At 32.6% G+C, this 144,179-nt stretch overlaps 2 protein-coding genes across 5 annotated transcripts; both read right to left on the bottom strand.

The window, feature by feature from the left end:
• Window positions 1-46,442: 46,442 nt before the first annotated feature.
• On the bottom strand, window positions 46,443-55,048 carry LOC129803721 (serine protease inhibitor dipetalogastin-like). 4 transcript variants are annotated; one of them, XM_055850505.1, is made up of 9 exons: window positions 54,471-54,922; window positions 54,314-54,385; window positions 52,840-52,964; window positions 52,582-52,725; window positions 49,265-49,423; window positions 49,020-49,196; window positions 48,518-48,706; window positions 48,294-48,452; window positions 46,443-46,899 (listed from the first exon to the last, which is right to left on the bottom strand). In XM_055850505.1, the coding sequence occupies exons 3-9, from the start codon at window positions 52,892-52,894 to the stop codon at window positions 46,862-46,864; spliced, it is 921 nt and encodes a 306-aa protein (XP_055706480.1). In that variant the 5' UTR covers window positions 52,895-52,964; window positions 54,314-54,385; window positions 54,471-54,922; the 3' UTR covers window positions 46,443-46,861. The 4 variants fall into 4 exon arrangements, with proteins under 4 accessions (XP_055706480.1, XP_055706469.1, XP_055706460.1 ...); XM_055850494.1 differs by lacking the exons at window positions 54,314-54,385; window positions 54,471-54,922 and adding an exon at window positions 54,974-55,048; XM_055850485.1 differs by lacking the exon at window positions 54,314-54,385.
• An 8,807-nt stretch (window positions 55,049-63,855) lies between these two features.
• On the bottom strand, window positions 63,856-124,247 carry LOC129803700 (uncharacterized). Its single transcript, XM_055850457.1, has 8 exons — window positions 122,259-124,247; window positions 102,272-102,537; window positions 98,489-98,563; window positions 98,071-98,131; window positions 83,864-84,000; window positions 68,244-68,393; window positions 68,018-68,099; window positions 63,856-64,516 (listed from the first exon to the last, which is right to left on the bottom strand). Exons 1-8 carry the CDS (start codon window positions 122,317-122,319, stop codon window positions 64,422-64,424), a joined length of 927 nt encoding a protein of 308 aa, XP_055706432.1. The 5' UTR covers window positions 122,320-124,247; the 3' UTR covers window positions 63,856-64,421.
• Window positions 124,248-144,179: the final 19,932 nt, after the last annotated feature.

Here is a 144,179-nt window from a genome sequence, read left to right as displayed (position 1 = left end):
TTTGACATCGGAAAATTCATTCGGCAATCCTAGCTCATATGACGTCACAAAAGAATTGTCACTGGGTTATGTTTGCTGAATAACCTTTCCTTTTCCATCTCTTGTAGCAAGTTTTTGACATCGGAAAATTCATTCGGCAATCCTAGCTCATATGACGTCAAATAACAACCGTCACTGGGTTATGTTTGCTGAATAACCTTTCCTTTTCCATCTGTAGTATTTTTTTTTAATAAATCTCGAAATGTTTATTCAGAAAACCTAGCTCATATGACGTCAATAACAACCGTCACTGAGTTATGTTTGCTGAATAACCTTTCCTTTTCCATCTCTTGTAGCAAGTTTTTGACATCGGAAAATTCATTCGGCAATCCTAGCTCATATGACGTCACAAAAGAATTGTCACTGGGTTATGTTTGCTGAATAACCTTTCCTTTTCCATCTCTTGTAGCAAGTTTTTGACATCGGAAAATTCATTCGGCAATCCTAGCTCATATGACGTCAAATAACAACCGTCACTGGGTTATGTTTGCTGAATAACCTTTCCTTTTCCATCTGTTTTTTAATAAATCTCGAAATGTTTATTCAGAAAACCTAGCTCATATGACGTCAATAACAACCGTCACTGAGTTATGTTTGCTGAATAACCTTTCCTTTTCCATCTCTTGTAGCAAGTTTTTGACATCGGAAAATTCATTCGGCAATCCTAGCTCATATGACGTCACAAAAGAATTGTCACTGGGTTATGTTTGCTGAATAACCTTTCCTTTTCCATCTCTTGTAGCAAGTTTTTGACATCGGAAAATTCATTCGGCAATCCTAGCTCATATGACGTCAAATAACAACCGTCACTGGGTTATGTTTGCTGAATAACCTTTCCTTTTCCATCTGTTTTTTAATAAATCTCGAAATGTTTATTCAGAAAACCTAGCTCATATGACGTCAATAACAACCGTCACTGAGTTATGTTTGCTGAATAACCTTTCCTTTTCCATCTCTTGTAGCAAGTTTTTGACATCGGAAAATTCATTCGGCAATCCTAGCTCATATGACGTCACAAAAGAATTGTCACTGGGTTATGTTTGCTGAATAACCTTTCCTTTTCCATCTCTTGTAGCAAGTTTTTGACTTCGGAAAATTCATTCGGCAATCCTAGCTCATATGACGTCAAATAACAACCGTCACTGGGTTATGTTTGCTGAATAACCTTTCCTTTTCCATCTGTTTTTTAATAAATCTCGAAATGTTTATTCTGAAAACCTAGCTCATATGACGTCAATAACAACCGTCACTGAGTTATGTTTGCTGAATAACCTTTCCTTTTCCATCTCTTGTAGCAAGTTTTTGACATCGGAAAATTCATTCGGCAATCCTAGCTCATATGACGTCAAATAACAACCGTCACTGGGTTATGTTTGCTGAATAACCTTTCCTTTTCCATCTGTAGTATTTTTTTTTTAATAAATCTCGAAATGTTTATTCAGAAAACCTAGCTCATATGACGTCAATAACAACCGTCACTGAGTTATGTTTGCTGAATAACCTTTCCTTTTCCATCTCTTGTAGCAAGTTTTTGACATCGGAAAATTCATTCGGCAATCCTAGCTCATATGACGTCACAAAAGAATTGTCACTGGGTTATGTTTGCTGAATAACCTTTCCTTTTCCATCTCTTGTAGCAAGTTTTTGACATCGGAAAATTCATTCGGCAATCCTAGCTCATATGACGTCAAATAACAACCGTCACTGGGTTATGTTTGCTGAATAACCTTTCCTTTTCCATCTGTTTTTTAATAAATCTCGAAATGTTTATTCAGAAAACCTAGCTCATATGACGTCAATAACAACCGTCACTGAGTTATGTTTGCTGAAGAACCTTTCCTTTTCCATCTCTTGTAGCAAGTTTTTGACATCGGAAAATTCATTCGGCAATCCTAGCTCATATGACGGCAAAGAACAACCGTCACTGGGTTATGTTTGCTGAATAACCTTTCCTTTTCCATCTGTTTTTTAATAAATCTCGAAATGTTTATTCAGAAAACCTAGCTCATATGACGTCAAATAACAACCGTCACTGAGTTATGTTTGCTGAATAACCTTTCCTTTTGCATGTCTTGTAGCAAGTTTTTGACTTCGGAAAATTCATTCGGCAATCCCAGCTCATATGACGTCACAAAAGAATTGTCACTGGGTTATGTTTGCTGAATAACCTTTCCTTTTACATCTGTAGTAGTTTTTTTAATAAATCTCGAAATGTTTATTCAGAAAACCTAGCTCATATGACGTCAAATAACAACCGTCACTGAGTTATGTTTGCTGAATAACCTTTCCTTTTGCATCTCTTGTAGCAAGTTTTTGACTTCGGAAAATTCATTCGGCAATCCTAGCTCATATGACGTCACAAAAGAATTGTCACTGGGTTATGTTTGCTGAATAACCTTTCCTTTTCCATCTGTAGTATTTTTTTTTAATAAATCTCGAAATGTTTATTCAGAAGACCTAGCTCATATGACGTCAAATAACAACCGTCACTGAGTTATGTTTGCTGAATAACCTTTCCTTTTGCATCTCTTGTAGCAAGTTTTTGACTTCGGAAAATTCATTCGGCAACCCTAGCTCATATGACGTCACAAAAGAATTGTCACTGGGTTATGTTTGCTGAATAACCTTTCCTTTTCCATCTGTAGTATTTTTTTTAATAAATCTCGAAATGTTTATTCAGAAAACCTAGCTCATATGACGTCAAATAACAACCGTCACTGAGTTATGTTTGCTGAATAACCTTTCCTTTTCCATCTCTTGTAGCAAGTTTTTGACATCGGAAAATTCATTCGGCAATCCCAGCTCATATGACGTCAAAAAAGAATTGTCACTGGGTTATGTTTGCTGAATAACCTTTCCTTTTACATCTGTAGTAGTTTTTTTAATAAATCTCGAAATGTTTATTCAGAAAACCTAGCTCATATGACGTCAAATAACAACCGTCACTGGGTTATGTTTGCTGAATAACCTTTCCTTTTGCATCTCTTGTAGCAAGTTTTTGACTTCGGAAAATTCATTCGGCAATCCTAGCTCATATGACGTCACAAAAGAATTGTCACTGGGTTATGTTTGCTGAATAACCTTTCCTTTTCCATCTGTAGTATTTTTTTTAATAAATCTCGAAATGTTTATTCAGAAAACCTAGCTCATATGACGTCAAATAACAACCGTCACTGAGTTATGTTTGCTGAATAACCTTTCCTTTTCCATCTCTTGTAGCAAGTTTTTGACATCGGAAAATTCATTCGGCAATCCTAGCTCATATGACGTCACAAAAGAATTGTCACTGGGTTATGTTTGCTGAATAACCTTTCCTTTTCCATCTGTAGTAGTTTTTTTAATAAATCTCGAAATGTTTATTCAGAAAACCTAGCTCATATGACGTCAAATAACAACCGTCACTGAGTTATGTTTGCTGAATAACCTTTCCTTTTGCATCTCTTGTAGCAAGTTTTTGACTTCGGAAAATTCATTCGGCAACCCTAGCTCATATGACGTCACAAAAGAATTGTCACTGGGTTATGTTTGCTGAATAACCTTTCCTTTTCCATCTGTAGTATTTTTTTTAATAAATCTCGAAATGTTTATTCAGAAAACCTACTCATATGACGTCAAATAACAACCGTCACTGAGTTATGTTTGCTGAATAACCTTTCCTTTTGCATCTCTTGTAGCAAGTTTTTGACTTCGGAAAATTCATTCGGCAACCCTAGCTCATATGACGTCACAAAAGAATTGTCACTGGGTTATGTTTGCTGAATAACCTTTCCTTTTCCATCTGTAGTATTTTTTTTTTAATAAATCTCGAAATGTTTATTCAGAAAACCTAGCTCATATGACGTCAAATAACAACCGTCACTGAGTTATGTTTGCTGAATAACCTTTCCTTTTCCATCTCTTGTAGCAAGTTTTTGACATCGGAAAATTCATTCGGCAATCCTAGCTCATATGACGGCAAATAACAACCGTCACTGGGTTATGTTTGCTGAATAACCTTTCCTTTTCCATCTGTTTTTTAATAAATCTCGAAATGTTTATTCAGAAAACCTAGCTCATATGACGTCAATAACAACCGTCACTGAGTTATGTTTGCTGAATAACCTTTCCTTTTCCATCTCTTGTAGCAAGTTTTTGACATCGGAAAATTCATTCGGCAATCCCAGCTCATATGACGTCAAAAAAGAATTGTCACTGGGTTATGTTTGCTGAATAACCTTTCCTTTTACATCTGTAGTAGTTTTTTTAATAAATCTCGAAATGTTTATTCAGAAAACCTAGCTCATATGACGTCAAATAACAACCGTCACTGGGTTATGTTTGCTGAATAACCTTTCCTTTTGCATCTCTTGTAGCAAGTTTTTGACTTCGGAAAATTCATTCGGCAATCCTAGCTCATATGACGTCACAAAAGAATTGTCACTGGGTTATGTTTGCTGAATAACCTTTCCTTTTCCATCTGTAGTATTTTTTTTAATAAATCTCGAAATGTTTATTCAGAAAACCTAGCTCATATGACGTCAAATAACAACCGTCACTGAGTTATGTTTGCTGAATAACCTTTCCTTTTGCATCTCTTGTAGCAAGTTTTTGACTTCGGAAAATTCATTCGGCAACCCTAGCTCATATGACGTCACAAAAGAATTGTCACTGGGTTATGTTTGCTGAATAACCTTTCCTTTTCCATCTGTAGTAGTTTTTTTAATAAATCTCGAAATGTTTATTCAGAAAACCTAGCTCATATGACGTCAAATAACAACCGTCACTGAGTTATGTTTGCTGAATAACCTTTCCTTTTGCATCTCTTGTAGCAAGTTTTTGACTTCGGAAAATTCATTCGGCAACCCTAGCTCATATGACGTCACAAAAGAATTGTCACTGGGTTATGTTTGCTGAATAACCTTTCCTTTTCCATCTGTAGTATTTTTTTTAATAAATCTCGAAATGTTTATTCAGAAAACCTACTCATATGACGTCAAATAACAACCGTCACTGAGTTATGTTTGCTGAATAACCTTTCCTTTTGCATCTCTTGTAGCAAGTTTTTGACTTCGGAAAATTCATTCGGCAACCCTAGCTCATATGACGTCACAAAAGAATTGTCACTGGGTTATGTTTGCTGAATAACCTTTCCTTTTCCATCTGTAGTATTTTTTTTTTAATAAATCTCGAAATGTTTATTCAGAAAACCTAGCTCATATGACGTCAAATAACAACCGTCACTGAGTTATGTTTGCTGAATAACCTTTCCTTTTCCATCTCTTGTAGCAAGTTTTTGACATCGGAAAATTCATTCGGCAATCCTAGCTCATATGACGTCACAAAAGAATTGTCACTGGGTTATGTTTGCTGAATAACCTTTCCTTTTCCATCTCTTGTAGCAAGTTTTTGACATCGGAAAATTCATTCGGCAATCCTAGCTCATATGACGTCAAATAACAACCGTCACTGAGTTATGTTTGCTGAATAACCTTTCCTTTTGCATGTCTTGTAGCAAGTTTTTGACTTCGGAAAATTCATTCGGCAATCCTAGCTCATATGACGTCACAAAAGAATTGTCACTGGGTTATGTTTGCTGAATAACCTTTCCTTTTACATCTGTAGTATTTTTTTTAATAAATCTCGAAATGTTTATTCAGAAAACCTAGCTCATATGACGTCAAATAACAACCGTCACTGAGTTATGTTTGCTGAATAACCTTTCCTTTTGCATCTCTTGTAGCAAGTTTTTGACTTCGGAAAATTCATTCGGCAACCCTAGCTCATATGACGTCACAAAAGAATTGTCACTGGGTTATGTTTGCTGAATAACCTTTCCTTTTCCATCTGTAGTATTTTTTTTAATAAATCTCGAAATGTTTATTCAGAAAACCTACTCATATGACGTCAAATAACAACCGTCACTGGGTTATGTTTGCTGAATAACCTTTCCTTTTGCATCTCTTGTAGCAAGTTTTTGACTTCGGAAAATTCATTCGGCAATCCTAGCTCATATGACGTCACAAAAGAATTGTCACTGGGTTATGTTTGCTGAATAACCTTTCCTTTTCCATCTGTAGTATTTTTTTTAATAAATCTCGAAATGTTTATTCAGAAAACCTAGCTCATATGACGTCAAATAACAACCGTCACTGAGTTATGTTTGCTGAATAACCTTTCCTTTTGCATGTCTTGTAGCAAGTTTTTGACTTCGGAAAATTCATTCGGCAATCCCAGCTCATATGACGTCACAAAAGAATTGTCACTGGGTTATGTTTGCTGAATAACCTTTCCTTTTACATCTGTAGTAGTTTTTTTAATAAATCTCGAAATGTTTATTCAGAAAACCTAGCTCATATGACGTCAAATAACAACCGTCACTGAGTTATGTTTGCTGAATAACCTTTCCTTTTGCATCTCTTGTAGCAAGTTTTTGACTTCGGAAAATTCATTCGGCAATCCTAGCTCATATGACGTCACAAAAGAATTGTCACTGGGTTATGTTTGCTGAATAACCTTTCCTTTTCCATCTGTAGTATTTTTTTTTAATAAATCTCGAAATGTTTATTCAGAAGACCTAGCTCATATGACGTCAAATAACAACCGTCACTGAGTTATGTTTGCTGAATAACCTTTCCTTTTGCATCTCTTGTAGCAAGTTTTTGACTTCGGAAAATTCATTCGGCAACCCTAGCTCATATGACGTCACAAAAGAATTGTCACTGGGTTATGTTTGCTGAATAACCTTTCCTTTTCCATCTGTAGTATTTTTTTTAATAAATCTCGAAATGTTTATTCAGAAAACCTAGCTCATATGACGTCAAATAACAACCGTCACTGAGTTATGTTTTCTGAATAACCTTTCCTTTTGCATCTCTTGTAGCAAGTTTTTGACTTCGGAAAATTCATTCGGCAATCCTAGCTCATATGACGTCACAAAAGAATTGTCACTGGGTTATGTTTGCTGAATAACCTTTCCTTTTCCATCTGTAGTAGTTTTTTTAATAAATCTCGAAATGTTTATTCAGAAAACATAGCTCATATGACGTCAAATAACAACCGTCACTGGGTTAAGTTTGCTGAATATCCTTTCCTTTTGCATCTCTGGTAGCAAGTTTTTGACTTCGGAAAATTTATTCAGTAAACGTAGCTCACATGACGTCAAAAGCAATCGTCACTGGGTTCCGTTTGCTGCATAACCTTTCTTTACTATCTTGTGATGATTATTTTATTGAAGGATTCTGAATTTGAAGGTACTAACGGTTAATATGAAGTTTAATGGGTGATGCCCATTGGTTGAGAAACTAATTAGTTTTTCAGGTAGAAATTCAAGGACCCTTTTGAATTGTCGTACGTATAAAAAGGAGGATCTGTTCCTGAGCAGCTCACTCTGACTTCAGTGGTCTAAGGAGACAGTCACAAGAACAACTGTGGTGTTCGGAACAGTTCATTCGAAGGACTTGTTGTTAAGTACGTGTGTTGTGATGTGATTTGGATGGGCTATTCATATCACAGTGGTCGTGCTTTATGACCGGTCTGGAATTAACACCAATAAAATAAAATTTAGTTTTTTAGTAAATGTTGATTGATTGTCTTGTGTTCTAAACAAAATGCTTTTCAGTTGGCATAGTTTTTATCAAAATCCATTTATACAATTTATGTAAGATGATAATTTTCGGAAAACCTAATTCAGTTTATGTAAAGGTGCTAAAATCATTACTGGGTTATGTTTTCTGAACATTTGAAATATGATAATAGTAAAAATTCAGTAAACAAACCTCTAGTCGTGTTCTTAACAACCATAACTGGGGTGAGTTTGCTCAATATTTACTCTGGATATCATCGACAGCGCCTTTTTAGCCACGGAAAATTTGTTCAACAAACTTAGCTCATATGTGACGTCAAAATCAAATGTCACAGGGTTATGTTTGCTGAATAACCTCTCCGTTGACATCTCCAGCAATAGGTTTTAGATTTCGGAAAATTCATTCGGCAATCCTAGCTCATATGACGTCACAAAAGAATTGTTACTGGGTTATGTTTGCTGACTAAGCTTTCCTATTCCATCTGTTTTTTTTTTGATGAATTTCTAAATGTTTATTCAGAAAACCTAGCTTAGAAATATGACGTCAAATAACCGTCACTGAGTTATGTTTGCAGAATAACCTTTCCTTTTGCATCTCTTGTAGCAAGTTTGACAAAGACAATTGTGGATTGACCGCTCACTGGTGTAAATCGCAAATATGGACCCGATCTGATGTGGTCAGATTTCACATGTGACCACAAAAGTTGAGATTCGAAGGATTTCAACTGTATAGTATAGAAATTTTGGTTCAATCATTCTATTTTTTCAGTAACAAAGTGTTACTTGATCAATACGTTCTAATATGTTTGAAGCTTTGTGCGACTGTAGCCCAGTAGTAGTTTAATGTGGTGTAGTTGCCCCCGAAAATTCTATGATCTGTTACCTAATGGGGGTAATATTCGAGAGCTTTTTGCCAAATGACTTTCGTGAATGTTGTATGAATTGCAACTGTCTGTATAGTGTGTATGTAATTTACTCCTGACTTGAACGTAGGGGTGACTAATACACTTGTAAATGTGCAGAAGATCTGAAGGGTGGTATAAACATCCAAATTCAATCAGTGAAGAGTGCAAAAGAGAGATTTGTGGTACGTTACTTTCAATCACATCAGCTGATTTGAGGTAAGTGCAGCAAAGCCTCATCAGACTTCATCTATTCCATCTATCGAAGTTAACTTTGTTCATCACGCATATTCCTATTTCCCTAAAATCGCCTAATACATCAGAATCGCTTATAAATTAAGTTGAAATACTCGGAAGTGTGCTATAAGAATACATTATGTAAAAACAAATCAAGGAAAAATGAAATATGTCCTTCATTTCCCGTAAGCTATGTTAGCAGTTAACTATATTAAAAAAAAAACTGAATAATAAATTTTAGTGTGTGTAGGTAATTGGATTCAAATTTAATCTATTGATTTTAATGTAAACCAGCCGACCATTCCAAAGACTCAATCTCTAAAAAATTTCAATTGTTTTTAGACCAAGTGACGCTGATTTTAATTTGTGTGCACATTTTCCCCATTTTCCATTCATTCTTCATTTTCGGATAATACACAGATTTTCGATTATACCCAATTTTGCCTTACCAGCCCTTTGGAAAATGTGATATACTATATTTTACATTCATTTAATCATCAAGAGATTTCAAAATACTGATTTAATTTATTCCATAACAGGAGATTACATTATCAGCTTAACAGATGAATGATTGTGTAATGTATAATGCAAGACAAACATTGAAATTAACCAATAAGCTTTTATTATATAAAGTTATGCAGGAAAATTTAAAAAAAAATGTCCAATTCTACTTTAGGGCATACCTTTGTAACTTATATCAACAGATTTTAAATGCGACACAATGCTGTATTTGATTTACTGCGAAATATCAGTTGCGCAATAGGCAAGACCGTTGATCTTGGGCGGATTTCACGCAGTTTTGTTAACCGATTTCATTGAAATTGGTTCCCGTCCGTCCCGTCCGAAATACAAACGCTTCTGGAGAGAGAACGGAAAGAGATATCGAAAAGCGGTTTTCGGCAAAGGTTAAATATCGAAGAATAGAAGTTGATGATATCAGACCCATCGCCGCCCCCTTCCGCCGTTTTGGAATACCCACAAATATTGTTTTCTCAATAATTCAGCCCCTATGCCATCGATTGATCTAAAATTTAGCTGGCCCTTTCGAAATTTTGGATTTCGGGATTTTGGTCCTTTCGGGATTTTGGCATTCGGGATTTTGGCTTTCGGGATTTTGACTGCCTCCGCTCTTGTACAGCAAAAAAATAGGTAAAAAAAGTAATTGAACATTTTAAGACAGAATCCAGGAATAGGGAGTGAAATTTTTAGGTGAGAAGTGGAAAATAGGAAAATAGATTTGAAGTGTTGATGTCATGAAAATATATAATACATTTATATGAGGAGTTCAGAGCAAAAAACGCTATTTTAATAGGGAAATGCATACGACTTAGAGTTTTTTGCTCCGAGCGCCTCATATACTTATATACAAAATTTTGCTGAAAGTCATATAGTGAGTCTTTTGGGTATTGACGTGTGTTAGATTATCCGTAGAAGACAGAAATTGAAATGATTTTGATATCACAGGTTTGTAGGGTGTGGAAATTGAGAGGACAGCAAACATTGGCAAACTTCTCCAGCCAAAAAGACGTTTTGGAAGTGATCGGGAAGTTCTACAAGTTTGCACCAAAGCCAGCGTGTTACCATTTCCATTACCTGTCGAGGTGAGGAACTTTGATAGAATTTGTGAATTGTGGCAGTATGCAGAATTAGTCAATTGGGCGAGAATACAGCATACAGAGCCCCATGTGAACTATCGGAACTTTGGGTGTAAACTGATATGAAGGTACTTTCGTGTTCCTTCATCCCAACTTTTTAAAAGTTTAAATTTATATCACACCGAAATTGCTATCTTTATTGTTTACTTAAATGCCTTTCTTCCAACCAATTGCGTTGGACGAAATAGGTGTTGGACTATTTAGGAAAATTTAGGGCTCTTTGCCTAAACATTTTGCCCCATAATTTTTCAGCTTCGCCCCTAACATAAAAAAAAATCAAAACGAAGAAAAATACCCAAAAGTTTTGAAGGGCACAGGGGTTATTCCTGTGAAAGACGTGAGGGGTAAAAAGTACTTCTGAAGATGAGATTTTTGATGAATTGCCCCCGCAGAAAACAAGTTAAAATTATCCACTATAGTCTTGTGGGTCTTGTGTTTGCTGTGTAATTTCTAAACATGGCATCATAAAAATGATTAACGAGAACAATTAAATACATCACACGTGAAATCTTCCGTTTCATGGATGGGCGGTGATACTTTTTGGTGAATATGTGAAGAAGAATAGCAATTTTGGTAACTTTTCCCACCAATTTAAATTTACCATGTCTCCATCAGCTCCATCTCACTCTGTGACATTTTCCCGTGCCACAAGAAGTACAACAGGGTTGTCATTAGGAAACGCACAATATCACTTCTGCTGGCTGTTGTGTAGAAATTCCTCCTGTTTTTGAGTGCGGAATTCCAGAAAATACCCCCTCCTCGAAATGAGGTTAGTGGGTGGGTATGATAAATTATGATTCACAATGAGGACGGATGGAGATGAATTAATGCAGCAACACTTCAATCATTAATGTAAAACCACTTTTCGCCCAAGGCGTTAATTTCACCACGTCATCTTGGGTGGTGGGCCTCCACATGAAAATGATGAAAAGGTTGATGCCTGGGTATCTTATCAATCTTCAAGGCAGCCCTAAGTTTCCCCTGACAAAATATTCATGGTACTTGGGAGAAATATGAGAGTCACGCTGGAGTCTCCATCGAATTAGCCCCTAGGAACTTTGAGTTTTCTTAAGAGACATGGAGGGTTGATGTATGTAGGATTATTGTAGGAGGGAAAATGAGCAAATGTTGCGCTTTTTACCCACACTCATACACCTTCCAATCCCCAAGCAATTGGAAGTCAATGAGTGAAATAGTCATTAATTACACATAAAATACAATTCATAAAACTAAAAGTCATATTACAACTTCATTTCTTCATGCTGATTCTAACAGATATTGCCATATGGATCTATTAATTTTTTTTTTTGAAAGAGTAACTTCCAAAAACGTGAAGTTAATAAGATTTAAGTTAGTTTGTGGTATGAAAATTCGGATCATTAGTAAGTTTGAAGGATTTTTACAATGTTCTGTAGAATGTTTTTGCAAAGTACTGAATTGCTAAATTGCTTGAATTTTTGTATAAATATCAGCACACGAGTATAATTTGAAATTTTGATTTATCACACTTTTCAAGACAACCAACTTTAGAGTCTTCAATACTCTAAATTCGGTGATTCGAATTCAATTGCACAACTCAAATCACCAGAAAAATCATAGATCATAAGAAAAATTAGCTGATGACCTGAAGAAGATTCAAACCCTGAACACTTGTATCACACAAACGGGTACTTCAGCATTGGATGCATTGAGTACCCAGTCAAAATCTGAACAAAATCTGTGCTAGAACGCACAAAAACAAGCTTCAAATTATTCAAAATAAACTCTTAAAAATTATCTACAAGAAACCATGGGACTTCTTTACTATCAAACTTCATGAGATTGCCAAAACTCCTCTTTTGCAAGACCAAATTTCTAAGATTAAAGATAACTTTCTTTTGCAATGCAAAACCTCCGACCACTCGATTGTAAGTCAATTAGCACTTTAATCAGTTTCATTTGTATAAAATACATATCTGACTGACATTAAATCAGCAAGCACCATATTATCTTGCGCTTAATTTTTTCCTTAACCGTTATTTCTTAATATAATTCAAATAATCTTAACAATGTATTAAAGTTGAAGCAAATCAATGATTTGGAACATTTAGAATGCAAAAACTTTGTACATGTACAAAAAGTAGCTCAATTAAATATTCTATAATAATAAAATCTAAACAATATTAATTTTAGAAATGATAGAATCAAATCGTTGTCGAGATAGGGGAAAGGCTCATAATTTTGACCAGTTTCTTATTTTGGACACTAAAAATAAATTGATTAAAATTAGGGATTTTTAATCCAATATTTGATGAATAATGAATTCTATCTAAATATTTGTTCTTTTTGGAAGATTTTAACACTAAATTCGTCAAATTTTGAATATAATTTGAATTAAAATTGCTTTGTTGAAAATTCAGTGTGAGCAATTGCTTACGAGAAATATGACAGAACTTCTTTAAGTGTTTACTTAAGTCTTATTTAGCTGTGGTGAATTACTAACAATCTTTCCCCGCTATTTTTCAGAGATATTATTAAAGGGACAGATAATCCTAACCGGCTTATGTAGGTGAGATTCTTAACGTGAGCTAACTCGGAGTGCATGCAAATTCGATTTAGAGCTGAAGTTGGGAGACGCCATTCAGTTATCTTGAATCAAATTCGTGAAATTATACAAATTTTGTATTTAAACCAAAATATCAGAGATTTGGATGGACTGACAGAAAAGTTATATATGAGTGAAATGTAGACCAGAATGTACTCTATAATTTTCCTATAGAACATGATCTCATCGATTACTCAGAAGCCAAGATAATCGAGGTTTTTTGTTTCTTAACTCGTTTTTTCATCCAGAGTGCCCCAAAAGTAGTCATTTGTTGAACTTCAACTATATCAAAGAATTGTTATATTTTGTGGGACTTTCCATTTAAAATCCTATTTTAAGTGTCTTGGTGGAGTAGAGGCAGTCAAATTGGCATCTGAGTGATTTCAAAGCGTTATTATGGGAAAAATCAATTTTTTCACACTTAAACGGCAAAATCGGAGTGATAGTGTAGTCTGACCGGAAAATGATGTATGGACGAAATGTAGAGACAAATGTCCTCTACAATTATGTCGAAGTAATCATCAAAATCGGTTCAGCTACAGTCGAGATAATTGAGGTTATGTGATATTGAAATTGGTTTTTCGACTGTGGCGCCCCTGGTGTTGGTCCCACGAAGTTCAAATATTCTAGAAAGTTGTAGCATTTGGTGAGACCTTTCGTTTAAGCCCTCATTCATCAAAATCGGTCACATAAAACCGGAGATATGATTTTTTGAATTTCGTGAACTTTGACCCTTCATATCTCCGGTTCTGTTTTAACCACAGCGCACATTTGCACCATTTTGGAAACGTCCTAGACTGGACTACAACATACTAAAATTTCATTAACTTGCACAATGCCGGTTTTGAGAAAAATTACTTTGAATTTCGATGAATTTTGACGCTATCACAGCGCCACCTGTGGTGACTTTTTGAACTTCCATCTGAAAGTGCTCATCGAGACGAAACCAAAAAGGTAAAATTTATGTCGATATGTTAATTAGAACCGGAGATAGAGGCCGGTCAATGTTCGAACTTTGACCCCTTATAGCTCGGGTCAGGGGTTATGGATCGACTTAAGGTTTTTTTTGTTTGATAGGTATAATCAACGGCTACAACATATTAAAATTTCAGTCCGATTGCATAAGGAATTTTTGAGTTATTTAACTTTTAAGATTTAAAAATTTTCTTTTTAATAATAGCACCCCTAGCGGTGGTTTTATGAACTTGCGATGTTAGAAGAGGAAGTGGCATTTCACGAGAGCTTTCCAAAAAGCCCTCATTTTTTAAATTCTGACAATTAGAACCGGAGTTATGGCCATTTTAAGAAATTTTTTTTGGACCCTTATAGCTCGGGTCAGGGGGGTCGGGGGACCTTAAGTTTGGTATTGATGGAAAGCTCTAAGGCCCAGCTATAACATACTAAAATTTGAGCCCGCTCGATGCCATAGGGGCGGAGCTATTGAGAAAACAAAAAAAGGGGGGTCTTCAAAATGGCGGAAGGAGGGGTGGGGGGTGGGGGGTAAATGTACCATGTTGCAATTTTCATACGATATTTAACCTTTGCCGAAAACCGCAAGTCGATATCTTTTTTAGTTTAGGAGCTATTAAGCTCCAAAGAGCGGCCGGACGGCCGGCCGGCCGGCCGGGAACGTAACTTAGCCCCCCATATATTCGTGATCAGGAAGTGCTGAAACACATTTTGGCCAAGTTTGAGCGCGATCGGAGGACATGAAATTTTGTTAGGATTATAGTAGGTGAGATTGTTAAGAATCTCACCTAATATTCATTGAATATTGTGTTAATTCACATTAATGGTGATTTGTAGATTTGAACTGAAGTGAGTTTTGCTTTGTGAATTAGATTTTTCGTGTGAAAAATGGGAAATTTTTTAAGACATTCACCAGTGAGGTGATACTCTTTATTTTGGACAGGTGTTTTTCTCTAGAAATTTCGTGAATTTTTAGCTTTTGTGATCACTAAGTTATATAAATGCCTAGAGAAACAAAGGAGCATCATCTCTACGAACGAGATGTAGTGAGAATAGCAAAGTTTTGGGCTTCTTGTGACATACTACGATCCCCTTACAAGAACAGGAAGAGGATTTGGTAAGATTGGTTCTTGAATTGGAGAGCAATGGGCATCCTTTTGAAGCGAATTAGCTGCCCAAATATACAACCAAGTTGTCCAAAATAAGAGTCAAATTCACCTCTACATATCAATTCATTTTTAAACGTATTAAAACTAATTTTAGTTTAAAAAAAAAGACGATAAATAGCTTGCCAATTTTCTAAACAAACCTTCTGAAAAGAAAGTAACAAAAAAGTCAATTAGTATTGAAAATATCGCACATCAAACTTGGAACATCGATGCTTATAAGTAGACTGTCCAAAATTATGAGCCCTTACCCTATCTCTAAAATTATAGTTTTGGAGAGGATGGGAAGAATGGGAAAACCAAAGTTCATACTAATTATGTGAAGATCTGCTTTCATGAAAAGGAACCCTCGAAACCCCAATTCACTATCTCCAACCCTTTGTCTTATAGCTTTAGTGGCACTCAATGGGTCAAGTGGTAGAGCACTCGCTCTATGATGCAAATGTCCCGGGTTCGAATCCCCTTTACGTCACCAGGAATTTTTCTAGCATTAAACGTGTTCGGATTGCATCGAGTGAGCTTCACTGGACTTGATTTCACGTGTCACAATCTCATCCCGTATAAGAAAAAATAATAATGAATATTCCGAACTACCCTTGCGGGAAGGCCTAAGTTCCTCTATGGAATATTACTTAACCAGCGCTACAACCAATTACTGGTCTTGGAATGTTGCCACCATTATTTATTATTGTTAAAATCAATTAAACCTAAACGAGTTTTAGATGATTTTTGATTGCTGGAATTCACGACCAAATTTTAATAGAATTTTTGGAATATAGTGTTTTGAGTTTTTATATAAATAAGTTTAGGGAGAAGGGTAGACAAACTCAAATTGTTTGAGGTTGCTCTTGTTCAACGGAATCAATTTGAATTTTCGAGAGGCACAATTCTATTTTCAGACAGGAGCAGGAACATATTTTCTCACTCGTAATTCCCGTAATGTACATTTGTACGCCAAATGAACCAGCCGTGGATATAACTACATATCAGACGGCATACATTGCCTGTTTCAGCTCTTGAAATGCTGGATGCGACGCATTTTACCAATGATACATCCCAACCAAACAGGGGTTGGGGAAATATAAGCGACGGCTTTGGAAGCCACCTCGTCTAGGACAGACCTGAGCCTTTTTGTAGCCACAAAATTGTCCCAATGACATTTCACCAGTGTGTGGCAGATGCGTCATGTGAACAATCGCGTTGACCGCATCAGTATCCAAAACTGCGTCCACGTGAGTCAATCCTCACCCTCCTGCTTTCTCTATAAACTACCCATTGACCACGTGATGTCTTTGAATTAGTCCTGGGCAAATTATAATCCACATAGGATGTCTTGTAGGTCGTACATAATATTTTATACAATTTTGCACAAAATGCATTGATTTTGAGTTAATTTTCTCGATTCATATTCTTAAGTATTCACGACAGAACAATATTAAAATTCATAATAGAACGTGCTTATTAAAAAGATATTTCAGCAATATAAGAATAAACAATAAATATGTGGCTCATAAGTAATTTCAAATCACACTAAACTTCAATCTTAAACTTAATATAAATTTTCATACGGAGAATAATAAAGAAAACCATAATAACAATGCATGAAGATTATACTTACGTTCTAAGTTGTGAGCATGGAAATATTCCCCAGTGAACTTTCAAAAGTTATAAGTTGCGGTTTAGAAATTTTGAGATTATTGTGAATTTAATTGATATTAAATTTTTTGGCTTTAAATCGGTTTGAAATGACTAAATTAAAAAACATTCAATTTCAGATTCAAGCAATTGAGGATTCAATATACAGGGCGAGTCAATTGAACTGCAACTTTTGAAAGTGCTGTATTTTTTTAATTTGAACATGAAACTTATTAAAGTAAACGAGAAAAAATTAGAAAATAGTCAACATTTGAGAATCTATTTAAAATTTTGAATAAAATAACCTTTGGAATAGTTAAAAGCCCTGTGTTAATCAATGAACGCATCACACGTTGCCCAAAGATGAGACTCTGGCATGTGAGCCTATTGAAGCCGAAGGGCTGCCTTCAGCGGATTGACACTAGTAATTTTTAGTCATGACATTGACCAACAAAATGCTTCTTTTGGAGAAGTCGAGAAAATTTATATTCGCTGACCGTTAGGGCCAACACCCTCGAATTCAATAACGAAACGTTATTCTTCAGCCAACTTTTTTTACGCGCGATTTCTGTAATGGTTCCGAGGCTTATTGAAATTTCTATTCTAACCGATTTTTTTGTGTACTCACCTTCAGAGCTTCTGGACAATTTTCGGATATACATTGATATTCTTTTGACCCTATAGTCTAAAAATACCAAAGGAAAGCGATAATTTGACATCGCATAAGTTCATACCATTAAAAATTATGGTCCTTGAGTTCCGGTGGACGTTCAAATGTTGAAATTATAGTATGACCTTTCTCTTAGGTAGATACAACCATTTTACTTGTTCGCGGATTACTCAATTGGGTAATTTGGCCATCAGAGAATATGATCTTCGGCAATTGGCCTCTATCGGCCAAGCAAAGCAACTCATTCGCCCAATCGAGCATAACTTTTTCTTGAACATCAATAAAATCTTATGCTTTTTGGAATTTTTAAGGCTTCATATAGATGTCCTTTTCAGATATGTATTTGTCTCATGGTTATTTGTGATATGTGCGTCTCAGGGACGGTTTGTCTACAACTATGGCAGGGATTTCGTTCAATTCGCTTCTTCACCTTAAGGACGATGGTTGACAATGATTTCGTCATCCACCACAGGGTTTTATAATGTTGCCAGTATTCCTGTATCAAGTTACTAAACTCAAAAAATTTAATCACATTCAGGTTTTGAAGGGACCTAAAGATAACCATTGGAACCCTTCCGGTCAAGTATATAGCAGTTGCACCATCATATTAAAGTGCCATTAAGAATAAAAAAAATCACAAAAAAAATCATAAACGCTTTTGTAGGCTTGTAACAGATAAAATGAACTAATTTTGTGCAAAATTTGAATATTCTGTCCCGAACGGTTTCAAAGTTATATAGCGATCTAAATTTAATACCAGTTCAATTGACGTACTCTTTAGTAACAAATTAAACAATTTCTCGTAAAATAGATTTTGCCGGGTATATCAGCAGCTCTGCTATCTGAATTTTTTTAATCTGCATATTACATAGCAATGCGTTATTTGCAAGAAATATAGTTGTAAAGCAAATGCAGTTAACAGAGTTGCTGATTGAAATAACGATTTATAGGAGAATTTTACTAACCAAATGTAACACTAACTTAAAATTTCCTCTCACTTCTATAAAGTCGGGAGCTTGTATTTTATGCATTTTCAAAACGACGCACTTTCACTTAGACACAAAATGGTTTTCTTTCCAATGTGGAGTTCTTTTTTGGGTTTCTTGGAGTCGAAATACTGCTGTGCTCGCCGGGGAGATACTGTTGGAACCCCACTCCCACTGCACTTTCAATGAACTGTCTTGTCTTTTACTTAAATTTTGTTTTTATCACTTGCTGTTACACTAAATCTTAGAACTTATAGAAAACTGTAATTTTTGATGCCAAATTTCCTCCTGTTTATCATACAAAAAAAAGAAGAGGAACATGCAGAATAATACATGTTCTTTAATTATATTTGAACGGCTGTACTAACGTGAATTAGTGAAAATTGTATTTAAACTGCAAAAATATGAGAATAAAGTTGAACAAAGAAAAACAAATTTCTTGTTAATAAATCAAATGTAACTGAAATTCACTATATGCTTTTTCTGAGAAAATCTATTTTTATTCTGAAAATAGCTTATAAAATCTACAAATTTTTTCAATGATATACTCGCTCTAGTATAGTATAATCAGTGAATTGTTATTTTTAAATTGTGTTTTTTTAATTTTATTATTATTGTTTAGATATTCCAAATTTTAATAATAAGACAAAATGCTGATTTTCCTTATCGCATGAAATTGTCTTGTATGTAGTATGAAATTGACTTGTATTGTGAAATTGTGATACATTCTTTTAATCAAATGAAACTATTTTTATCACAAATAAGAGAAGTCAAAAAATTGTTATTACGAATTTTTATCGTCCCTAAACATCACCATATAACTCACATGAATTAGTAAGTTTTATTAAACATCTCCTTGTAAAACTGTCCGAAAGTTCAATTCGAAACTTATTCCTGAAACTGTCTAAGCTCCTCCTACTCCTAACTGAATTACCTTTAATTATAGAATAAATTCGCGATCCGTCTGATGTTATGCCAGTTTCAAAACGTGTATCTATTAAATTTCGAAGTCTTGGAAGACTCAACTTTAAAGATTATCAGATAATACAGAATATTGCTAATAAAACTTTTGTGATTAAAATTTAACTGTGGAGTCAATTAAAAACTATATTTATTAGGATTTTAAAATATTTATAACATAATTTATTGCATTTCAATTCATTAAAGTTTCTACTATGTCATATATTGTCAATTTAACTGAGCTTATCATCATATTGTTTATGTGAAACTGCACCGCTCACATTTGTCTAACGGATTCAACCGCAAGAGACTATCCACGGAATATGCTGGTCAGAATAATCACAAGCTCAAACATTTAATTTTGTGTGATTCACTAAAACACGTTGAAAAAGCAGGTCAAAACATCGTAGTATTCATATAGTAGAAAGCTCATTAAACATTAGTAAACCCACATTGAAAAGTCCTTTATAGTGCGAAATAGCATCGGATGGAAATGTTTTATATATAGTGAATAAGTTAAAAAGACGGTGGTGTGTCTGTCAGAAGTTTTGTAAGGAAAAAGAAAGTGCATGATGATGGACCATGCCAAAAAGCAAAGGTATTAAAGTTTTCATCTGAGAGTTTTACTAAATCCCCATGAGAATTCTAGTTAATCCTTCAGAGAATGCTCACAAGACACTTGTGAATGAATATACCCGAAGATGCGAAAATGTTTGGAATAAATTTCATGCTTAAAAATTCAACACGATGAAAATCAAACTCAAAGTGGGAGTAAATAGGAAGTTGGGTAAGAGACCACAATAGGTTTAAAAAGGGGATGAGTCAAAATGGAAGTTACTGTTCCAGGGTGGTTCTTGTAATAAATTCAGGTTCTCCTTATAGAGATGCGAAGCAGTTATGAGGGTGAAATAGAATGGATGGAGAGTAAGTAAATTTATGATTGGAATTAATTAATTTTTTAATTATTTACCAATTAAGAAACAACTTACCAAAGAGTTTCTGGAAATTTAATTAATTATTTATACCTCTTCGACTTTCAACCACCTTCAGATTTCTTACAGTTAGCACACTAGCAAAAAACGTAATGTAAGTTGCAATGCAATGCAGAGGAAAATGGAGGAAAAATTGATAAAGTTGGTAGAAATAGCGAAGAATAATGTGATTAGAGGTGAAGTGTACTGAGCTTTCAAGTTAATAGTTAAGGCATCACAGAAAAATGATCTTTTACTTATTTTTTTCCACTTGGTTGAGATGAGATGGACTCAGCGCAGCATTGAAGATTTAGGGATGGGATGGATTGGTCTGTGTGGTCGAGGAGAGATGAAATTGTGGAAAATCCCTCGAGTAAATTCATGTATAAATTTTTATGGAAATGATTGTAAGACAAAATTGAAAACTATGAAACTTGTGAGTGCTCTTCTATCATGGCAGAAGAAGAAGAAGAAGATGGGCTGAAGAGGAAGGAATTTGATAAATCCCCTTTCTGACAATTCAGCAACTTGTTCTCCTAGCCAACATAGTGAGACATTACACATTTTGTGGGGGTTGCAAGGGTTTTCGAATTTCCCTTATTTCCTCCCATTCCATCATCTACTTCCTTCACGAGGATAATCACAAGTTCTGAATTTCCAGCAGCTACCCACACCAACAGGAAGTCAGCCCACTCACGGAGATGAAGTTGAAATTCTCAAGCTGAAGAGATGTCTCTTAATGAACATATTTCAAGCTCTGCATTTTTCTTCCAATGCATCATTCTCCACGAAATTTCCACTCGTCCACATAGAATGTCGTGACTTTCAAATGAGGAGGAGTCGGCACAATATGAATTATGTATGCACTTTATGAGCTGCACAGCATTAAATGGGCTGGTGAGAGGAATTTCGGACAAACCTCTGTGATATTTCTATAATGACTTCATCTAAATACAACACCATTTATATCTAGTTTGTCATACTTAATAATAGAAATATCTGTCAACCAAATGCTTTACTATGCAACTTTTAGTAGATACCACTTCTTCAATATTTCTCCGGATAAAATCAAGAACCTTATTATTTATTTATAACCGCCAATTTAATGGAGCGCTTCACAGTAATTGTTTTGCAAGCAATTTAAATTATATTATAAATATAAATAATAAGAAATGACTAATAATAAACCGAAACCAAAATTGTTGATGAAATTTTTATTGAAAATTATTATTAATTGTATCGGAAGATTTGCTACAATTAATCATGTCTATATGATACTGTTGTTCTATTCTGTTTTACAAGAATATGCTAATCCGTTTGTAAACTCGCCCAGGAGCGCCTCCTTCGCATTGTGGATGCTTCTTCCATGCTCCCGGAGTTGTTGGACAGAGGCGGTGCATTTTACGTTTTATTCCACGTGAAAATGTCTTTTTGTCTCGAAATCACAACTGTGAGAGCCGAGTCAAAGGTCTTATGCACCCAAGACCAACGGTCTTGCCGATTGCGCCACTGAGATCCCCTATTGAAAGTAACTTTTGAATGATTGCAATTAATTTGGATCTTTGGGAGACATCATATAAGAATTTTTAATCAAATTGAGAAAAGGATAAATTTTGGCATTTACATAAAAACAACTTAAATGGAGAGACCATCCATATAGTAATTTATCTGGGTTATCCGAGATAAACTTTAAGAAAATTTGAGTCCATTCGGAGTAATTTTTGAGAAATATACCAGAAGGAATAATTAAAAATCTAGCCCAACACATTAATACAAAGCCAGACTCAACAAAATTTAACATATTTGACGATTTGTGGCAGACTCGCAATTTTTGCAAATAGAATTATAAAATAACATCTTATTTTAAAACACCATGACGCTTTATTAACATTTTCACCTCAGACTGAGGGACTTTTAGCTGTTTATAAACTCCGCTAAATACATTATATTATGTGGCTTTTTGTCAGAAAAACTTTTTTCCAAAATAAAAAAAAAAATAATGTGAATGACGTTAACGCACTTAGAGCAAAAAAAGTAAAGTTGCATAATATAATACTCAAACCTGTTGGAAAAATGTGACATACCTATAAAAGGGTGGCAATACGTTCTATGCTTTACAATGTACTTGATTGTGACTTAGATGCTATATCTTAAGCGTATTTTTGCATAATACAATACTAATAACTTAATAATACACAATAACTTTTGTTTTGTAAATTATGTTTTTGTCATTTCTATGAGAGTGAATGATTATCTCTCTCTCACTAACAAGAAAATTTGAAAACATGTTTAAAAATAAAAATTATTGTGCGTTGGACATAATAAATTTAAAAAAAGTAATAAAATAAATAAATAAATATAATAAACAAAAATATAAAAAAAATCGCATCGAGACAATTTTATTGATATTCGGCCGCTAAGATAAGTTTGCTCGGCGCGATTCTTTACCCACACCGAATTTTCACGTAATCCGAGTTGCAAGCATTCCGAGGTCCCCTGTAAAGAACCACAATAGTTATTTTAGTATCTTACTAGTCATTTTCTATTTTAAATAATTTGAGTACAAAAGACCAACAAAAGAAAAAAAGTTCATTGAAATCCGTTAATAAACATTAGAGGTAAAGTCCGGTTAATTTCTATATAGCAGAGGCGTGCAAGAACCGTTAAAACCGAATAAACGCCAAATGAAACATGTAAGTCAATGGTCAAAACGCTACTATAGAACAAACTTATTTTGACGTTTATTCGGTTTCAACGGTTTTTGCACACCTCTGCTATATAGTAAGAGTCGGGGGTACAATGGGGAAAGTAACAGCAGATGCGACCAATCGCCACACAGGTCGCCATCTTAGATACAATAGGGGAAACTGGGGCACCACCAAACACGGGGCACCACCAAACACGGGGCACCACCAAACACTACGATTTTTTAATCGGATATTCGACTTCAGAAGATAAGACCTATAGGAATTTATAGGCACTATAGGGATGCTTGTCCACTGAAGGAATGGTCGAGATAGTCCAAGTAGTTTAGAAATAAAAATTAGTGTTTGGTGGTGGTACGGTACCACCGCATTTCTGACGCAGACGACGCAGATTCATTGCGGCAGTATTTCTGGACAATATCTTTTTTTTTAACTTCTTGTAACATTAGATTTTAACCTAAATTTTAAATTAACAAAAAAACATTTTATTTCTTATTATTTATGATTTTATTTATATGCATATATTGACCATTGAAAATTTTAAAAACGTGCAAATGTTACTATTTGCTTATTAAATGATATAACTTCAAAATATAACCGGATTAAAAGAAATTAGTTAATTATTTCATCTTTTTGAGGTACTTTTCAATTGACGTAACAAACTTTTGACGAATTAAAAATAATCAACTTTTGGCAAACAATTATTTTTCATATGAAATAAGATTAATTATTATTTATAAAATACATTAATAAGATCTACGGATTACAGGCAACCAATTTGCAAAAAGAAAATTTTTAAAAAGTAATTTTTTCTATCTTTTTTCCCACCTAGTTTCTTCAACATACAAGACGTAACAAACTTATGACACCCACTGTATATTATATAAAATTTTAAAGCTGCAATTTTTGGGGTCCCCACAAATGGGCATTGGGCCTCCACATTTCTAAATCCGGCCCTGGTGGTACCCCGTGTTTGGTGGTGCCCCAGTTTCCCCTATACTAAAATTTCATTGAAATCGCTTTTTAAACAATGAAGATTTGGTCCGGGTAAGTTATTTTTCATTTATAGTTCAGGTCAGGGAACCTCGAAAGAGGAGCGCTACCCACCGTTGGAAACATCTCGACCTCAGCTATAACATACTAAAATTTAATCAAAAAGCATGGTATAGTTTTAGAAATATTCGACATCGAATTTTCAAAAATAGATTTTTCGATTAATCGATTCACAATGAGGTTTAGAAAAGTTATAGTAATCAACGAGGGCTTTCAAAATCACTAAAAATTTTCAGATTCTGACAACTAGAACCAAATATATGGCCATTTGAAAATTAAAATTTTGAAGATTTAGCTCGGTTCAGAGGGATTGGGAGAGGGTTACGTTTTTTTAATCGCAAACTTTTAGGCCCCTATAATATACTAAAATTTGAAATCGATTCATGCCATAAATTCAAAGTTATTGAGAAAACAAAATTTGGCGGTTTTTCAAAGGTCGGAAGGGAGGGGGGGATGGAAGGTTTGTCATAACCTACTTCTAACCATCCATCGATATTTAACCTCTTCCGAAAACCGGTTGTCGATATCTCTCTCCTTTCTCTATCCAAAGCAGTTATACGACGAACGGACGGACGGAACGGAATGGTTCCACGAAAATCGTGTTTTGATGCAAATGAAGTTTGTTAGCACACATAATTTACGTGATCTATGAGTGTCAAAACGTGTAAATCCAAAATTTGGTCCCGATCTGACGGGGTCGAATTTCACCTAGGACCCCTAGGACCATAACAGCTCTGATTGTAAAGAATCTCAGCTAAAATAGAGAAAAATCAGTGCACAAGTAGGACAAGTATCTTTATAATATCGAGCAATAAGAACACATTTGTATTCCTTGTCCAATAAAAAAAAACGCAGTATTTACAACTACCCTTGCGGTTACTACTATTACTACTACCCCAGATGAATGAATTCACACAGGTATTCGTATTAATCGATGCTTCAAAGAATAGAAACACTATACGGTAGGTTTATTAATTCCATGTTCTCAGTACACAGTATTAAGCTTTAGAAATCAAAGTGACGACTTCAATCAAAGAGAATCGTCAAGCGCTTTCATCATCTTCCAGCTTTAGAATCATCCATCAAATCAAAAGCTGATGGAAATTGTCGGAGCTTTTAGAGACAATTGACCATCTATTGTTCTTTTATTTCAGCCCCAGAATGAAACTGTTTGTTCTACTTAAATAAGAACATTAGTCCAGTAGGGTCGTAAAGGACGAAATCTCCCCTTTAATCCAATCTAAATTCTAATACTATTCATTCTCATTTCGTTCTTATTTTATGCCCAGGATTTCAGAGGGTGACACTACGTGAGTGGCCCAATTTTTCCTTCTGAAGCTGCCTGCGATATCGCGGGCCGAAGGAAAATTTCCACAATTTCTCCTGGGTAGAAAAAAAATATGTATGTGCGTTTTTATTGAGCAACAAAAAAGCTTACCTATCGTGGTGTTTTCGTGTTAAACCACCAATTAACTCTGTGCGAGGATCAAAGGGTGTATGAAACGCAATAAAATTTCATAATGCATTGCAATTTGTTGCATGCAATATTTACAACATTGAAGGCGTTTATTTGATTTCCCACTCACTCATTGTACCTATCCTGATATTGAGTCAGATGGACGACAGAGGCTGAACTGTGCAAAAACAGACCCCTATAAGGATTTGCGTTATGGTAAAAAAAGGCATCATTTTGTTGAGCAGAAATTATGCTATTGTAAAATTCCATCAATAAAATATGTTTATTCATTCTCATATACAAATCCGCTCGGGTTTTTTACTGCTCCATCCTGGGAATATGGGTATTCCTGCGGATTGAGTTTTTTTTTGTTCCATGACGCCGCAGGATTCGCACTGGATTTTGTGGCTCGAATGGAAAAGAAGAAGTTTACAGTCAGGAAAAAGTACTTTTGGTTTAAATTTACTGAATGCTCAAAATACTTGCTTTCAAAACATTTAGATTCTAAAATTGATTTTTTACGTTTATCTACATTTGACTATTTTAATATTCGTAAAAATTTTAAAATAGAGAACCAAAAAAACAGAAAATCTATTTTATCTTCTCTGAAATTTAACAATTCTCACAACAACAATTTAATAATTATCTCTCACTGTTTGGTCTCTAGATCTTATGGTTTATACTAATAATTACGGCTTACATTAATAATGTTTACTAACGCCTGCCATCAGTAAAGAATTTTTAAACTAATAATATCATGAATATAATACGAATATTATATTTAAATTTTGTTTCACTTTGTTGGGATTTTCGGAATGTTCTGCTAAAAGTTTAATTTCTATTTATTTAGCATTTAATAGTGAAATAATATATATAATGTTCTGAAACAATGTTTGCTAGCTATACTTCAATATTTGCTAGCGTTTTGTGTCGCATAAGGAACTTCTGTGTGGTAAAATTGTGTGATAAAAAAATTATAAAAGGCGAAATAACACTGAATATCAGTTCAGCTAATAAAACACACTCTCTATTATTGAACTGGCATTTTGACATATTTCTAACATTTTATAGAAATTTGCATGAATTTTGGCACTAGTTATGAAATCCATTAATGGTGCTATTCCAATGAATAATGAAAATGTTCATTTTAGCACTTTATTGCTCTCAAGTGCGTCTACATAATCAACTTTTCTGCGTAGTGATATTCCTTCCACGACTTTCAGATGGTGGTTTTAGAACACGACGAGGACTAGAGAAAACAGCCGAGACAGGAACCAAGACGAAGAGAAGTCGATTATGTAGAAGCACTTGAGAATAATAAAGTGCTAAAAACTATGTTCATTTTTCATTGGAATAGCACCATAACTTTACTTTAGAAATTATCTATATCGTCACTAGTAGAATTGCCGAACTTTATAAGGTAGCGGCATTACTTATAACCTGTCCATACTTATAGCCTCCTCGCACAAATCTTCACTTTTTGTAGCAAATTGATTTCGAAAAACTACAAAATTAATAAGATTCAATGTACTATAGCTTATAACGATTTTATTATAGCTTATAACAATTTTATTGTTCTTCAAAAACATTTATTGACAAAAATTTCAACGAGACCAAAGTATAGCCAGGCCGTAAGTCAATCCGTAACCCTATTTCCATGTTAATGTTTAATTTTATTCATTCTATAAAAAAAATCATACGTTTGTTTTGTAAACATGTATTTCCAAGTTTAGGTAGAGGGAATGAAATGTTGTTGAAGCTATTTCTCTCACTCACATTCGCAATTTTAAAAATATATTAGTTTTCATGTGATACTCTATAAATAATGAAATTTGTAATACTGAAATAGGGTAGTTTTTCGTAATAGAAAGTATTGCTAAACCGTAAGATTATGCGCACGACGACGGCGATTATAACATAACTGCTCTTCTGATCTTTTTGAAGAAATAAATATTATAGCTGATTTATAATTAAAATTAGGAGTTTATAAAAAAAAATTTGGCATTAGAAATTTCAGCTTAAATGACAAAGTCTTTCCGTATAATACTCAATTATCAAATTTATTTATCTAATAGTAAAGCAATAATAATCGTTGATTACTTTAAATGTTAGCACAGATGGGGATTCTGTTCCACCCATGTTTGTGGTCGATTGGCAGTTTGCACTTAGTTGTGACACCCATCGATGTTAAATATTGAAGTTAGAAACTTAATTTTCTTGGAGTGTTAGGAAACATTACTAGTATATACAGCGGTTGCATAGAAACGCGATAAAGAGTATTACAATACGTTCAACACTTTCACCACACGTTTGGCGAGAGACCCTTGGCCAATAAATCCCATGGGGTTGCGTGCCCTGGGAGCATTTCGCCCACCCGCCATGAATCCACCCAACTCTGGGATACACCATTGTTGTGGCGTGATGTATAAAATGTAGATTATTTTTGATTCATGCCTATGAAATTGTTCACCTCAACATTATAATTCCTTCGGTGGAAATGTATTAATTACGTAAAATGGCGCTTCGGGGACTTGACCACGATGCCCCCAAAAGTGGGTGGTGATTTTCCCCACCAAACGTCCGCTCATCCATTTACATCCCAGTGCAATAATTTCACTTATGGTGGGTCATATTTCAGACATATAGTGCCAAGAAAGTTAGTAAGGAAAAAAAAAGTAGAATGGGGGAGTATGTGAAGAAGACGGGGAAGCTTGAAGTATGAACCATCCATGGCAAAGTCGCTTTGTGTGTATCTCAATCCATAGGGACTATTTCACTTCACCATCCATAAAATGTAAGGGCAAGAGAGACTCACCAGTATGTCCATCCATATAACTAATAACCGCAATTTATTGTGTCAATACGATTGAGGAAGAAAATTTTTCTGTAAGAGGCCGAGGGTGAATTTCGTGGATGAAATATGACTCAATAAAAAAATCAATTTCCGGATTGGATACTTGAGTAACACATACTAGGGCATCATGGGATGGATAAGAGTTATTGGCGGTGGGGTCAAAGCATGAGGGAAAGTTGAAGATTTTCCATCTCCACCTCAAAGAGAAAGATTTATCATAATGGTTGAGACGAAATCGAAGTGGAAAATATTGAAAGACCAAGTGTTAGAGATTGGTTCTGGTTAATAGTTTTTCCATTTCCCTCCAGAAGTGGAGATTAAATTCACTTTGTGATGAATTTTTTTCATAGTTGTAACGCCATAAAAACTGACCACAATGTAAATTAGTAAAAGGACATTTTCAAGATGTACATTTATGATTTTACACAGAGTTGGGGTGCTTTTAAATGAAAATTAAACAGATATTCTTTGTCGACCAACAATAAAATTTAACCATACTGCACTCATAAATAACAATCCACCAAAATAATAATTCTTCCTGTGCTACTTTCTCTGCCTATTTCATTATGAATTTCACGTCTGTACACCAAAAACTATGTATACATATCCAATGAACACATCCGAGGAAATGAAAAAGGAATTGGGCAAAAAGCTCTACATTAAGCTTCTAGACTACCAATAGCATCAATAGCATACCCTATAGAGCTGAAAATTTTACAATTCAACTAGACCATTTTACAATTTCACAATCTACAAGAAAGTATTGGATTTCTTATTCAATATTTATTTAATGAATTAAAATAAGTGTACTGCTACTGCATTCTATGATGGGAAAATCGGGCTTTAAATACAAGAAAAAACTTTGAACTATTTTTTTTTATTTTCCCTATACTTCGTTACTTGGCTTTTGTAAGTACTACGCTTTCTACTTATGGCAAAAAAAATAAGTCATGAATGAAAAATTAAATTTAATCTTCAAAATATTAAAATTCGTGAGTGTTAAATTAAAATTTGAAAATTAAAATATTAAATTTTGGTCGGCCAAAAACCTAACAAACCAGTAGCATCTTAGATGAATTCAGGTATTTATAATACACTAACCCATTCAGTCAAAATGTACTAGAAATACTTGAGATAGAATGTCTATATTTTGGAATTTGTTTTATAGATTAATATCAAGAAAATATCAACAAAATGTATTTCCATCTCGGTCAGACTATTTTTTCCAAGTAATTGAAGAACTAAAGCTACTAAAAATCCATTCCCGACACCAATTCGGATATCAATTGCCTAGAAATAAATCGTATAAAATCAATCAATTTGCGTATGATGTATAATACCATGGTAAGGAATGGGTTAATGTTTAGAAAAATGCTGGTGCACAAAAAATCTATGTGGAAGGTGATCCTACTAATGAAAAAAAACTTGAAAAGGAAACTTTTCGAGCTTAAATCATTCTTTATTAGTATATTAATCTTAGTTTTTAAGGAATATAACTACCTATATATAACAAGTATAATTATTGTCTTCTATAAAATATTTAGAAGCACTGTTGCCACTTTTAAGTTATTATTACTTTATGCAGACGCAAACTTATCACCCTCGGAAAGTCAGTCAATAATAATAAAGCGAATTCTAATAGATGTGTGCATTTGAATAACTATTATATTGCACCATTCCTTTTTCTACATATAACATGAATAGAAAATTAGCTGGGTCATCATCATCTGTACAATAACATATAATTTTTATCACCTTCATGGAACTACCCTTGCGATCGTGTTTGCCAAGTCGATGCATAGTTGTGTTGTATATACTCAGAAACAAAAATCATGTATATTTCCAGATGGCGTGCAATGGGAAGCAGCACAGGGCAACAATAAAATACTCCATGATATGTAGAAGTTCACACTGTGCGGCTTCCCGGTGGTCTTGCAGTTTGGCCAGCAGTTGCATATTATGGGGTCGAATACCACCCCTTGCATCGTAGTACGATTAGACTAAAGTGACATTTTAATTACATTTCAGAGCACAAACACACTCACAGTTTATTATTAAGTCAATTAGCTTTATCCACACGCGTTGAACATGAACATCAATTTGTACTTTGCGTCGGTGTTGCACCATTTCACCCCCAAGTGACAAACAAAAAATTTTGCGTGAGTGGAAAAAGTTTAACAATCAATGTTCCTTTTTGTCAATACAATGCTTACTCTGAGTAATCGTTAGGGATACGAAAATTTTGGAATTTCTACATCTACATATACACAGAATATAGATCCGCAAATTTATTTACATCTGAATATTTTGATTTACAACATATACTTACCCATTCGAAGGTAATGGAGAAATTAAATTATTCCACACAGAAATTGTTCCAGAGATTGCGAGAGATTTAGAAGCCATTTTTTTTACTATTCCTATTTTACTATTATTATTTTTTAGCCTCTTAAGTTGATAACAATCATGTAAAAAAGTATATATACGGACAGGCAAGGATTCTCCCTACTTTACTCAAATGCTTTTTCCACATTTATTCTTTTAGATTCTCCACACCAATTGAGAGACGTAAATAAATAATTAATGAAAAATCCAGGGATTACATTGGTGACCAATAAAATATGACCACTAATCGAATCGACATTTTTGAACTTTTGTAACAATTTGTAATTGTAATCGGATTTCACCTCTCACCACAGAAGCTGATGTAAAAAATCTCAGTTAGGGGGAGGTAGGGTTACTTTCAGCTGTGGGTCTACATGATTATACGATTTTTTCAAATATTTCTAAACGAAACTGGGTTTTAACATGATGTAATTTGGATAGACAAAACAATTGTGGATCTAAATAAAATAATTGTAAGGACCAGCTTCATTTAGGAATAGGAGAAAAAGTCATATATCAATATAGCTCTAGAGCTCAAAGTAGCCCTACCTCCCTAAAGCCGAAAATAGACACAGGAATCGGTTCAAGCGATCAAAGTGTGCGTGCACATTTAATAGACATTTACGCTGAAGACGCTAATCCTTAATCCTAAATCCTCAGTGTATGATAGTTTGGACTTATCCTTTACCACCAAATTTTTCGAGCTGAGTATTCTCTAAGATCAGCCTGTGTCTATTTTCGGAATAAGGCTTTGCTGGTGTGACCCGGTTTTATTAAAGTTGAGTGTATCTACATTTGCGTTTACATTCATTGTTATTCTAAATAGAGTTGAGCCTTAAGTGAGTCAGTGAATAGAGTAGTGACTCTATGACTGTGAGGTCTTGGGTTCAAAACTGAGCAGCAGCAGAAAAACATTTCTCATGCCATATCGGCTTTGAATTCGTCCAGTGAACGAATGAATAGTAATGCCAATGATGCACATTAGCAAAAAAAAGTGAACCGCCTAAAAACAATAGAGGCTGATACGAGAACAAGTTTCGGCATGAAAGTGGTACTTTAGTCGATACAAATATTCACTGTCACTGATCCAAACATACACCGAGATGGGCTGCTGTGACAGCCTGTCTGTAGACAGGGATCCCTATATAGGATCCATGAACTTATATAAGTCTCGTCTTCTGAAGTCTAATATCTAAATAAAAACAATTGTGTTTACAATTACTCCATGTTTACTACTGTCCCAATTTACCTTGCTTCCTAAGTAAAATTTCGTAGAGACATTGAGATACAATTATTTGTGTATAATTGAAACTTAAGAGAAGTCTAAAAGCTATAGAAACTTTTCGTTACATATTAGTAGCATTTCAAAAGTTCCTTTAATTTGAAATTCAAATTCGCGTAGTGCTCCGTTTATGTTAGGATATTTTTCATTTGAGGAGCAAACAAGATAAGTATGAAGCTTTCTAAGAATTAAAATCGGAAATCCAATGATAAGCCTAAATCAACTTATATAGATGCGATTCTTAATTTCAGACAACTTAAAATTCTATGTTATACGACGTAAACAAGTAATTTCCGCTCAAAATTTATATAAATTCAATTTTCGTATAATCATTATCATAATTTACAACCGCTTACCGCTATTAGGATCATGGGCCCATGTCATTCAGTTTAACAGCCCATGCCTGTCACTCCGCCACTTCAGAAATATGTTAGGGTTCAAATGTCCCAGATCTGCCCCGAGCTCGAAGTCTCCTCACAGTGGCTTGCATGCTTTTCTGAGGAATCTTTCTTCAGCAACTTCTCAACTTTACGTTTTTTTTTATTTTTTAAACTATTTTTTGTATTAAAGCGAGAAAATCAAAAAACAAGGTAAACTTAGCAAGAAATTATAAAAATATATGAGGAAAAAGCAAGAATCTTCTCTGTGTTGATTCTAAAGTATTCATTCAAATTGAATAATCGAAAGCCAAGAAACTTTAGATTATTGTATTATATTCGATAAATTCTATATTGTTTATAAGTCTTTCGAGAAGCACTTTGACAAAGTTTGAGTCCGATCAGAAGGATTTGAAGTTTAGTGGAGAATTATAATAGGTAAAATTGTTCAGAATTTAAATAATAGTGGTATGAGAAAATAAAACTTTAAGCTACCACGGCGAAAGTTAAGAAATATGTGAAGAATCTTACCATTTGACTGAGATAAAACTGAATAAATTTTATATTAAATGCAAAATGAAATTGTGTATAATTCCATTTTATCTGTTTTCCTCGTAAGTTGGTCACATGAGAATGGGAAGAAGCTTTCTAAATTGGCGTCACTTGGTGTTATTTTAAGCTTTCTCAATTATTCAGACGCGCCAAAAAGTAAAGGAGAACGATCCACCGAGAAACTTTCTCTCCAAAATGTGTATTCTCTGGAAAAACTTTCTCCCCCAAATTGGTTCAAATCACAGAGAACAAATTTCAACATGTGTACTTTTTTTCCTCCACTTCTTTCACAATCATTTTCCTCCTGCACAAAGGCCATTGGTGAAAGATCGGAAGCTTTTTGGAATGAGTGAAGTAACCTGTTGTTTGATGAGACTTCTTTTCTACCATCAACTTCATCCTATTTCTTCATCATTGTGTGTTGTACATGCGTAAATTTGTGGTTCTACAGAGAAGTCACAATGTTTCGAGTCTTTCATCCTTAGAGATTCACGGTGTGAGGAGTTATGGGGAAAATGAGGAGGTAGATGGAAACGTGATCGACATAAATTTCTGGATTCACTAGACTGGATATGTATAAAAGAAAAATTTTACCAAACTCACCTTCCGAAGAATACAGCGTGGGTCATACTGTTCTGTGATTTTTATTTTCACATTTTTGGAGTGACTTCAGACTTCAAAAGGACATTTCACACACATACGCCAATAACCCTGACATACAGTAGAGTCTCTCAAATCTGAATCTCTCAAATTCGAACGCCGTTTGGATTCAAAACGTCAATTGTGAGGTTATGTTAGAAAGTTCGTAGTCTTGGCGAATGAAAATCATATTTATGTGCTTCTTCCTGAATGTTTACATACATTATGGTCGTGTAAAATGAAAAGGAAGTATGTTACCACTAAGACTTGCGAGAAAGTACGGGAATTTGATTCAAAGTACAATTTAATCTTACACAAATTTCGTTAGTTTTGAAAAAATCGTTCGAATTTGGGAGGTGAGAAATGTCAAAAATACCCCCCGAGCGTTCGAATTTAGGAGACTCTACTGTATTTCATTTTTGTGTTTTATTTCTTTTATTTCGGAAGTGTCAATAGGGTAAGTGCTCATAATTTTGGACAGTCTGCTTATAAGCATCGAAGTTCCAAGTTTGAAGTGCGATATTTTCAATACTAATTGACATTTCTTGTTACTCTCTTTTCAGAAGGGTTGTTTAGAAACATAGAAAGCCATTTATCGTCTTATTTTTATTAAAATTAGTTTTAATACGTTTAGAAATGAATTGATATGTAGAGGTGACTTTGGCTCTTATTTTGGACAACTTGTTTATTAATTTGTCCAACTTGACTGTAAATTTGGACAGCTAATCCGCCTCAATAGGATGCCAATTGTTCTTCATTTCATGAACCAATCTTACCAAGTCCTCTTCTTGTTCATGTAAGGGAAACGTAGAATGTCACAGAAGCCCGGAAACTTTCCATATCATTCATTAAAGTGAGTTGACTTCGATACTCCAAGTACGTGCGGATTCGCTCATTCCCTGACCTTTCCGGGAGCCTTTCAGGGCATTTCTCGCTACATCTCTTTCGCAGAGATGATGCTCTTTTGTTTCTCCAGGCATTTATCCAACCTAGTCATCACAGAAGCTAAAACTTCACGAAATTTCGTGAAAAAAACACCTGTCCAAAATAAGGAGTATCACCTCACTGGTAAATGTTTTAAAAAATTTCCCATTTTTCACACGAAAAATCTAATTCACAAGGCAAATCTCACTTCAGATCAAATGTACAAATCACCACTAACGTGAATCAACACAATATTCAATGAGTATTCAATAATATCACTCAAAAAAGCGAAGAAACATTGTTAGTACTTCACCACAGCTAAATAAGAACTGAAGTAAACACGAAGTTCTGTCATATTTCTCGTAAGCAATTGCTCACACTGAATTTTCAACAAAGCAATTTTAACTCAAATCATATTCAAAATTTAACGTATTTAGTGTTAAAATCTTCCAAAAAGAACAAATATTTAGATAGAATTCATTATTCATCAAATATTGGAATAAAAATCCATCATTTTAATCAATTTATTTTCACTGTCCAATTTTATCCTCAAAGTGTCCAAAATAAGAAACTGGACAAAATTATGAGCCTTTCCCCTAATACATTTTTTTTGTCAAATATCAATTTGAAAGTATCATTTTATACACAATTTTTTTTTTGATGTGTTCCATGTTGTTTACACGCTAAAATGTAAATTATTACATTCTATACGACTTTATATAAGAGAATTAAAAAAGATTAAATTAAAACTTGAAGATTGTGATGAAAAGAATATTTTCTTAGCAGAATATGTTACTTTTACCGTGGTATCACACTAGAGAATTTCACATGAAAATTTTCATGTGATTCACATCAATTGTTGCTGATATATGCCCAATTGTGCAATTTTCTTCAAGAACTTTTAGAAATCGATTCATTTAGTGATAAAAAAGTAGACTCGAGTCACAAAAATTGGTTTAAATAGATTAAAATAGCATAAATACGATTGATAACTAATGAGCAAATAATGAGCAAAATTTGCTCATTACATTTGCATCTGGTACTACTTTATTGCAGTCATTCGGGTAGTTTCTGCACCACAACTCTCCCACCAGTTTATTAGTGATGAAATTGTGATTAAAAGTAGTGCCAATTTATCGTAAACGAGATGGAGAAGAAAGGGCAAAAGGCATTGAAAAAGATCGATGAAGAGGATAAGTAAGAAAAAAGCTAAACAAAAATATGTTCGATCTGCATTTTATATTCGTTCATAAACTTCTAGGATTTCGTGGTCAAATGAGATGGTGGCGGAATTGATTGAGGCTGTACATCAAGAATCCGTCATTTGGGACTACAAATGTCAAGAATACAAAAATAGAGGCAGCCGATCTGATGGTTTTCAGTCCGTTTGCGACAAATTGAGTCACAAATCGACTTCTTTTGTAGATAAGGCCATACGATTTGAAGAAGCTCTTCAAATTCCTCCGAAGTCATCCGGAGAAAATCATTGTGTCCAAAAAAATCTCCACTTGCGATGTTGTCATAAAGATTTTCAACGAAACTATGTGAAGGTCGCGTTAAAAGCCAATCTCTCGCCCACACCCTCCTTCTTTTCGCTTGGCGGGTCCTTTTGCACAACACAAAAGCAGTGTACAGGAGGATAACTTCCTCTTCTTCACTAAAATCACACATTTTTACTCAAACGACTGAAATGCTTCAAAAACAAAATCACTCATCTGACAACCCACATTTCATCGTGACATTGAGCAATTCTAGCAATGTGTCCTGGCTAAATCAGCGATTTCGAGTGGTTCTAGAAGTTTTAATTAGCAACTTTTCAATTAGAAAATTTTCTAGTGTGATAACACCGTTACACTTATAAAAAAATTCTCGAAATTTGATTCAGATATTTCACATCAAAATGGTAGATTACATGGGTTAACTAAAAGCATTTTATTGCTCAAACTTCTTAGAGCAATAAATAGTTTTAGTAAATTGTTATAAAAATGTCCCTTTCAAATCTCATTTAATTCATTAACTAAATTATGCACCAGCCTATAACTAAGCAAAAATTTTACTTTTTCACAGATACTTTTCAAGAAATGTAAATAATAAATAAAAAGATAATTAATTATTAAAAAAAAAACTTAGTAAAATCTTTAAAATAAAACCTCTTAATGTGAAACAGGATTCAAAAAGTTTCTAAATTTCGGGTTTATAAATGCCTATAAATCAAAACGAATTCGTATAAAATTAACATTATTTACTTAACAATAACTCATTTGGATGCAAGATATTTTCCAAGTATTGTCGAAAAAGACAGCTGTGTTGAAAGACAAAAAAACAGCTAATTTTTAAATAGCTTCACTGCCAAATCTTCGAATTTAAACAAACATAATTAGTCGTCAAAAAATCAGTAAAATGTTAGGCTAAAGGTCGGGGGGAGGGATCTTTGTTTTGGAAGAGAGTTTTCAAATCAAACCCCCGTTTAAATGGTCCCTTTTAGTGGTAATAGTCAATTTATTCTAAATAACTAAGAAATTAGTTAAATCATAGAATCAATATCAAATAAAGATACTGCTTCATCGTAAACTAACGGTCTTATGAGTAATTTTTTATCACCCTGTATTTTTTCATACATATTTTTTCTCTATTCACTCTTCCTTTCGAGGGCCCTCACATCCACTAGGAAATTCTCATCCTTCCGTGTGCAAGACAGACAACAGTAAGAAAAAAATGAGAGAGAGTTTTCCACTCCATTCATATCAATAAATATTTGATGGAGTAAGAAATTATAGTGCTTTTTAACAGCTTTACCGCCCTCCCAAGGAACACCCTCTGCCTTTTAACTCCTGAAGATGGTGTGTATTTGAAATCCTCATACCACTCTCACCTCTTTTTATTCCACTGAATAAATGATGCAAGTCTTCCACGACTTCTTGTGCTGTTGCTCCTCCTGAAGAAAGGAATACATTCAGACTCAGATACAAGAAAAAGTGGCGAATGAGATGGTAAAAAAAGCTCTTTTCGGCACTCTTCTTCACCAGTCTAGAAAGTGGTGTGTTAGATGATCTTCATCGCTTCTTGTCATCTCACACCTCTGCCTTAAGAAATTTTGATGGGCAGGTATTATGTATAGCTTCAGGAAGGAGCTACTGAAAAAACATCCTTATACACCTCTTCCTGCACAATAGAATATTTTTCATATGAATATCCAATCCTACACAAATACACAAACGATTGAAATTTCTTGCTTCTTTATTCCTGAAGAATATCGAGAACGATTTTCTAACCCTCCAGGCAGGATTGAATTGGGAAAGGAGAAAAAAAACGTAACAATTTTATTTGATTATTTTATATGGAGCTTTTCAATTATCTCCCACACACTCCACGTTCCTGGAGGTTGAAAATTTTTGCCCTTCCATATAATTCAATTGTCTTTTACATTTTGTCAGTGAAATTCATTCTAGAGGCAACTCCATCGAACTGTACCCATCTGAAAAGAAGACAACGCTCACGTAGTAAGTTTACTGTGCAGAGGATGGAAAATATACATGAGAAATCAATTTTTACACAGTGAAAATCTCTATAAATGTTTTATTTGTAGCATTGTACTCACTTCAAGTAATGCTAAATGATTCTTGATTTTTTTATATTTTATATATTTATCACTCTTCTTCTTTTCTAGCTCTTCTTTCAGTTTTCCATGGCAAAGCTGTGTTGTTAGCACAAAGGATGACAATTCTAAAAGACTTTTCATGAAGTTTTTGAAAAGAAAACGAGCTAACTTTTACATATATTTGGTAAGATTCTTAACAATTTCAAGTACTCTTCTTTTCAGAGAATCCTAAAATTGTTCCATTAAAAACTCTTGAACTAATAAATGCTTTCCTAATCATGAAAGCTCATCAAATTTTTTTAACAAAAAAAATGAATTTCATTTTATTTATTATATGACTAATGAAAATAAATGAATCATCAAAGATTATTTGAAAAGTATAATTTTTACTAACTAATAAGAAATGAATAAAAACAATGAATAGTAATTTTTGGTGTTCTCTCTGACGAGAGAAACATGTTGTGAATAATAAGTTTTTGATAAAACATGTTCATGTTCAATTATGATAAATTTGCATTCAAAGCTTTAAATTTCATCCTTCCTTTGCAAGAGGATCAAATTTGGATCAATATGATCCTTTTATTTTTACCAGTGTTCTGGGAATGTTTCTTGAAATAAGATCAAATACCGCAAAATCATATACGAAAGAAATTATTTCCCCCATTCTACTTTTTCTTAACTTTAACAGAAATGCGTAATCTATTATAATGGCCTCTACACACTAAGTAAATTTATGTCCATATTGAAGAGTTTTTCCTAAATTTATTTGAATATGGACATAACTTTCACTAGTGTGTAGAAGCCATAACAATTAAACAAAACAATTAAAAACAGTTTTTTAATGGAGCAATCATCTTACAGATGAACGTCTAATAAAAAACAGCTTTTTAAATATTACTATATCCAATTTCCCTATATATAGTTCTATAGTCCATTTCAGTGAGATGTTTTAATTTTTTAAATAATGATATACTAAATCAAAAATTGTCTTTTGCATGCTTTTTCAAAGAAAGTTGAGAGTAGTCCGCCTTGAGTGACATTATTGGGACCGAATAAAATTTGCAAATCCACATCCAGTGCGCAGAAAAATATGTATCCAATTGCATCAGGAAAAAGTTACTGAAGAGCCGTAGTAAAATAAAGTGCCCTGTAGTCGACCGGTTCTTCAACTCGGCTAGTGACGTTATTTATTCAATTTACTTAGATTTGCTATAATATGGTCTAAGCAGTCTTGCAAATTAGTGAAAATTTTGTAGAAAATTACTACAGAACGTTAAAAAAATAGTTAAATAAGTCCACCAGTCAATTTGAGGAACCAGTCGACTTGAGGGTACTTTAGCTAATATGCGAAACATTTCCAATAAATTTTTCAACCTATTTTCAAAGCCATTTCTTTCAATTTGTTGTCACTCAACGCGAACCCCCCTGTAGTATAGTAGTAAGCTGCGCCTATAAATGAATTGTAAGTAATTTCTCTTCAGGTATTACTACTGAAAACAGATATTTTGGATTTTTCCATATTTATTTTGTAGATCTAGTAGATACTATTATTATTATTTATGAACAAAAGTTACTCTGGAGGTGAAACAGGCAAAAAACCTCTTAAAAAAAACTAACTAAAAAACGCATAAAAAATGTCAAAAACTTAATAACCTTTCCTTGAAAATGTAGATGATTTTTTCAATTTTTTTTTCACACTTATCGCCCATATTACTTACAACAATTTTAAAATCTAAAAGTTAACATTCCAAAGAAATAACATTAACAAAAATACCCCTAATTCAAATCTGAAATGAAATTAAATTAACTTTAGTACATATTTAGGCTGTGATGTAATATAATTACTATATTTTATCCATTAATTTTTTACACACAATTTTATTATATATTTTTTTAAACCTTTTACTGAGCAAAAATTATAAATCGATAAAACAAAATACTGGATATGAAATTTTTACTGATTTCTGAATTTTGGAGTATAAATGTTGATGATTACTAAAAAAAAATACGGTTACTAATACTTTAACCCTTTAAGGACGATTGGAACACCGGTGTCCCATAAAGAAAATGTTTTTCCTTGACTACCTAAAGTTATTTTTTTTTCTTATGTTTGTACATAATCGTAAAGTAGAAGGTTGGAGGAATCTAGAATATTTTTTTCAAGTCTCTAGCTATTATATAGTAAACATTTAAGCTAAAAAATGCCGAATTTTTAAATTCTCAAATTCATAACTGATTTTATTTATTTTTTATAGTTCAAATTTTTTTTAAACAAAACCCTTTTGGCAATAAAAACTACAATACTCATACGTATTGTTTTTCATTAAAGCGAAAAATATTATTCATTGGTATTGTCAGAAAAATTACTTAATTTTTTGGGCTATTTTTGTCCCTATCGTTCATAGAAGCACAAAATACACCGAATCAGATTCTGTTGGACTTTTCAAGGTTAGATGTAAGACTTATCATTGATTATGTTTCCCAGTTTAATTTTTATTGTTGATTTTCAGTCCGTAAAACACGTTAAACGTTAAAATAAACTTTAAAATAAATTCCCTTTAACTCTACCACCCAAGGTTAGAAAATAATTTGTATGTTACTAACACACGCTACAGTTTTTCAAAGTATCTTTTCCATTTTCCTCTCGACATTTTTTTTTCACTCACATGGAGTATTTATACCTTGAGAAGGTAACAGAGACTTTTTCTGCCACACGATATAAAGTGGATAAAATAGAAATGAGACGAAATACATTGGTGAAAATGCTTTGTAAATATTCAAGAAAACTATTTGTCCCTCCATTTTCCACGCAACACACAAGCACCTTGTGACTCTCTTGGGGTGAATTTTTACAGGAGTGCCAGAAGCGAATCTAGGTGCTACCGCAAAAGATTGTCCTTCACCCACTAAGGTCAATTCCAGTAGGTTTAAGGATACAACTGTTGTAGAAATGTTTTGAATTTGGCAATAAACAGTTTTTTTTTTGCTGTAGGGATGAGTGGAAATCGCGTGACGAAACTTTCAAAGGGTTTGTCCACAAAGTGTGTAGTGTAAGATATTTGATAAGATACCAGAGCTTATCTCCGCATTACTTTTACTACATAGTCCGCTTCTGTCAACCACCATCAAAATTTCACTTAAGTCTAATACATATTGAGGTTCTTCTGCACACATAGAATTCTCTTGTGTACCACCCACACTCAGTGCAATTGTTTGTGGATCAAATAAAGTGAATGGAAAGGAAATTTGCTATGGCATCATCCATCGCAATTTTTATTTTATTGGAGGTAGCACTACATGGGGTGAATATCAAGGTATGCGAGTCAATGTACTGCGCCAGGTTACAATAATAACACAAATAATACAATATGTGTATGGTAAAGGGATGGGGTTGAAAGTGAAAGAGTACGGGGGCAAAAGAAAAGTGTTTTTGGAGGTGAAATAATAATATAAAATATTCACATATCATGGCTTTGTGTATCGAACACTTTCATCCAAATTCTCGGGGTATTATGGGGCTCATGGGCGCAGTGTGAGTGAGAAATCTATTTTGCCATTGGAATTGGGGCAAGTGAAAGGAAGGAGTGGTGTGTCTGCATTATTATTGCGGAGGTCGTCATTGGGGTGGGCCCAACAAAGAAATCAATTCCTCACACTCCCCCATAGCACTTTGCCATGTGCCGAGGGTAAATCCGTTTGTGTGATTTAAATTGCTCAAATGTTGTGTGAGGAAGTAAAATGGGATTCTGTGTTGAGAAATTGATTGCGATTGGAGTGTGTCTCAATTGTGTAATGTGGATGTGTGTCGAGGATGTTTTTTTTCCGTAACCCACCCCTCCAGTATCCTTTATGGAGAATTCACGGCGATATTAACTTTTTGCGGTAAATTAATCGAAGGTCTGATGGTGCTACAGAAAGCTCCCCTTATATAAAAACGAGTCAATTTGATGAGGAATAGATAGATGGGTAAGAGCATAAAAATAGTTCAGTTGCGGAGGTGAAAGAATCACCCTTATTCATTAAAGTTTCATTCTCCCCCAACTTAGGGGATGAGAAATTGAAAGTATGGCAAATGAAAAAAATAAGTGAAGAAATGGAAAAGAGTAGAGGCATCAAATGGTAGAAGGGTAGAAAGAGCTACTGAGAAGGAAATAAGGGTACGCAATCATCATATTTTATATTGTTTACCCTTGAGATGAATGACTTTCTAATACTTTCTGAAACACACCCTTTCTTGATCTCTCTTTCACACAACTCAACCCATTTACGCATCTGTCCTGGGAAGAGCTTAAAGTTTTCTGACAGGTGGATAAAGTTTCGTATCTTCCCCAAATTCAGAGGTCGGAAAAGTTTTGTCAGGCACACTGCCAAATATCAACGGAAATCTCAATACTTTCTTCAGAAATCAACAAATTATACCACGGATTTTTCATCCCTTGTCTCAACCTTCTTGAAGATGGAAAATTCTATCTGATTGCCTCCAGAAAGTAAGTCTCCGTAACGAAAACTTTACAAAGTTTTTTGATTTTCTTCTAAATTTATTGCATAAAACTGCCTATTGGAGAAGAGGGTCACAAAGGATATGACAATCTCTCAATATACTCTACACAATAAATCTTCTTTCATTGACAGTTGTTGATATCTTCTTTCCGCAATAATTAAATATTACCACTGAGCAGGGAAATATGATATAGGAAAAAATTAAATGAAACTCTATTATAAATTTTTCATACCGTGAATAACAAAATATTAAAAAAGCAAAATTATTTTTTGCTTGGCAAAAAAGCACATTTTTAATCAGCTAAAAATATAATTCCCAATTAATTGTTAAAACAAATTAGTGGAATTAATATAAAATCTCCCTTTCGTAAGTTTTTACTGTCATTTATTTATGGTTATTTACGTCGCAACTGCATATTTTATTTAAGAATTTTAATTGTTTTCGATTTTATTCAATGAGATCTATCTATTGTTTCTATAAAATAATGTATAAATTTATTATGGACCTATCTAATAAGAAGACTAATCTCGTAAGTTCAAGCTCAAGCTAAAAATAAGTATTCATCAAGGAAAACCGTAAATATTCCTATTCTTCTCAATAATGGTCAAAGCAACTATAATATACAAATGGATGGATCTATTGTATCCAATTAACCCTTCAAGGACGATTGGAACACCGGTGTCCCATAAAGAAAATAATTTTTCCTGACTACCTAAATTTATTTTTTCTTTATGTTTATACGTAATTGCAAAATAGAAGGTTGAAGGAATCTAGGATATTTTTTGCAAGTCTTCAGCTATTTGCTATATAGTAAATTTTCAAATTTAAATTTAAATATTTTTTATACTTCCTTTCTTTTTAAGCAAAACCCTTTTGAGAAAAGAAACTACAATACTCAAATATAATATTTTTCATTAGATTGAAAATTATCATTCATATTATTGTCAGAAAAAATACTTAAATTTTTAGGCTATTTTGTCCCTATCGTTCATAGAGGTAAAAAATACACCAAATCAGACTCTGTTGGCTTTTCGAAGACCAGACATAAGACCTATTACTAGTTTTGTTCATTGGTTTCATTTTTATTGCTGATTTTCGGTTCGCGAAAACGAAAATCACATTCATTAAATGCCACATTTGAAGAAGATGATAGCAACAGTTACAAAAAATCTTTAACGATTTTAATTTGCCTAACTCTTTTTAGAACAAATTTTCTTTTAAGTTAAGACTCAATAAGACTCAGTATGAAAAAATAGCTAAATTGCAGCTACTAACTACGATCCTATCAAACATATAATGCATTCTCCATTCTATGATACGTATGACAAATTTCAAAAATTCGTGTATGGTAAAAATATTAAAATTTAAATTATTTTAATAAATATTAAATTGCGACAAAATCAGGTTGAAAAAATCGATAATGTTAAAATCTATTTATTAATGGGGCTTCCTCAATTACAAAGTCAAAAAATCAATTTATATATTTAATTGCTTTAGTCGATAGATAATATACGAGTATATTATAAAATTTTCAGTAGTCAATTCGAAGTATTTTAAAAGACACAGAATGACAAAATCAAAGCGAGTGATTGGGTGAACATTGAAAATTTTGTAGCGCGTTTTCTTCTCTTCTCATTTTTACAATTCTTTAAATTAACGAAAAATGATATAATAAAGGATCTTGTTGCCCGATTGAAACGAATAAAGTATCAAGTATCAAGTTGAAACAAATTATAATTAAGTTCTCCTCTAGCTGAACTAAAACAATTTTTGAAAAGATTCAAAATCATTAATTAATACTTTTTCTACGTAAAATGCATAACATGAACAAAAGTTTCGAATGCGTGATTTTTTTTAGCTTTTCTTAATTGAACTCCTTATTCAATGCAAAAAAAGCAATGCAAACATACATAAAAGAAAAACAGAAATTTTAAAAAGCTTGGTCAATTCTCTCTCTACCAAAAAATCAAAGAAAACTAATAATTTTCGAATTTCTAATTCAGGTAAACCCCTTAATAGCCCAAAATCAAATAATATTAATCACTCCAAGAAGTAAAGAAATCATTCAGACTTGAAATAGACAAGATAAAGCACTATGAAATGAGATGATCCATAATAAAATGTATGCTGGCGATAGCACAGAATTTAGTGAATGCAAAAAAAAGATGAGTGAAAATTGCGATAGAAAGTTCTGATTGGCACTGACATATTCACATATCCCAGAATGGGGCACTTTGCATGTGAAATTCAATAAATAATAGAGCCTCCAAAGTACCGCAAATGGCGACAATTTCCCTTTTGATTGATGCTGTCCTCTTTGTTGTTGCCATCGACCAAAATGTGAATAAATTTTTCCGCCTATTTCCACTTCTCTTTCAGACAGCAATTTTAGCGATGTCAGACGAAGTTTGAAATATATGAAATATTGAAAAGTGTTTCTTTTCAATGTGAAATTTTGTTATAAAAAAATATTTTAAGTTTGTTTTTGAGATTTTCCACCTAAAGCCTGGCTAGTGAATTTCCTTTCCTGTTTGAGGATATTTTCCGCCTCTCGCTCCAAGCAAGGCCTATCACTAGCAGTATAGTTCTGTTGCCCTTCGTGTTGTGAATAGGCTGATGGGAGACACTGTAACATCCAGTAACATGTCCTGGAACTGGAAGTGTTCGGATGGGGGCATAGAGTTGGGTCGCTGCCGGGCAAGTGGTCGCGATAAGCCTTGGTCTCCGTTAGGAATCTCTGCCCACAAATTTAAACATGGCAAATGTTTCAGATTAATTTTAAATTTATAAGAGTACCAGTGAAACTTTCCATGATACTAAGCTCTAGGTTCATAACCTCTAGCAATTTTCTGTCCAAAAGTTTAGGCTTAAAAATCCTTTGGTATATATACGTTTATTATCAGAATACTGAAATATTGCCAACGCGGAACCAGATTAGAGACCCGAATCATAGCTATTTTGTTAGCTGGAGATTGGCTATTGGGGCGGGTATTTTTCGCGAGGTTAAACATGTGACAAGTGACTTTGTAGATTTACTCCCTAACCACTCAAAAAGGATGCTTTCACGCAGATTTATGGTGTGTGGTGGATTTTATAGATTCCAATGTCCCTCTTCATTTTTTTGCCTTTACAGTAGCCTCGAGTACCGCAATAAAGTGCTATTGCTCTTGAAAGTTGCTCGAGGTCTCGTTTTTGACCGTTGGTGTTGTTTGAAATGACACAGAGTGATTGTCTAAAAAAAAAAAAACTCTGGGGAAGACTATCTATATGTAGTGTCTATAATACATATTCTATTGAGAGTATTTTCTGGTTTTCCACATTTTACAGAGTTTTGTCACTCACAGCAAATCTCTGGATGATTTGTAGGGTTGAACTTTATTTTAGGCAATTACACTGTCTTCCGGTTCTTTATTTTTTATACCCATAAGATGGGTGAAATGTATGGGGTCAAGATGGAAATTTCGCGAGGTTATTTTCTCACATTCAAGCACCGTTGAGATGGCAATGTAGACGACCGAAAAGCGCATGAAGGACTCTCTCGGTCAGGAATCGTGGCAGAGAGTCATAAAATACAAAATGTGCATTTTTTATGGACACTCCCTTCCCGAGCCCGGAGAATAACACATAAATTCCACACGGTAGAGGGGTAAATTTTTATTTGGCTAGAATATCTTTTGATTCACTTTTTTTGTTGCGTGTGCCCCACATAAAATTTCCTCATTGTCCCTCCTTGTAATTCAATTTCCACACGCATTTCTGCCCAAAAGACAAAGAAGAGTGCGACAATAAAAAGAAAAGAACAATAATTTTTATTATTGATATGACTTAAATTTATACAAGAACACACAGAATGAATAAATGACACAAGGGGGATGTCACAATTTTTTTTGGAGCTCTAATATCCCTATTCCAAAACTCACTATATATCATGGAAATTTATTGTTACACATTTATTCCACGAGAATCTTTAACAAGAAATTCCAATTTATCACAGATTATTCTAACATTTTGTCCACGAAGTGAAGAAGTGAGATATTGTCTTAATACCAAATTCTCCTCTTGCATCGTTATGTGATCAAAGTTAAATTATTCAATTAAATTAGTTCGATGGCGAAGTAAACACATGTTTAATCGTTTCGTACGACGGCGATCATACAAACTTTTCATGAACTCTCGATGGAGTCGCCTGGTACATTGTGTCTATTCAATACACGGCCCAGAGTGGACGTAAATCAGATCTGAAAGAAAAGTATTTCCCTAGACATTTTAGAAATTATTTGTATATTATGATCTATAAAAATTTATAATAAATTCAGTAATAGAGCCATTACATTGAAAATTATTATGAAAAAAGTGTAAAAGAAAAGATTACTCGTTCTATTTTATTAGAAATATTTCTAACTACATATTATATATTCTTATTTTACCTCAGATTAAAAAGCTGAGATTATAAAGAATCTAAGCTAAAATCTGATGCTTTGAGAAATTGTACTTAAATGGTCAATTAGGAGGTAAGACCACTGGCTCGACTGTCATACTTGCGAGTTTAAGTCCCGCCTAGTGTAAATAGATTGAAACACTTGAGAAATCATTTTTCACGTATACATTGTAAATTAAATAAAATTTGTAAACCAAACAATGCACTAAATGTCCAGAATGACCTGATAATTCAAAATAAATAAATATGAACAATAATATCGTCAATGGATTTTGTTAAAAGAAAACAAACAATTTGTAGCTTTTACTTCATAATGCAAAATTTTTATAATGCTTTTTCAAATTATAAAAATCGTTGTTTATATCTACATTTTTGTGAGACATGCTGGTCTATTAGGAAATTCATAATTAATAATTAATTCATAATTCATAAAGTAAATCTATCAGGTTTCTAAATTAATTATGAATAGGGTCGAAAGAACACCCTATTGGCATTTTAAAAGCTCGTGTCATGAACTTATAGGATTCTATTTTGTATAATATTATTTGGGATACGAAATTTGAACATCTAAAACAAGGTATGTAGATTAATTTTACTAGCATTTTATCAAATACATTATATAAATAAATTGCAATATTTTGACGAAACTGCCAATAAGTGTTCCCTGCCAAACGGGTCGAGGGAACCTTATATTGGATTCTCTGAAATGCTCTTTAATACTCGTAATATGCATGAAAAAGTTTGAACCAAAAGAGTAACTGAATTTAAAAAGAATGAATTCCAAACAATCAGTTTTGGAATTGTTAAATAATCCATTATCCGATTTTTCACCGGTTTACTATTTCCGATTAAAACAATAATAATAAAAATTAAACGATCCTTCGATTGTAAGTAAGAGGAACTAACAATAAATCAAACTTAAACGAAACGACATGCATAAAATGGCGAATAATTACAATTATGAAGTAAAATAGTTTAAGAAAATATAAGTATTCAAATTTTGCAATGTAATAACTCCATATAGAATTTAATTTTACTAAAGAGGTAAACATGGAGCACAAAACGTTTCTGATGAGAACATCAGAGTGAGTGTGTTGAAAGTTTGAATATACTGGATTTTGAGCAAGATCGTTCTTATGATGTAGCATTATGTCATTGCTTATCTAAATTGCATATATCATGTAAATTACTCACTTCTGCGAAGCCGTGCTGCTGCACACAGAAGAGCTTCATATGAAACGTACGACCGTTTATCCGATCCACAAACTGGAGTAGGTGTTTTGATAAATTTCAGCCACTGAGGACAAGGATCTTTGTCTTCCTTACACGCTCCATTGCTCACTCTGTACAAATCTGTCCATCAAGAAGTACTAATTAGAAACTGGTGGTGGCATGAAATTGCCTTAAGGTATGCTTACATCGATCGAGACGACGGGAACACTCCAAATGGTGATGGGAACGATATGTCCTCCGGTCGCTTCCACAAACGATATACCGCTCCTTCTCAGCTCTTGTTGCATTGAAGAAGGAACGATTGATTAAAGTGGCAAATTCACAGCTCATCTGGAAGGGACAGAAACACTTGCCACCCAATTTCTCGTGAATCCCTGCAAAAGACGGAAAACGCGAGTCTGTATTTCGTCAATTTAATCAAATTTAATCAAAAGATGGAACTTTGGTGTCTTCCGTAAAGTTGAGCTCTTCAACTCGATCGGGTATCATCTTTTCACGGAAAGTTGAAGAAAATTACCTCAACTTTCAGGAGGGATTGGTAGAAAAAAAATCAATCAGAATAAGTACGTCAAATTTCCCTACAACTTTTGAAAAGTCAGGCAAGTTTGGAAGTAAAAGACACATGATGGGAAATTTGTATTTGGGAAGAGACAAATTTGCTTGCAATATTTTTTAGAAATAACTCACTTGGTTTGGTGCAGAGCGCTTCGAAGGGGTTATCATAAGTTTTATTGTTGTGACCACAGACAACATTCTTCTCAAATCGTCGCCTTGGCAATTTGCATGCCTTCATCCGGAACTGTCTGTGGAGTGATTTTCTCACCTCACGAATTGTACATCCACCCTCGTGGACGATATTTATAGCTAGTGGAGAAAGTAAACAAAGTTATCATTTGGTGAAGTTCCTTAATACTCTGTGCATATGGACAAACTTGGTATGAATGCCTTGAGACACCTCACTTGATGGGGATGCCCATAGCTGTAACCATTGTTGGCACATACAATTGTATCGCTAGTCCAAGGGCCTTGCAAATCTTCATAACTGGGACAAAGAAGTGCTGCACATTCTCCTTTTCTCACCACGTGAATTCCTTCCTCAGTTGCATAAATAATTCCAATGTTGAATCAACGATGAAAAATAAACAAAATACAAAATGCAAGATAAGGAATTATTGTTTCAGTTCCACTCTGTAGTCGTTCTTCCCTTTCGAGAAGAAACACTATTCACAATAACAAGTAGCATGAAGGAGTGTTTATGGAAGAAAATAGGCGAATTATTGACAAACCTTTGCACAATTATTTGCATTTCATTCATTTAAAATTACTTTTCAGAATTTTCAGGAGATTTTCTCTTCATAAATTTCCTAGACTATCTTTTAATTTTGCAGAAATTTGTAGAATGATATTCAACAGCATTTTCTATAAGTATATAAGGCAGGTGGATTTATCATGTCAATTAAGGGAATTTATCTTTAATACAAAAATTCGTTTTTCCATGCTTTCAACAAAAAATACACTAAAAACATACTATAAATTTCTATACATATTGTATATCAAATTTATTTGCCTACCTGTCTGAGAGTATGTTTACATTCCTTGAGTTGTAGGCTATAAAGTTGTTATTAATATGCAAACTTCATGTGTGATTCAAAGAACATCAAGCATATACAACCAGACACAAACTAACCCTAATTTGTTGAGGCATATGCTCTCTGTAGCTGTTTAACATTTCACCTTGAAAATTGTTATAAGAAATGATTCAATGTAATTGTTATATATCGCACCGTGCATATTTTTAGGTGTATTTTAGAATTAAATTATTAAATTTTCTGAATTTGACATACATATTTTAATAGTATCTTATACTTCCTGAACTGTTTTTACCTTAATAACTTTGTTTTAAAGATTTTTTGCAATTTTAGATATTTTAAAATCCAAAGTCAGTTGTAGAAATTGCAAAATTATTAGACAACGAGTTTTAAAACTTTATTGATTTGGTGGTGAATTGATTGGTTGGGGTAGAAACCAAGATTTTGGTACGGTATGAAGGTCGACTTATGAGCAGAAGTCCGAGACCTTAAATCAATATTACTCACCGTTTAGCAGCTCCGTTCACGGTCAAACGGATGAACAGACAACAACATTACGTATTTAAAAAAAAAATAATAATAGTCTAATTCGTAAAAATATTTTAAAAATGTATCCCGAAAGATAGAAAAAACTTACACATGTTTTTTTTAAATGCACTTTACTTCATTCTGATTTGTCAAATAATCAAAAGAGTAAAAAATATTACACAAATAAATTAAATAAGTACATTAACTACAAACTGTGTTGAGGGTTATCTCTACTAGAAAACTTAATAAAGACGAGTTAAACCCAAAAGATACTTAAAAAGAAATAGATATAATAATCTTTTTTCAAGAAAATGTCGACCGTTCAGAATTAGAAACGAATAACTCGCAGTAGGTAAATTCTACAGGATAGCGATTTGAAGCTGAGATTTTCCATGCAGAGTATAGGATTTTTGATATATAAAATCTCTATAACTTAGAAAATAATTATCTTTTAAGTATAATATTCACAGAGAAGATAGAGGGTATAAATAAGTATCCAAAAAGCGAATAAAACGTTTTTTGTATAAAATCGAGTTCTTCGACTTATATTCTGGATGGTCTATGTATTTTATAAAAGCAACAAAACATTGTGATGGAAAATCGAGTAAATCAAAATCTTTATACGATACTATAAAACTTGTAAATTAAAGCCACTGAAAAAGTAAGTAACTAACAAATCTTTACACGAGAGAAAATTTGAAGAGTTAAACAATACCATCGCCAAATTCTAATTTTCTAAATTTTAATTTAGAAAGCAAGAGTTGAAACAACTCTATAGGCCTCAACACATTGGGACCCATTTTCATCAAAAATTACATTTTTTACAAGACGATTTCCTTCAAAAAGGAAATTTTTTACGAAAATTGCTATGAATGTATAGAGGCCTCATGGCCTCTACACACTAGAGGAAATTATGCCTATATTGAAAGGATTTTCCTACAGAAGTGTAATGAATTTTCTTCAATATGGACATAAATTTCTGAAATTCTCAAAGAGGCCTTTATGGCAGAATTGAATTAATTTGACGGATATCAGTGTACTTATTCACACATTTTCAATGTAAAATTTCATCTCAACTGAAGTGTATACTCAAATGACTCAAATATTTTAGATTCAAGAATATATTTCAGTTGAGATGACTTTCATTTACTAAAATTCATAAGCAAATTCAAATAAAAATAATATCCTATATATGTAATGGTTTTAGGTCACCGGTGACCTAACAAAATACTTTTTTCCTACAGCCATCAAAGGTTATGTCTTACTTTAAAAAGTCAGAAATTTTTTTTTTATTTGACTCCCAATTTTAACACTCTTATCCTTAAAGAGTTAAGAGTGTTTCGTAAGAATAAAGCATGCAAGTTCCTCGCAGTTCTTAATTTTCGATTTATCCGAAGAAAGTTAATTTGAATAAAACAAAAATAGAATGATTTTAACTCTTATTTCCATATAAATTTTTAAATGAACATAGTAAAAATTAGTCTGAAGAGAGTTGAAGCAACTCTTCTAACCCTACAACCCTAAAAGTAACTCTACAGCCGTTCCGTCACTCTTTGCTTATGCTTACAGGCAACCGGGCCACAAGTAACCGGAAATTCCGGCCACTTTTCTATGGTCGCTGAATATATTTACGCCGAAATCGAAGTAAAATTTACATTGAGAAGGATTTAATCAGATTTAACAACAATAAAGAGTTAATTTTACATAGATTCTAGTGACTTTTACTTATTTTGTTCTTCAAAAAGAATAAATCGTAATGTCTGCATAATTTCAAAATATTTTCCTACAATCCTATAGGGTGGCGGCATTACTTGTGGCCACTGTCTTTACTTATGGCCTCCCCGCAAAAAAATTTACAATGTCAAAAAATGATTTCGGAAAACCTCAAAATTAAAAATATTTGATGTGATTTAATTGCAATTCACATTTTTTCGGTTTTCGGAATCATGTTCTGACAAAAATTGCGACATGGCGACAAGACAGGCCACAAGTAATGCCGCCACCCTATGCTTTTTCATAAAGCAAAAGTATCTATAAAAAAAATCTGAGTATTGTGATAAATTTAGCATTTTAGTTCTAAAACATTACTTACAATTAAGATGATAGTACCCAAACCCTTGTGCATCACTTACTTCTATGAAATGGTCGATGTATGTTGATACAGTTGAGCATGTCAATGTTACCATAGGTCTTTCCATCAGAACCACAAATTGGCTTGTAGAAGGGATTGAGATTGCATTTGGCTGCGGTGACGACGGTGTGTGATACCAAATAACCTACATAAATTCACATTGATTTCTCAATTTAAATATTTCTCACATAACGTATTTTTTGCCCATTGAAATTCAGTCGAGTGCACTGGGATGAGAGACAGAATTGAAAACACTTACTGACTAACGCAAATGCCACAAGATTCCGCACTGAATTCAATTGATTCATTTTCATGGTTGCACGAGGAAGAAAAACAAATTGGTTGATAGATCCAGAAGCGAGAAAATGATGTTATAGGAACTCCCTGTGATAGTGAGAAAGAGAAAGAGGGGTAAAATATAAACACATTTGATCACATAAAAGAAATATGTGCAGTAAAAATTGTTTGAAATTTTTGTGCACTTCTGGAGGAAATAAAAAGAATGATTTATTAGCACATTTGCACTCCAGCATATTGTACCGCTTATGGAATTTATTTTCTGGGGTGGATTAGCAAATAAAATTCCGATAAAATTTTCTCTAAACGAGAAAAATCTTCGAGCATAATTATTTTGAGTGAGACACATTCTTTTAAAATTGCCCTTTTATCGTTTAAGAAACACATAATACTGTAAACGCTTAAAAGGTAAAGAATTTCACAACACAATTGAGTTATAAAATTCCTCAGCAAACAGATGGGAAATTCTTTGAGAGTGGAATGTTGAAAATGGGTCGATGAGAAGCATAAAAAGGATCATGAAAATCCGCCACGGACTTCCACTCAGCGAGGATTTTCTTGCCACAATAGCTCATAGTGTCTCAAACTTAAGACATTGAGATAAAATGTGATATTTTGGGAATGATTCCTCATCCAAATCATTCTTCCAATAGAAAGTTATATCTCAAGTTCACCCACAAAGGTGTTGATTGACGATCATCGGTGTTTTAATGTAGAAGAACCACTATAACACTATTTTCCTCATTCCAGTCTCGCATTTTCATCTCACGCGGTAATTCCTCCTTGACAGATATTTGGCATTCCAATCCATCATGTGGCCAGCACATTTTACCCACCGATTCTTCCATCAACAGGACCGTGCCCAATCCACATTTATTTCTCACCTTCGCACTCGGCAATATTCACGCACCAGATAATTGTGGTATCGTCATTAATTAAAGCGAGATCAATCGCTTAGTAATTGTACTGAATTTTGAATCTAACATCCACACCCTTACACTTTGGTCGCTCTTGCAAAATTTGTATGTAATTTATTCCTAAATTAAACACTGATTGCAGTTTAATGAAAATTGCGAATTTCTATTAATTTATTTTTTTCATCAACTTGTTTCACTAATTTTTGGTGATTCTGAATGTGACACTACATTTTTTTTTAATCAGAATGACGCTGTTGCAACATTTTTTACCATAAAAGCACTTTTAAATTTGCTAAAAGTACCTTTCCGAGTATTTTTCTACATTCAATTATCTTTTTCAGTAAACGACTTTAAAAGACCAATTTTCAAAAGAATAATATCAATTTCATTTAATTTTTTCTATGCAGAAACTCTCTTGAAAATGAGCAAAGACACTTTTGCAATTTTTAAAAAATAATATGATTTTCTTTGTTAAATCAAAATTGTTCAAAATTTATATCTAATATAGAAAAAAATCACCTTATCACAACTTTTTTTTACGCGCCAAAGAAATTTAATTTTATCACCTCGCACGTTTCGTTGAAATTTCCACTGGAAATTGCAATTTGCGAAAAATACAGAACAAAATAAAAAGAGTTTCTCATTTGCAATTGCACATCACTTTTTAATTATTCACCTCTGAAGTTCATTGAGCCAACTGAAAATTTACCATGTCTGTGTCACTGTCACAGATAAAAGTGTACCACAGATAAAAAATTGCTCTTGGCAAGTGAGAAACAATTGTGAATTGATAAGAAAAATTATGTTTTTCAGGTATTCACTGTACAAACACTCTAGTTGACAAAGAAAAAACTCAGATTGAATATTAATCTCACAAAAAGAGACAAAATTGGTGGATGATAGAGTGATGATATTTTTATAGAAAAGGATTTCAAGAATTTAGTTTTCAAAAAAATGTACAAGTGGATTTTAGAAGAGTGGCACATGAAATTTAGTTAGGAAGCACGAGAGAGTATGGTTCCAAAAGCACGTCCAGCACCGTTCTAACATCAGCGAGAACTGTCAGCAATTTCGCGAGATATTATTTATAAAATCTAACAGAGAGGAATTACGTAATTATGGTATGGAATGGTAACGAGAGTTGCATCAATATAGGAGGGAAAAAAAGAGTCCACGAACAGCGTTCAAGAGTGCAAGACAGAGAGATCACCACCAGCGGGTAAATGTCCAGTTGATCGAGCAATGGTTCAAACTAAAATGACGAATTATACCTGGTTCGATGACGAAGAAAATGACGCCATCAAGTGCAACCCCTCTCTAAACTAAACAAATAAATAAATCACTTTCGATCAATTGACTCAAGTGGCAAATTAATCGAGCCGGTCTTGCATCACTTGATGACAAAACTATGGCCAATGGCAATCAATATCAAATGAGTTTCCTTGTCAACCTCATCAATGTCCACTCCTCACAGAGGTGATCACGTTACACTTTTACACCCTGTTTTGACACTGACTTTCTGCGTATATCTTTCAGATTTGAGTTAATCTATTTGAAATAAACATAGTTTAGGAAGCTTTTTACTAATATAATTTCTTACCACTAAGGCAGTCATGGACAGACTCACCAATAAAAATATTGTAAAAATGCAAACCTGACAGCATACAACCTATGAAGGGGTCTTCCATCGTTTTACCCTGGAGGTTGGTCACCGACGCTAAGACGGCGATGGCCGCATGGTACGGTGGGGTTACAATGAGTTATTGTAAGTTATTAGTAGTAATGAAAAATAAATACAATACAATTTATCACTCTTATAATTTTAAAAGTTATGATTATCTTAGTTCAAGTATGCAATTCACTTACGAAAATTGAATTTTTTTGAATTTATTAACACAAGAAATTCGCCCGCCAATGTGAAACTGCAATAATGAAGAATTTTAGTGAATTATTTATTAGTCGGACAATTTATGGCATTTTTTACAACTTTTTTAATAATGTAAGAATTTAAAATACATATTTAAGGATACCAAAAATTTATATAAGCATTGTTTTTATTTCTTTTTCAAAGCAATCACAATAAACTGCTAATTTTTCGTTTCTTACTTTAAAAATAATTTTTCGTGCACTATTAAGTATTAAAGTTTTTATATTCAGTAGTCTCACTATGAATTCCGAACAAAATGTAGAAAGAATTTTCTAAAGATTTCGAGTCTTCATCACTGAACATTTAGTTCTAGTCTGGGAACAACACAACGATAAACTATGGAATGTGATATTTGTCTAAAACTTAATATTCTTTAATTAACCTTATATAAAAATATTGCTCTTAAAAAAAGTGCAAAGCGTTGAAAAAATTAGAAATATTTCAAAAAATTTATTGGTTATACATGACTATGAAGATGAAGTAATGAGCAAATGATGTAATAAATTTAGGAGTATCTCTCAAACAGAGTAAAACCCATTAAATTCTTGGTAATGAGTATAATTTTAAAATAAAATAAAATACTAATTTCAGAATGTCTTAGTTACTTTATGAATTAAATGCCAATCCATACTTCAATTTAATTCTAACTCCGTAACAGTTATAATGTCCTTTTGTCACATTCTCGTACTTAAATATTTTGGCTTATTAACTCTCAGTGGAATTCCAGAAGCTGATACAAAGACATGCCATCAATTCCATCGACAATTAACTATAAATTGAGAATGGCTATAAAATAATTTAGCATAAACTGCACAATTACTTCTATAGAAAATAACATGTCAACTTTATGCAATGTGTAGAAAATGCAACTAAGTGTAGGTGATCGAAATTGATATCAATATTACATGTCCCATAAAGCCGCGAATCTCTCAATTTAACACACAACATAAGCTCATTTTCTACATCTTTTAACAAATTGCAAAGCGATCGCTCTTGTACATTGGCTCGATCACAGGCCACGATCTCTTCCGCCGATGATTAGTGTTTTGCATCGCGTGCGTGTGTGATTAATTCAATTACTCGCGGCAATTATGATGCTACGCAGAGAGTCTCGTGTGATTGTGTAAACAAAACATGAATAAATAATGATTTGCACTCGTGAAGAATTTCTTAATAGCCCAGACGACACTGTCAGTCATTTTTCTCGCACTCTCATAAAAATTCATCACTTTTATCTTTTTACCATTAGGCTCGCGGCTAAAGACTTATAAACCTTCCGCAATGCAATTCAGACGGTCATATATGGTAAAATGTCAACAATTTGACACACTTTTCGTGTGTGCTAAACACTGTCATATAGTATCTTCATCTTTGAGATTAAATATGAATCACAATTAGCAAATCAGTGTGCAAATTCGCTCAAGATAATTGATTTGCTGTTTAGTGATTGAATGCAATTGAATATACAAACCAAGGCTGAATGGCTCACAATATATCACCTGACCCCAAACCAAAATTGTTTATTCTTTTTACCACATTCTTAAATCCAAATTAGGGAGGATTTCTGCAAGGTAATTGCTAGGGAATTTCTCGATGTTTGTATTCTGATGTGGCTCGTTTAGCAAATTGGCCGTTTTAGCATACAAATATTTCTAAGACAATTTTCCAGTACTATTGCACCTATTATCTGTCTGCCTAACAGACACCTTCATTTCTCGCTATTAATAAATTCATACTGTCTATAGTGGTCTCTACACATTGTAAAAATATTACGACAAAATTAGGCATTTGAAAATAAGTCGCTCTCCATTCACCTGTGATTTACTTCAAAATGCTAAATTTTGATGTAAATTTCTAACAATAAAGGCCTCTACACATTGGGAGTAATTGTCGTCAAAAACCGCATTTTACAGAATTTTGACGTTTTCACCTACAGCAGTGCAGACAATTTCATTCAAAAACACATTTTTTGACGGAAATTGCTCCCAATGTGTAGAGGCCTTAATATGAGATGTTTTTGTTAAAATAGAGCATTTTGAAGTAATCGCTTGTCTATGTACACGTAAATCACTAAAAATTGTCGAATTGTCCCATTTTGACGGAAAATTCTCATAATGTATAGACGCCTTTAGAGACAAATGACACATGCCCATTACCTTTCAAATTTATTATTGACAAATTTGAGGTTCTCAAACCAACAAAAACTTTCCTCAACGTGAGCAATAGTTCCTAGAAACTTTCATACTATACTGTGCCCTACATGTTCATACCCCCTGCGTTAATCACCGTTTACGTTTTAAGAAAAGAAGACATACTTATCTATCCATCCGATCCATCCGGTCGTTAAAGAGCTAAAAGTCAAACAGTGAAAGATAATGATCTAAGAGTTTTAAGAATCTTTTTCTCAAATAATTTGGAAGAATTTTTATTTTTTTGATTTACTTCAATATTTCGTATGAATTTATATTGTCTTCAACCGGTTGTAGGGGAAAGTACTCTCCTTTCGAACGTTCATGCCTTCAAATAATGTGAATTTCTTTTATATTTCCTTAAGAAACTGATACATACAAATATCACATAATTATCAATAATTGTTGATAAGCTAACTATATTTGATAGAAATGTGTAAGTCTCTTACAAAATAATGAAAGAAAATTCACATTATTCGAAGGCATAAACGTTCGAGGGGAGACTACTTTCCCCTAGTATGAACCAGTAATTTTAATTTTAACAAGATTTATTTGAATTTTGGTTATATCTGGAATAATTTATTTATATATTAACATCTGTTGTCATTCAGCAAATCCAATATGAGGATCTCTCAACACCGCAGATTGTTTAAACTGATCTCATCGATACTCTGTCTCATTTACTTGGTTTTACAAAACTTAGTCATACTTCCTGATAACCCGTTTTTCGGAGTAGGAACAGGGTACAATCTAACTTAGAAATTTAAACATATTATCTTATCAACTTCGTCATTATTTTCTAAGAAATTAATAAATATTTCGCAATGAATTTTTTATGATACTCACAATAAGGATTTCTGAACTTTATTTGTTTTCTTCGGTTTCTTGACAAAAAAACATCTTGTGAAAATCCGATGCCTAGCTGAGCCATATTTGACAGACAAAGAGAAATAATAATAAAATGTCGAGACTCAGTGCGCACAATGTAGAAATATTTAAATGGTATGCATTTTCCATTGAAATTCATCTAATACGAAAATAGATCACAATGCGAGATTAATTTGTAAGGCATCAATCACAATACCAGTTATTCTTTACTCAGTGACTTATTATTCATAACTCATCTGCAATTGGTAAGTGCCGACAATTACAAAATGCAACATCCATGTATCTTCCGTTTCTTTGGCAAGGCACAACAATTATCTATTCAAAATGACGCATCTGGCCGACATTTGGATGCATTTTGCATTAGAAAGAGATTTTCGCTGGTGCGGGGAAATTAGTGAGAGATGAACATAGAATACATCTCATCTTAGTTACTGATTGCCTTCTTGATCTTGAGGTGTCCTTGAGGAATTTGCAGCAAATGTCGTCACTCTTACAAATGCATGGTTACGCCCCGGATTCATCCCGTGATAACATATTGTGTGATATAATCCATTTGAGTCAGTCAGCAAAGTTTCAAGAGTACACTGAGGACAAATATTAGTAGTTGATAAAATTCAATTCGTAATTTCTGCTGAAAAAATGTTGAAAAATTTTACTTTAGCAAAATATTCCACATGAACTTCAACGACAAAAAAATTATTTTATTTTAGAAATTTTAAGTAGTATGAGATGCCTCTAATTTGTAATACCTTCACACAAATTCAATTTTGTTCAAATCAATTGGTAATAATTCACGGAGACTCCAAGTTTAACATTGAAAAAAAGAACAATGAATAGGATTTTTGTGGACCGTGGACTATATTATGTGTTCAACTGAACATTTTTTTTTTTATTTAAAAATTCGTTGAACTTCATATTTCCAAATATTCATGAAAATTATTTTAAGGAAATAATAGTTAATGGGAGAATTACATGGATTTCAGATGAGAGATTTGAATTTTAAAAAATATCAATCAATTTCACTGATTTTTTAAAATATATTAAATCATTTACCCTTTTTTAAATCAATTCTTGACATAAAATTTTCTGTTAAGAAAATTAAAAACAAAATTAGGTCCATTCTGCTTAATAAGAAATTAGCGGACCTAAGCCATATGGTTAAGCTTTATGTTTGAAGCTCATATTGAGATTACATTTCGTTACCTTTAGTTAATTTCCAATAGAGCTCCCCTGAAAATCTTAACCGAAAGTCAGTATCTCTCAACGTTTAGTCTCTATGAGTATTTACGGACAAATGACTAAATGTGATTTATAGCGAAACTTAAATTTCTTAATTTTACTAAAGTTATTTACTTATAAGAAATTCAAAGCATTCGTCAAATGTAGTAAACCTTTAGTTTGAAACTCACATAATTAAAAACGAAATCTTAATCAAAAATTTTAATTTTATAAATTCCACTCGATTAGTCTTATTTTTACAGGTTTCTCATTTTTTTGTCATGAAATTGCCAATAAAGTGTAAAATCGCACAATAAAGAAATCTTTTAATTCAATCAATTTTTGTTACCATTTTCAATAAGAAAAATCTTTATGGTTTTTAGCGTCGCGGAAGAACTTGTAGGCGGGATCTAACATTTAGAACTTCTTTCGTGTTTGATTTGTCTTACCGATAAATAAATATGCTAAAGCAATAACTATTATTGCAATTTTTCTCTGTCCCCTTGTTTCCCATAACTAGCATTATGTCGAAGAAAAAAGTCAACAGCATGATTTGAACTGATCAAACATAGCCCAGAGGCGATAGCAGTTTGTATCATTATAGGCTGAAGCAATTATTTGTGATATTATATGGCATTTGCAGGCGGGAGAATGATTCAACATCAATAATAATTCCTCAGACTCGTCGTCATTCGTCGGCTAATGTTTTGAGATGGTTGAAGAACATGCATTTTCAATTAATTAATCAACTTGTGATACAACTTCTAATATACCATGGATAAATGGGGCGCAATCACAGGCTTCGACAAGACGAAGCAATTTGCATTTCTTCACTCAATTTGCAATAGATCGTGGAGGGTCCGTCAAATACACTAAAGGGGATTTCTTCGACTATTTCTATCTAGAGCAGGAAGACTTTAGCGTTGTTCTGGCCTTATCGTGATCTCTAAGCTGATCTTTCTTACTTTCCTCTGGCCACCAGATCAATATCACCTCAGAGAAACATCTCAATTGGATACTTACTCCACTTAAAGCAGTTTTAATCGAGCAAAATTCCCCATGCAGCATAAACTACAGAGTCTTGTTGCCATATTCCGAACACTTCAAGTAAAATTTGCACTGGGAGTGTCGAATGAAGTCATCGGATGTGATTTGAAGTGCATAAGTTCACTTGAATATCTGATGCTAGGAAATATAATAATTAATAATGATTGATAGTGCTATCGAAATGCCTTAATCCTATTATCACGCTTTTCAATTAATGCTTGCTCATTAATATATCAGTTAATTATTGACATACTGGAATTTTATCTACGTCCACGGATGTCCCCTTGGATGATTTACAGTTGATATGAAATGAAAAGCCTTTGAAATCTCTATTATGATCTTGACCCATGACGTCTTCACACACTCCACTTGCAACCATTTCCAATCAATCAGTGTAATCCAAAGGAATTGAAATTATTCCCCACTGTGAATTCAGATCAAACAGGACAGAGACATTCATAGAATTCCCCAATCAACCCCAATAAACCATTCTGGATCAATACACAATTCCTCTCCAGAATTTACATTTATTTATGTACAATTTCACTGTCCTAACATATTGAAATTTGAAATATCTAAAACGAGTCTTCTATATTCCAGAGCCCCATAAGGATACGAAAACATCCATAGCTTGTATGGAACTGCTTTGAGAGATACGATGATATTGATAAAGCCCCAAATAGATACAGACCGATCTTCGAGAATATTTAGCCTGAAAAATATGACGGTAAAGGATCAGCCCAAAAAATCATACACTGAGAGTTTAAGATCAGGACATTGAGGCTCTTTACACATATTACTTTTACCTAATTTTTTACCACTAAATTTCACGGAATAAATTTTTTTGACGATCAGTTTCAGTCTATATTTGAACCGCAAGATGCTTAATAACACATTAAGTTTAAAAATCGTTTTATTAAGTTTTCATCAGCAAATTAGATAAAATAAAATATAAAAAAAATATTTTACTTATTAAAATGAATCTTATTGATACTATAAGATATAATAAAATTTATGCACTTTGTAGAGAACATACAAAAATATTACACGAAAGGTTTAACTTTTGAAAATCTGACTTTTGCATTTTTTTATAATTGACAAAACTCTTTACATTCAAATTCTTAATGTTTGTTACATCACCTCTTACTAGAAAGGTGAATTTGAAAGGTATCAGCCATTTGAAAACATTTTTCTTATTGATATAGGGTGGAGTCATCACTTACGGCCTCTAGACACTAGAGAAGTATGTTCATATTGAATGAATGTGTAGAAAAACACTTCAATATGGACATAAATTTCTCTAATATGTAGAGGCCATTACGAACGTCATAGACTTATCGATATCGTGCAGAAATCTTGAATTCTTATTTAAAACTGATTTCGAAAAATAAAAAAAATATTAGTTTAAGATGTAATTAACAATTATGTGATTTTTCGAAATCTGTTTTAGATAAGCACTTAAGATTTTTGCAAGCTGTCTATAAGTGTATAACGTCCATATGTGATGACTCCAACCTATTACTCTTTTTATACTTTACGCAATTCTAGTAACTCCCACAACCGTATAGGCAAGATATGAGGAAAAAATATGGCAAAGCATCCTAGCTTTGCAAAATGCTAAAACTCTCAAGATAGAGCACATCATGATTTTTTTCGCACAATTTTTGGTTGCGTACCGGTTTCGGTCATTAGTTTTACTGCTGATTTAAATCAATTGGATTTGGGACTAATGCAGTCTGAATTATGAATTTCAAGATTTTTCAAATTAAACCTAGACTAACTAAATTGATTACAAAAAATAAACCTTCAGAAGCAATTTCACTTTAAATTTGAAAAATTCAAAATGAAAATTTTTGGGTTATATATATACACATTTATATTTCTAGATAAAATGACCACCTGGACCTATTCCAAAGCATAACTTGAATTGTAAATTAAAACACGTTTTCATAGAAAAATGAAAGATGGAGCAAAAACTCCCAAAAATAAATGGGTACCTTATTTAAAAACAGATCAGTAACTCATTCATTTTATTTTCATTCAATACATTGCTCTGCCTTTAAGTTACAGCAATAAAAATATTCTTACGTTTCGTTGTCAAATGGTTAAAAGAATTAAAAGATAATTAATGTGAAGGAAAAAAATGTGTTTTTACAGATGAAATGCTGAAATTCCTAAAGATTACGATTTGTTTTTAGATAAAAATATTTCAAATTTTATAAAACCAATTTTTAGATTTAAATTTTTGCAACAGATGCAAAAATAAACAAGACACGAAGAAATATATAAATTTATTTAGTAAGTGCAATGAATTCTCTATATTTTGGAACAAACAAAAATTTATAAAAAAGAAATTATATATTTATGTCATCAAACAGTTTATAATGTGAAAATATAATGTAAAAAATACATCCCTACAGCGTCAAATAATTCATAATTTATTTGATTTAATGTCATGCATAGAGTGACAGTGACATCCAATTCGATGAATTTTAGCCGGTAAAAGTGATACTATACCACAATCAATTTTATCCTCCTACCAATAATAATTCCCCTCTTCTCACCGTAATTGATGGCAGAAGAAGCATATTAAAAGTTTCTTCATTGTTTGACAAATACAAACTCCGACAATTTCGTTATTCCCCAATTTTCATGTGATAATGACAGTAATCAATCAATATCCTTAAAGTATTTGATAATACACCACACGGAAAACCATTTTCTGTTCCCTTCCATATTCCTTTCCGGTAAAGAGTGAGCGCGTTATGTTAGTAAAATGAAAATACCACAAATTGACTCTGAAATAATTTATTTTTTCCAAGGCATTTTAACATTGAATTTTTTTTCTCATTCCCACAAAATATTACACCTCCTAAGATTTTTAATTAATTCATCCCATTTTTCACCCTCTTTAGACTTAAGTAGGCGAATATATTTTGTGTGGGAGGGTCGAAAGGATTCCGGTTTTCAGACAGAAATTCAATGATAATAAAGAGATAAAAAAAACAACTTTAGATGCTACAATCAACCTAATTTTCTGAAATAAAATTTAAAAAATCTATTTAGAATTTAATTGTTCGTTAGAAACATTGCTCTTTACAATTCATAATTAATTTCCTCATTTTATTTAATTATCTCTCTTATGTACATTTTTTATTGTATCCTTAATACTCTCTAAAACTTCTTAAGATTTTCCATCTTACCACCTCACAGTTGCTCTTTGACGCAATTCAACTAGTGTGTGCTGCTATGCTTCTTAGAAAAATACGATTGTTGATTCCCCAGGGGGATTTCTTCACTTGGAAAACTTGTGTGGCACCCCTTTGAGAGAAATTTAATTTCTCACAGGGGTGTATTCTCAGACGCAACCATGCTGAAGAAATAGGTGGAGGCATATCAGAAGAATTCCTCCGTGCCGTGACATGGTTGACAGCGTTGAGGATCCACTGCGCACTGCAATACCGTCAAATAAGAATGTTAATTTTAGGTAATTAGCACTCACTCGATTTTATCCACCCACAAGAAACATACTCAAACCATCGGCACGAAATTTTATGCCAAAATACCTCATCATTACATCTAATTTGCTTTACAATGAATATTTAGCACAGTACTATAGTCAAATTAGGTAAGAAATTCATGAATAAATTATTTAGATTTAAAAACACAAACAGTTGGGATTGTTTCAAGAATTGTCTGCTTTAATTTATCAAAGGATAAGTTAGCATGTTATCTTAATCAAGGATTACATAATGTTTCCGATTTACTTGAACTTAAGGGGTTACGTGGGTCAAAAAAACTGAAAAACACCATATTTTCTCTAATTTTTTTTTTCAACATAAAAAAAATTATTTTAATTTAAGTTCTTAAGCATATAAAAATATAACATTTAAACGATATTTTCTGAAATTTTCATTTAAAAATCTTTAAAAGTCAGCCGTTGGGACCATATTTTCGGAGACTTATTTTGAAAAAGCATGTGTTTCCGTGGATAAGACAAGATTTCATCATCATCATCATTTTCAACCGCTTATTCCTATTGGGGTCACGAGCCCATGACACTCAATTTAGCACCCCACACTTGTCGATCCTCCGCCACTTCATGAAGATGGTCAGGTTCGATCCCAAGGCAAGATTCTGAATTTAATTCAGCCACCTTGTCCTAGGTCTGTCTCAAGGCCGACGCCTCCTCACAATGCGGCTTACATAGATTTTCTGGGGAGCCTTTCAAAGCAATATTTCTCAAGAGTGTATTCATCAGAAATCAAAAAACTAAATATTTCCTGTTAGCTGATGAGTTAAACTCGTACTTGAACGGTAGATCTTTTTTTTTTAAATCAAATTTGGATTTTTGGCAGAATTTTATACAAAAAATACATTTTGTCTTGTAGAATAAGTTGTGATCAAGAAAAAAAATTCACCATTCAAGTACGATATTAATTCATTAGCTGATAGGAAATATTTAGTTTTTTGATATTAGATGAATACGCAGCTGAATATCAGCTGAATTTTTATAATTTTGAAATGAAAATTTCAGAAAATATAGTTAAAATGTCATACTTTTATATGCTTAAGAACTCGAATTAAATTTTTGATAATTTTTGTTGAAATAAGATGTCAAGGAAATATGCTGTTTTTTTTTAGAATGTGCGACTCACGTAACCCCTTAAGTATAAATTTAACACAAACAGTGTCAAATATAGATGAACTGATCAAGGGAGCTTACGCCTTACGCACCATTGAGACTATGATGATACTACTTGATTTATACTGTTCCACACTACACTGCCCAAGTTTCAGCGGCAGTGTGTTAATTATTGTGAAATTTTCTTAATTGGGAATAATATACTTAAATGTTGTAAAGGGTGTCACCATTTAATTAAGTTGCTTTACGGTTCGACAAATGATGCCATGTAGCAGCAGTTTCGATTGTTTTATTCTTTGCTATTTTGATCGATTCTTAACATATTAGATAAGTGAAAATAAAACTAAAATTAATAATAAAATAATGCAACGCAATATCTTATAGAAGAACGAGACTTTCTCGCAAGCGACATTAAAAGGTATGCATTATTTATTTCTTCATACAGTGATCAGGAATTAGATTCTGGCATGAAACATGATATTTTCTATATATTCCAAATGTTTCTCACTCTGTCAAAAATCTATTAAGTTTATTTATCACAAAGATAAAACATGAGGCAAGTTAATATCGATTAGTTTGCCAAAAGCCCTAAATTCTGTACCAACGTAGTTTTAAACATTTTATTTAAAATGCGTATGGAAGCAGAAAAAAGTATAATACTAAAAATGGATGAATTTTTGAAAAATCATGTCAGGCCCCTCTCTTGCAGTTCTAGTAAATCTAAAAGTACTCGAGCTCTCATCACTTGCATAAGAGAGCAAAGACTCTACCACTTTAAATGCGTGTTTCATTATTCTTTCGTTATTATAAAGATTTTGATAAATAATTACATTTGTTATATTACATAACACGGTCAATCTTTTAGGCCAAAAATCTTAGTATTTCTCTATACCTATGGGGCAAGAAGTCACAAATCGAAAAATTCAATATCTTCCAAGGTAAAAAAGATAGCAGCTCAAATTTTTTCTATAGACCTTCTTCAATGTCGTAAGTTTCTTAGAATTCTAACAAGGAATTTAGAAAATAAAAAATATCGAAATTTTTAGCCTTATTTTCTAAATATTTTCCTTGCAGAAAATAACGATTATTACCTACTTATTTTCCAAAATTGATGCACTGGTGAATATTTTCTAAATAATTTGGATATTTTGAATACGAATCTGCTATCTATTTTAGAATTTCACAAAGGTTCATTTCTCCAGAAATCCTTTTATTAAAAATGTTTTGTTACTTTTTGCCTCAGTCTCCCCTACTCATGAAAAAATATCAGTGTTGTAAATACAATAATTGATGACTTCTACCGCTAGCCGCGGAACGCCTAAAAAAATGGAGCCTTATACAGGCTTCAGACCTAAAGTTTAGCTATATGGCGTAACTTCTCTTATATCTTATCAGTCAATATTTTCTGGAAAATTTTGACTTAGGATTGGATTATTAAGGGCAAATGACCTATTACATTTTGAAAAATCAATAAAATCGGTCGCTGTTTAAGGTTTTGAGACCCTCGGGAACTGAGCTAAACCTCTAGTCTGAAGACGGTCTTAGTTCCCGCACTAGTGCGCCGCCATTTTGTATTCAAATTTGAATTTAAAAATATTTTGATATCTTTTAGACATAATAATGTAATAATTACCGAATATTTTATATTAATTGATTCATTATAGTCACAAAATAAGCTGCATTCTGCTAAATGTTACAGCTTTATTATACTAAGTATTTTATAAACATTCAAAAATTTTTAAATTCTCTTTAAATATCGCACTGATAAGGTTAAATTATCAAAATAATCACGACTCCATAATTCTTGGAAGTTACGCAATAGTTGCTAATCGTGACAAATTTTAATAACCATCATCTTCTCAAACACTCCTTTAAAAGTTCAAATTATTTTGTGAGAACAATCGTTAAATAAAGTTTATAGTGCCTTTCTAAAACATGCGTTCTCCCCTACCGGTATTATGATTAACGAGTCTTTTGAGTCATTTCCGACATTTAAATCTCATTTAAAAACCATTCAATTTCCTGTAATAACAACAAGAAATAAGAAAGTTGTTCGGTATGATCCTGTGGTAAAACTTCTTGTTCTCAATTTATTGATGACAAAATATTTTACAGTTACATGTGAAAAATCACTTTTCATTTAAGTATTAACATTTGGGTTTATGAGTAAGACCACTCCGACCAAAGACAAATTTAAATTCATGTAAGCTTTTGATGGAAAATTGCGAATTAGTCGGGAATGTTTTGCCTGGGGTACAGAGAGGTTAAACAGGGTGAATCACTAAGGGTGTCTCGAGAAAGTTACTTACCCAGAAGCATTGCCTCGCGATTGTCAAGCACGTGCTGTCGTCTTGTGTGCACGATACTTTCCTTTCCACCACGCCAGAGAACCTGTAAAGGACCACAAAGTCTCCATCAGATGAGGATGACATGTGGTTAATAAGGGTGAAACAAGAAGGGATGGTAAATTTAAATCTCTACTCCACTCGAAAACTTAGAATAATGGGTGTAAGGGTAAATAATTCTATTACTTACCGGTGATAGACTCGCTACACACTTGACATGCACAGCCCCGTCGGTGAAATGATGTGGCTGCAACTCGAGATTCAGGCCCAATCTCGTGGTAATCAAACCATGTGCATGTTGATATGGTGGATAATTGACAAGAGAATTTTTATCTTTCACCTGAAATTAAAAAAAAAAGTATATACACCATCTAAATTAAAAGGTTTAAAAAAAAGAAAAATATCAAATATAGAATCATGGGAAAAGGCATTGCACAATCTTATTAATAATAATTCATTTTCAATTTTATTTAATCTATTAATCTATTAATCTATTTATTTATTCTCTTGACTGATTTTCTCTCTCAAATTTATGACAGGTTAATCTTAAATACGAATTCTTAAAATCAGTAACAATCTATACCTTTAAAAACTTTGATGCTTCGTAATTTTTCTCACTCTCAAACTAAATATTTTAAATTATATTAATCTCATTTTTTGTATTGAAAAATAATGAAAACTTTAAATTATTCACAGCAACAAAGACGAAATGTGTTAATCAAATTATAGAATTTTTATTTAAATATAATCTGCCTTATACATTTAATAAAATCAATATAACACGTATTTTTTATTCTGTAATTATCGCTAATGCAGAACATTTGTTGATTGGACAGCAATAATTTATAACATGCAGCATAAATGTGATGTATAATAAGTACAAATGAATAAAACCCAAAATCAGAGAATAATGCAAAAAAACTGAAGAATGTAAATATACTGCCGTTGATAATTTAACCATCAAATAGAATATAAAATAAAAATTATACTTATAATTAATTTTATCCATCCTAAATTAGACATCTTTAATATTATAATAATCCTAAAAAAGTCACACAAATTAAATTAAATGTAAGTGCTTTATGCAATAAATTTTGAACGTCTTTGGGTTATGTTTCAAAAAAACTTTCAGGGTTTAATAAACCAGCAATTTTTCAAAAGTATCCCTCATAAAATTCATACCCTTCTGAAGAAATAATTTTCTTCTCTCTCAGCTTGATTGAAAATATTCTTCGTATCTCCCGCACTCGTCCAAGTATCATGCATGATTATATACTTTTCATACTTTTATAGTTTATTTCTTTCAACCAACATTTTATTTAAATTCATTTCATTTTAGAGCTATCACATCCAATCCATTCAATTAATCAATGATAAGAATGTTCAACTTAACTTATAAATTTTTTCTTATAACAGAAGTTTAAATATTAAGTACAGATTAACGATTTACAAATGCATATTAGTTCTCAATGTAAATAACAGAAACCTGAATAAAATTCTTTTTCTTATACTTTGAAAATTCACAGCTGTCCATTGCAGAAAATGTTCAAAAGGACACGAATTGTGCCAATAAATATTTCCATTTTCAATTATAAATTCCTATAGTTTACGGCATTTTGACAGGACTAATTACAATTTTACCAAACCTATATCTCGTAAACATATGTGCAAGGCAAATTTTGAAAATGGACAAATTGTAATTGTGCTAAATGGTGTAACGAAAACAGTGGATTTTCACAAGGAATGCAAGCGATTAATGATATTCAGTACACTGCAAATATAAAATACTGGTGAGATTGAATTATTAAGTGAAACACATTTGGCCACGAGCGATTGCCAATAATTGCATTAATCATTGAGAGCAATCAATATGGACGTGCAATTTTCGATGGGAGCAAAACTGTGGGGATTATAATTAAAATCAATTGATGCCAATCTGCATTAAAAATTTTCCCTTCGACATCCTGATAAACAAAAACCTCCCAAATTTACACTCATACCAGACACAGATGAAATTTAATCGATTTTGGAAAAAGGTAATTCAATTTCCTGCTTTACATTTAGCAAAAATATTGTCTTTTGCAGGAATTTTCTAAAACAGTTTCTAGCTCAAAATTATTATCCTCTATGCACTTAATTACTATAATTAATAGCAATTGCTAGACAGTTATATATGGTGGTAGTTACTATATTACTAAATCTAATAACTGCTACATTACTAGATCTAATAGTCTAGTAATTACTAGATATTAAAAAATAGTAGAGTACCTGATCTGGGAATCATTATATTATCTGAATTATTAAATTTAGTACAGTAACATCAAGTTATCAGTCAATTACTGAATTATTGAATCATGTTATTATTAGACACACAGAAGTGATCCAGTAAATTAGTAAGTTGTCAGATAATTACTATATTTTCAGCCGTGGTATACTATAATGAGGTATCGTCACACTGAAACTTAACTTGTATCACATTCATTTTTACATTCAGAACTAGAATTTTAAAAGATTATGCTAAGCAGTTTGAACCATTTCAGACTAAAAATCGATGTCCCAGTTTTTAACAAGAAAATCTCCATATTTTTCAACCTTTCGTAATTCCCGTATAGCTTCAATCAGTTTTTACCCGATAAAATTAAAGGAAGAAAATATTCGTGAAAACCTCGAAGAAATTAACTATACCTCTGGCTTTAAATTGAATTCATAAAAATCACTAAAAGAAATTCTTCTAAAACCTACTTCAAACATACATAATAAAAATAAAACTGTTTATACACTGCTGGCAATAATCATAGCTCCACTTTTTCATACTGGAAAAACTTTGTAAAAATTTTTTTTTAGAAAAAAATAAAAAAATCATTTGAAGGTATTTTCATACCGATATGAAAAATTGCCATTTGAATTTCATACCGTTAAAACTGTGAGTACTGTGATAGAACCTTTATCAAAATGGCGATTTTCGGGTGGCAATAATTATAGCTCCACTCAATAAATTTGGCTCCAGGGTATTTATTTTCAATCAATGAAGGTAAATATCTTTCAGTAATTAAATTAATAACTATATTAATCTAATTAGAATCGTGTTCATAAAGTTTTTCATGAATTTTGCTAAAATTTTGCAAGAAAAATGTTTAACGAGCAAAAATAAGGGATTAATTGAGGTCTTGAGGAGGATGGAAATTGACAACCAAAAAATTTCCATAAAAATGACAAGATCCTATCACCTTTCATCCAAATTTGTCCATATAGCCGACATATATGCATTTTAAACCACTCCCAGGGCTAAAAATCTTCTTTTGTTAGAGGCAAAAGTGTGCAATTTTCCGTGTTTGAGTCGAAAAAAATAAGTTTTCTACTGAAATTTGATGTAAAACAATGCTGACTGCTTAGTCTCATCATGTCCTGTTGATTCTGCCCCAAACCAGAATCCCAAGTGACTAAGGTGGTCTTCAAAATACTGAAATAAAAAATTATCAAAAAGAAGCTTTTTGCAGTTTGATGAATAGAAGGTGTTTTACGTCATTTAAGTGGTTTAAAATTATTTTTTTCAGACAGAAAACAAGTTAAGACAAGACCTGTCAATTTTTTTATTCGAAAAAAAAAATAATTTTGTACCACTTAAATTAGGTAAAACACCTTCTGTTCACCAAACTGCAAAAAGCTTCTTTTTGAAAATTTTTTGTTCCAATATTCTAAAGACTCCTTTAGTCAGTTGGGATTTTGGTTTACGACAAAATCAACAGGAAATGATGAGACTAAGCAGTCAGCATTGTTTTACATCAAATTTCAGTAGAAAACTTATTTTTTTCGACTCAAACACGGAAACTTGCACACTTTTGCCTCTAACAAAAGAAGATTTTTAGCCTTGGGAGTGGTTTAAAATGCATATATGTCGGCTATATGGACAAATTCGGATGAAAGATGATAGGATCTTGTCATATTTATGGAAATTTTTTGGTTGTCAATTTCCATCCCCCTCAAGACCTTAATTAATCCCTTATTTTTGTTCGTTAAACATTTTTCTTGCAAAATTTTAGCAAAATTCATGAAAAACTTTATAAAAATGATTCTAATTAGCTTAATAAAGTTATTAATTAAATTACTAAAAGATATTTACCTTCACTGATTGAAAATAAATACCCTGGAGCCAAATTTATTGAGTGGAGCTATAATTATTGCCACCCGAAAATCGCCATTTTGATAAAGGTTCTATCACAGTACTCACAGTTCTAACGGTATGAAATTCAAATGGCAATTTTTCATATCGGTATGAAAATACCTTCAAATGATTTTTTTATTTTTTTCAAAAAACAAATTTTTTTACAAAGTTTTTCCAGTATGAAAAAGTGGAGCTATGATTATTGCCAGCAGTGTATCTACAGAGAGTATTGTTAAGTGTTTTAATGTAGAAAATTAGCGTTAATAAAGTTTATCTCGGCTTACCGTTTCAGTTTGTGAATTTTGGCTCACAATTTTAAGTTTTTGCTTTTAGTACTATAGCAATCGAAAATGAAAAAATACAGTAGAGTCTCGCTATAGGCCATCGCTCTATAGTCCACAATTTATCGACCGTTGATTTCAAAACACTGATTTTAAGTTAGGTTATGTTTTAAAGTGTTAAACGAAACTCTCGCTTGAATTAACCGTGTAAACAGACGGAATTCCCACGGGAATTCCCATGAGATTTTCCATTCCGGATGGGAATTCCGGATGGAAATTCCCATATTGAACTGTCAAATTTTTACCATCCGCTCTATGCGCCTCTGGTGGACTTCAAGCGCAACACAAAAATGCTCCGAAGATTTGAATTTCAAATTTTGTTTTTTCCGAATATAAATAACGGAATGTGTATTTAGAAGATATTTTACGTACTTTATTTTATTAAAGTGGCTTTATTATGCCACAAGGATATTAGTAATATTATCTATTAATACATTTCATGGAAAATCTTTTAGAATTTCTCGAGAAATGATTAGAAACGTTGTTATAGCGTAAATATCTTGTCAAAAACCCCCAATTAAAGTGGATAAATCAACGACAGGCTTTGGATATCTTTGCTGATAGGACCTATTGATTAATTTTCGTTTAATTGTAGTGCTGATAATTTAAAATTTTATAAAGTGTTGGAAGAAAATGTATAAAATATCCCTGGGTGACCAAGCAGTCAATTCATTTGGAACAGAGATGTTTACAAAAATTAGTTAATTGTATAATAATTGAATACAAATTGTTTTAAAAAACAAGAAGACTGTAAAATATTTTAAAATTTTATTTCCAAAAAAAGTAAACAATAAAAAATATTGAAGTAATATTTTATATCCGAAAAGGCAGTTTATATGGTTTCTGGCTATAATTTTCATCAGTGAACTTCGATAGTTCTTACTATTCTTTGTATTTTCTTATTTACATTATTATATTCTTTACATTTTTTTAATAATGGGATTTATTGAAAAAGATAAATTTTGAATCTGCCTTTCCAATCATTTAAACCTCTTCTGAAATGTTATTGATGAATATTTAATTTAATCCAGAAACACTAATCCTTTCAAAATTATTATAGTATTATTATTCGATTTCAAATTTGCTTTTAAAATCAATGTTTTGATCACTACAGGAGATTTTACATGTTTTTTCATATATTATTTGCTTAAAAACACTCCAAATTAAATTTTCGGAATTCTCCGGAAGCAAAAAGCTATCTCGAGCGAGATAGCTTTTTTCCATTTTAGAAAATTGAATATTTCACCCTGCAACGGAAAATTTCCATTTGAAATTCAAAATATTTCAAGACATTCGGGCAGTTTCGTGCACTTTTGCAGAGGGCGCTTGTATAGCAAATTTACCATTTGCTCGTGGGAATTCCCGTGGAAATTCCGTCTGTTTACACGGTAAGGGAGGGTGGGTAAAAAGTCACAGAATGGATATTTTTTTCCTTATCCAAGAGATTCATAATACAATAAAAGAATCTATAAACAGAAAACTCTTCGGAAAATACAGAAATGGATTTGTGTTCAACGAATCCGAATTACTCATTTAAAGTTAAATAATTATAATAATAATAATAATGCTGACACAACATTCCATGAAGGAACTAGGCCTTCCCGCAAGGGGATTTCTAGACATGCATTATTATTTTTTTCTTGTACGGGATGGGGTTGTGAGTCCCATGCCCGTGAAATCAAGTGCAGTAAAGCTCACTGGATACAATCCGAACACCTTTAACGCCAGAAAAATTCCTGGTGACCTAAAGGGGATTCGAACCCGGGCCACTTGCATCATAGAGCGAGTACTCTACCACTTCATCCATTGAGTGCACATTTGTAGCCTTACTTCGCCCTAATTAGGATTTATTTCCTGCTTTTACATGTTTATTTCGATCAGTTTAGTAATAATGGTATGGGGAATACCTGGTTTTATTATCCATCTATCAATTTCTTTGTTTTGAAATACCCACAGCGTTCTGAAATGTAGCTTTTGAATTGAAATGTAATAAGCTTTTATACTAATTTTTGGTAGAAATCTTATTATGGATAAAATAATTAATATAAATTATTATTTCAATTAAGAAAAAATAATTTGGCAAGTCAATAATATATTTAAAAGATGAAAATGTACTACACTACCCTAATTCCCCGTATATGTATGTATATTGCTCTTTCAAAATTTCAGAAAACACAACATGAGATTTATTCTATTCTTTTGAGCACTATTTAAGCATTGAAATTTAAGGATTTTGGGTTTTTAGGTTGAAGTCATTGGAGTTATACATCTTTGTAAATTTGAGCAAAAAATATAAAACACCATATTTCTTTTTCTAATTAAGTGGTCATTCAAACAAAGTGTAAAATCAATTAAATGATACAGCTTTCAATTATCTTTAACTACGTATTTGATTTAAGTAGAATCCGTAAAGAAAATAGAAAAACTTCAAAAGAATGACGTGAGTAATTCTGAAAGCGTTTGTTGAGGCAACAAATTTGTCTGAGAATACTTCCTTTTCCTTTGTTGTGGACTGTAGGGAATATAGGACGAGGCGGAAGAAAAAAGTTCATCCCCTTAAGAAAGACATAAAATCTCTCTCTCACGTATTTGAAGACTTTTACCTCAAACCCCAAAGCCAAAGAGGTATCGACAACCAAAGAGTTCGCCAGTGAAAAAGAAAATAAAAATATCCTTTTTACGTCTGTCATTGAATACATTACATTTACCGCCCATCCTTGACTGGAGAAATACCTCATACCTCTATTCAAGTCAGGATGCGAAAGAAAAACAGCCAAGAACAAATACGAGTCTCATGAAACAAGAGCATACACAATGTTTAGTACCGGTGAACGGATGAATGAGGAAATGGATGAAGGACTAGGAAAAACTCCAGATATGTTAAGAAAATGGTGAGGAGAGACAAATGCTTCGGTGCCCATTCAATGCACGCCATTTCTCGATTAAAACCATGTTCCAGGGAGTGTCCACACCACCCTTAAAACCCCAACCACCAGTTTGAGTGCCATTATCGTTTATTTGGTAAAATCATGAGGTGGTCTTAGCGACAGTAGCATTTTTTGGGACATTCTGTCATTTCCTTGCAAAAGAGAATCTACACCTCACTTGCCAAAAATGCCTAACCCAGTCCATAAATCCTGGAGCAATTGACATGAGCTATACCTTTGCCACATGATGGATGAAATTCACCAATTTTCCGATTTTTGCCAAAATATTTGCAACAATTTTTTACAACAAGCAAACAATTTGCTTCAACCTGTCAGTTTTTACACCATAAAACATGTTAGGGGTTGAAAAAGAAAAAAAAAGTCTGGGAGGAGTTTTTTTGTTCATCTGTGACGTAAATGTGTTAAATAAACAGGTGAATGGGAAAATTCTGCAAAATCAAAAATCATGTGGATTTATTTGAGGTGGCATTTGTGGGACAATATTAGTGACATTCCAACTCTGGAGATTAATGATCCACAAGTGTCGCTGAAATGGACGATTATCGCTCCAACACACAACTAGACCAGAAGAATTCCTTCAGTGATTTATATCCTCACCACTGAAGTCTGTCTGTGGACAACACTACAAATGGTGGAGGAATTTATATGATTCAATATAAGAATTTCAACATTGGACAACATTGAAGTAGTTTTGAAGAATTTTTTTTTTAATTTTAATTTTATAAATTTAACCAAACATCTATTCATTGAGATTCTGTATTTTACTGCTCGAACTCTTACAGAGAGTGCAGTATTTATAATCCCTAGATTTTTCATCACCCGGGAAACACTTTTCTCAACATACCTTTGTGTTTCAGACAATTTCTAAGAAATGACAACACGCTGTTTGTATGTCTGTCCATTCGTCTCTGTGGCCACTAGGGGAAGTGCCCATGCTTGATACCATGGGAAGCTTCGTAATAACTAAATTTTCTATGTTTCACAATATATTATATATTTGACTCATCGCAACCATATTTTAAAAACTATGGGAAAGTGGCCAGTTTTAAAAATATATTTCGGAGTCATGTTTATTGAGAAACATAGGAAAAATTTAGTCATTACGAAGCTTCCAATGGTATAAAGCATGGGTACTTTCCCCTACTACGTTAGGGGCCAAAAGGTTAGAGAGATAGACTCAGGACCTTCGGGGGCCACCCCCCATACATTAACCCAATTTGCCTCTAATTTTTCCCCCACCGGTTCTCTTTCCCTCTGAAACTATGTTTTTAAAATTGCAAGAAAACGCGTCGGGTATTTTTTTCGATTTTGGATATATTTTAACCCTCTAACGGGTAAGACCGCCTCCAGGCGGTCTTCACAAAAATCACATTTACAGCGACAATAAAGGTTTTATTTATTTAAAAGTGCTATAGTGTCCTCGGTAATAGTCTTATAAACATCTCTTGAAAGTTTGAGCTCATTTTGGCTCTTCGTTATGTTGCTATTCCCAGTTTTGTATGACAGGTCAGAGAAAAAGCAACAAAAAATATTTGTGCAAAAAAAAAACTCATTTCCAATTTCCATAAAAATACCGATTCAAAGTTATCTGACTAAAATAAATTTATTTTTTACTGAAAGATATGTCATTCTACTTTGTATATTTTATTTAAAAAATTAAAAAAACTAAAAATGTGAATTTTAGAAGCAAAAAGAGTTTCAAAAAATTTTTATATTTTCTCACCTAGCGCCTAAACTAAAAGAGATAATGAAGAACTCATATTTTAGTTTTTCCAAAGTTAATTTCATATTATTAGTCTAAATGAACAAAGTTCTTTAGAAATCGAACTCATTAATAAAAGCTATCCTGTGAGATCTTTTTTATAGTATTATATTTATACCAGTTTATAACTGATTTGATCAGATTTACAGATCACCGAAAAATTTTCTGAAAATAATGTAGAAGCAATAGAATTAACTTTCGTGTTAAATTTATTTGAACTTCATTTTACTAACTCTTAACCGGTTTAAGGAATTGCATTCAAAGCCTTTTAAATAATAAGTTAATTCTTTCTTCAATTAGTTAAGATGTGCGTTTTTTAGAGCTAATTTCTCTAAAACACTCAAATCATCCAGTTTTCATGACTCAAATCATCCAGTTTCCAAATCATCCAGAAGATTGGAGAGAGGCAAAAAAATTCTACTACTTTGCAACGTTTTTAAAGCATTTACAGCTAAATTAAGAAAGTAGTTCCCAACATGTAAACAAAAACTTTTAGGAAGGTTTTTCCACCCCCTATATAGGGTAGAGTCAGTACTTTTTCGCCAGTAAGCACTTTTTCGCCACCTACAAATAAAATCACTTTTTCAGGGAATTATGAGCTCATGAAACTACGAAATGACTAATACTTCGTAACCTCTAGTCCAACGGATCAGAAAACCATAACTGGTGCTCCACCGACTAGATTATTTGCAAGTTAATTGAAGAAATTGTCGACAAGGTGAACAGTCACCAAAAAAATATGGAGTTCTTAATAAACTTGTCAACGCTCAGACAAATTTTCTTGCAATATTTTATGTTTTTGCAGTACAGTATTCGATATTTTTTCACTGAAAGTCACTTTGTTATTAACTAAGCTTCGCTCTAATATCATTATTTAATAATGTTTTCCAAAAAAATAAAGAAATACGGATGTGGTGAAATAGGGCTTACTTTTTTCGGTTGTGTAAGTACTTTTCGCCACTCATTTTTCCAAGTATTTTACAAGTGGCGCACCTCGCGGAATTTAGTTGAAACAGACGTAATTGTCAATTGATTTTTGTCGCAAACAAAAAATGTGCAAAAAATCATTCGAAATACTCTAATAATTGTCTAATATAGGTGTTAAATAAGAAAAGTACTGTGCAATGTACTTTTGCGGGTTTTCGAAAGCTGCTGTTTCTTAAAAATCAATTAAAAACAAGTGGCGGAAAAGTGCTTACACAGTGGCGAAAAAGTGTTTACAAAGTGGCGAAAAGTACTGAAACATGCATTGTTGCAGGAAATGCATTTTTTCAACTAGATGCCCAAAAATTCCCGGATAGTCTCCTGGTTCATTAGAGAGACAATGCTTCAAAGCACTTGTACAGAAAATTTCTTTTTATTTCGACAAAAATTGTAAGAATTACAAGGGTACAAAACCTTAAGGTGGCGAAAAGGGCTTACTCTACCCTACATCGTCCATCCATAGAACGTCGCAAACTCACGTTTTATGATGACAAGGAAACATATGTCAAGCGGATGGATGATGATAGCGCATGATAATCTCAAAATGGAGGTGAACTAGCACGACCGATAATGTGATTTTCCCTTGTGATGCCACAACAGGAAGTAAGATTGTCTGACTGTGGATTCCGTGTGCCGAATAGGTACACACACACACGATATTTTTTCCTCTCTCAGAAATCCCACTCCCAAAAACGTCTAAAAACCTCCAAAAGCCACTCACACGTAAATTATGATGCCACACAAACCTATTTTCTCCGCCATTTGCTAAGGGTTTCTTATCTTGTGGGTGGGGCTGGAAAAAAGCTCACAAGCCTCAATGGTATTTCGAGTGTTTTGTAATTGAATAATACCTATTTTGACGTAATTTTGATTGATACACCATCAAGATCGACGCTACTCACATTCTTAATGGATTCAAAATTCAAAGGGTAGGCAGACTCGCCAAAGTGGCCTCTTGAGACCCATGGTGAGTCATTTCCTCACAATAAAGGGTCATATTTGTTCAACCATCGAAAATGTGGAAGTGCGTGATTGCGTGATTTACAAGAGAAGTCTTCAAAACACAAAAAAATCAGCAATAAAAGTTCAGAAAACTACTCTCGAGCTTTGACTCAATTTCTCAGCGATTGTGAAATGATTTTTTTCTTTCACCTGCCCAACATTTTACTTAATTATTTTACTAGGTGTTTTTAATACCAAATTATCCACATGATTTATTCGTAATAAATTTTCTAAGCCAAACTAATTGCAATAAAAAATGTCCACTAAGAGTTTAGCTACAATACACGTCTAATCACTCAAGGCAGCATGCCAAAAAGGTAAAACCCGGTAAAACCTCACAAATTAAAAGAAATTGTATTTAAAGATTTTAATTGTTTATGGACTACAAAATCATTATACATTTCAAAATTTTATTTTTTGCATTCCTTGATTTATAACACATGTTAACTACATAAAATTGAGGAATAAAAAAATTAAATATTTACAAAAGCTTGCCTTTGGCAATTCATGTTTATAATTTTCCAAACATTAGGAACTTAATAACTAATTGCCTAACAATTTCAAGTTCCCTCAATTTTCTCCACATTTTCCGTGAAGCAGGCACAAGTGAAGTGTGAAATCATACATATGCTGTGTTATACAGAGGAAAATTCCTCAAGAAAATAATAGAAGACGAAGGGTAATATGGTAATTCTGAAATGAAATCTCCAGCAGCGATTTCCCTCCTTTTGTATGTCAATCTTTTGAAATGTGGTCTGAAGGCTAAAGAGAAATTATGCTAATTAAAAGGAACTCTCTCTCTCATATCCATACAAATTCAATTGAATTTTGTTTTAGTTCATGTAACTTAAGTGAAACACAACAAAAGGCGAAAATCTCCTCGAAATCCTTATATGAAAATGTGAAGAATTAAACTTATCCAATTGAAATGAAATAATGCATCTCTCAATAAATTCAACCAAGAAGGAATTTTCACTATTGAGGCATATGGTGAGTGTAAAGTGAGGATTAAATTTTCCAAATTGAGAAAATTTTCCATATAAATTGCTTTTCTATTAAGGGAAAGGATCTCCGAATGTTTTGCTTGTTCTTCGACGAACAATGCTCATGAAAGAATGCGCATGTCTTTGGAAACTATTTATCTCCATTGATCACCTATAGAAACAGCATGGAGTAAATGAATTCTAATCTTAAATTCTTTTGTCTCTTAATAGCCACAAGTTGAAGTCTAAATTATCAGTATTATTTCGATATCTGATGGCACACATTGAAATTCATGTGCGAGAGCCTTTTAATATCTTCAAAACACGCGACTATCTCCCAAATGTCTCACCATAGCTGAATTAAATTGCCTTTAAGGTTTGAAATCTTGATTTATAGGTAGCACCATTACTAGACAAATAATGATGTATTGTGTACGTTTTCAGAAACACTACAGAGAAAATAACCAGCCCCAAAAAAAGAAACTCAGCTAAAATATGTGAAAAGGCAAAATACATGGCAAAAAGCTCGTCTACAATAATAATAATAATAATAATACTAAAAACAAGATTGGTCAAATAAAGAGTGAACTCATAAGAAGCATTAAGTAGTTCCATTTGCTAGTTTCTTTGCTATACAGAAGAAAACATTTCGTAAAATTGTTCGTAAATGTTGTGTTTAGTGAATTTCTACTAGGGACTTACGAAATGCTAGTAAATCATATTACTTTACTAAAATGATCGTAAATATTTGTGCTTTCTAACATACGTTGTTCGTTAACGCTTAATGAGCTTTTTTTTGATCTTTTACAAACTTTTGTTCGTAAATGTTCGTAGACACACAAAATAATGTTCATAAAATTTTGTAATTTGTTAATAAAGTTTAGTCAGATAAAGAGAAGCGTACGAATAAATGTTTGTAAAACAACAAAAAGTGTTCGTTAAGTTATCATGTTACGAACAATGTTTGTGACAAAGTACAAACTTTCACTAACATTTTTGTGGGTTACACGATTTACAAACATTTCGTATGTCCCTAGTAGGAATTCACAAACATTTATGAACAATTTTATAAAATATTTTTTCTATGTTAGATGAAATTTAAATTTAAAGTTTTAGGGCAAAAGGAGCTGAAAAATGTCGCAACGGGTCCCGGTCAAAATCCCGAAAGCCAAAATCCCAAAAGCCAAAATCCCGAAGGCCAAAATCCCGAAAGCCAAAATCCCGAATGGGCCAAAATCCCGAAAGCCAAAATCCCGAATTCTTAAATGTGTCATAGCTACTCCCACGATTTCACTCGCGCTTGCTGGAGGCAAAGGGAAATCTTCTGTGTCTTGGAAAATTATTCTAAACATTTTCCTCCATATAATTTCATCCCTTTCAGAATTTTAAAAATTCGGGATTTTGGCTTTCGGGATTTTGGCTTTCGGGATTTTGACTTTCGGGATTTTGGCCTTTTCGGGATTTTGGCGTTCGGCATTTTGGCTTTCGGGATATTGGCTGCCACCGATCGCAACACCTATTTACTTTTGAAGTTTCATTTAGAAATGACAATTACTCAAAGTTTAATAAAGGATACCAAAATTTTGGAGTTAGGTTTTACGACATGCTTTTTTGCGATTTAACGTGCCCTTTAGACCTCAAGTTTGGCTCCTTTAAGGACAAGAGGATGAAAAATTGAGAGTCAGAAAAAATAACTTTCTGACTTTTTAGAGAAAAACGTAACTTTAGATAGCCGTAGGAAAAAAATAAAATTTTTGTATCACCAAAGACCCAACGATCCTTTAAGGGTTAACTTATCTCATTTTTTTTGAAGCTATGTTTTTTTGGAAAATTTTGACTTCAGATTGGATAAATGATCAGGGCGATTAAGGCTAAATAAATAACTAGATCTTTTAAACCCAATAAAATTGTTTGTTATTTTGAATTTCGGAATTTGAGTTACCGGGCTAAACTTATGCCTAGTGCACAATAACTTTTGTTTGTAAACATGTTTTCAAAATTGTCTGTGAGAGTGAGCGAAATGACTATATCTAGATCTCGCTCACTCTCATTCAAATGTTAAAAACATGTTTACTAAACAAAAGTTATTGTGCGTTGGGCATTGAAGTCTGAAACCCGTAAAACTCTATTAGAAAAATATCTAGAAACAAAATTCTTAGAAACATCGATTTAATAAAATAATATCCAATGATCACAAATTTTTTGGAAAATTATAATGAACATTTTCTTTAATATCGGATCGTTAGCTGGATGGTTAAGAAAAGCATTGATTACTTATAACGTTGCTCCTTGTACAAAGTGTGTTCCGACCAAAAACATAGAATAAGGTAGAGCACACAAAATGCCTCATAAGATAATTTTGATAAGAGACAAGGCGAGAAATACAATATATCGATTGATGGGTTTGTTTAGTACGAAAACCCAAATGAAAGCACACAAAAAGCTTCATACGCTCATTGAAAATTAATATTATGTGTTGTATAAATATATTCCTCCTTCATTGTTCTCTTTCCATAATTATTTGTCGTCACAATATAAATTAAACCTCCACTGTATTAATTACATTTCCATCAAAAAATCTACGAGGAGAGTCACCTTTTCATTCAATACAAAGGAGTATTAATTCACCATGATTAATTACACCCAGTTCACATGATTGTCCTCTACAACGAAAGCACAATTTTCGGTCTCATACAACATGAATTTTCATCATGGGAACATTTTATGTGAGGAAATGTCGTATTATAGAGTGGAAAAAGAGAATGGTTACGGGAGTCTAATGAAAAGGGCAAATTTAACAATAAAATTGTGAAATTAAAATGACATTTGTCAAATGAGTACAAAAACTCATGAGACAGAAAAACGTCATGAAATTTTGCCCTTAAATTACCCGTAAAATATTACTATAAAGTAATTGAAGTTCATGTTGTATAGTTAAATACTGAAAATCTTATACATTTTTACACTTATTTTTCTTCATATTTTTTGGCATAGGAAATTTCTCTTTTATTCAATGAATACCAAACTTAAAAGCAGTGAATTATACTACAATGAACTTCATGAATTTTTATAGCTTCGAGAAATTAGTACAGTAATTTCTGCAAGCAAACTAAAACCATTAATTGAATCTCGCAAAGTTGTAAAAAAAAGCATAGTATAATTGCTTTTTTAGAGTTCTCTAATAAAATTTACCTTCAATAAAGCTCTCGTGTGCAGAAAAAAAGCACAATAGAAAATATACATTTAATTTCATGTGCAATAAATGAAGGTGGGTGGCCAAAATACACGGGTATGCACATTGAATTTAAAATCTAGAAAGCTCCGTGGTATCCATTCAAATGTCACGGACGGGACAATTTTGCAGAATTGTATGTTGTAATAATAAAAATAATAACAATAATAATGTGAAAAGCCATGATGGAAGCATTAAAAGCACATTAGCTTTTTTCCCACTCCCGCCCACTCTTTTCTACCTTTCATACACACACCACGCAATCCCACAAATGTGAAAATTATACGGCGAACATTTATGCAAATTGCATATGAGAAATCTCTCAAATTGAATAATTTATGCAATTATTAATTGTCCCGTAGGGGTCGAAAGCTTTATTGATTCTGACTGTGATACCTGTTCGTCATTGATGAACCACTCTAGAAGCGAAAAGGGATGAGATTTCCCCGAAGTGCAATTCAGCTTCAATGTATCTCCCACTTGGTATTGACGCTCTTCCTCTCCCTTAATGTGAGGTCCATCCCTTGGAAGATCTGCAAAGACAGAAATACATGTTAACAAGGAAGAAGTATGTGAAATATTGAATGTTTCTGACACACTCCACAATTTCATATGAATTAATTATGAGTGTTTCAGGTAAAATCGTTGGGAAATCATGTGAATGATTAAGCTTTATTCCACAGTCATGAATATTAAGCATCTTTTAATGTATTCGCTTTAGAAAGAAAAATACAAATAATGTGCCAGTAAAGGCAAAAAAACACCTAATGATATGGCTTAAGGACTAATTCTAATTCCACTGTAGGGGTCAACAAAAGAATTAAGACTACTATAAACATTTTATTACTCCTTTATACTTACTCACTAATAAAAAATAATAGAATTCTTTATTTAGTTATTTTTCCACTTTTCATACAAACGCAATTACAAATTTCATTTTAGCAATATAAAAAGATAATAGTTTCACTTAAAAAGCAATCATACATTTCGTTAGTTCCTATTAATTTTGAAAATTTTCGTTTTATTTATTTATTTATTTGTTTATTTATTTATTTATTGAAAGTTTATGCTTCAATCTTACTTCGTTTATAATACATTACTATAGAAAATATGTGTAATCAAACGTAACTTGCAAAATACAAGAGCTGCACAAGAACCCTTTTGAAAAATATATTACATCTACACATGCGAATCCAAACACGTAAAAACCTCTTTAGATTCATAAAAAATTTAATTTTCTAAATTTAAGTACAGCAACTCAAACATTTCAAATCGAATATATAAAACTTATGAAAATAAGAATTAAACTTACAAAAGAAAAACATATTAAATGATAAATTATTGACCTCAAATACCGGTTCTTAATCCGAGTTTCAGATTGTAATCGTCTTGAAAGCATTTCCCTAATATCTAAAAATCTTAAATAAAAAGTGATTTTAGCAGCTTTTCAAATTTTAATGGATTATTCGGCCTTAATTTCTTAATAATTGATTTAATTTTCTCAAAAATCCTATCTGATAATAAATTGGAGAAATTGAACCATATGGCTAAACTTTAGGCCTGCAGCCCGAATAATTGTCATACTTTAATAAATTGTTTCTCAGTTCGAAATTTTCTTTTGTAAAATTTTCATACACTATTGCTATAACAATTTTTAAATACAATTTTATTGATATTTATACGAATTAATATAATTTAACACTTCTTGCCATTTATATACAAATAAAATTCATAAAAACCTTTTGATGTTCAAAAACTTTCCTCTCATGTTTTATTACACTTTAAGTACACAAGTACACAAAAAATTAAGATATTTTCTGCGCATTAAATAAAATCATTTTTATATGTTCTGATGTTACTAGTGTAAAAGGGCTCATAACGAAAGAATCATCAAGAAGAGAGCGAGTCTATATATGCCGTTGCTTGTATCAACAACTATTTTATCCATATTTTTGCAATTTTCAATTTTGTTTGATAATTTGAAAAAATTAATTTCCTACATTTAACGGTGTTACTTTTAGAAACCATGCCTAACCATACCTGGAATCATCGTGTCCTGAAAAATACGTCAGTTTCTATCACAAGCGACGATGCTTTCCAGTAAATTCATTTTTTTTCTACTTTTTGTTATTTTCTTCTTACCGAAATTAAAATTCAGCTAGTGGAAAATATAAATATATTTTCCTCTATTATTTTGCTCCGTTTTACTTACTGAGTGGATGGTGGATGAACGTGGAATGAGTTTGGGTTTGGAATGCATTTCTTGGGAACATCACAATAAACATTTTTCATTTCAACAGTACTCAGAGCTCCGAATGTGGGCTAATTTCCGGATTACAAACATCGTCCGCCCAGGGGGTTGATAGGAAGAAAGGATGGAAGATACCTGCTACTTCACCACCACCAGAGAATTCTTATTAATGTCATGCTTGATATTCTTCCGTGCATTTCTCGAGGTGGGGTTAAGGAGTCCGTTGGAGTGGAGCACCCATCGTGTGATGGAAATTAATTTACACAGAAATCCTCCACGTTCTTTAGGTGTGTGTCTCTTGTCTGCGCTGGAGAAAATTGAAATTAAAGCTCTCGATGATAGCAGGCTCCAAATGTAATTTTTGTGTGTTCAACAGTCTCTATCATTTTTTCTTTCACACTCGTTTGCAAATAGTTTTTTTTGCAAAAAAAAATTCTCTCTATATTCTTGCTGTCTTTTCTTTCTTATAAGCCTATAGATATTTAAGCTTATGGTATGTGAAGTCTTTAAATACTTACAACTCAAAATACTCGCAAATTTGATCGTGAGGTAATTTTAAGAACAAAAGAATGCGTGAACGAAACTGAAATCGACGGTCAAAATCGTTAAAATAGATGAAATTATATTATTGGATAAGCCCAGCGAGCACAGTTAGCTGAAAAAAATCAGCACAAATGTGTTGACCGATCAGCAGTCGCCGAACAAAAAGTGCTAACCAAATGTATAGAAATGGCACTGCCTTGCGGATTTTCGGTTAGGGTTAGCAGAATTCAAATTAAAATACTAATATTTTCAGCTGAATTGAAATCGGTTAGCATTTGATGTTAAATTCTCTTAAAAAATGGTGGTGAAGCGTCCCATGATTTGCGACATACTCTATTTAATATTGTGGATTTTCGAGCAAAAAATACTTATCGATTCACCATCGAAATTTCATAACCTTTCCGATGCGTCGAGACATACCTATGATTTATTCAACTCAGAAATACACTATTTAGAATTTTTTAACCTTTGACCTATAAAAGTCGTTATTATGGCACCGGTACATCATTTTAACATTTCATAAAGTCAAAATTTATATCCCTTTCTTTCTTAAAAGCTTTGCGTTCTTCTTATTTTGAACATCATACCAAATTATATTCAGTTCAATCCATTTTTGATAGCGAAAGAATGAGATAGAATGTGCAAATCTTTTGAGAAAGAAAGGGACGCGAATTTTGATTTCATGAAATTATACCAGGGGAATCGCCAACAATGACGAAAACCCCTTAATAAAATGAAATGAAATGAAATGAAATTATACCGAACTTAAAAATTGTGCCGAAGGCATTAGGAATGATTCAACCACATTTTCTTATATGAACGAAATATCCGTCTAAACAACCTCTAAAATATATCCAAAAACGAAATACTTCGGTGGTCGAAGTCTTTAAATATTCTCACAAGAATTGTTTCTGCACGAGAATCTCGATTTATGATGAGCAGAAGATCCTGGGTTTGTAGAGATCGACTCAAACTCTAGTAAAAAAGATTCATTTTTTACATCCTCTAGCAAGTACAGAGAAGCAGTAAATATGAAATTTGCTCAGCATAATCAAATTTGAGCAGTAATTCAAGTTAGAACTTTATGTAACTGTCACACTTCTTACTTCAGGAATATCTTATGAAATTAAATTCACACCCTTCTCTTTATCAAACATTTTGCATAATGCCCATCGCACTATCTCACAAATTAAAATTGAAATGAACCGAATTAAATTTTTGTTTAGGTAACTTAAAAAAAATAAAGTATCTCTTAATATGCAAAATTTGTAGCGAAATGTACTTTTAAAACATTCTCCAAAGTACACGATATCTGCACCCACCAAAATATTACTATCTACTATCAGAAAAATATTGATATTAAAGGTTTTTTGTATAAATATTAATTAATTTACAATTTAACCTACGCACAAGTACACCCAGCGAAATTTAATTAAGAAGTTTGCATAAAATGGGTGGTGTGGGTCGTGTGTAGATCCGATCAGCCTAAATTTTTTTTGTATAATATAGGTCTATATAACAACTTTTCTATGGTAGTGAGCCGCTCACTACTATAGCTCAAAAAAATTTTAGGCTACGGATCTATAGCAAAAATTAAATTTCGTTGTTACGAATAAACACTAAGACCTATATTATACAAAAAAAACAAATTTTAGGCTGATCGGATCTACACACGACCCACACCACCCATTTTATGCAAACTTCTTAATTAAATTTCGCTGGGTGTATTACGAATCCTAAACACTAAGATACTTAACACTGAGTTTCTAAATTAGTTCTCACAAATTTAACTTTCTACGAACAAATTTTATTTGATGTTCATTTAAAAAAAAGTAAAACTCATTATGTGGGGTAGATTTGTGTACCATAGAAATTTGCTTGCTATTCCTCATCCCTTTTGAAATTGTGGAACGTGACAGAAATTGAAGAGCAACTTGTCAAACAAATTGATTGCTTTACCATTTAATTACTCGTATAATTGCATTACTTTGCCTAATTGAAAGAATGTTTCAAAGTGATCATGAAAGTGTTTAATTTATGGCCCAGACAGAGAATTACTTAAATTCATCAAATTGCATTTTCATTTGCAAAACAACAATTTTTCACAGTTTATTTCTCAGTGGAGCAAAATTATATCACAGTGTGAAGATCAACATTCTGGAATGAGGTGATGGAATGAGGAAGAAGAGGAATGAGTTGGGGTCTCTGAAATTTTATGGTTGATCTTTAATTTTGATTCTTCCAATTTTTTTTCTTGCTCCATTTTATCCCATTTCTTGGAGGACTTCCGAGAAATTTCTGGTAAAATAAAACCTCATCTCCAATTTGAGAATGGGAGGAACACAAACATAAATCTGTCTCTTGGAATCGATACAAATCTCAAGTTTTGTATGCCCGAGGAAGATTTCCCTTTTAGAAGTGCGTGTGAGTATTGGTTCACGCATAAATAAGAACGCACTTGCCAATACGATGGTTTTCTTTTTCCAACCCCCCAGTGGGTGAAATGGATGGAAAAATAGACCCTTTTGTCCCGACTTCGATAGCGTCATATTTTTTCGGGTGAAACCTACGGAAGAGCGAGTTGAAGTAAGGCGAACGCCAATGTACATTTTACAGTCATTTTATATTATTTCTCACCCACACCCAACCCCACCCCCACACGATCCCTTTTATTGTAAAAGTAAAATGGATAAAAAAGAAAGTCAAAAATGGCTCCTAAAGTGAGAAGTTTGTTCTTTTGTCTCCTAGGGAAGATGATCGCCAATACTTCAAATAATTTTCTAAATTCTTCCCAATTTGCCTACGCATTTTACAATCTACTTTGTCGTGCAGAACATGAAGGTGATAAATACAAAAAATTTATAACCACTTTTCTCTCCACCAATCTACACAAACTTTTGGTTTTTCCATGTTCATAGAAGCATTAAATGTGTGATGCTAGTTTGCAGAAAAAACACAGTGTAGAAATGGTGTGAATAGTTTTATTCTCCTTACTAACCCTTGCACAACCTTAACTAACTCAGAGAAAGGGTGAAAAACTCCCTTGATTTCTATCGACTTTCATAGCTTCAAACGAGTGCAAATAGTCGATGGGTTCAAATGTACAAGAGAACTCCACAATGCGCGAATAAAGGACAATGGTTGAAAATCTGGCCAAGCTTCAGCCTCAACAACAGTGAATCTGAGAAACTCTATAAAATCCCCAGACTAATGGGGTAATGTTTGAGGCAGAAGATGAGAAGTACTTGATGCTTGATATTTTGCAGAAACACGACCAAATCCCCTCAACTAGGCACTGTCAAAATGAAAGTAGAGACACAAGAGAAAATTCCACATTTTTTACAGTTTTCCATCCACCACTCAAACATAATAGTTATGTGAAGCAGAAAGCAAGAGGCAATGACCATAGGACCATAAAATCGGAAGGATATGCTTTTTTGATAGCAAAATGGTGATATTCACTACCCCACTGGAAAATGTGGATAGCTTAAGCTCAAGTACATACTAAAGCTCACATTTCGATTTTCAATGTGTGCAGCATTATTTTACATCATGAATTCCAAAGGAAAAAATATATATCTCTGGTGGAAAAAATATGTTGAGAAATTATTGATAATAACACAAAATCTATATTTTAATCTTAAAAAAATGAGTCTACAAAATCTAGATAAAATTAATCTGAGATAAACAAAAAAATCTGTTACAACCATAGTAATTTAGCTGTGATTCTCTGCAGTATCAGTTTCTATAGTCTCAGGTAAAAACCATACCTCGTCATATTGGAACCAAACTTTGTATATAGGGGAAACTGGGGCACCACCAAACACGGGGTACCACCAAACAGTAATTTTTATTTCTAAACTACTTGGACTATCTCGACCATTCCTTCAGTGGACAAGCATCCCTATAGCGCCTATAAATTCCTATCGGTCTTATTCTCTGATACTCAATATCCGATTAAAAAATCGCAGTATTTGGAGGTACCCCGTGTTTGGTGGTGCCCCAGTTTCCCCTACTCAAGTTCTCATTCGATTTTCAATTCAATTCAATTTATTAATAACTCATAGGACAATCTGTCCTCTGTAGAATTGGCATACAAAAAAATGTAACTTCAAAAGAATACATCATGTGGAACACGAGGAATGTGTGGTAGCCAAAAATCTACGGTTAAGCTCCTTCTTCCGCTCGCGCGCGAGGCAAGCCATTCCAGAGAACGATCCCTTCAACAAATAGGGAATTGCGGAGTATACGACTACCCGAACTAGGCACACGGAGACACGAAACTCTAGTGGATAATCCAACCACCACAAGCTCTGCGAAATACCGTGGCACTCCAACACTCAATAACCGTGTAAGGTAAGGAAGAAGTGCAAGACCAATGATTGATACACATTTACCGTACTTGTACACATGGATTTTGGACCATTAGAATGGGACTGAATGGAGAAAGAGTTCGTGTGGAGAAGGGGACAGTCTTGGAAAGGTCGTGGAAGAGAAAAAATCGAGCCCCGTGTCCTGGGTTCTGAAGAATTAATATTTGATTGTTCCGAGATTCAGGATAACATTAGGACATGTATAACTTCACAATCTGATCCCGTCCACCCTATATTTAACCTTGGACGAAAACTACTTATCGATATTTCTTTCCCTTTTTTGCCGGAAACGTTTATACTCCAGAAAAACCAGTCGGATAGACAGCTGGACGACCGGAAAAATCGATTTTAGCAAATATGAATATTTTATTCGTAGGCAGTGGGACCTCTAACTCGACTGTCGCAGTTGTGAGTTCACGATCTTCCGTATCCGAATGACTTAAGTGTCAGACGGGGCTTTTCCCAGGATACATAAAAAAAATATATAATTTAATGATTTCATTTCGATTCTTATAGCTATATTTTGAATTATATTGAGACCGGATTCTCGATTATCAATGTTATTGGACTATCTTAGAAAAAAACAATAAAATAAACTTCAAAATAAAGTTAATTGATACTACTTTTGGATGGAATTCACAAACCTTAATTTGTTAGAAAATATCAGAATTGATTGATAAAATAACCTGCAAAAAACTATTTTCACGTTTTACCTTTACTACGCACAACCCTTTGTTATTGTTACAGTCATACAATGTTACATGAACGACTATAAATAAAACATTGAAAAGCTTTATTGAGTACTGGTGTTATTTATATACGAATTTATCTATTTCTGCTCTAAATTTCTCAAACGCATTACTTTACGCGTAATTTAACCGACACGTTAAGTGATGCAGATGAACATACCCTAGTTTGAAGGTGATTCTTGTAATTCTCCGGGTGTTCGTGAGCTCTTGATCAAAGCTCTCCCAGTGAAATCCAACTGACGGTGTATATGCTCACGAGTTTTCCATTAATCAAACAAGCACCATTCATTTTCATCCATCTTTGTGAATGTGGAGGAGTTAAAAAATAAGAATGGAATGGGACCCCACAAAATTCACGTGTGTCTGCAGAATTTTCACCCAAAAGCTCAAGTCGTACCGAAGGCCGGAAAATAGCAATAATTCAGCACATAAATATTACTCGCGAATTTCCAGTCTGAAGGTGAACCAAATCATAAGATTTTTCTCATCATTTCTTGGATATAGCTTTATGAATACCGAAAAATAGCATATAAATCCATTCGAAGAATATTTTTCAGTAGGACCCCCATAAAAATGAGTTTTATTTGCATAGAAAAAGCACTTACTCTCAGCTCATCTTTATTTATCAGCAACTCTTAACTAAATAAAATGGTTAAAATTAAAACTTTTGAATCGCACTCAAAAAAATATGACGAGTCCCAATTTAAAGTATGCAATTAACATTGATATAGAAAAAAATTTAAATTTTGTGTAGAACACATAGAATTTTGAAAATTTTAGTTAAAATTGTCGAAATATCTTGCTCAAACTTCAGAAAATTTCAGAATTACTAACTTTTATAATGTGAAGCAAATTTTTAACTGCAAAACTTTTATGGTCAGTAAAAATTAAATTTCATTAGAAAACGTTATTGTCAAGTAATTAAAAATTTTAATACCATAGAATATTCGTGGCTCATAGTGTTCTCCAATTAGTTAAAATTTAGAGAGCTATATTATTTAGAGAGCTAATTTTACTAAAACGTAGGTAAGAAAACATAATGCCCGATGCCCAGAAAACCCTTAAAAATTGTTTATAAAAACATTTCAGCAATAAAAATTTCAAATTTCAACACTTGGGAACCGAAGGACCAAAATCAATTAAGGACGCCGATCTGCAAGCCCAATAACTGATATGGGAATACTATGGATAAGCATCACTACCGATAAAAACTAATAAATTTAAACAACGCATTGTTCGGAAAACGACCAAAATGGAACAAGAACCGCGAAAATTTATTCACAATCCCAATAATTTTTTTTAATAACTATAAAGAGAAAGCTATTTTCAATTGAACATTCAGCAAAGTTTCTATTACTGTCTATATCGAACTAGAATTAAAAAACTGCAGTTCTCTTAGAAAGAAGTGAAGAAGAGCTTTCAATTTAAATTGGAAAAACCTATTAGGGAAATTGTTTTCTCTTTTTTTTTAAATAGCAAGAGAAATGTATTTTAGACTTTTAGATGGAATTTTTTTTTCTTCCTTAGCAATATCCTTGGTGCTTTTTCTGCTTTCCAAACTTTCACTCAGAAAAAAACGCGGTTTTTATTGTACTGGCGTAAAATGTACGAAAATGCCCATAAACTGCATCAATAGCATATAGTAAAGCTTTTTTCGATGCTACCAAACTCATTTTTACCTATATTAGTTGAAGTTGGTTGTTTCACCAAGTGATTTTTTTCCCAACCCTTGTTGTGCCGAAAAACGAGTGAGAAAGCTTGTTACATTCCATGTGGCGAGAGAAAATATGTGAATTTCACCTTTTGCGGTGGCGAACAATAAAACAAAGTGTCATATTTTATGTGTTTTATTCCTCACAAACAAATCAATAAGTAATTTGCTCGATTCCCTTTTACCCTCACTCTCAGCTTATAGATGGTATAAAAACTTCAATATATAGCATCATGAATCGTCATACATATAGTATATTTTGGCCAGGTGTCGGGGTGCAAGGACAAGGGGCGTAAAGCAGATGAGAAAGCTCCAAACACCTAACATAATTTATTTTTATGATTATCTTTGATGGCACATTGTGAAAGAGATGGTTTCGTGTATCTGAGAATATTCTTCTTTTCTCTCGGATGTATTTGAATACCTTGTCATGAAAGGTTCTTTTGTGCCACGCAATAAATAAAATGGAAATATTTTTTAGCTCCCACTTACTAATATTTGTTTATTCACTTTTCTTCTTTGGTTTTTCTTCTTTATTGGGAAATTCGATAGAATTGAAAAATAAAGGGAATAGCCACATTGGACTAAGAACTAAATACCTCTAAAATATATATATGTATGGCTTTTTCATTGAATTTGAGCTTTAATTTGTAAAGGAAATATGATCAATTTGAGATTTCAACTTTCAACCGTATTTAGAACATTTTCAAATGCATTTTCCGATATTAGACATTGTTATACCCTCACAGTAATTTCTTTCAATTTATGGCAAACATATCAGGGCTTTTAAAGTCAATGACAGCCCAAAAGAAAATTACTTGCTGCAGAGGTGAAGATATAAGACAATATAAATGATATTGAAATGTACACTATTAAACTAACATAATCTTCTACTCAGGCTACGACAGTAGGCATAAATTTTTATGTTTATTTCATACTATAAAAAATTTATTGAATGAATGTCAATTTCCCTTCTTTTCTCCATCATATCAGATGAATCACATTTCGTATGAATTAAATTTGCCACTTCATCCTTATGAACACCATGTGCAATGGGATATCGTAAAATTTCGAGCCGTTTCACGATGTCATTTAAAAGTTGCAAGAGAAAATAAAATTTCAATAATCGTTTTTCTAGACAGATTTTCAACCATCTCATGCTTTTCAACAATAAAAATCCAATTTTGTCGCTATTTGGAATATTTCACGTAATACTTATACTCCTATCCTTTTCTTCTTTTTTTCATTGCTTTCTGTACTTTTATATTACACTCTGTATTGCCAAAGACTTAAACCTACACTCTGTAAAATGGGACTTAAGAAAAGGGTTTCTAAATTTCACTTTGCTGAAAGATACACAATGTGTAAAAGCTGACATAAAGATATAATTCTATATATGTATGTATTCCGTAAAAAAATTGTAAAATAACATGATTATTTAAAGCATCCCAAATCCCATAAACTTTTAAAACGGAAAGGACTTCCAATGCAGTCTACTGAAGAGTGTAAAAAGGACTAGAAAAATTAAACTCTTTTCAGAATCGTCAGAGAAAAAAATTTGAGATACGAAAAGGGACTAAAGAGAAACTTTGTTAAAAATCCTTTGAAGTTTTGTGAATAAGAGGATAATTGTACGAAATGCTTATCAATGATTATGCCTTCATTCCCATGCATGCGAAAGCATCAATGAAAAATACGTGCTGCGATCAGTTGGAAAAAATTATTTTGCTGGCGCTATATATAACAAGTTAGCTTTATCATCTAAAATGATAGCTTTCATACTTTTACATATTTGACACAAAAAATTTTAGTAAGTACTATATTACGAACTAAACTCTTTGATATAGTATTTATATACAGCGAAAGCTTTACTAAACTAAGTAATAAAAAAAATCAAAAATTTTACTATTTTTTCATAAAATTCAGTATACAAAATTAATCACATTTTTTCCTTTCTCTGTAAAATCTGTAATCTGTAATTTTTTGGCATTTTCACACAAAAGTTGGAATTCGAAACCTATCAATGCCAATGAAGCTTTTTGGCATATCATTTGAAATTGAAAACATAATTCATTAACTCTTTTTATGAAAAAGTTTTTAGGGAAAATGTCCTAATTCAAAACCATTTCCAGACGCTTTAACTTTGACAGAAGATTCAACACATTAAGTTCATATTTTTTCTGAAGAGAATTACATAAATTAGCTCTTTGACTCTTCTAGAATGCTACTGTTTAGTGAAAAATTTTTAGATATAATTTGAAAACATCTTAAATGCCAGAAAAATACGCGAGCGTAAAATGCTTCTGTTGGAAACATATTAATCCAAATGCAGACAAGGGAAAGTTTCTAATTGGAGACAAACAGTGTAACTGAAACCGCGACGAAAGGCTTCCAAAACCTTGTTGAGTTGCTCCTGAGTGCAGGGTTTGTTCTTATTCCTGGGTCTTTTCTTCTTTCCCATCTAAAACAATAAAAAAAATGTCTCCAAAAAAATAATATTTCCGGGGTTTCCTATTGAAGCATTTGCAGACACTTCAGAAAAACCCTTTTTTCACGAAATAGGTGATTATTTCATTTGAAAACTTCACGTACTGTTAACAACAAAGATTAGCATTTAATTTAACTAAAATTAGCCAGAAATATGACATAAATGTTAAACAAAACGAATAAACAACAGTCACCTCATTGTGTTTTTCATTGGAAAACATGGTCGATCGATGAAAAATTCGATGGTGAAAAGGTAAACTTTTAATTTTTCTGAGAAATTAAAAAATTAAAATTTGTAAATATGAATGGATTTTCGCTTTATTTGGAGAAAAATTAAGCAAATAATAAAACTGTGGTATAGAAAATATATAAATATAATAATTCAGTACTGTATTTATCATGAAATGACATTTCCATTGGAGTAGCGAAAAATTTTCACTTGGAGCATGTTTTGAATTAGCTTAATTTACCCTAGTTAATATTCTTTTGCAAATATATTTGAAAAGCAATTCTGTGTCACACGAAATTTATCATAATGGCATTGTCATAGTGATTTTTTTCCTAATTATCTGCTTTTTCATTCTTGAACAGCTATGTAAGATAATAGGTACCTAATCTTATGTAATCTTAAGATAATTTTATGTGAATTCAAATTCTGCAAATATTTTAGCTATTTTGACTAAAATATACTCTTCTTCCAACATGTAATAAAAAGACTGTTAACCTAATTAAGTTGCGAAAAGAAAAAAAAACTATACTATCCTATCATTTATTTAAATTAAACAAGGGAAACTGGGGTACCACCGAACACGGGGTAGCACCGAGCACTGCGAATTTTTAATTATTTATTAGATTTCAGAAGACGAAACCTGTAAGAATTTATAGATACTATAGGGATGCTTGCTTGTCCACTAAAGAAATATTCGTCATAGTCCAACAAGTTGTTGTTCGGTACTACCCCATGTTAGTCGCTCTAAAGATCGCTTAAAATAGCTTAGAAGTAATATACCATTGAAATTCGGGTAAAAATTGCTCATCGGTTTATTACCGATTCATAACAAATTGGAATCGGTTGCTTTTTTTTTAAGAAATTCCAACATCTTTCCAATAAGTCCAAACTCCAAACATGACTCCATTTGGTTAAGAATACTCTCTATAGCATTTTAAAACTATGACTTTTAAAGCTCGTTATTAGTAGTGATTTAATGGTATTTTCGTATATGGACGAAACTTTTGCATAGGCAAGCTCTGAAACATATCCAAAAATGAAAAAAATACATTATGCGTTTTAGAATAATCCCAATAAACATAGCTCTGGATAAGGTTCTGGGGCAGAAAAGTGGTCCCCAAGAGATGGAAAATGGAAATTTAGAAGAAGGGCTCAAAAATATGAGGGATTATAATATACTGCTTTATCGGTTAGGTTCGAGCAATAAAAGTCGAAGTTTTCAAATAAAACAAATCTTTCCCATCTTTCCTGTCTATAGTTAAGATATGAAGCTATCAAAAAGCAAATGCATTATTGAGCTTTCTATAAACATAGTGAAAATTATATTATACCGCGCAGAAGAAAACTTGAGATCTTCATAACGACTAATATTGTATTTTAATAAATTTGCGTATTATTTATTTTATGAAAAATTCACATACTTTTTGAGAATAAAGGTAAAACACAAAACAGAAATTTTGTATTTATATAAACTTTTAAAAAAACAGGGAAAACTTCTATGATAAATAGTAGATTTCTTTTTTTCTTTCTATCAAATTTACTGCATTATTCTACATTTGAAATAAAGAGTGGTAGTATAAAATATAAAATTGATATTCTACAGTCTACAACATTTTTCTTTTCCTTTCTCACACTTTAAATCGACATCAAGTTCTGGATTTTCAAAGTTCTTCTTTAGTGAGAAAAAAATATCTCTCGGTATGAGACAAAGAGAAGATAAAATTAGGTGATTTGTTTCAATAAGTAGGGAAGAGACACAAAATTCCTCGGAGACGTAAATCAAGAGACTTTGTGCATGAAATGAAGGCAAGACGTGTGTTATATTGAAATTACCATTTATTGCGATGCTTCTGTGAGAAAAGCTTTGCCTGAGCTTTTCATCATCGCTAACAATTGTATGGCAAAAGAATAAAAAGTAGAGACAACAGTGCGAAAAAAAAAGAAAAAGAAAATGGAAAAAAAGAACTTTCATATTGGAGTTATTGTGTTTTGCATAAAATTTGTATAATATGACACAATATTATCATTCACAGTGTGTTTCGTGTGGCAAAAATGGGCGGGCAAATCAAATTATTTCTGTGGTTCTTCTTCGATTTGAATAAATTTTCTCATTTCGCAAAATTATTTCCATAAATTAGCCTTGTTCGTGGGATCACGAGCACGAAAAACGTATCACAAAAATGGTTAATGGAAAGTATGTCATCATCACAAAAAAAAATTGGAAAAGTCGGACAGAGAAAAATCAGATGCATATACTTACAAATCACATCTAATCGTCCCTCGCCCTGAATCGATTTGAATTCCGGAGCCTCTGCGGAAACCTGTAAAGCAGGGAGAAAGTCAAATTCCTATTCTCGCACAATCTGGATGTGGTTGGAATATTAATAAGCTATTGCTAGCATGTATGTAAGGAGCATTTATCTTCTGAATCCTCACCTCATCTAAAAATCACTGATAATAAAAAAAATTATTTGCGAGATTTACCTCAAAATTATTGCTATTTGTTAATATAAACGTTAAATCCAAGCATTTTACGCAAAAATATGCCCACCCATGTAACCCTGACAAAAATATTGACCAGATAAATACTCCTTAATGAAATATCCTATACTTCCAATTTACTGTCAAACAAAAATCAGTTTGATGATCCGTAGAAAAAAAAAAGTAAGAACACCTACCTCACATCGATATTCACCAGTTGATTTGAGTGTAATTCCACGAAGCATAACTCTGGTGCTGTCTGAGAATTTATGCTGAAATAATAAGTGATGAAGAAAGGGATAAGTGATTGTGAATTATGTATACCAAGTCAAATTGGGCATAATTTCATACAATTTCTAAATAATAATTGGTTCCAAAGAGAAAAACACACAAATGAGCAACGTTTTTTGGGGTGGGTTAACTTTCACTTTTTCCCACGATACCGAAAGAAAAAGGTAAAAGTATGCTAGTGGAAAATTCTCCATTAAACGTGACCACAAACCACGCAGAGAAACCTTGAAAAGAAATTTAAAGCTCGCATTTCTGCGTGTAAAAACACAAAAAATGCAGACCTTCAGACACAACTTACCATAATTCAAAAATGTTCTAAATAAATAATAAGAGAAAATAGGAAATAAATAGTTATCAAATAAATTATTGAGGCTACCACAATCTCCACGATAAATCATATTTTGGGATGAGTGAATAATTTATGAAGTGACCAGAGGGAGAGTATTTTTCCCCAAACTGCTTTTCGAAAGGCTGAATGTTAGTCTACGAAGTAAATTTTGTGGCCACTTTGTGTGATATGTCCCCTATTCTCATGTCAAATTTACCCTAAATATTTTTTTTATGAACTCCAATGTCAATTAGGGACACAACAATATCCCCAATTTACATGGATTTGTGTTTAAATTTTCACAATAAATCCATGTAAACGCTATTTCAATAGTTTTAGATTTACATTATGTCCTTTTTCATTAATATGACTATAAAATCGAATAAACGATTAGCCCTACTTCCCTATGGACACAAAATTTTAAACTTTAGACGGAAAGTATCATTTTATTCAGCAATTTTTTCAACTTTTACTAAATTACAAAAGACTCCTAACAAATTATATAAAAGCATGATAGAAGTATTAGAAGAGTACAACATATTAATTGGTAAATATTATAAAACAATTTTATAAACTCTCTAAATTTGTTATAATACCTAAAAACACCTAAAATAAAGGATGATTAGACTTACAACTTATGAAGTAGCATTTTGCAATAAAAACCATTTGAAAAAGCTAAATCTTCTGTATATGTAATTTATAAAAGTTATTTTTCTTCAAAATTATGGTATTTTAATATTTTCACTATATATAGAGCAGAGGTGTGCAAGAACCGTTGAAACCGAATAAACGTCAAAATAAGTTTGTTCAGGTAGCGTTTTTTTTAACCATTGACGTACAAGTTTCATTTGACGTTTGTTCGATTTCAAACGGTTCTTGCACACCTCTGATATAGAGTAATTTTTCAAAGATTAATAACAAATTTTAATATTAAACTACATATTTTCGTTTATGGTTATATACTCTATAAATGCTTCATAAAACTCAGAACCGTATTTAATTATTCGTTATATAAGTTTATACATTAACATATTAAATTTCTTTAATGTGTGAAAATTCTGAAATAATTAAAATTTTAATTCACTGTAAAAATTTTAAAATCCTATAATTCCCAACTATCCAAACAAAAATTTATTATCACCTTAATAAATCTTTGGGTTATGAAAAATAATTACTAATTATTGAACCTCTTTCAATTTTAGTGCATATCATGAATTAATTCATTTTTTATGCAATGATTCAAATGATTTTTTATTGCAAGGCAAATACAATACATCAAAATTCAAATCTGTATTTACAATATATGTATATTTTGGATTACAGACAGAGTTTGTCTGTTTTTTCATCTCCTTGTTATTGATTTTGACCAAACAGTAAGGGACATTGTCTACACGTCTCCTGTAAGAGCTTCAAGCATATTCTGTGAAGACACGTATTATTTCCTGATTTGTCTCTACTTCCATAAAAAGAAATATATTTTTTGGCAACCATATGGCAAGTTATCTTTTTTATATGGAGCTATTTGAAACCAGCTTATGAACTCAGCTCACAGAGCTTGCAGGCCAAAAGTATTTCAATAGAAATACTTCATAGGGTCGAGCATCTTACAACAGGAGTCCTGTCCTCACTTTTAAGATATATCGCGTAACGGTCGCTAATGCAGAAAAATTCCCATGTGAATTTGGCTTTAACTCCACAGGATGTCAGGGGAAAGTTTTTGGGTATATTTCGAAAATTACTTTACAAGTATTTCAATTTTCGTTCATATTTTGTAAATAATTCAGGCGAATATATATTTTTTTCAATGATCGAAAAATTGATCGATTTGGATTTTTATGGTTAAAGTCAAATAACTCTAAAATTTTAGAAAAAAACTGAATATATTTGAAAGATCATGAAATTCTGAACAAATTTTAATCAATTTGAGTACTGAATTCGTGAGTTTATGTTACTCTTCGAATTTTCCTTTGACATTGTAGTTTCAGTATTTGAGGAAGAACATAGAGTAATTGACAAAATTTAAAATAAATAAATTTCCCTGCTTTCAATTTCCTTCGATTTTTATCCACAATTTGCACGCTTTACCCGCCAAAGTATATTTAAATTGCTCCATCCGGAAACACTCGCGTAGTATCGAGTTTGTCACAAAGTCATGAGAAAGATGGGAGCAATGAGAAGAAAAATCTATCGTATTATGCAGATATAGAAAGGAGATTCAAGTACTTATCGCTCACTCAAGTCAACCAGTTCGACTTTTATTCCCTATCACCTGTCACACTTTTCTGTTTTCCATCGTACTTCTTCTGACAAATTTCACCATCTTGCCTTTGTTTTCACAAATCCACCACAAAATTTGTCACTGTATTTGCCAAAGTCAAAAATTCCCATGGGAAAGAGGAACGAAATCGAGAAGTGAAAGAAGGCATAAATACAAGAGAGCTTTTGCAGTGGAGGCGCCTAGTGATGCAATCTAAAAATAGATATCTATCCGTCTTCTGTGCGATATTTCTTTGCAAAATTCTTACCAAGCACAGAGGAATATCAACAGTATTATCATTTGGTATCATGGTATTCACTCAAACCGGTGAAGCTTTTTAATTAATACCAATTTGTGGAGAACTGGAGCGACAGAAAAATTTTATAGAAGTGGAAACATACTCAGAAGTTCTTATCCAGTAAATCCTGAAGAATGACTCAGCATGGAAAATGTAATGGAATATAAAAGTCAAAAGATGTGCACAAGCAGAGGAATTGTAATAAAAACTTTTTTGAAATCTGAGATGAAAAGTTTCCGAGAATACGTTCTTATACGTACAATAATTAATTTTGCACGAGAAAAGAATATAACTAGTAAAAGATACATATCTTTTGTCTATTTTAAATACTTTTCTCAGAAAAATCGAAATTAATTGATTCCAACCCTAATTACCAAAAAAAAAGACATACGTTTTTTTCCCTAAAAGTATTTAGATATAGACATTATTCCAGAAAAACATACATGAAAAGTTATATAATCTTAAAGCTAACCGAAACCAAATTAATGAGTCTCTGTTTCGACGAGAGAAAAGTGTTCCGGGTTAGGAGGAAATTAATTCCGTATGCAAAATGTCATATATTTCTTATCTTTGTTATAATATTCACTTTCTCATTTTTAAGGTACATGACATACACCCCGTTTACTTCAAGCCCCTAATTTATATCAGTAGGACAATTGAATAGACAGTCAGTAGCCAGTAAACAGTTCTATCTGCGATACGTTCGTCAATTTGGCCTCAGAAATAATTCTTTTCATTAAGTCTAAAGATTGTTCTTCATAATGAATATATTTTTTCATTAAAATATTGAGAAATAGATTACTTACATCTACTCGAATACCATCGACTTTGTAGCTATGTTGTGGAGTACTCGCTCGAGGAACAAAGCGGTAGAATTCCTCATTGTCTTTGTACCACTTTACCGAATAAAGAGTCTCACGGTCATCATTATCGAAATGACCATGATAACTGTAGCTATCGTCAGAACCATCTTTCCGACCTTCCAACTCGTAAAGACATTCCAACAGCGCAGATTCTCCACGAAATTTGTAAGCCGGTACCACTAACCGCACCATTCGAAGACAAATTACATCTGAAAGATTTAAATGAAAAACCAACATTTTAAAGACAATTTACAAATTGATTTCTGCTTAACGATTTTATATAATAAGTCATATAAACTTCCACAATTCTTTTTTCAATTAATTAATACTCCCTCCGTTCCGAAATAAGTCGTACGTTGGGGAAAAATTCTTGTTCCGAAATAAAACATACGTTTGGGAAAAAATTAGGATTAAGGAAAAATTTGTTGGTAAATGTTTTGTGTATCAACAATTATTTCTTGCAAAGAACTATTGTTAATGTTCAGAACTAAAATTGGGGTCCAGTCTTGATGGTAAGTTGAGGAACAAATGTCTTAAAAATGTTTTATTTTTCGCGTTTTATTTTCAATCTAAATTAGGTGCAAAATGGTGAGAGATAGAGACTTGGGACCTTCGTGGGACTCCACCATAATTTAACCCTGGGACTATTAATATGTCCCTTATTTCCCCCCCACCCACCCCTCCTCTTCCCATCCAAAACCATGTTTTTTGAGATTAGTCAAAAACATATCATGCGATTTGTTTTCAATGTAGGATATGTTTTAGAGATTACCCATGCGGACATTTGACCATGAACGAAAATATCGTTGAACCATTCTTAATAGCGGTTTTTCAAGGTCAAAGGTTAAATATTTACAAAGGTTAAATAAGGTTTACTCGATATATTCTTCTATTGCATTATCAGGAATTGTGCTTGATACAAATTTAAAGAGGAAAATCTCTTTCAGACAGTCGTTGATCTTTACACCAGAGGATGTGAGTTTGTTTGAAAATTCAAGATGAAAAATTAAGAAAGGGAAAAATGTGAGTCACGTTTTTCAAATATTTTTCCACGCAACTCCTCTTTCTTTTGTCTCTGTCCAAACCCTTCTGAATCTTACTAACATTACGACACCCAAAGGGAAAAATTTGATTCTTTATCACAATTCTCTATCAGATAGTCTGACACAGTTCTGGGGAACCAGAAATGTTTCACAAAAGAATGATATTTTTAATTATTTTTATGGTCTAATATAATAACGAGGAAAAGTTGTATAATGTGTTATCAACTAAGCCCATTGGTGAGAAATTAATTTGATCATTGACAAATGAAATTAACATAAAGGAAACTGAGGGACAATTTTAAAAGATGATTCAACACCTCGAGCTAAATTGACGAGAAACTTTTATTGCATTTCACTGAAATTTTATCTTTTATCCCCTCTTCAATATTCCAAACAAGGGTTCTTGCACATTTTGCCTAGTATCGATAATAGGAGAATGAAAGTGAGATAAAGTGAAGAAGCTAGACCAAGAGAGTCTTAATGACGACGGAAGCTCTATAAAAAATTAAGATATCGAATGTTCCTGCAGAGAAACTTTATCTCAAGCACTAGATCTTTATTAAATAAGGATTATATTGCGCCTTCTCGCTCATGTTTACGACTGAGGAATATTCAAACGTGAGTAAATGCCCATCTTTTTTTCCCTTTTCTTAAGCCCGAAAGCAGCAAAAAATAGACACTTTTCCAGAATTTTAATGGACTCATTTACCACTCTATTTTCGTGAAAATGGTGAGTAATCAAATGAGATTGGGAGAAAATTCCTCAAATGAATTGCAATTTTAACGTGATTCACAAACCAAGATGGATCAACAAAAAGACTACCCACTTAGACAAAATTGTGTCCTTGTGGCAAGATTTCGTGGAAACCAGCACGATAATACCCACTGAGTTTTTTATAGAGTAGTATATTTTGCCCATAAATGTTCTCTAAACGTTTCTTATCTTAATATTACATTTAAGATAAAAACATTTTTTTTTATTTTTTGATGAGAAACTGCACACTCGAAGAAAACTTGAGAAACGTAATAATATGAAAATATCAGAGCTTTGTAGGTAAAAATAAGTCTTATATTATGTGAACACACCATGGTGTATTTTGCAACGTTCTGAAACTCCTTTGAAAATTAATAGGATGTAAAGGATGTAAGAAAATAGACTCCTGTTCAAACTGAAATAACTTTTTAGGTAAAATAAAATATAAATATTTACCTTCAATTAAGAAAGAAGAATTTAAGCTATTGATTGAGATGTTACATATTAAATGCAAATTTGATGACTTTAATCAATTTATTTCTGCACAATCGACATACTAAATAATTGCTATTTCGAATGCACTTCTATTCATTCTCCATTATGGCGTCTACACACTAGAACGAATTTTCGTTAAAAAACGTCTCTTGGCCCCCTTAACTCTTTCGTGTCTTTAGGGTCATATATGACCCGGGGAAAAAAGTTTCTTTTTGGCTATTTACATTAATTGAAATCTAACTGGAGTCTTGAGAAAATGAGCCAAGAATCTTACATCCTTCTATTATGATGTCGTGCACGAACAGATAGATTTCAATTAATGTAAATACCCAAAAAAAAACTTTTTTCCCCGAGTCATGACATTACCCTAAAGACGCGAAAGAGTTAAGGGGTTACGTGGGCCAAAAAGGCTGAAAACAGTATTTTCTCTATCGGTCTGCTGCTCGAACACAAAGAAAGAACAGTTATATAATCACCTTTTTTCAACTTGTCACCGCTCTAAAGCTTAAACAGTGCGACATATCAACTTCCAGTCTTTGATAACCCTCAATAAAAAAAACATTATCTCCACACTTTTTTTCCTTTTTCCTTTTCAATATAAGAAAAATTATATTTAATTCCATCTCTTAAGCGTATAAAAGTACAACATTTAAACTATATTTTTTTTAAATTTTCATTTACAAATCATAAAAAATAGAGCTATTAGGATCTGATTTTCGGAGAAATTTTTGCAAAAACTTACTTTGCGGTGGACAAGACTACGCACTCAGACTAAATTCGAAGTCATGAAACAAAACATGAGTTAAATTGATGGCTTAATAATGGGTTTTAAGAAAAAAAATAGGACTTGGATTTTTAGAAGAATTTTATACAAAAAAAAATCATTTTCGCAGATAAAAATTTTGTAATCATCACAACTTTATGGACCACCACTAGGGCTACAGAATTCGGAGAAATGATTTTTTTAAATTTCTATATAAAATTTTTTTGTATGCTTTTTTCGATTTCGATGAAATTTAAAATACTTCGTCAGTATTCCCTGACCTTTGCTATTAGATCTTCTGTGTTTTTCATAACTTTCAATGAATGTTTTCTTTTAGATTGATCTTCTGTACAAACTATTTTAAATTAACAAATAATAAGTTACAAAGCAGCTATTAACCCAAACATTGGTTGATAAATGCTAAAATACTTTTAAAACTACCTGAGAATGCTTGTAAAATTGAATTGTTGTTTTTATCTGTAAATCTCATGTTTGAGCACTCTGCAAAGTTTAGATCACTTTGACATCTCTTTATACTACAACTCGATACCAACATGACATACCTCGGATATGGTTAGCTGAGATTTTCTGATGTACTTTGATAGTTTCACATTGAAAATACAGTGCTTTGGGGATCACGTGAAAGTACTGTAGAGACTGTATGTATGCAGAAGGAACAAAAAAAAATCTCATGTAATTTTACTCTCACTGGTAAGCCAAAGAGAAAAGATATTGAGTGGAAGAGTCCAGGTAAAATTGAGATTATTTCACTGGGCTTTTTTTACTTTTGCAAGAAGGGTGGACTTTCAAAGAGAAAATAGAGGGTACACACCATGAATATGTGCTTTTTATCATTTTAATGAAATTTCTTTCTATCTCCTTATCAGAATATTTTTCTGTAAGCATTTAGATGCCAAATCCACCAGGAATTTCTATTACATCACTTGACAATGTGGGTTGGATGATTTCAGGCATTTCAGGCATGGGAGAAAATCTGCCGTCTGTGGCAAAAGGCGCCAGAGAATTTATAAAATTTACAATACCGAGAAACATTGGGACATTGGGACTGAAAAATTGAGAGAAATAAATAGCCCCTGGGTCAGGGATAAATGGACATTTCTTGTATTTCGTTTAAAGGGATTTCTCATTGACTCCCTCTTCTCCCCATCCCAAATGTAAATATTCGTAAAGTCCCTATATCGAAGATGAAAGCTTATTCATATACATATATATATTCACAACAATTTGAGTGTTTGAGCTAACATTTGCCTCTTGATATTCTTGGATGAATAAATTTTCGTGAATATTGAAATTTCTCGCGTGTGCTTTTCGTTATTGTGTTCCAAATTTTAAAATAACAATTTCAATGGGATTGTATTATTTTGTAATTTTCATTGCAAATATCACCATTTAAGTAAACTCATGTACATACAACACATTTTCAATGGGTGTTTTTACATTACGTCGTAAATTCCTGCAATTTATTGTTACTGTTTTTTCGAGAATGTTCCTGTTGACATTGACTTCAACTCAAAAATATTTACTCTCAATGATAAACACCAATATTTTCTACACCTCCCCCACACCCCTACATTCGGCAATTTAGCTTACGAACGTCCTAAGCCTGAAGAAAACAAAAATTTATTGTTGCATCGTAACCTTAACAACCCTAAAGTAAACATATGGTACCTCTAAAACCGTCAATTGCAACATATATATCGAAATTATTAGCTCAATCGAAATATTGCCCACATGTTTTCCTCAATGGCATTTTTCAACCACTCTTACTTCCACCACCTTCCCATGAAAAGCTCAAAATGCAATTCGACTTTTGATGCTCACTCAACCAAAAGTGGTTTAGGTGGAAAAAAGCTCTTTCTCCACTCTCATTATTGTGGCAGTATTTCCACGCACCCGCACCGCAAACCCCATCACAATCACTTAACCAATAAATTTATCACTCAAAATCAATTTTCTACCCTGGGAAGATTCTACGCATAAAATTTAATTGTATGAGAAAAACGCGCTTTACATAAAAGTGAGTACATTTTTACTGGTGGAATCATAAACGATAATTTTGTACGTAAAAAATTTTAGAATGCTGTCATCTGAAATTGCTTTAGCTTCCTTCCCATTTTACAAACATAAATTCGTTTTCTGATTATTTATCAAGGATAGTAAACCAAAAAAAACCTACAGACTATGCACGGAAAGCACTATCTCGTGAGTTCTAGCATTCCGCAAAGCTGTAACGCATTGTCAATTGTTCGAAAAATACTCATGGTGTCATATTTAAACTGCAGTGTATTTATTTAAATTTTGGTAAAAATGATCAGCAAAATAAAATTTAATCACGATGGTAATAAATGAGACTCATAAATTGAAAAATTAAAAATAGCGATTTTTCTGCTGAAAATTGTCTACGGGCGAAATTTTCAGCTGGACTACATCCAAAACATATCCAAAAATAAATAAAATAGCCTGCACCAATTTTGAGAAAAAAAACTCTCATTTCTGATATATTTTTGAGGGGAACAGTTACCGAGAGGTAGAGTAGAGAAAGAGATAAATAAGTATCGATATAATATCATTTTAGGACGAGTCATTAAAAATTGGAAATTGATATCTCTTCTTTCATTTCAAATCAGTGAAAAGACTGAAAAAACGCGAAAAGCAGTGTTTTCGAAATAAATCTGTTAGCGCTACTTTAACGATTCTTTACCGATTGGGAATAAAACAATTTGTTTTGGGATTCCAAGACCTTTTAAGTAAATGCAAATCTTACCAAACCCGTTGAAAAATGTGGTAAAACTATAGTAGAGTGATAGAAATTTGACTTTTAATAATTCAAAATAATTAACCGGTCATACAGTAGAGTCTCTCAAATCTGAATCTCTCAAATTCGAACGACGTTTGGATTCAAAATGTCAATTGTGGGGTTACGTTAAAAAATTCGTATTCTGGATGAATGAAAATCATATTTGTGAGCTTCATCCTGAGTGTTTACATACATTATGATCGTATAAAATGAAAAGGAAGTATGTTACCACTAAGACTTGTGAGAAAGTACGTGAATTTGATTCAAATTACAATTTAATCACACGAAAATTTCGTTAATTTTGAAAAAATTGTTCGAATTTGGGAGATGGGAAATGTCAAAAATACCCCCGAGCGTTCGAATTTGGAAGACTCTACTGTAAATGTTTATGGACGAAATGTTCAGCAGGATTTGCTACAAAGCATCCAAAAATTATTGAAAAATCTTGGGCTAATTTTGGAATAAGTAAAAATAAGACGTTTTTTGCACAGGAAAGAAGGGGTATTTTGGTTACGGAGAAGAAGGGGTAATTTGAGTAAGTTAGTTTGCTAGAGAATGTTGATTTGTGGGGGTGTTACCGAAAATCATTTGTCAGTCGAAAACCGTTTGGAAGCCGGAGTGAGAAGTTTAAAAAATTGGTTGTATTATGTATACTGCTTTCTCTCTTTATGTTCGAGCAGTGAAATTGAAAACATCACCTCTTAATTATCTCAATTCTCTAAAATCTATTTCTTTCCCAATTGTCTGTTGGAGTCACTAAAAAAGAAAAGTTAATGTACGCTGGGTATAAGACCTAGCGTACATTAATTTTTATATTTACTTTTATATTTTTATTTATTTTACTGAACAAAATTAAATAAAAACTGATCAAATTTATTTCTACTGATCAAAACAGATTTTTTACTGCTAATTTGTTCTTTTTTCTCGCCTAATAAAGTTTCTGTTTTTATCACTTTAAAATTTTTCGTATATACAAACAGACACAGAAATTGCACGAGTTATGTACGCACTATACGCAGCATAAAAGTGCGTCAAGTAGATTGAAAAAAAAGAAAACATAAAAACCGAAACGGAGACTTGAGAGAATATTGATTGTCAGCAAATTGGCTATCTCTGGGGGATTTAGTGGCATTTTTGTCGCCTTTTTATCCACCCTGAACCATTGCAGGTTGCTCGTTTGTGTAACATTTCACCGGGAGCTTTTGACAAATGATCGAATTTCTTCTGTCATGCTCTCGTGTTTCTTTTTTTACACTTCGCTTTCCATGCCCGCCCAAAGTTATGGATTTTTTCACAGTGGAATGGGAAAGAGAGTTACACAAGCTACTGAATTATGTATAATGACACCTCTTGGCCCTCACTTTTCACCCCCAAACAAAATCTCACCGGCTTTTGTCGTTTTGCCATTTTAGATGAAAATATTATTTCCATTCAGTTATTGTGTTCATGTGACTATAAATAGTACTACAAATGAAACCTTCAACACTACAGCAACGAAACACAATTAATTTTTGTAAATTAATTTAACAAAATTTTATTAAAAACCCCTAAAGAGAAATTTTTGTAGAATTCACACAAAACTTTTCGGTTGCGCAAAAATTTCTTGTTCTGTGCTGTTTAGCAAACAGTAAACAATTTTTCAATTTACTATTAATAAAAAAAAATGAAAATTTGTGCAGGATAAGCAGAAAAAAGTTTACAAATACAAGTGACAAGGAAAATTTCGCAGAGTTCTCGAACTCATGAGAATTATTATGTAATTTTAAGCTTTCCTAATTCTGAAAATGATCAGGCGATAAAAGAGGCCGGCTGACTGAATGAAGAGCTGTTTGAAATATTTTAAAAATCTCTTCTTTAACTTTATTTACGCAAAGTATAAAAATTTAAAATGTCACAAAAAATATTTATAATGAGTCCCGTGACAGTAAAAAAAGATGTCAGTCAATGCGGCGAATTTCCTAAAGTCAATGGATTAAGATTGGAGCAATAGGATGGTGGAAGTGCTCTTATCTGTGTGAAAAATGCATTAATATTGCACTTACGAAGCGTTTAAGCAAGGAAAGAATACACATTTAATAGAAATTTACTCAAGAACCCTAATCTTTGAGCCTAACTCCTCAGTGTATGATAGTTTGGACTGATCTTTTACCGCCAAATTTTGCTAAGTATTCTCGAGGATCAGCTTGTGTCTATTTTAGGCATAACTCTCCAACTGGAAAAAGTAGGAAGACAATAAAAGGGAAAGTAGATGACACTCCAGTAGCTCTCTGTTCTAATATCTAAATTACTGCGTGAATCTATCCAATTTAGTACTCAAAGCGATTTAAGAAAATTCAAAAGGTAGGTAATAAAATAAAATTATTCATTTTTCGTAATGAAAAAAGTAGTTTTTCTTACCGAGTGGTTAGAAAATTACCGTGAAAAGTGTGAAATTGGGCCGGAAGTGAAGAGGTTTATTCATCATCAGGTTTATTGGTCGAAAAAGTTCCAAAACAAAGGAATCAGCTATGGAAGCTTGCGCGTCAGTTGAAGAGATAAAGAGACTTGATTTGACTACGTTCTCATCAGTTTTTTTACTAAGCCGTCTCTCGGGTTAAACTTAAAATTTGCCTAAGGCATAAGAATACTGAAGATGACTCTTGGTTTTGAAGCTCGTATTACTCTTCTTTACTTTTTCAATACGTTGCGGAGGAAAATTTCCTCCTTCCTCGAGTCGTACATAGTAAATTCAGATAAAAGTGACTATTTCTCTTCATTTAACTTGCATTAAAGATGTCATTAATAACATTTCAATTCGACCACTCACTCAGAGTATATTGGCCTCTACACACTAGAAAAATTTATGTCCATATTGAAGTGAATTCCCTACGCTTGAACAGGAAAAACTCTTCAATATGGACATAAATTTCTCTAGTGTGTAGACGCCATAAGTCTAACAACTCTTTTTTTTTACAAAAATCGTTTTATGCGCTTTTTGGATACTTCTGGATACTTTTGGATACTGCGAGTAATTCGATTCTTATTCAAAGCGGTCGAATTCGTCCTTTCCCACCAAAATAAACTACATACAAATTACTTCACAATGGCTCATGTTTAAAAAATGTAATAATTTATTTATTTTGAACAAAAATCAAAGATGACCATTAAAAATGATAAAATAAATGTTTGGCGAGATCCGTAAATTGATTAATATTAAATTCATGACATATTAAAAAGCTACTACTGCTTTTGATGGGTTGTACACCAAATACCAGAGGCTATTTAAAAAAAAAATTAATTGTCTCACTTGTCCTTCATTCATTATAAAGGCAGAAATTTCGACAAATATCGAAAAATATTTTTCTCAATTTTGGAAAATGCCTCCATTGCGTCTAATGTTTTAGCCTGAATTTCCCGCCAATTTATGGTGACAATCAACATTATTTGCCATTGATGGTACCTAAAGCACTGGGGAACAATGTATAGAAACGATGATACCATAATCTCAAATTGTCTTTTCCCACACTTTGGGGATTGTCGTGTTATTCCCTCTTTCTCATGTTGGAAAATAATAGACTTCCCCTACCAATCGTGTACATTTTTAAACGTGAAAATTATATCAGAGACACCGGGAATTCGTGTTTAATTGAAACTCTCGGGGGATTTCTAAGCAACGCCTAATCTTGTCTCATCATCCACCCCTGGTGTTGTTTTCATTCGACTCAACTCTATTGTTTACCAGAGAAATTAACCCCCAAAGTGGGAAGCTTTCATCCTCAATCCACGTTATGGTGTTCGCATTGGTATAATTGATAATTACATTGTGAGTGAGAATGGCCATGGATCTGGATACATAAAACGAGGATATATTTTGAAAAAAACACTGGTAATTGAATATTGATGCGGTCCATCGTACACACATTGATGCATTCAATTAACTCAGAACTACGTACAGTATTTTTTTCATTAATTATTTGTGGTAATCTCATTGAATAATATTCTCTCTGATTTTGCTGATTGAAATACTGATACATTCATCTTCATTTTATCCGCAATTACCTCTGTTATTTCAAATTAGTTCGACTGTATGCATGATATAAATGAATTTCATATTTATTCAATCGATGGAAATTTTATCTATATACTTTAGTAATACCTTTTTGAGAATTCTGGCATATAAAAAATTACTTTATATGAAGAGGTAAACAAAATTGTTGAACATGTAGAGCAAAAAAGGATCAATTATAGCTTTTCGTGTTTTGTTTGAACAAGAACACGTTATTTGTTTAAATAGTCATTTAAGAATAAATAGAAAGACATGAATTTTAGCATTGTTCAAAGTAGCTATTCGGATACCATCACCCTTGACTGTCACATTCCCTTATACTTTGAAAACATCACATTAAATAACACCAACGACAAGATTAATTACGCAATTCTCATTGTTTATTGTTTCAAATCATATACAGAGGATGGCAGTGGGTTTACAACATATGTTAATGGAGCTGAATGAGGGGTGTTATGGAGGGTGAATGTGTCGAAATAGAATCAGCACTTGATAAATTCATGTGATTCCACCCCAAAACTCCATCATCAACCACCCATTGTAAACACAACCATCCCAACAATTCCCAGAACGACCGCCACTTCATGGTCTGATGTGTATTTAGGAAGAACTTTTTTGGATGGTTGAGTGGAATCATTTTGAAATTTTGCACATTTCTCATGAAATGTTTTTAGAATAAGATATCTTGTGTAAGATGATGGTTCAACTCCTGAATTTCTATTTTGCACTGAGGATATGCACTTATATCATAGGAAATACTAAATGGTTTTAAAATTCATTAGGGTAAGGGCTCATAATTTTGACCAGTTTCTTATTTTGGACACTAAAAATAAATTGATTAAAATTATTGATTTTTAATCCAATATTTGATGAATAATGAATTCTATCTAAATATTTGTTCTTTTTGGAAGATTTTAACACTAAATACGTTAAATTTTGATATGATTTGAGTTAAAATTGCTTTGTTGAAAATTCAGTGTGAGCAATTGCTTACGAGTATGATAGAACTTCGTGTCTACTTCAGTCTTATTTAGCTGTGGTGAAGTACTAACAATATTTCTTTGCTTTTTTTGAGTGATATTATTTAATATTCATTGAATATTGTGTTGATTCACGTTAGTGGTGATTTGTACATTTGACCTGAAGTGAGATTTGCCTTGTGAATTAGATTTTTCGTGTGAAAAATGGTAATTTTTTAAGACACCCACCAGTGAGGTAATTCTTTTTATTTTGGACAGGTGTTTTTCTCTCTAAATTTCGTGAAGTTTTAGTTTTTGTGATCACTAAGCATCATCTCTACGAACGAGATGTAGTGAGAAAAACCTTGAAAGGCTCCCGGAAAGGTCAAGGAATGCGCTTTAATGAATGATATGCAAAATTTCCGGGCTTCTTGTGACATTCTACGTTTCCCTTACATGTACAGGAAGAGGACTTGGTAAGATTGGTTCAAAAAATGAAGAACAATGGGCATCCTGTTGAGGCGGATTAGTTGTCCAAATTTACAGCCAAGTAGTCCAAATTAATAACCAAGTTGTCCAAAATTCAAGTCAAATTCACCTCTACATATCAGTTCATTTTTAAACGTATTAAAACTAATTTTAGAAAAAAAATAAGATGATAATTAGCTTGCCAAGTTTCTAAACAACCCTTCTGAAAAGAGAGTAACAAAAAAAGTCAATTAGTACTGAAAATATCGCACTTTAAACTTGGAACATCGATGCTTATAAACAGACTGTAAGAATTATGAGCCCTTACCCTATACGCATTTTAACTATACTCAAATGTCACATTATAAACAGTTATTAAAATAAAACCTCTTAAAAGATATAATCAATAAATAAAAAAATCCTTTTTTGAGATGTCACAAACAAATCCTTAGAAAATTGCTTTTTAGGACATCATTTTAACGGTAGCACATAAATCTCCAACGTACGAAAATAATAGTACTATAATATTACCGAGATAAATTTTGGCATTACCTTCTACAACTCGTATTTTTAGATTTTTTGTGTGAAATTACCATCCTTCATAGGTCTTTTTGGAAGACTGTGAAAGGCAAGTAGAACTATGTCAAAAATCGTAATTAATAGTCTGTTTTCTAAATGGCATAAAAATGAGAAAAGATATCAACATTTTCGTAAATTTACGTACGAATAAATAATCAAAAAATAAGACGATAAGATAACTCTTTATTAAACGGAACTGTAGCATTAGGGGAATGTAGTCAGGGTTCGCACACACTGAACCTTCAAACAATGCGATTTTTTTCTTTGTTTGCAAAGAGTTGGTTTACCATTTCTCATCTCGACTTATGAGGTTGTACCTATATTATGACTAAGAAATGAAAAACTAGCTCTTTGCATCCAAAAAGAAAATTCGTATTGTTTAAAGGTTCACTGTATGCGAACCATGCCTACATTCCCCCATATTGTGTTGTTTTTAACCCATTCCTTACCATGGTATTATACATCATACGCTAATTGAGTGATTTAAGATGATTTATTCCTGGGCAATTGTTGTCCGAATTGCTGTCGGGAATGGATTTTTAGTAACTTTAGTCCTTCAATTATGTGGCAAAAAAATCCGACAGAGATGAAAATACATTTTGTTGTTCTTTGCTCGCTTCGCGGAAAGTCATGCAAAATTTTTGCGCAAAATGATGGACCGAAAATGCGACATCCCGTCGAATTTGTTAAAATTGGCCCTCATCCTCTTTCCTTATATGAATTCTGATTTCCAATTTGTTTTCTTAGATAGTTAGTCTATCTAAATCAATAGAGTTTGTAATGAAATAATATGCAGAATTTAAATTCGCTGACCGTTATGCGTGTTTGAGGGCGGCTCCCCGCGCCCCACGCCCCGATAAGTAGATGAATTTTTCTTTTCAAAAAAATCATCTATTAGTCTGTAAGAAACTAATTCTAAAATATGAACATTCTATCTCAAGTATTTCTAGTACATTGACTGAGTGAGTTAATAAAAAATGAAAAAATAAAAGCTTGTACATCTTGAGAAAAAATGTTCAGGAGAATGATTTTCCCTTGTCATTTTTCATTGGAATAGCACCTCTGTATGGTCGGATTTTGGATTTAAAAATGTACTTACACATACTGTGAGGATGATCTTGATCGGCGATGGTTCATATAAATAGCAGCATCACTATTCAGTAATTACGATGTAATTACTGATACATTTTCTATGTAAACACTGATTTTAGACAACATTTTACCAACGTGGCGTTAGTATCAGAATATTAACAATATCTAATAAAACATCTTTGAAAAGGAACACTAATGCGGTCTCAAAAAAAAATCAATCTAAAATTATGTTTCTGTTCACGTCTACTATTTTCCTCATTGCCAATTTTTCCCAATTTCATTTTCTCACTCTCTTTCAATTTTTTTATATAGAATAATTTCTAAAGGAAAGTCCTTGTAATGAAATCGTTCTATTTGTTGGAAAAGTGAGATAGTGGACTTACTTAGATAACTAATCAATATTCCTATCACGACGAGGCAAAACACAATTTGCATCATTTTCTAACATAGTCGTGATTGCTAATATGAAACACAAATTCATTGAAATTATTGCAATTGAAACTTTGAAAAGACTCAAATATTCAATATTAAGAAAAAATTCTTCTCTTATGTATGTATTTTCCCCTATCAAAACCAGATATTTTAAGAGTTCTTGATCATTTGATAAGAAAGTTCTACAAAACAGTTTGAGTAAGGTAAACTTTCGCCCAGAACGTTCAACATAAAATGTGTTGGCGTAAAAACTTGGCGGATTTCACCTTTTTTCCCCAAACTCATTCAAAATTTAAATATGAAAAAATGTAGAGTTGAAAGAAAACTGTGAATATATATTGATCGACAGTTGGCTCCTTTTTATAATATTCTATCTTTATCCTGGTACTACTCTAAACCAAATTTTGTAATAAGTCAAATGTTCATAAAACGAAACAATGAGTCTTACTGTAATTATAAACGTAACGAATTTCGCAAAATCAAATCGCTCTTTTGAAAAAAATATCATTTTGAGATAAAATAGTATTGAATGGAACGATAGATATATATTTGAAAAGAAATTGAAATTCGGTAAGTGGAAAATTTATATTTTAGCCCACTTTTCCCCAATTCACAATCGCACTCAGCATTTCCGGCATTTCCTTTCATTGAACTCCACCAAACGAAAATATTGGAGAAAATATGTAAATAGTATTGGCAAATGGATCAAATGCATAAACTGATTTTATATTCCCTTCTATTTTCTTGTCTTCCTCCCAAGAATCGCATACGGAAGCATTTCACAGGATTATTTCAGAGAGTAAGGAACCCAATTTATAATTTTTCCTATATAGCACAATGCATTTGATGCAAAAATTGTCATTTTTTTTTTCATTTTGGCACACATTCAAGCAGCACAATGTAAAATGCTAAGAATAGTTCGCGGATTGTCCTGACTTTGAAAGAGGATGAAGGATAATAAGTTATTTTATGCAAATGGCAAAGAAAAGTAACTTTCAAGCAGAATCATACCGATTATCCTTTCAAGCTAGAAATAAGTATTGCCAAAAGAAAGTTTATTTTACAATTATTCTTAAGTTAGGAATCCTAAAATAATATCCTACATTCTGTCGAAATCTGAAAGTAGTCACGAGTGTCTTCTCCAGTGAATTATTAATACTTAGTATGTTGACAGAGAAAAAAATCCTATTCTTGCACAATACTTGGCTTTCTCATCCGTAAGGAGCCCCTTGGTTGACTGAGAATCAGAGAATATTCTGTGGGTGGCGGTCGTTGCACAAATGACACGGTCTGCAATTTTCAAATGGTTTTGCTGCACCACATTAAGAGAAACGTGGAGATGACAAAAGAATTTCTTCTCGGCTGAATGTTTTCCTGGGTGCTCAACCACATTTTCTCTCACTCCCACAGGAAAGCTTAATGTTGATGGCACAATAAAAAAAAAACGTTGAGAGGAATGGGTTTTTTGGGGGTGGAATAAAATAGCACACGAACGAGAATGAAAGGAGACAGAAAAAGACACACGGAGCAGAGAATTGGAATTGTTCATTCTTATTGTGTCGTTTGTGCTTACCCCCAAAAGAAATAATTGAAACTTATTTCTGGAACGCTGACTTGGGACAAACTGAGAAAGCTTGTGGCTTGAGTACTGGGCAAAAAGCTTCAGCCACTACAAAATTGGGGTAATTGAAAATTTATACACTACACTGTGGTGTATAAGTGGCTTATTTGCACAGTGAAGCAATTATTTGTGACAATTTCACTAACATCCACTGCACAGAGCCATTGAAGTGAAAAAGTCTGTAAAAAGTAGAATCCCATAAGAGTTATTGATCTTTCTGTAACTCAAACTCTCTTGTTATTTTTTCTACTCTTTATCACTCAATTTCTAGAGAATATAAATTGAACTGGGATTTTATACATGTCACAGCTTATGCAGTCTATGGTGACACCAAGCAAAGTCAAATCAATTCGAAATTAAACTGCAACGCATTTTAACATTCATCATTAAACATAACAGCTTATTTTCCTTACATTTTTTTAACATAAAAAATTATTTATTTAATTTAAGCATTTGAGAATGTACAACATCTCAAGCATATTTTGTGAAATTTTTATCTAAAAATATTAAAAGTTCAAACGTTGAGACCTGATTTTCAGAGATTTGTTTGAAAACACTTACCTGACGTCACAAACTAAATATTTTCTTGTCAACTGATGACTGTACTTCAACGATAGTTCTTTTGCCTTAATCATAACTTATTTTATAAGGCGAAACATGTTGTAAAATACAACGAAAGGTAATTTTTTGAATAAAAAGTCTTCTAAAAATCCAAAATTAATTTTTTTTTTTATTTCAGATTAATTTTATCTGAGTAATCTTGTCCCACCGTATTTATTTTTCAATCAGGTCTCGAAAAATCAGGCCCCAATATTAAATTTTTAAAATTAAAAAAATATCAGGAAATAGAGTAAAAGAAATTGAATTAAATAATTTGTTTATTGTTGAAAAAATAAATCAGAAAAAAATATGACGTTTTTTCGATCTGTTTGACCCACATAACCCCTTAAGAATAAAATATTTGCAAAGAGTAACGTTTTCTCAGTGCATTTTTTTCAAAAAAGGCAACTTTTTGAAAAAAAAAATAAAAAAAATTATTTTTTTTCAAATTTTAACAGCTTTAGTAATTTTCTTCTTTTTTTGAATTAGTCTTAAAAAAGGACTTCGAAATATTATGAAATGTCTAATCGATACCAAACTTAAGTTACTGAAAGTTATCAAAAGATACACAAAATAAATATAATTCCATTTTTTTAAGAACTACAAGTTAAGTCCTTGGTGATCTCAGTTATTCAAAAAACCGTGTGTAGGATAAAATTTTTCCCAAGGAAAATGTTTCATTAATAAAAACTGCGTAGTATTAAAAAATAGGTGCGATTATGTAAAAATCACATCTAAAGGTGTCTACACATTGAGAACAATTTTCGTCAAAAATTGCTTTTTTGAAGGAAATTGGCTGCAGTGCTGTAGACAGAAACGTCAAAATTCTGTCAAAAATGCAATTTTTGATGAAAATTGTTCCCAATGTGTAGAGGCCTTAAGAAGAAAAATATATTTTACAGCAGTATACTTCATTGTATATATTACATAGATACAGTGTTTTTTTTATTCAAGCTGTTGATTAACAAAATTTCGCGGTTTTTTCTCGAATCCCCCCATTAACCCTTTAAGGATGATTGGAACACCGGTGTCCTATAAAGAAAATAAATTTTCCTGACTATCTAAAGTTATTTTTTTCTTATGTTTGAAGTAATTGCAAAGTAGAAAGTTAAAGGAATCTAGGATATTTTTCGCAAGTCTCCAGATATTTGCTATAATAGTAAATTTTTAAGCTAAAAAATGACGAATTTTTAAATTGTCATATTGAAAATTGATTTTAATTATTTTTTATACTTCCAATTTTTTAAGCAAAACCGTTTTAGAGCAAGAAATAACAATACTCAAACATAATATTTTTCATTAGAGTGAAACTTATCAGTCATTGGTATCGTCAGAAAAATTACTTAAATTTTTTGGTCATTTTTGTCCCTATCGTTCGTAGAGGCAAGAAATACTGTTGGCTTTTCGAAGGTTAGATGTAAGACATTTCACAAGTTTTGTTTACCGATTTAATTTTTATTGCTGATTTTCGGTCAGCGAAAACTATCTCATCGTTAAAGGGTTAAAGTCTACACAAGATCATCACCGCGGTCCTTGACCATTTTATTAAACTTTTCCTTGAAATCCTCGATGTTCTGGACTGGTTTGACCTTCTTCTTCAGGTCCTTTTTAATAATAGCCCAATATATCTCAATGAGACGAATATTAGGAGTGTTTGGTAAGTTAATCTCTTGGTTACGTAACAGGCATTATTTTCCTCGTATACCATTCTTTGGTTGCATTTGAATAATGACATGATGCCAAATCTGACCAGATGATCGGGGGTATGTCATATGACTACTGTACAGAGACAACACTCATTTTTAGAGGCACTCGGTGATGTGAATAGACGAGTTTTCATGGTCCTCTGCATGGAAAAGCCTTGATGTGACGTCCACATGTGGAGCAGATCGAGATATTAACCATGATTTTTTTTGGAAGCTTATCATAGTTTTGAATCTGTCCTTTTATCACATCCAGTTCGAGACTTTGTGGTGTGCAGTCTTGGTAATTGTTTATAGTCACCTTTCACGTGTGTTTCAATATATCGAGATGCACCCTTCGAAACTTCTAGGGAAAAATGCGTTACCTTCGGACGATTTATGCTTCGAACAATTCATTTTTTTTAATGTATTATAAATGAATTTTAGCCCATTATAATATTAAATTTTAATAGCTAATGCCTCAAATTTTCATAAAAAAGCTATTGCTGAAATCTATAAGGAACATGAAGAAAAAAAATTGAATTGTCCAAAGCTTTAGTCTTTAAAAAGTTGCGTGCTTTCCCCTAATCACCTAAATATCGTTAAACCTTCGAGCTTGTATTTTGGCCGTCGGACTTTGTACGTCCGTACAATAGGGGCTGATTGGGTTTTATAGAACCCCAGTCTATTTCTGTGTTTGAATTTGTCCGCAAGGCTAGGAGAACACTTCTTCTGGTTTTAGCCAAACCCCTCACAGACTTCGAAGGATTATCCTTCTACCGCTTAATCACCCTTTTCTCCAAAACTAGATCACAAATACTCCGGTTTTTCCACATCCTGGCTTCTAGGCAGTGGTTTTAATGTCAAGGAATCGAAATTAAAGAAAATCGTAAAATTATTGGTATGTTACAGCTTAATTAAATCTATCCCTACACATTTTCAATTATATTTATATATTAAAGTTTGGATCAATATTATACCCATGCCGTAAGAGATACAAGTTCACTGAGGTTGTCTGTTATAAAAGATCCCTCTAACGAATAAGCTTATCTGGGCTTATCACTGGTTTTATTCTATAAGCCAGACTTAATGACTAGGATACTGTTCTTGAGCTGTGAAATTTGACTATAAGCATAAGATATCTCTTATAGAATATCTTTAGGATAATATTTCAGGAAACAATTCCCTAAGACTTCTTTACTTTTTCAATTTCTCCTCTTGCCAGTGAATCTTATCCTTACTATCCCATGATCGATTCTAATGCTCGTAAGTTGGTGAGAAAAACTTTTCACAACTTGCTCAACAGTGAGGAAGAATGGGGAATACAAGTTGAGGGAAAACTGCTCCATTGAGTATTATGGCTAAAGGATTTTAAATGATGAGAATAATTTCAATCTCTCTTCTACTCTATTGTTGCTATACCTACCCTCTTCCTAGTCAGCCCGTTTTTTTCCACATCACCCACCACAATGCCAGAGCACAAGGAGGTTGCCGAAGAGAGGAAAAAAAAGTTTCACGGTGGAGTGACTAAACTGTGCTTAAAGCTCACACCCCCAATTTTCTTCCAATTATTGTCGACTGAACACCATTATTCGGATACACAATGACCCAAATAATGTTCACAAGCAAGAATACAATCTTCTCGTTTCTCAATCTCTCATGACCCACCATTCTTCTCATCCTCACCTTCCTCCCAACTTCTATACAGTTCCCATGGACTACTTCCACGCTACCAATGACTATGAGTCAGAGATGAACTCCCAACCCAACCCCTGTGATGAGGTGAAACTTCCATTTGGTCAAATCCCAGACCTCATGAATGGTAGTATTGGGGTAATGAGAGTATAGAGGGGGATACGCAGAAAGTGAGAGATTGAAATGTTGTACACAATTAATGGTAAATTACATCAATTTATCGATTTGGAACTTTTTTGCTCTACTATTCAGAGATCAGCCACAAACATCTCCATTTCCATGCCATTTGATGAAATTTATGTTAAATGTATGGGAAAAAGAGTGTTATTTTTTCCACATGAACATCCAGAATACCATTTGAGGTGAGCGGGTAAGAGCTCTAAATAATGCAAGAGTTGGTGCATTGTAATGAAATTATGTGACACGCTGAAATGCTGTAAATCGTTCATCAGGACGACAAATTGCATTAATTTGATAGTACATGGAAATATAGCCTAAATATTTTTTCCTTCCATCATTCAAAAAAAAACATTTTTTATCCATATTCTGTTCACAATTTTCATACACTTTTTTATTCAGTTCATCTCATGATGCTTCATGGAGACGCCTGGTGCAATGAGAATGCGATTGTGGTTGTGCACGTTTTTAGAATAATACGCTCTATTTTCGCCATTTGTGCCAAAAAGGTCCAACAAAAGACGACTTGCGAAAACAAATTTAATGGAAATTAATCGATTTGGAGGTAAGGAAGGAAATGAAGGAATGAAAAATGTGGCAATTTTGTGTAACATTTCCTCTCCACTTTTCAAACCTATTTAGCCCTGAGTGATGGGATAAAGTCAAATGAATTGGGATGGAAATCAATTTGAATGTTGATCTCTCACCTTGCCATAGTGTGGAGAATGTGAAAAATGTCGTGATGATACTCCACAGAAGCCTCATCATTTCTCCCTCGTTGCTTCCTCACTCAATTGACGCGCTGTCGTGTCGTCTGTCGATGGGGGTTGGGATGAGATTCCTCGTCGTCTGAGCAGCTGCTTTGGGGTTGTGCTTGTGTATATGGAGGTCAAATGATGGGATCACATTACTCTTTCACCAGTTTCACCTCTTTTTATCCAATATCACACTGAAGATATTCTTGAAAAAAACTTTAAGCTTTCAATAGGATTTTCTACTTGCTCCCATTCGCTAGGAAATCCTATATCCCTTTTCACAAGCACTTTAATTCACTTTATTTGCATTTCAGGGGGTTAGTTTACCTTTTTATGCTCTACTTCGTTCTCTCTTTACTTCGTCACAAAACACACAAAACACACATAGAAAGGTGGGGTTTCTTCCAAGGAAAATATGTCTCTTACTAAAATGTTATATGAGTGGGTTGTGATACTGTTAGAATATTCAAGAGCACAAAGTGGTTGATACTTTTCTTGCAAACTATAACCTGTTCGTCGAAAATGTTCTGTAAATTCTGTACTTTATGCTTTTTTCTTCTCATCTGATATTCACTCTGAGAAAGATACTGGATGAAATACAAAATAAATGTCTGTGTGGAGAAACACTAGTTAAGATAGCAACACTGGAGGTGCTATCCTGACATTTGCACCCATTTCATTACATTTCACTGTTATATCCATCCAAGTCCAAATAATGGAGAAAAAGCGCGCAAAGGTGAAATCGATATTTTGCAATGAGAATGCAGGAGTTTCTCCTTCAAGCAAAATTGTTATGCCGGAAGCCCTGTGTGAGAACACTTTCTAGATGTGGCGTGTTGAAAATGATGGAAATTGCAAATTTTTGAATTTTCTGGTGCAAAAGTCTATGATGAAGACGAGCCAACTATTGCACAAAATAACTGAAGCAATCGATCAATTTCTTAGTATAGATATTCACACAGTATCTTGATCGATTCAATTGCACTTGGTTGAATTTTCTATCATCACCCCCTAAAGAAATCACGGTTGATAGCGAGAGACTTTGCGTTACACTCCAATAACTCCTCGAGAAACATCAAGTAGGAAAAATAGCAAAGAAAATTGTACTTCAGCTCTCTGATATTTTTTCATTCACAGAGTTTTATTTTAGCTTTTTTCCATTTTTTCGTTTTGCTCTTGTGTCACAATTCAATTCACTTCAAGAGTTCTCACATTCGGACTATTCTTCAAGAATTGGGCAAAAGTACGTCTCCCAACGAAAAGTCCTCGTGAAAGAGCGTGGAAAATGGGTCAAAGCTTCCCGATAGTCGTTGAGGTACTGACGGCACTTTTGAATACTTTCCTACTAAAATATATCTCACTGGAAGTACTCAATTCCAGGAATGTGTCAGGAAGGGGGAACCTCTGTCTCTTTCCTTCCAGCGCCAGCGAGGAGAAATTGTTTTTCAACTAGAAACAATAAAACGGATAAGAGTCGAAAATAAAAACAAAAAAAACAACATTTAATTGAAAAATTCGCAATTTGTCCATTACCATTTTCGAAAAATTTCTCATCAAACTCCTCTATCTAATCATTTTTACCTTTGAGTATACTGTTTTATGGTTTTTTTCTTTAGCCTAATGCATGAATCATATATGTTATACAGGATATAAAAACCCTCCTGTGCTTTCTCGTGATGTCATTTCTGCTCTTTCTGTGGTTCGAAATAATGATGATGGTGCATCAAATGCTACCAGAGCTGCCAGAGATCAGCTTTGCATGATAGAGATGCTTTGTGGACTATACATGAATGAAATAGTCACCCACCACAAAAAATGGACATAAAAAGTCAGAAAATAAAAAAACAACGACAAAAAAATAGGAAAATGTGCATATCAGTCGTTTTCACAAATAAAAAGACTAAGATTAGCGAAAAGGATGCGTATTCCATTCAAATGATTCAAATGCTTTTACAACTAAAAAGCCATTTCTCCAATGATAAATGGAAAGACAGCTTGGAAAAAATCTGCAATATTCGTTGAATGCTCTCAGGGTAGCAAAAATCAGTAAAAGTTTAATATTATTTAATTGCAGTCACTAAAGCAATTTTTATAATTCTTTTTACATTTATTTAAATCAAGAATTTCCTTTTTTATTTTAATAAATCAAAATTACGTTATTATTTAAAATATTCCTCAAAGTTCTGATATTACAGATCATTTTAAATTTCTATATAAGTTCATTATAAGAAACTTATGACTAAAATAAAAATTATATGCAAATTTATAATATTTAATAATATTAAGATTTGCAGTCCCAAGCCCAATGAAATTAAACACCTTGAATCTTCTAAATTAACGCTATTCTAAACAATTTAAGCTAACGTAAGTGATAAATTTAACAAATTTATCAAATTTATCACTTGGCTCATAGAAGAATACCCCGATTTTTGTAATAAACCAATTAAACCTTTAAAAAAAACTAGTGGATCAACAATGACCCAAAAAGCATTTTTTGTGACTAATTAAAAGACAAAAAAACTTTTTATAATAAACAAATGTTCTTGTTTGTGTTGAGTCATGGGAAATTCACTGCTTCTTAATATTTCTTCAAGTTTCAACTTATTCGAAATAAAACTCTGAGAGATAGAGTCCGTAGAAATTTACTGCTTGACTAGTACTTTAGAAAGAAACAACTTTATTCATTTTTTTCCGAAAATTCAATTTTTGAAATTCTACCTACAACTTCTAGACAGGATTATTCAGTGCTTTAACAAAGAATTTTTTTTAATAAATTAATCACAACTTATTTTACAAGAAAAATCGTGATATGAAATAAGGGAACTGCACCAAATTTCGGCAAACTTGCAATTTCGGCCATTTCTTTTGTTCCTTAAATTTCCACGAGTTTTTAGTTTTGTCATACACTAATGCAAAAAAAAAACAAAAAAAATATCGTTTCGTCGAATGAGATTACGTGAAAAATACTTTATAAGAATACCAGAAGAACAAGGAAATATGAGAATCGAGGTAGCCGAAATATCCAAGCAACACTTCTTAAAAATAGTTAACAAAAAAATCAATTTGTAAAAATATTACATTTAAAACTTGAGACTTTAGCGCTTGCATGCAATTATTTCGAAATTTGGTACATTTACCCTAAACCGAAAAATTTTAATTTTGTATAACATTCTAATTCAAAAATTCAAATATTTTAATTTAACTTAAGTTGTAAATTCAAGTACGAGCTTTACTCATCCGCTAAACAAAAATATTTTTGTTTTTTGATCGTAGATGAATCTACAATGAATAATCGTATCAACTATCCAGTTATTTTTTTTTTCAAAAGAATCTCTGAAAATCGCAGATAGGGGAGGTGGGCTACTTTGAGCTGTGGTGATACATTGATATAGCTACAATAATATATCTATCGGAATAATATAATTTTAAGTCAACTGTAATATGGAACGTAACCAACGATATGCTTATGGTTTCAATTAAATAAATGTTTTATTACGTAGAAAAGAAAAAAAGGAAAAATAACGTCTGGTTTTTCTTTATTAGTGGTCATTGAAGACCGGAAATTGCTTGAGTTCGAGCAGTAAGATGCAGAAAATAATGATCTTAAAATATGCATTTCTTTGTTTTTAAATACAACTGTTTCTTTTTCAAAAACTTTTCTTTTTTATGGTTTTCTTTTAAGGACTCTACACATAAGAGAAATTTATGTCCATTTTGAAAAGTTTTTCCTACAAAAGCGTAGGGAATGTGTTTCAATATGGACATACATTTCTCTAGAGACCATTAATCCTATTATGTGATAGATAACTCATTATTTACTTATCGTTTATATTAAACTTTCAAAAAGCTCAGGAGCAATAACAAATTTCCACACAAAAAATAGATTAGAAAAAAATATTTTATATATATTATATATAATATATATACAGTGGCGGCCACTAAAATAGAATCACTCCTTAAAACTTGAGTTTTTTCACTTTTGGTACCTTTTTTCAAGTGTATTTAAAAAAAATTTAATTTAGAAATGTTACAGTAATTGCCTTACGTAGAAAAAATACAGTACTGTCCGCAAAAGGTCTGTATTTTTACTCAGAATGTGTCAAAAAAGTGATGTTCTGCTGGGACAAAAAAAAATAGAATCACTTTCATTTATAGTCATAAACTCATTTCGAGTCATTATCATTTCGAGTATTTCAAAAATAACAAAATTTTAGTGTAATGTCAGTAATTATTTAATGTCTTGATAATTAATTTTCCAAGTTTGGATAAATGAAAGTATGAGAAATTGGAGAAAATGTATAACTTTCTTGTTAAAGGCTCTATTAGAGTTTTTAAGGGTTACGAAAGCATGTAATGATCGTAAAAGTCATAGCTGACCACAGTAAATTACGAAAATCAATAATCCATAACACAATATAATGTTTACGTAAACATAAGACTCGAAATTTTGGCTGCCACCGCTTACACAGGTCAATCGTATTAAGAAAACAACAATTCAGGATTTTCAAATTGTTCAATGTGGTAAAATCAATCTAGCATTTCATCGCAATGTATTCTATGGGACAAATAAAGTTGAAAAGGTCCTACGAAAAGTCCTGCCTAAGTTATAAATAGATTTCAATCATTTGTATCACATTGAAGGACGAACATAAAAACACAGATTTAAAATCCTTGAAACATAGAAAAATGATAGCTGTTCTTGAATGCCATAGATTCAAAAATTTTGTCCGAGAGGAGCCATATGCAGCATTTTACTTCGAAAAAATATTGAACTAATCATAAAATAGGACTCTTTCATGATAAGCTTCATATCAGAGTTGGTACTTATTGGAAATTTCAATCTTATTTTATTAAGATAATTAATAAAATAATTTTGCGGCCAGTACTGTACTTTTTCGACGTAAGGCAATTACTTTAAAATTGCTAAATTAAAATTTTTTAAACATACTAGAAAAAAATTATCAAAATTAAAAAACTCAAGTTTTAAGGAGTGATTCTATTTTATTGGCCGACACTGTATATCGACCACTCAGAATATAATACGACTAACTCGCGAATGGCCAACTTTACAGGAGAGTCATTTAAAGCTGAGATTTTACATGCTGATCATAGGATTTTTAAGTATCGGAACCGATATAACTTTGGGAATAATTAACTTTTCGGTATAATATTCACAGGGAAGGTAGAGGGTGTCACGGAGTACCCGAAAAGCGAAAAAAACGAATTTTGCAAAAAATCGAGTTAGTCGGATTATATTCTGAGTGGTCGATATATCGTCGGTTGCGTCTACCTTTGTCGTATCTGCATTTGTTTTGTATCTGCATTCGGTGCAAACTACAATACAGATGTCCCTTCTTGCGTAAAATGCTGACACAAAAGAAATGCAGATACGACAGAGGTAGACGCATCCAACGATATATATATATAATTAGTTATATATTTATTTTATTTTTTTAATTTAGAAGTTAAAAGAATGCATAGCAGCTTTTCCTATATTTCACAAAAACGAGTTTGAACAGATAAACATTTAATCGAATTTCTCAGCATCTCGTGAAATAATTTCATGAAATTAATGGGAATGAGTAAAAATTGACGTGAATGGGAATGCTTTGTTATTGGAACTGGGAGACAACAAAGGGATTTTTCTTATAGTATATATTGTGTGACAAAAGTAGAGAAGAAAATAAATTTACGAGTGGCCTAATTTTTCACCATCATTGTCCCGCATGAGAGGATGCAATTTTCTTCCTCTCAATGTAACCCCCAGCAAAAGAAAGGAACATACAAGGGAAGAGGGAAAATTCTACAAACAGTGAAGCGCAACAGTTTTTCCCCTCACATGAAGGGTTTGAGATATTTTCCACTTCATGGAATTTTCCCCCTTTACTGGAGCATGCGTAGGATATCTCTAAAGGAGCGGATACTCTTAGGTGGGAGAGATTGTGGAGAAGAGTTAGAGTGGATTGGTGTAAGAAACAACGTGCGTGATTGGGGTGGTGAAAGGATTAACCTCTCGCCCTCGCGCCACGAATGAAACTCCATTAAGATTTAATTCAAAATTCATTTTTTATAATGCAGAAGAATGTGTGAGCATGATGCCTTTCTCATTTTCATGATAATCCTCATACTCATGCACAAAAACCATCCCATACAGAATTTTTCTCTCGCATTTCCTGTAATTCCCTTTTTTTCCTAACGTAAAACCTCCTCCTCCTCCTCCTCAAACTTTGACATAGATGTCTCCGAAACACAAAGAAAGGCAAAAGATGGAATTTAGGCTGAAAATTTAATTCCTTCATCGCATTATTTATTTATCTGCGATTTGAACCATTTTTTTCCAAGTTAATATTTCAGCAGAATTACACTGTGAAACCTCCAACTGAAGGATCTTTAAAAGAGGAAATATACATCGTGGTTTAAAATGAATTGCAATAATGTTAGAGGACTTTTCCTGGTTCTATGAGATTATTTAACAACGGAAAGAGGATGTTGAATCCTTCTATTTTGCCTCTTTCAACATATATTTTTCTTACTGGGGGGATTGTCGTGGAAATATGCAGAGGAAATTGAATTGGTGTAAATGAGCAATATAACGGAAAGACTTTTTTGATTAACACCGAGACAAGAAGGAAATGGAAATGTTTCGGAAAGATTTGCAAGAACCGTATAAACATACTCGTAATATTAGGCTTGTATTAGAAAAAAAGTAAAGTTGTTCCAATGAAATTTCTGAAATTAATGCTACTATGCAAAAAAATCCATTCCAACAGGATCAAGAAGAATGTGCTTGAAATTCCGAGAAAAAGCTTTACTTTATTTATATAAACTCAGATGCGGAAAGATTTTGTTATATAGAGACCAATTAATTAATTCAAGTAAGTTTTACTTTATAAAACCGCAATAGGAAATGACGAGAGGATTCTTATGGTGAATTGTTTCATATGTTGACTTCTGATTTAATGGTACTAAATTGAAGAAATTATCCTAATTAAAATTCAAATGATTAGATTACAGGAAGACGTCAGAGATCTCTCTCAAGTGATGAATATAGCATTTAATTTTTGTAAAGAAGTGGAAACTTAAAGCTTTTAAGAGAAGAAAAAATCAAGAACCTAATTAAACTCTGCGGAAAAGCCGGAAGAGAATGAGTCAGAAGAAACTTCCATCTGGTGGTGCGAGGACAAAGGCGAAAAGTGTGTTGACCATTTTGACGCATTATATTTTATTTATACTTCTCCCTCTATACTGGGATCTCTTCTATGGGATGGGGAATGCAAGTCACTTTTCTAAGTGATGATGTTGCGATATGTTAAGGCGAATCTTGCCGGGCACATCAGTGAAGGCAATAAAAAGTCCGTGTGACAATTCCCATGCGGTATCCTCGAGAGTGTCGTAAAAAACCAAGCTCCGCCGTACAACTTTCACCCATAAAAATGATTTACGAAAGTAAAACCGCGGCATAACACTCTCACTACGCCTTTCACAACCAATCTGCCTTCCTCATACGCTACTGAGTCGCTTAGTTGTACCACGGGGTGACTTTTCTGGTGAATCCTGATGCAGAGGAGAGTCGCTGCAGGTGCAGCTCGAATGTTCCAGCTGTCTAGAGTAGTTAGAATCACGATTAGAAAGACTATGAAGAAAAATTGCCACAAAAGCGTTAGGATGTATTGTGTATTATGAATAACAAAAGTTACCCATGATATATCCCTGGCTAGTGTATTATTCCCGTCCAAAAGACCACCACACTTTCTGAGCTTTTCTCAGCACTTGGGACTTTGGCTTGGGGTTCTTTATCTAGACACCAAATTGCCAGATGGGAAGGCAAGTTTTGTGTCATTCCACCAAACTACTAAAGTGTCGCATCCTCTCCACATTGCATTAACTCACTGTACCATGGCATCTGCAGGGTGCATAACAGGAACAATATTAACTTCACACCATATACCTACACACAGAGGAAACTTGGTCGAGTTATATCATCTATAATATCATGCGTCTTGGACGTCTTGGAGTTTATTGTTGTTAACCCAGGAAACTAAAAATTCAAACAAATTTAAAAAAAAAATGCATAAGATAAAGCATTATGAACAGGTACTGTACGTGGGCAGCGCTGTATGTTGGAACGCCAAGGACGTGCCTTTTTTATCTCAGCTACAAAAAGTTTTTTATTCTAAATAACCATCAAGCGATCAAACCTGGAACATATATTAATAGCTTTGAATTGGATACCCCATTCCTTTATAATGCAAAATACAGGATAGATAATGGTGTTACTTCTATGACACTGACTGAGAGAAATCCGAAAAAATTAAAATAACATGCCGGAAATGTTAATTTTACCCTGCAGTATTGATCCGAAATCGGTGTAAATATTACCCTTTTTAGGTGTATTGGGGGTTAAAGTTAACCTTTTTCATGTTAATTTTACCCTTAAAAGGAGTAAAATTAACATTAAAAATGTTGATATATTTAGGTGAGATTCTTAACAATCTCACCTACTATTTTATACCTAAAAGTGTTAAAGTTATGACGAAAAAATGTTAATCGCACCCTCTGTTTTTTCTCAGTGGAAAAAATGAACAGGGGAAATATTTATCCTGAACATTTTTTTTAGCACATGACTGACTATTCTCGAGTGCTTCTACAAATTCGACTTTTCTTTTTGTAGGCTCTTATCACGACTGTTTGTTAATTTTGGAACACAATTAGGACTGGAGAAAACAGCCAAGACAGGATCCAATACAAAAAAGTTGATAATGTGAAAGGACTTAAGAATAGTCATCTATACTATAAATAAGTTCAGGAGAAAGATTTCCCGTTTTTATTTTCATTGGAATAGTATACAATAACACATGTTTAAAAATCTCACTTGTGCAAATGTTAATATTATTGTTTGTTACGACATTTGTTAATATTAAACTGATATTATTATAAACAGGGGCATGACATTTCCTATGTTTCCCATATGTTTCTAGCGCGCCGAAAAAGCTTTTAGGTTTATTAGCTGTTTCCTGTCAGTGTAGAATGAATTAGCAAGTAATAGTAATACAAAATAAAAGCCAATTTGATATAGAATAGGCAACCGAAAACCCCAAATTGGCAACCTACGTAGTTTTGGAGATATCTCGTGAAATGTGTACGTAAACAGGGAAAAATTTACACTAAAATCGGTCGCGTTTTTCAGAACTAATGTCACCGCTCTGATTATAAATATATACGTGGTAATATGTAAAGAATATTTCACACTCAAATTTTATTACGTTGGTGCCATAATTCAGAACAAAAAAACCGTTAAATAATACGCCGTATATACACCTTTCAGCGTCAACTGCAATTAATTTAATCAAACTCCACAAATACGTCTGTACCTGTTTCCAAGATTTAGATACTTTTTAGAAAGAAATTAATTATTATCAATCTTATCAAGCACTTCTTAATAAGTATGAACCACGCAAATAAAATTGAAGCGAAATAATGTCATATTACTTCTCAAAACGGTTTTTGCTTTTGTCCTTTTTAACATGAAAATAAATGGAGTCATTTTGCATAAACAACCATAAAATTATCCCAAAAAATTGGTGATAAAGAATCAGTATAATGGAAATTGATGCAAGTCTATTTGGAGCTTAACAATACGTAGCATCAAACTACTATGTATTATAAATTAAATTCAGTCAAGCTTATTGATAATAATATTGATATGAAGACTTCGCATTTTTTGAATAGGCCCCCGCTATTATAAATTAAACGCCACAAATGTTCAGAGTTGAAAGACTCCATGTAAAAGATTACCGTCATTTAGTCCGAATAAAAAAGTCATTGTGAAATGATCAGAGATTTGGCAGAAACACTACAGATGAAGATATGTTTAAATATAAAGTTTACATGTTAAAAGGAAAATCCCAAGGTCTGGGAAATGGATTTTTTTTACTGGCAGAACATAAAGCCGATTTGCTGTATAAAATATTTACTAATGACTCTCCCTTTTTGTCTCTACCACACGCCACTTTGGTGCACTACACCTTCCTGAGGTAAGCTCAGGTGGGTGAGCAGCTACACGGAGACTTTTATAATTTTGTTGCTGAAAACTTTATTTGCAAATCATGAAAATGCAACAAAGTTCTGAGACACGGGAGTTGATATGGGGGGATAGCGATATAGTGTAGGTAGAAGGTGTAACTCAAGGCACTTTTTTTACTAACATCCACTCTTACATTTTCCACCCTAATGTCTCTTTCTATTGTAGCTCAAAGAAAATTTTCCCTCATGGCGGTCAACTCAGTTTATTGGGCTCTCGTTTTTATGACCGCAAATCGTGTTTTTGCCACGAGACTCTCTTCTGTTCATTTATTATCACCACGAGTGATTACAATGCAAATGAAGAAATTAAATATTTTTTCAGTAGAAAGAAAGGTTTGAAAGGTAAAGTTTGTATTCGTGGCACATCTTACATCTCTAGATGTTTTCTTTATGTTTCCCCTTTTTTTTCAATTCACAACGTTAGGATTCTTCTCCAGTTGGTAAGCGCTTTATTGTTTCACTTATAACTACCACCATTGTGGCTTAACACGTTTAATTGCGCCCCATAAGCGGCACCTTGAGCACCATCATAAAGACATTCATCGCGTACATAGTTTTATTGCTTAAGCAAACCACAAGAATTAGCTTCAGCGTGCTCCATATATGACATGGAAGCTTCTCCCTCAATTACATGCAATCCCTGCAAAAAAGTGTACCGCTTTAAGTGTTAACAATTTTAAGCTTCATCCACCTTTCTTACCACATTCACGTTCACATTGAGAGGCTAAATTACCGTAGGAGTTCTCTTCCAGCTCCATGTATACAACCCCTGATGATGGGGCGAAAAGGGGACACAAACAAGGAGAGAATGGGCGAGATTGCATTTTCAGTGTGAACCAAATTGACTCCTTTACGCCACACCGACAATTTCTTTTGTGGGTGGTAATTCAATCGCTTAATTGAGGGGTTTCATCCCCACTGAATAATTACTCTTTTACGTGTATGTGTATCCTTTCATCTCTATTCACAGTCTACACAGCTTTTATTGCTCTAACCTCACAGAAAGAACAATATGTATAATTCCTCAATTATTCTATACCCTAAAATTTCCATCTTGTGTCCCTAAAATCTTTTTACATCATAATATTTGAAAATGAGTCGATTTTCGAAAAAAAAAACGCATTTGTCCAACCGTCCATTTAGAATAAACCAGGTTTTGAGACCAAGCGGTTAAAAATATCAACTGGGATATTTAGGAGACATCTAGGCATATCATTGGTTTTTAGTTGAATTTCGGAACTTTGCTGTGCCCGAAAATTTAACATAAGATATCTTCGATGAACGATCGTCTAGCCCCGAATGCATTTTGACAAGTAAGCAAGGGCTTGCGAGAAACACTTTGGCAATGTTTAAGTTCGATCACTTGACATGAAATTTAATAATGATTGATTATAGTAGGGGAAATGATTGAGAATCTCACCTAAAATTTTAATACAGGCATATAACAGTATTTTTAATTGAAAATATGGATTAATCATTTTGAGTCAGTAAATTACGAAACTTGGGAACGAAAAAACACATTTTGACCAGTAATTGGTTCATAATTTCTCAATTTTTCCTTTTTTATCATTTACCACTTTTCATTTTTACTGACAAGTTTACTGACAAGTTTACTGACATGATTTAAACAAATGCATGATTGCCTGCCATGCCATTTTGCACATGGTCTATATTTGAGATATATAAATTACTTATAATCTTATAGAAATATAATGAGCTTATTATCATAAATTAATTCTAAAATAATTTTTCGTCCCATAACTATCCTATTGTTCTCATATTCATATTTGCTGAAAGAGATATACATTGAATATGTTATTAGAAGAACAAACTTTGTCTCGTGTTTTACTCATATCCTTCCAACGCAACACCAACAGAATGGCATTCTTCCTGTATGTTGTAGTCCACAGCATAAATAATCCTAGGGGTGTAGAAGGTTTGTGGATAGGGGTACTATTAAAAAGTCGCCAATGAGACAGAGCCCAAAAATGTGGGTGAAGCATAGGGTTGAGCTTAGAGGGGAGCTCAAAACTAGTTGACCAGTGTGTGTATAAAATCAGCCACCCTTCGAGGCACTCTCTGGTATTTTCCACCCTTATAAGTACCATTACGTGGCCATTATTACGGTCATTGAGTGCTAAATAATTCGTGCAAATTTTCAAACTTAACACAATGAGGATCATTTTTGTGCCCATTCTCATGCGGTGAACTCAATTGTGACGCACCCCAACCAACATATGTGGGGGGTTTTGTGACACTTGGGGCAACAGGGGTCACACAACCCATTGAGATTTGTGGTATAACTCCACGATAGGAAATCTTCTTCCGTGCAACATGGACACTATACTATAAGATTTTGATCATAAACACGCAACAGAGACCTCTCCCAAGAGGCACGTAAAAGGGGTAAAAATTCTTCCTATCTGTGAGATGTGACATGGAAGAGGGATGATATTGTTTGGAACAGGTTAAAAGGGTATAGGTAAAATTAAGTGAAAAGTTGAATAATAGTTTATATAATTATTGAATTTTCTGGAATGTTGCATTGAATGATTTATAAAGCATATTACACAGACTTCTTTCTCACATTATTATGATTGGAGTATACTCTAGGAAACTAACGACTATATAATTCAAACGATAGGCAAATTTTTATTCCTATTTCCATGCTCTAAGAGAAATACTTTTGTTTGTTTATGGCTGTTTAGTCTCAATAAACTATTAAAATATATATAAATGACAATAAATCATTGGCAAGTTATACGTGTGGAAATGCTAGACAATAAATGTGGTTATATATTGATTTTCTGTTATATTCTTCTGACATATAGTAAAGCACTATTTAGCCACGTGGATCCTAATCCACTGAAAAATAAAATATAATAAAAGACCATAATAGCACATGTAAAACATTTATTGCTCATTTTTTCAAAAGTAAAATATTTAGCAAATGAGCCTAATTTCATTATTCAATGCTTTGAGAAAATTGCTGTTCTTGTGCTTGTTTATTACTCATATACTAAATATTCATATGGTATTATGAAAAATACTGCTAAATGGGCCAAATGAGCAGTAAAAAATTAAATTTCATCAATAAATAATAAAATTTGATTAGTACGCTATTTAGAACTTTAAAAGCAGAGAAATTTTCATACAAATTTTCCTGCAACCATAGACACTAAATTTTTTTTATTGACCAATTTAAAATTTTTGCAGACGAAATTTAATTTTTTCTAACCGAATTCCATTTTTTACTGACCGAATTTAATTTTTCATCGTTTACTTTTTTTTGCCTTATGAAAATAAAAATCAAAGAATTTAAAAGGCATTGTATAAATGATCAGTAAAAAGTTAAAATTGAGCTGTAACAAGAAAATTGAAACAGTGATATTATCGTCCAAATTTTGGAAAAGGGAAAATAAAGGGTTTTTCATTCTATCTGCAACAATTTTAGATGCTAAATATATAAATTAGAACCATTTTTATAAAGATTTAGGTTTCTTACTGACCATAATTGGATATTTTACTGCTCATTTTTAATTTTTTACTAACCACTTTGAATTTTTTACTGCTCGTTTGTTTTTTGCCAATTTAATGCCAATCTGCGTATCATCAATAGAAGGATTTAAATTTCCTCTTAAGTCCCTCTTTTGTTTTCTTAAACCATATGGTTTATTTTTTAAATATTAGCAAAAAGCAATAATGAAATTATTCCCAGATTTATCATTGTATTTTCGAAGGTTGAGGAAATCGTTATATCTAAGATAAAACCATTATGTGCCACTATATCTAATTGGTGTGAAAGTTGTGGGTATGGACAAAGAAAAATATTTATTTTCACCAAAATACGTGATTTGGGGAAAATCTGAAATTTTCGACAACTTTAGAAAAACTCATGGTTTAACCTACGATTTTTGTTCAGGGTCACATATCAACGAAACATGTATAGTTATATGGGAAAATTTCTTGAATTTTGTTATCTTACTCTACCCTCTTTGGCAATATGTCTGAAATGACGGTGTGAGAATTTTCTCAATGACGACGACACAATGCAAAAGAGGAAAGTCACAACAATTAATCATCGAGGGTAATTGGATTTTTTTCTCTCTCCCAGTGTTTGAATTATAATAATATTGAAATGAGGGAAATAAATTCCCTTTTTCTGCTCAACCAACGACTTCACAATATAAAACTCATGGCAACAATAAAATTTTTTTCTCCTCCACCATTGGAAATTTTTTCGATGGTCTAAGCTAATTACTTAACATGATTATGCCACACTCGAGCCACAAAAAGACGACAGGGGTTAAATTCAAATGGGAGGAAAATCGAAAGAATTTTCATCAAGCAACTTACAAGAAAACATGCAAAGCTATTAGAGTGGCATTATGTGAGAGTAAAAAGGGTGGAAGCATTATGAGAATTTCCTCGCACCTCAAATTTTTTTTATGAAACACTATATACATACTAGTACACTATACGTTACAGAATTGAGACGACTGCTTCTCTACCATCAATTTTAGTCTTTTAGTGCTATTTTTCATACAAGTCGGTGAATGGTAAAATAAGAATATCCTTCCGCGCCTTTTCGACTATAATGAATAAATCAACCCACCCAAAAAAAAGCCACCAAGAAACCGAGGAAAAAGAATGAAGAGATACTCCTAAATTTCCATTTCACATTATTCTTAAAGATGTAATTTCAGATATGAAGCATTTTTTGACTCCTATGAGAAAATGAGCTTCTCAAGTTAAATAAAATGAACTTCATTTCAGTCTCTAGAGTGCCTCTCAAAATTTCTCACTATATCTAAAGTCAATTTCTTTCTCTTAAAAAGGAAAAAATATATAAAATCTAGTGTAAAGTTACACAAGAAAATTTAACAAAGAATAGTTAAATATAAAACAATAGAATTTAGTATGAATTGATTTTCAAACAGTATATTTGGTATTTTTAAGAGCTTTTCACCGAAAATTCTTTATGTATCAATATACCCTATTTCAAAATTCAGGTATACAAATTCATACAAACCTGGCATAGTAGCTCAAATAAATGTTTAATTCAAAATAAATTTTGCTGCAGGATATTTGTATTTAGTTCAATTCTGCAAACAAAAACTATTTAAGTACAAAGTTTTAGAATCAGGTTCAAAATCCAACAATTTATTTCTATTCAGTTAAGGGCTTTCCTTGGACAATAATTGAGAAGTTTGTCAATTACAAAAAGTTAGCTAACTACATAAATTTTGCAAATATTTCTATTTATTTAATTGGCTTAATTAAGCTTAATTTGCCTTAAATCGCTATCAAATAACGAAACTTTCTTTCTAACCCCATGTGCATTATAAAATCATTAGATACTTAACAAATAAATAAATTCAATACATGATAATAAAAACTAAATTAAGATAAAATTCGTTTCGTTTACACAACAGAAATATAATTTCAGAAAAAATTAATTAACTAAGATCTTACATCTGACACTTCTACTTTCCATTTAATTTTGTAAAAAAAACATACATGGGATTTTCCATGCATTTGGTTCTAGATGATGACTCGTCATAATATTAAAATTTATTTCATATACCTAATAAAATGTAAGTTATATATATGACGTTTTTTTCATTAATCTACCTCTTCCTATAAGGATTATGTTCAAATTTTGTATCCCAAATGGTGCAAAATATAGTGCCAAGGTCCTAACATGAGACCTTAAAGTGCCAATAGGTGTTTCTTTGACCCTAACATAAAAATAATTACTCTTAATTTCAATAAATAAAGCCAATAAAGCATTTTAAAACCACTAAACACATCTTTTTCACATTAAAAGTAACTTGAAATACCATATTCACTCAGTTTAGAGACTGATGAAGTTAACGTGTGATTGAGTAGGAAAGCCCTATATATTTTTCGGGCACTTCACAATCTTTCCAAAATTCAGTCAATATCGTTAGTTTACTCATCATCATTGTGGTGAGTAATAGCAACCAGCACAGACTTTGCATTTATCAGAAAACAATTGTGTTGAGAGATGCTCGAATTCTCTTACCCATCCTGCACATTTCTAGAACTTTTCCATCACGTTCCCACACATACCTCTTTCCGAACATGAATAATTTCACGAGGCATCCATTTCGATGGCAAAGAGTGGTCAAAGTAGAAATATTCCAGGCCCTCATGTGTAGCATATGTGAGAGAAAATCATATCCTGGCTGGTTTTTTCGCAGTCACACCCCTCTATGTGGAAAATTCAAACACGTCCCACCACTCACAATCAATCCACAGAGAAAGCCTCAATTATTCATCAACTCTATTTCCATTTGTGAGAATTTTCAGAATTTTCCACAATATGGGAGTAGGAAAAATAGCAGCAACCACACCACCGTAATTGAGAGATAACCATTTGCTGAAAAATGTTCTATACTGAAAAACCAAATATATGTGTCACTGAAGATTAATATTAGAAATATACATTATATACGGATGAATTGTGGCCTTTTTCCTCTTGGTTAAATTCTAAAAAAAAGGGAAATCAACACAATTGAACTTTTTATGCTGCAAAATAATTGATTAGGTGGATTTGGGAACATTTATGGATCAATTAAGTAATTGAAAGGTAAGTACAATAAAACCTAAAATTAAAACTCGGATGAATAAAGGTTTTCCATGATAATTTTTCCAATCCAATGGATTATGAAAATTATCTTAAAATAGATCTACCCCGCTTTCGAGAAATATTTCGTTTTAAAAGCTTATAAAATTGCAAAGAAAAACAACTTATTGCTAATTTGTAATACAATGTTTTTACTGTATATCAAATACCTGTCTGTTTTTGTCTGCTTATTTTATATGAATAAAAAAGTTTTTTATGAATAAACACAAATACATACTACATTATAAATATATGAAAATAAAAAGATTTCCATATCGTTTTTGATTTTTTTTAATATTGTTGTTTAAAAATATTTCAAATTCTCCTAAAAATACGAAAAAGATGACTACAGGTTTTCTTTGTAATAATATACACATGATGATATTCATCGCTCGTAGATCACGAACATGAACCTCTCAAAATCGATACTACTGGCATTTTGACTATGCGGCCATTCTGACCATCTCTTAAGTGCAGTTGCTTCTGGAGTCAAAATCAAAAGAAATATCGGCAATTTCGCAAGAGCTAAAAGTTAAGTGCCCAGAATACGACAAGGTCAGAAATGCATGTCGAAATATGGTTATAATAACCCTCTTGCAGTAATAGGGGGTGTTACTGCAAAATTGTATTGCAGGAAGGTTATTGATCTTGTGTCGGATGTCTAAACTTGGAGTTAATTATGAAATTATGATCATATATGCTTCTTCTATGAAATAAGTAGAAACTGAGTATGGTATTGGAGCGGGCACTGTAAATTTTTTTTTGGCTTTTTTTGTTCCTATCGTTCATAGAGGCAGAAATTACACCAAACTCTGTTGGACTTTCCAAGACTAGATATAAGACGTTTCACAAGTCTGATGTTTCAGTTTCATTTTTATCGTAGATTTTCGATCCGTAAAAATGTTTTGTTCTTAAAGGGTGAAGTTATTAGAGTACATTAATTAATTACACTAATTAATTACACTAATTAATAGTAAAGTAATTTTGTACAGTAGGGGAAGTGTGGAAAATTTCGGACAGCTTCTAATTTCGGCCATGGAAATAAATTAATTAAAATTATGTATGCTATCTTCGAATAGTCAATGAATGCATTTTGCTTTTAAATATTTATTCATTTTAGGATGTATTAACACAAAGACCGTTAAATTTTAGGTAGGGGAGACTGGGGCAAAAAGTCACAAATCGAAAAATTCAAAATTGAATATCTTCCAAGGCCTTCTTCAATGTCGTAAGTTTCTTAGAATTCGAACAAGGAATTAAGAAAATAAAAAATTTCAAAATTTTTAGCCCTATTTTTGAAATATTTTCCTTGCGGAAGATAACAATAATTAGGGTAAGTGTGCTTAATTCCGGCCAGCTTGCAATTTCGGCCACCTTTTTTGTTCCTCGTATTTCCATGAACTTTTAGATTTTACGTACTCTAGAGATTATACAATGCAAAGAATAACAAAAAATGTAGCTACGACAAACGAGATGACGTGAAAAAGATATTGGAAGAATTCCCGAAGGGCAAGGAACTATGAGAATGAAGGTGGCCGAAATAGGGTACCAAAGCTATGTCTATATTTTTATTCATTTTAAAATGTATTAAGAATGATTTAAGAGTAAATAAAGACGGTAAACTCTTTACAAGGTTCCAAGCAACACTATTTCAGAAGAAAGAATAAAAAAAATCAATTTGTATTTAGAATATTACATTTCAAACTTGAGACTTTGACGCTTGCATGCAACTATGACAAAATTTGGCACACTTACCCTACCCACTTATTTTCCAAAAATGGTGCACTGGTGAATATTTTCTAAATAATTAGGATTTTTTGGATTTCAAACTTAGGACTTCGGTGCTTATATGCAACTATGCCGAAATTTGGCACACTCACCCTATCTAATTTTGAATTTTAAGATTTCTTCACTGTTTCAGATGGGTAAATAAAAAAAGAGCAGTTCCTCATGGTATTTTTTTTATCTGAAGCAGTAAAAACGTTTAAAAAATCAAATTAGATTCTATACAAAATTCCCTAGAAACAATTTTTCTTAATATAGTCTTGTAGAATTCCTTAAGTAAGGCACTGTAGAACCATAAATCTTTTTTTGTTTATAATGCTCTTGGTCCTATTACTGAGATTACTATAAGTAAAGTGGCGCACTCTTAGGACCTTAAGAGCTCCTATAGGAATTTCTACAGAAAATTCTCACTTTAAGTCTTTTAAAAGTGCACTAAAAGACTTGTTTAATACTTGATTCTATAAGGCAGCTATTTTGCTTCTTAGGTTACCCCATTCTAGCCTATATAGCAATTTTTAAATATAACAGGAATAAAGTAAAATTTGGGATTTCAGAGGGATTTTTCAATTTCGAACTCCTTAATGACTTCTACACTAGAGAAATTTATGCCTATATTTGACAGTTTTTCCTAGGCAAGCGTAAACAATTCGCTTCAATATGGACATAATTTTATCTAGTATGTTGAGGCCATAAGTCTTAATAAAACTAAAATAAAAATGTTCGAATCACTCTAAATAGAATTTCATAATTAATACTACGTTATTTCTAGATAATGAGTGACAAAAGCTCCAAATTGATCTGTCTGAAATTTCAAATTGTATACTAATTTACAAATAGTTCAATCAAAACTGAAACTATCAAGTCAATAATTTTAGTGGATTTAGTAGTCAGATACTGTTTTAGTAACATGAAAGTTTTAGCCAATGCCTCTCATAGCGATAGGAAAAATCGCAAGATTAATTTCCTCGACTTTCCAATGATCTTGTTCTGTGTTTAAAAACTAATTTCAACATTTGAAAAAAAAATCGTGCGTCCTATTTCGAAAATTTTGTGCTTATCCATCATTTAAATTGCTCATGGCATTTCAATTTCTGGCAATCAAACCAGGGAAAAGAATATTCAATTCAAAAAATAGGATTGAAATTTACTCCAGTTGAAAAATTCTGTGGGTGGCACAGGATGAAAGGAAAGAGGAAGAATCCATGAATCAGTGGAAAGAAAGGGAAAACAGCAATTTCCAATAATCTCTTTATTAAATTCTCCCACACAAAATGAGACGCAAAGCACTGAAATTGTTACATCAGATGTGAGGAGTATTATTTCAAAAAGAATTTCTACCATTTCCACTTCGCATCCCCCTCGTCATTTTGTAATTTGGGATGAACTCCGCACCGACAGCAAATTGTGGCCGCCCTTCAAATTCTTGTGGAGCAAAGTACCAATTGTGGAAATTGAATGAAATGTGCGGGATGGAGTGTGAGATATATTTGAGTATACGCGCAAAAAAGATAAGGATGAGTCAGATCGGGGGGAAGAGAAAAACTTTGTTTTCCCGATAATGGCAAATTGATACAAACGCTTCCTTGAAATAGATTGGAGCCTGGGCTCAGAAATTCCTAAAAGGGTGGTTATTTTAGTAAAGTGCGGTAAATGAAATGCATGTACATCATGTACATGTACAAAATTTTTCGTTACAATTTAAGGAATTTCCGCGAGAGTTTTCTCTTTTCTTTTTATCAGAAACAACAAATAATCACATTTTCTAGAATTTACTTATGAATTTTTTAAGATAAAGGAAAAATTACACAGACTCCAATGTTCTCTTTGGTCTTATTTGTTTTTAAGGTCATTCCTATGGATCTCATCATAAAAACTAATGGTCTTAAATAAATTATTTGATCTGGCTATTTTTATCAAAGTTCATTCATTAAAAAGATTGAATGGTCCTTGAATTTCGAGCGACCACTTTTAATCGGTTATGAAACGGTTATTGATTTTTAATCACTGTCTTTTAAAAATGTCCTTGAGAGAACTACAAATAGAAGAAATGCATTTGTTCGATTTCTTATATACTGTGTCAGACAGATTTATAGTCAATTTATTACCCAGTTTATTATCTATTAAAAATTAATTACACGTTCAATAAATATATTGCTAAAAGAAAAGCATTAAATCCCGACTTAAAAACACTTAAATGCAAAACTAAGGAATATACAATTAAACTCCCAGATTGCCAATTTAATTTAATTGTTTATAAACACAGAAGTTTATAAACACATTGTCTAACAAAGCGATAGAGACACTTTTTAGAATATTATTCAATTTAGTTGTGTTATAGGGGGAGGTGGAGCTACTTTGAGCTGTGGGGCTAACGATTTTTCGCATATTTCTAAAGGGAACTGTGCTTTATTGTAATGTAATTTAGATATACAAAAAAAGTGAAATAAAAAAAATGCGAAAAAATTATATAACATACAGAAAAATGTAAAATTCTTAAAGAGAAACACCCAGAAATTTAATTTCAAATCCCATCCGGTGAATGCCAATACCCTAATTCTGAATCCTTGAATATATAGTTTTAGTTGGAATTTGCAAATCTCAAAACATTTTTAATTTTTCAGCTAATACCGAACTTACATTCCCTATTTCTTAGCGTGAAAGAGGTAGTATTCTAACCCATTTCATTCGCTCAGAGCTTCTAAACTTAAACGCCTCAGGAATTCACGTCCAATTTAAGGTCGCAAAGTCTGTTATATTCTTAAATTTAAAGTCAAAATTATTTGGTGTATATTAGTGTAATCCCACAGCTCAAAATAGCCCAATCTTCCCCTATCTTATTTCTAAAAAAAAACTTGTCCATGATAAAATGGGCTGGAAAAGCATCCCATGCTTTGAAAATGCTCGAATTCGTGACTTAAGGCCTCTACGAACCGGGAGCAATTTTCTTAAAAAAAATTGCTCCCAGATAAAGTAAATTGACTAATGACCTCTACACACTACGGAAATTTATGTCAATATTGAAGCAAATTGCCTACGCTTGTGTAGAAAAAAACTGTCAAACATGGACATAAATTTCTGTGTTAAAGTGTGTAAAGGCCATAAGGTAAGTGAAGCATGTATTGACCTTGAAAGTTGTATCGGCGCCCCATAAATGATTTTCTGAAAATTATACGATGCTTTTTTATTAATTGTTTTTTGCAAAAGCAATTATTATAATATTAGTTACCAATGGAGCACATACTGGAAAAAAATCGTTAGAAGCGACACATAATTTTCAAAAAATAATTTAACTAAGGGTGACGATATAACAATCATGGTCGATATATGTTTCATTTACCTTATGTCACTGTAGA

Source organism: Phlebotomus papatasi, chromosome 1, assembly GCF_024763615.1.
Source record: "Phlebotomus papatasi isolate M1 chromosome 1, Ppap_2.1, whole genome shotgun sequence".
Classification (NCBI taxonomy): domain Eukaryota; kingdom Metazoa; phylum Arthropoda; class Insecta; order Diptera; family Psychodidae; genus Phlebotomus; species Phlebotomus papatasi.
The sequence above is the reverse complement of the archived record's forward strand: the minus strand, read 5'-3'. Positions and strand labels throughout refer to the sequence as shown.

Coding starts and splice junctions, on each gene's coding strand:
- LOC129803700 (XM_055850457.1), bottom strand. CDS start 122,319: ATGATGAGGCTTCTGTGGAGTATCATCACGACATTTTTCACATTCTCC. Junction 68,100..68,243: donor GTGTAGCGAGTCTATCACCG/GTAAGTAATAGA, acceptor GGTCCTTTACAG/GTTCTCTGGCGTGGTGGAAA. Junction 64,517..68,017: donor TCGCGAGGCAATGCTTCTGG/GTAAGTAACTTT, acceptor ACGGTATTGCAG/TGCGCAGTGGATCCTCAACG.
- LOC129803721 (XM_055850494.1), bottom strand. CDS start 52,894: ATGAAAATGAATCAATTGAATTCAGTGCGGAATCTTGTGGCATTTGCG. Junction 48,707..49,019: donor AGCGCTCTGCACCAAACCAA/GTGAGTTATTTC, acceptor CGTCTTTTGCAG/GGATTCACGAGAAATTGGGT. Junction 46,900..48,293: donor AGCAGCACGGCTTCGCAGAA/GTGAGTAATTTA, acceptor CTTTTCTTTCAG/ATCTGATTTACGTCCACTCT.